The sequence below is a fragment of the Anas acuta genome, chromosome 9 (assembly GCF_963932015.1).
Source record: "Anas acuta chromosome 9, bAnaAcu1.1, whole genome shotgun sequence".
NCBI classification, from domain to species: Eukaryota; Metazoa; Chordata; class Aves; order Anseriformes; family Anatidae; genus Anas; species Anas acuta.
Window position 1 is genome coordinate 21,265,731 of NC_088987.1, and position 125,352 is coordinate 21,391,082.

Here is a 125,352-nt window from a genome sequence, read left to right on the forward strand (position 1 = left end):
AGCCTGATTTGCAAAAGATATTTTTGGAAAAAAATCAGATTCTGTTGCCTCAACGCAGGCAAAAATAGAACCCCAACCACCAGTCACTTTTGGAAATTCAGGTCATCGATCTAACTTCCAGTGATGCGTGCTTCGGTACCCACTGCTGGTGGCTCCCTTTTTATCATTTGTCTTTGTGGTACATTTCTAGTGAGGGTACAGGACAGTAACTGCATCCCTTTTTGCATGACAAAGGAACACAAAAGTGGCTCTGTATGCAGGCCTTTTGACCAATCCAACTAGATAATCAAGGTTTTTATTCCTGCCATGCATTTACAAAACGCTCAAGTGTTTTTCTGTCAAGCCTGACTCTCATGAGATGATATCTGCTGGTAGGTAAATTAACACTGTGTGATTACTTGCTACCTGTGGGCTAGTGATGCTGAAAGGAATATAATTTCTTCCCTGTGGTCACAGCGTTTATCAGAGACACCTTAAAATGAGAGAGCAGAAATAAAAAGTCCTACGCTTTAGCACCGATGGTGCTCGGTGCGTGTTAAGAACATAATGGTGCTTTAAAAAATTGAATTGGAAATCGAAAGAAGTTGCAATGCGGTGGTGACCGTGCTAGGACATCCCCTTACATCTGAAGGGGCAGAAGCTCCACTTTGCCCCTGAGGCTGTGTCACATCGAGCCTTACACCCTGCAGTGAGCCTGTGAGCACTCAGCTGAGAAATCCCAGGTACGACAGAGAGGAGCATTTCCCAGGACTGAACTGCTGAACACCGTGTGTCAGCCACCCAGCTGCAGTGCCGGTGAGCTGAACTCTGCCCTTGTACCCGCTCTGCTCTGCCCCCTCGGACTGGCACCACCGCTGCCCAGCAGCACACTGCAGATCACCATCAGCGTAGCATTTAAGCTGACCTCCCAGTCCGGAGTCCTGCGTGCTTCCCGTCCGCTGCAGGAACAGAGGGCTACCACGAGACAAAATTTCAGATCTATTGGCACGACTGGAAACTACAGCGATCTCTCAGAATTCATGCAGCCCGTGCACTCGCAGAGGTCAAACAATTCCTGGGAAAGCTTCAGGTCTTCATTTACTTTCCTGGTGCTCCCATGTACTGGCTGCAGCAGCTCCTGCCACAGGCCGTGCAACTCAGTTACATAGCAAAAAAAAAAAAAAAAAAAAAGAGTACAAGAAAAAACAAAACAAACCAGCTTGTATTTCCCATGGCTTTCCCCCATGGTGCTGTGGCATACCCTGCCTTCTCTGCTTTCCCCCCGCGTGCCCCAGAGCACTGTTTTTCTGCTAGATGTGTGGATGGCGTAACTGATGCATACCCCTCCAGCTGCGTATCTCCACGTACTTCTTGAACGACCAGAAAAGTGTTCTGCCTAAAATAATTACAACAACAAAACACCACCAGTGACACGGTTTTTCTCTTTTCTGTATTTTACTTTTTTTTTTTTTTTTTTCAAACTGAAACTTGAGCAAAGTTTGGCTTTGGACAAGCGATCTGTACACTCAGAGGAACCCAAAATACAAACATAATACTGGGATTCGAGAGATGTACACAATGCATGATTTTTTTTTCTGACTGGTACTGTGATGTGGATCCAGACAAACACTCCTGAAACCAGTGGAGTTTCCCAAAATTTGCATAAGTACAGAGAAGGATTTGGCATGTGGTCAGACTGTCCATTTTAATTTGGCTCTGAAATATTTTGAAATGTATGGGTAGGAACCTGATACGTAATATGACTGTTCAATTGTAAATAAGCCTGAAAATCCTGTTTAGGCCTGTGATCTTCAACTTTTTGTAATGTGCAAACCTCTAAACAATGTAAAGTTGACCCTCGCATAAGAAATTTAAGGTTCTGGTGATTGATTTGCTTTTCTTACTTACCTTTTGCAGATCTTTTAGAAGTAGTCCACGGATCCCAGCTGAAACCAGTGGTTTAGACAAAATGGCAAATACTGTTTACAGAGAAAAAAGGCAAAAATGGAGCTATGATATGGAAAGAAAAGAGAAAGATGGAGTATCGATTTCTTACTGTAAGCAGTATTTAAGGGCCCAGCTACGTAACAGCTCCTGTTGTGACTGCAGCTCCTGTAAACACGGCCGGGTCGGCGTGAGCCCGCTCGGACACCTCTGGCAGCACGTCCATCGCACCCGGAGGGCCCCCAGGAGTCAGGCAGAGCAGGAACGAGCTCCAGCTGAGCTCCCCGAGCCCTGCCAGGCAGCTGCAGCGTGTTTGCAGGAGATGGAGTTAGAGCAGGCCAGCCTGAGCTGCTGGACGCGGGCTCACCTGACTGCGCACAGAGGCCGGCACACACGCTGCGTTTGCAGAAGCACGAGCAGGTAAATCGTAACTTGGTGCATATGATGTACACACGTACATATTCGAGAGATTTATTTTTCTTAGAAAACATCGCCGCTGTTTATGTCCATTGATTTACATATATTTATTCTTACTACAGTATCATTTATAATAATACTTTCACTTCTATAGCACCTCCTCTTCAAGGTTCTCCAATTGCGTAAAAACTTTAATAAATAAAGCCTCACATCTTGCCTGTGAGGTAGGTCAACGCTATTATCAAACTTTACAGATGCATTAACTGAAAACAGAGAGGTTAAGGCCAAAATTTTCAAATGCTTGTACCTGAAGTCAACCATCTAAATTCTCATTTAGATGCTTAAATAAAAGTCTCGTTGTTTTCTTTGGTGCAGAACATCCACAACTACTGCTGAAGTCAACAGGGGCTAATAGTCAGGCCTGATTTTAGGAGGCGTACCTTTTACACAGCCACCAGACACCTCCAAGTCTGAAAACACCGGTCTAAATACACAACCCACGGTCAGAGCCAGAATTGATCCCAGTGATTTATCTCCTCAGGGCCTTTTTATTATTAAATATAACTTTAAAAGGCTGGTGTGGATCTGGTAAATAAACGTGACACAAAAATCATATACTATTTCCACAAACTATGTCCATCATAGCAAAGGCTGTATAAATACCACTTTTTCTTTTTTTTTTTTTTTTGAGGGGGAGAGGGGTCCACAGACTTGTGATAAGTAAGACTATGCACAGCACACATCACTTGTGCAGTCATAAAACACATCACACATCTTCACTTGCTGTCTTTACATGTCTACAGAGTAAATTCCTTTGCACTTGTGATAAATAGAAGTGGTCAAGTAAAGGTCTATTGAGAGGATACTTGTCAGAATTCATGCAGACAGCTTGCAAAATACACATACTAAAAGATCACTTTTGAAATTCTTGAATTGTTAAGCACGAAAATAATTACCTCATTCCAATACAGTACTGTGTAGAAACGTGGAATAAGCAGCAGCATCTTATTCCCCACGTAATAGATTATAACAACTAATTAAGTTAAAAAAATTCAGGCACCAAATGAATTATCCTGCAACACAGAATAGTACCTATATAGAGTGCTCTCCTTAATATACTACAAAATCAGTTGTATGGCAATATTTTTCATTTCATAGTGCGAGCGTCTCCCTGCGCTTCCCATACATCTCTGGCGTGCCAACCGCACAAAGCAAGAGCATTTTCTACTGGCCTTCACAGCAACTCGTAATACAGAAGAGAAACTTTCCACGAGGGGAAAAAACACGGCCCCGTGACAGCCACCTGGGCGGAAGGTAAGGGCTGGGGACGCGCCTTCTGCTGCTGCATCCCACCTTTAGAGCGACGCCGAACGTCCGTGTTTTAATGTGGGTTTCTCTCGCTGTATCAAACCGAAATCAAGGGGCCAGTGGATTAAGGGAAACGTGGTTCTCTGCCACAGGAGCCTCCCAGCTCCGCGTTAGAGCTCCCTTACTTAAACCGTCTGCCGTAAACCGTTTCAAAGTGTGCAACGCAGCGCTTCAGCCTCCCACATTAAATGAGGACTTCAGGGAATTAAATAATAAAGCTTATTTTAAGCAACCAACAGAGGGCCCGGCGGCCTTCCAGTAAAATCCGAACGCGACCGTGCGCGGGGCGCCCGGGCTCAGCCTGGCCGAGCCCAAGCGCCCCTGGCCCGGCTCCCCCGGCCGCTTGGCAGCCCGGTGCGGGGACAGGCGGCGGCAGCAGCAGCCCTGCAGCCGAGCATCTTCCAGCTGGGGGCAACAGGCAGCCGGCGGCGCTCCGGCCTGCGGGAGCCGGGCGGCTACGAGTCGGTCCTGCGGGCCGCCCCCCTGCCCCGCGGGGCGCCGTCGGACGCGGCCCCGGCGGCGTTGGCGGCCGCCGCCTCGGGCCGGTACTTGAGCCAGCAGATGAGCCAGGTGACGACGACGGAGAAGAGCGCCAGGATGCTGGCGACCGACAGGCAGATGGGGCCCACGGGCGACGGCGAGGCCGAGGCGGCGGCGGCGGGCTCGGAGCCGTACTGGTTGACGAAGATGAGGCCGGTGAAGAGCAGCACCACCATGGCGAGGAAGGAGACGACGACGCACACGCAGCCGGCGCTCAGCGCCGCCCGCTTGCAGCTCTGGCAGCTCTCGCAGCCGCCAACGCCGCCCGAGGAGCGCGGCCCGGCCCGGCCGGGGGCGGCGGGCGGCGGGGCCGGGGCGGGGGCCGGGGCGGCCGCCGGCTCCCGGGCGCGGTGCGGGCGGCGGGGCGGCAGCGGGGGCAGGCGGTCCTGGGGCAGCGGGTCGCGGGCCCGCAGCTGCGGCGGGCAGGCGGCGGCCAGCTTGGTGTTGACGGGCAGGCCGTGGACGCGGTGCTCGGGCAGCGCCGTGCGGTGGCGGCACAGCGGGCAGGCGAGGGAGCCCCCGGCACCGCCACCGCCACCGGCCCCGGCACCCGCCCGCCCCGCCGGTCCCTGCTCGGCGGCGGCCGGGGGCTGCTGGGCGGCCCGCAGGTGCAGCTGGCTCAGGCACTCCTGGCAGAAGGTGTGCAGGCACTCCAGCAGCTTGGGCGCCCGCCGCTCCAGGTCGAAGTAGTTGTAGCAGATCTTGCACTCGTAGTCCTCGTAGCTGGGGGGGGCGGCCGCCCCCCCAGCCGCCGCCGCCGCCGCCGCTTCATCCTCCTGCCGCCCGCCGCGCCCGCCGCCGCCGCCGCCCTTCTTCTGCGCCGGCTCGGCCATAACATGTCGCCGGGGGGGCCCGGAGAGCCGCGGAATAGCGGGGGAGCCCCCGGCGGGCGGGCGGCAGCCGCCGCCTCCTGGCCGCGCCCGCGGGCTGCGGAGAGCCCGGTGCGGGTGGGCGAGGGGCGGGGAGGGGCGGGCGGGGCCGCGCCGGGGCCGCGCTGCCGCCGGGGGCCGCGGGGGGGCGGCCGGAGCGCGCTGCCCGCCCCCGGGGCCGCCCCCGGCTGCACCCTGCAGCAAAGGGTTTAATGGGGTCCAGGTACGCCGGCGGTGGTGCCGCTCCGGACTGCCTCGCCTTTGGTGTTCCGAGGTTTGTTATCGGAGCTGGATCTGCCTCCAGGTCAGCCGAAACCCCGCCTAGTGAGGGTAGGAAAGGCAGCACTGGGAAAGCTTCCTGGAACTCAGGCGTGGAAAACACACAGGGTAAATGGCAAAGCTGAGTGTAACTGAAAAATAAAAATGCTGGAGGTGAAATTAGGATGAGCTTTACTTTTTTTTTTTTTTTTTGATAAAACTTAAGAATGAGAAAAACTAGTTTTTTTTGTCACAGGAACTAACTCCATCACACCCAAGCAAGGTTATCGTGTGGCACAAGGTCCTAGAGAAGACTTAATGGAAAGTGGAAGCAGGATGGAGAATTGTGACAGAATTGCCCCCGTCCCAGCTACCGCTGTTGCCTGCAGAAGGATGCAGCTCATATTTACCCGTTTGGATGGCCAGTGGTTCCTGTGCTGCCTGGCCTGACCCTATGGCACAACCAAATGCCATCCCGTTTTCTGTTATTTTTTCTGCTGGACCAGCTCCGCAGAGCGGGTTGCTGCTGCCTGATTGCACAAGGTCTGCAGCCAGTGCAAGGAGAAACACTGGTGGCTGTGGTCAGGAGAGGAAACGAGGCTGGGACCACAGCGGCTGTGATTTATGTACCCTTACCTCACTGTGGAACAAAACCACTAATGATTTCAGCCCTCCCATCAGCCCAGCACCGTGCCACCTGCGTATTGGGACAGCACGGTCCGGAGCAAGGCTTCTGTGCGAGCTGCCTGCCCGCATCTGCCAGCAGCCTTCCTGGTGAGGGCGCGCAGCTTTGGTGGGCAGGCTGCTGATGCCACAGACGTGGGCTCCATCACCTGTGTCCCCAGGGTGCCTGGCCTCCATCCGGCTGGATTCTTCCCTTGTCCAGGCCCGTCGTTCTCTCCAGGTGGAGGAACTGGACAACAAGTACGGGTAAATGTTTCCATAGGCCTTTCATTAAGACCTTTCCGGTCTTGTGGGCCGGAATCAAAGAGAGCAGAAATGTCTCCAGATTTTGGAAGAGTTACTGCAGTTCTCAAGGTCCAGATGTACTCTCTCTTTTAGTTGCTTAAATTGCAATTAGCATGTGTCTTCTGGACTGTCAGCTTGGAGGGCCCGTTCTTTAATGGAAAAGTTGTATTGGTTATTGTAAAAAAAAAAACTGAACTGCAGCTGAGCCGATTCTGAGGGCTGACTTTTGGCTGAACCAGTTTCTGCGCCTTTGGATGTTATTCAGCAGAGGTTGTGTTATGAGTTCTGAGCAGAAGTGGCAAACAAGCCTTATGAAATACACATTTTTCCACTTAAAATCATCATCCCGCAGCTGGTAAGAATTGATTTTTTAGCATTTTAAATATTGTGCCTGATTTACCCAGTGCAGCATGCCAGTTCTGTGCCGGTGTAAGCCTTGATCCCAGAGGAGTTGTAGCAGTGAGAAGTGAACTCACTGATGAGCCAAGCCCCAGATGTCGCAGAAGGATCCTCACGTTGGTCACAAGGAGCGTCCTGGCATGCATCTCTCGCTTAGCAATAGAGCTTTGTTTAGCTGTTTTAATTCTTCAGAATTTCTGTGTTACTGTACAACAAGTACGTTTAATGAAACTTGACATCTTGCTTTTTATTTGTAGGTAGGAAGGACGTTACCTCTGATGCATTCATAAGACAGGAGTGGATCGGATGCCAGCCCACTCAAGGTAAAAATGCTGCAAATCCCTTTTTGATGCCCATGTTTTCCATACATTTCAACAATGAAGTGGCTTGTATAGGACTGATGCAAAGATCACTGAAGTCGCACGGCTCTTTGTTAAGTCCTTGTGGTTTAATTTGGCATCGTGGTTGACAACAGAAGCTTTTTGCCAATATTTTAAGATCAAGAGTGTTTTACTTTTATAAAAGTCTGCTTATTGTATGAGTTTCTAGAGTGCATTATGTAACTAAGGCTAGAGCACGTTTGGTAAATATTTAGAAGAGAACCGTCTTGCTTTTCATCCTTGTGCTCAAATTCATTTACCCAGGTTTCCTCCTCCAGCCCCATTTCCACTCACCTCTCAGGGGCAGCAAAAGCTGCACATTACATTTATACCCTCAAACTGGATTGTGGGATGCTGCAACATCATCTTCTGATTTCTTCACGTTAACATTTTATTTCATATAATGTATTTCTGAATAATTTATAATTAAAGTGCTTTTTTTTACCTTTTCTGTCCTGGAACTACTTGAGCAGCTATTGCATGCGTGGTTTATTGCATTCAGTACAGAAGGGAATGTTAATTTCCAATAGTATTTGTGTGCCATTTTGGGGAGCTGAGAAAGGAAAGAGAAAGGATTATGGTTATGAGCAATTCCACATCAGAGCAACGTGTGTTGTTCTCTTAATGCATACGGTATGAATGATACAGAGGTAAATGGATGCGCAGGTACCATATTTGACACCCCTCTCCTCTCCAAAACCCTCTTTGTTGTGTTGTAGTTGCTAAATAGGGTCCTGTGTTGGTTGCCTCAAGCAACGAGGAATGTGTGAAAGATGCCAGATTTTCTAAAAGTGAAGCTGCCTCTTCTTGCAAAGTGAGAAAGGCCAGGAGCTGACATTGTGTCTCCTTTGCGAGCCCTGACAAAACTCTGGCGTGTTTGCAATAAAAGGGTGAGGGACGTGGGCTTCCAGCTGGGAACGAACACATCAGACACCATTTCTGACTATCCCCACCCGTATGTTTTCCACATCCCTGTGTTTTCTGTGTGTCACAAACAGGCCACTGCATGGTGAGGATTGATTAAGACAAGATGAAGAAGCATTTAAAAGTAGGGGGGGTATGTCCATCAGTGCAATATCCTTCTCAAGTAGCCCAGGTTGAACGGCAGCAAGGATCATCACTAAACTGGGAGACTAGAGGAGACTGGGCATTTGGGGCTGAGGCACATCATGCCTCACCTAGCACCCTGGGGCTTGTGTTAGCTACAGCTTAGGGCTCTCCTGGCCACGTTAAAGCACCCACATTTGAAAATACTGCTAAAACGAATAATTACCACTAATAGTGGGTAGTGTAATTACTGAATAGCAGCACGGCTACTTGCTGTTGGGCAGGGACTTCCTGCTACCCAAATTGTCCTTGCGTTCTACTGAGACAGAAAAGCTATTTCTGTGCGGAACCACTTAAAAAGATTATGTAGCGCTTTGGGAACTTTATTTGCAATACACAATACCGATTTCAGTTACAGCACATCATTGGCATTGAGTTGAAGTAAGGATGGTTATCTTCAAAATAAAGTCCCCATCCAGTTGAGTTGGTAAGCATTTTCTCATCAGCTTCAAAGGGGACAAATTTTTATCCTTAGTAATGACAGGGACACATTTTTTTAACACAGCTTGGAAAAAACTGCTATTGCCCAGACCACAATACTATGTATATGTGCTTAAATCAATTTTATTCAGAATGAGAAACAGATGAAGGATTTGGAGATTTTTGCATTCATACTATTGCATCAGTTCAGATAATAAAATTGTGTATTCTTTTTTGTTTTGAGCTGAAGCAAGCACATAGGAGTTTCTTAATTTTTTTTAGACAAACTTTAACATCTCACAGGAAATACCAGATTTAAAATTCACATGATGTGAACCTAAAACTGGATCTGTTGCTAGCTGGAACCTAAGGGGCCATTTCTATCAATTTCTCTGGGCTTGAGGTTCGTTTCAGTTTTCCATTGTAGATATATTCCAGGTTTATGCTTGAGAAGCTCCTTTGTTGGCAGGAGAGCAGACACTTCATAGGTTCACCCGAGCTTCATCTAAGGTCGCTGGTGAGAGGTAGCTTGCAGAGCAGCAGGAGCTCTGGGTTCCAAGTGTTAGGGATACATTAGGAACAGCCACAGACCACAACACAAAGCCTAATTTTTCTCCTGTGTACATCAGCAGCATGTTCACTGCGTGTGCTTCTGGTGCCCTTTCTCTAGGAAGGCATCGAGAGCAGAAAATGTTCAGGAAGAGCAGGGAAGAGGAGGGACTGGGAAGAGCTTCCAGGGGAAGGGGAGCAAGTGGTCTGAGTCTCCACGGCCTGAGGAAGAGGCAGCTCAGAGGGATGCAAAGCGGTCTGGTTGTCTCTGCTCGACCAGCCAAGCAGCTCAGACACAGCGAATGAATCTCCGGCATTAAAAGGGTCGCAGACTGCCAAAAGAGCTGCTGCCAACTTTTAAACCGGCACCGCCAAGGGTGCCTGTAACTCTAGAGGGAAGGGGATATCTGATTTGTTCCTTGGCATACTTTCGCTGTATATTCTGTTATGCTGGCCCACTCATTTTCATAATATTGGAAAGGAAGATGAGAAGCTTGCTTCTAATGGGTTGATTAGATATTAAATATTTTGGAACAAAAAAGGCCAGCAACTGGGATGTCTTTCTGATGGGGGTGAGAACTCAGGATGTTCGATCTGGAGAGAAAGCCCTCCAATTAGCTGAAAATGCAGTTCTAGCTGAGTCAAGAAAGAGATTCCTTTATCCCAATTTGAAATCTAAATTACTTTAATTGAGGAGTATATGGTTCCTGAGTTTTATGAGTAGGAATAATTGCAAATGAATTCAATTGCAAATTTTTTTTTTTTGGTACACAATTGTTTTTCCCACAAAAATGTGGACTAAATTTGTACTCCCACTAGTGAGTGCCAATCTGGAAAAACTCCACTGAGTTCATTGCAGCTACCCTACTTGCACCTTCCTTTGTGAGTACAGAATCAGGCTCTGCGTGCATAATTTTTCCACTTTTAGACCTGAGGGAATATAATCGGGAGCCAGGCTGAGGTCCTATTCCAGATCGAGTCTTTCATATGCAGATTATAAAATCACTGAAAAACAAGCTTGGTTTGGCAGTTACTTTAAAAGAGACCTTGGGTGATTTTATCAACAGCAGAAGATGCAAATCATTCTTCATGCTAGGAATCACCATATATCTCATTCTGGGAGATGGGATCTGTACTGACTTTTTCACGGTGAGGGAAAAATACCGTATTTGGGAGATTTCTTAGGGCCACTTCAGGTCTCTGGAAGTTCCTCTGCCCTCAGAAACCTCGTCCCATAATCTCAGAGACATGTTTTTACACAATTTATTTAGATCAATATTTTTGTTTTATTTATTTCGATAGTCTTGTCTCATGTCTCTGACTGTCTGAAGCTTCAAATGAGATTTCAGAAGCTCATCCAAAGTTTCTATATTAATTCTATTAGAAGCACGGACTTTGAGTTAGCAGTGTGGGTCAGGTTTGTAGATGCCAAGGCAGGAAAGCACACAAGGATTGCATCTTTGCTCAGCTCTTGCACTGCTAGAGACCTCGTAACCATGAAGGAGGGGAGTTAAAACACGATTTTCTCTTCAGCCAGTGCCAGGAAAGCTGCTGACCAGATGGATGATCCATGAGGGATGTGAACAATGGTAGTTAAATGCTCAGGAGTTGCTACCATTGTCTTTCAAAAGAATGTGTATTCCCCAGATGAGAACAAGTAAATAGAGATAACTATTTACTGGGCATGCATGTCTTCTGTAAAACAATGAGGGAACGGCTGAAGTCTTGTTCTCAGATTATTTTGTGGGTCAGGAACGTAAAGCAGCGCCTTACGAGTCCTAAGGTCCAGCGTGCCAGATACAGCTCCGGGTATTCAGGAACACTAAAGGCTTAGCCCAGTTACACCACAACTCTCCCCTGCAAAAATATACTGACAGTACCTGCCATTTGGTGGTATTTTGATGCATCTCAACAGCAAAGCATCTGCGCTAAGAGTGAGGCACGGGAGAAAATCATTTCTGTGATGAGTTACGTGGGGTGATGGAGCTGCCCAGGCCAGCTGCCTCCTCAGTGCTGTCCCCACGGAGAGGGCAGTGAGGGCATGAGAGCCCCATATTTCTGTCTCTCCTTTGGGTCCCTTTTCCTTCCTCCCTTCTCCAGTCTGAGGACGTTGCACCCTGCTTCAGAAGGTGCCTGATGCTCAGGAAACACACAGGTTTGTGCCGTGGTTTACGCTTCTTGCAGTGCTTGGGCCAGGCCTGCCTGACACAGGCAGTAAAAGTCCTGCTCTGGGATGGTGCAGATCGCCTTAACGTCACCCGAAACAAAGGCAAACGCTGTCAGACTGCCTAATGGCTGTTTCTATCCACTATCCCATAAAAGATGTACATATATATCCCTCTTGGTGTACTGCCAGTCAATCAGCATTAAAAAGTTGACATATGGGTGTGGGATTTTTTGCTGTCTTTAAAATAGGAGCAATGACATTAAGGTTTGTCATGTAAATAGTAGAAATAAAGCAAAAAACCCAAGAGCTATTTATGGTTTTAGGATGGCATCTGCAGGGTGGGTGGCAGTAGAATGAAAAGCAGTGAATCTCAAGGCTCTCTGTAGCTGAATGAAAAGACTGAACATACATTTTTGGTGGTTTAAGAAGCGGTGGTTACCCTAGGTTCATGCATACAAGCAAAATAAAACCTATGAACTAACATGCTGTCAGTAGAAGATTTTCAGAAGGGATTAGTGTTAGGCACTGCACATTTATAAAGCTCTAACTAAAATATGAAGATATACTTAGTTTACGACTGACTGCAAAAAATCAGGGAAGAAAATTGAGCAGAAGGAGAAAAATGAGCCAAAGTAAAAGAAATCAGTAGCCCAGACAGTCTGCAGGTTCCCTCCTTCTTATAGGGTAGAAAAACGGACCAAAACATTTGCCAAAAACAGAGGTTTTGTACCACAGCAGAATGGATTCAGTTCTGATGTCCAGGTTATCGTGCAGTGGCAATGCCCAGCTCTGTGCTGCATACACAGAGCTTAGGGGAAAGACAGAACAGCTCCCAGCCTGTTGCATTCCTAACAAATGCTTGGTAGCAGTGACTCATGCCACTGATAAACACTTAGAAAACATCATGCTGCAGCTTCAGGAATGGTGGCTGAGGTTTCCTACATGTAAGGGGCCACTGAAGAGAAATTATGAAGCTGCCTGGGGGAATGGGACCTGGCTTTTAAATCCTCGGCTCTGAACAGGACAGAGAACCACGGAGCAATGTGCAGCGCACAGAGGGCTCTGGCAGTGGTCTCTGCCGGGGCAGGATAAACCAGTGCTGCACAGCACCAGTGGGTATCAATTTCTTCTCCTCTGGGAAGATGATGTGATTAACACCAACAGCTCCTTTCCTTCAGTTTTCGCTCAGTTTTGTATGTGCTGGCTGTGAGGGCATCCATCAGCAGCCAGCAGTTTAGAGAAAACATGCTCTGTTTGTGCACAGGGGCGCCAAGCAAAGCCGACCTTTTCAAGAATAATGGCTTGCTTGAAAGACAGGGAAGTTGTAAAAAGAAGGGCGTTACACCGCGTTCGGTAATAATCACTCAAGAACTGTCATGTTGTCACCATTTCTTCATCTGCTGAGTGAGAGTTTGTTCAAGATAGCGTGCTAAGAGATTTCGGGGAGCAAAACAAGCAAACAGAAAGCCTGTTTGTTCAGCTGACCTCTTCCAGCAGAGACCGCCTCTCTGCAGGGCAGCTGCCCCACGAGACTGGCTGTTTTGGGGAATCCATTTGTCGTGATCTAGGAGTCCCTCCGTGCTCCAGGCAGATGGCTTTACGTGGCCTCGGTGAGAGCTGCCAGGAACTCTTCCCCTGGTTTCACGTACATCGAGGCAAAACTCAGCCCAGAGAGAGAGGAGTTTTCACCAGTTTAGGCCTGGGCTCTTGTTGAGACAATTTCTCCAGAGGGCTGAGATGGAATTGCGAATGAAACCAGTGCAACTCTATTGATAGTCAAGGTTTTAAAGATTCTTAGGGGTTAAGTTAGTTATGTAAACACAGCGTTATTAAATTCCGTTTTGTCATCATTTTCCCCGAACACTGAAACAGCCAAGGTGTGGGATAAGCCTACAAATAACTAGAAATGTTGAGAACACCTCCAGGAATTTCACAGTGGAGATGCATGCAATTGAAGTGTCCAAATGATATGGTGCAGAATAATTATTTAAATGACATGCTAATCATTGCTGGAAATTAGCAATACCATTTCAAGCAATGCAAATCATACGCAATTACATAGCATTATCTGGTTACTTACACTGCAAACAGAAAAGTTAATTATTCCTACCCAAAACAGCAGCAGAAGCTTCAGCACATTCTCCTTCGTGCAGCTTTTGGAGATGCTTTCATCTTTCCAAGTTCTGAAATTCACTTTTCTTTTTGAAGAAAAGAAAATTCTCTAAAACTCTACATTCTCTAAAACTGGAAAGATGACCATAAGGATTTAATAAGAAAATTTTATGAACGTTATAAAAACAAGGGTCGGCAATTCCATTTTTTTCTGTGCCTAAACTTCCAGGAGCTGATGAGCAGTTTGGACCTTACAGGAGCGATATATTTAGCACACACACCACCGTGTGCTGCTGGAGCTTCACATTTTTGAGACCATCTGTGCAAAGACAATTGGCTGCATGTTCAGGGCACTGAAGGCTGCTGATGTATCAGAAACATGTTCCGATCTCGCCGTGCTGCTCAGCTAAGCTAACGAAGAAGGTACTTGTGTAGAAAACGCTTTTTCGAAGCCAGAAAAGCCATGCAAAACAGGCAGGTTTGAAACCCATTACATGTGTGTGGACTTCTGTTGTGCTTAATCGAGCTGGTTTTGTGTTATCCCCTCTCAAATGGAGATCAAAGCTGGGAGAGATCCAGTGGGAACAGTGCCTGTCCTGGGCTTCACGTGGCAGACACACAGCCGCTCCTGCTGCTGCAGAGCAAAGCCTGCTGAAGCTTCGTGTCTCATGTTTTTTATTGACCTACGTTGCAAAAGTTGCTTTTTTTTGTTTGTTTGTTTGTTTGTTTCTTTTTTTCCTCAGAAACCTTCTTTAAATAGAATTTTATTTGAACTTCGATATGCATTAAATCAAAAGTGAAGGATTGAAGTGCTGTGAAAACCACAGTGGGGTGCTTTCTAAGGGCACACTGAACAGCACTTTGCCATCTCTGCAGCTTACTTCACAATCTTTGCTTCTTCCAGATAAACTGAGAAAGCTCCAGTTTGTTCCCCGTGAGGTTGGTGGGTGGTCGGGTCTGACATGCAGTAGAAGAGTCACCTATCCAAAATAATGTGTTCAGTAATGTGTCAACTAAATAAAAAAGAAATTGCAGGAAACTTCTAAAAAGAGTATTAAAAGTATACAGTTTTTAACAGTTTCCTTTGCAGTATGAAGAGTGAAAAATGCAAATTACTAAAAAACAGTGAAGGATGATGAAAGCGAGCTGGGCTCTGAAGTATATGGAGAAAATGACTGAGGATAAAGAAGAGATACAGGATGATGCTGGTGAAGAAAATGTGGCCAACACCTCCTTAAAGACAATGTGCCGTGATGCCAATGCATCATTGGGATTTCGTTCTTCAGTGCGTGGCCAAAGGAGCCTGCAAACGGTGTAGCGCAGGCATTGCAGCCCAGCGGTGAGCAATATGGGTGCTGAGTGTGCTGGTGTCCACACCATTTCCCCCCTCGCTGTCTGCCTTGGAGAAGCACGGACGTGGCATTCGCGGGCACAAGGACCACCTGCTGCCACCTGACAGGGCTGAGGGGCTGCCCTTCAGGGTGAAGCCTGGTTGCTGGCTGCGTTTGCTCCTTCAGCCCCATTTCCTCAGCCTACGAGTCAAAACAAGACTCGTCTGACTGTCAGGACCACAAACAGGCTGGCATCTGAACGTGGAGCTGCGTTCTTATGGCAGCATTATCCTCCCCCGGTCGTGGAATTTGTGCCTAGCTCTCAGCTTTGTTGATGCTGGAGGCAAAATGATACGCTGGCATGACAGCGACACGAGTTGTTGTTAAGGAAATGCTTTCGGTGCAAGGCACTATTTTCAGCTTACTGAAAAGTTACCCTTTGTTTTCTCATCTTGCGTGCTCAGCCCAGAGGTGAATTTCCTCCCCCATGAAAATGGCGCTGAGCGCTGACCAGCTGCTGGGGTGACGTTTTGGCCCGAGATGAGGGAGTTTCACCGGTTAAAACTTTTAGCATGTTCTTTGCAGCTGGTCCTTTTACAAACTCTCAGAGAGCTACATAGCTCGTCCTTTGCAGCGGTCCTGCTTCCACTGCTTTTACAGAAAACTGCAATTTGAAATGCCAGAAAACCTGCATGGGGCATACAGAGAGTGGGACGGGCACTTCCTGAAGATTTCTGTGTTTTGTTTTCTTGTTTTCACCTTTCAAGAAGCCAAATCCCGAATGTTTTTATTGGCAGTCAGAGATAATGTGAGGCAGGTCTCAGGAAAAGGGTATTAGAGCCTTGCTCTGTAAGAGGAACATCAAGAGGAATGATTCACACTCCTGCTTTGAACAAGAACAAACAAGTTGTTCCCTGAGCAGTGCCAGTGATAAAACAAGCTTCCTATAGACGTGTATTCCAAGTTACTACGAGCTTTCCACTGCGACTGTCACTTTTGTGCTCTCAGTTCTCTCACCAAACCCTCCATCATCCCCGTGGCCCTTCTTGTGATCCCACAGTCTGCCCTGCACGCATCCCTGTGTCCCTGGAAATAAGTGACCTGCATGGGGCCACCCAGTGGCCTGCTCCATGTCATTTCTCTGGCTCCAGCCTTTTGTCACTGAGGCTACACCAGGGACACGCGGGGGTAAGGCTGTGCACAGTACTGCCTCTGCTAAAATCATCTGTGTTGGTGGAAGTAACCTGCTGCTGTCATCTAATGCCATGGGTGTCCTAAGGCGCAGCCAGGAGGATGGTAAATTCCTGCAGGCACATCCCTCCTCGGTGTTTGTGGAGGCCTCAGCGAACAGAAAATTAACCAAGAGCTGGAAATCGTAGAACCACTAGGGTTGGCAAAGAGCTCCAAGATTGTCCAACTGTCCCCCTGCCACCAGTGTCACCCACTGAACCCTGTCCCCAGGCACCACATCCAGCCTTTCCTCAAACACCCCCAGGGACGGTGACACCACCACCTCCCTGGGCACCCCATCCCCGTGCCGGACTGCTCTGTGAGCAGAAACATCTCCTCATTGCCAGCCTGAACTCCCCTGGTGCATTTATCCCCCCAAACCCTGTGTGCACCCACCCCACCCCTGCCCACACTGCCTGGCGGCCATTTTATGCCCTTAGCGCCAAGCCCCCTGCACCCGGTGGGCGTGGCCTGGCGCACGGAGGGGCGGGGCCACCCAGCGGGGCGTGGCCTATCGGGGCGTGGCCTATCGGGGCGTGGTCCAAAGGGGGCGTGGCCTAACGGGGCGTGTCCGGGCGCACCTGTGTGGGCGGGGCCTGGCGGGGCGGGGCCGGGCACCTGCGGCGCGGCGGCGGGCGCAGCATGGGCCGCCTGCTGCGGGCCCTGCGCGGCTCCCAGCCCGTGGCGCGCTTCCAGCGCTGCTGCGGGCTCTTCCCCGCCGGCGATGCGGGCGCAGGAGGAGGAGGAGGAGGTGGAGGTGGAGGAGACCCCGCCGGGGAGTCCCCGCTCCTCGCTGCCTGCAACGGGGCCGCCGCGGGGCCGCCGCGCCGCCGGGGGGGCAGCGCCGGCTGCCGGCCGCACAACGGGGTGCGGGGCGCCAGGGTGAGTGCGGGGAAAGGGGAAGGGGAAGGGGAAGGGGACGGGGGGGCCGTGACTCAGCAGGGCCGGGGCCGGGGGCTGGGGGAGCCCGGCCGGGGGTGCGCGGTGCTGCGGTCCCCGCACGGTGCCCGCCGGTGGCTGCGGGCTCAGCCCCAGCCGTGGGGAGCCCCCGGCCGGCCCTGCCCGGTGCCTGCTCAGCGCGGCTGATGGAGCGGGGCGGGCACCGGAGCCCTCCCCGGGGTAACGCTCCGCCGGCAGGGACGGGCGCTTCGCCTGGAGCCATCGCTGCTGGAAGGGCCAATGCGTCCTGCATGGGCACGGCACCGCGCCGTGCCAGCGGGAGGGCCTTTCTCCGCCTTTTTCCACCTAAAAAACTCACTGCCCAGTCCTGGAAAGCATTGAATTTGGATCTAAAGGAAATGGAGAGGGAAGCAGCAGCTTGACAAGTGTTTCAGGGCGGCGTTGGAGCTGTTAAGGAAGGCTCCTGGCTCTTGTGGAGCCCATCTCTGTGAGGAGGGTCTAAAGCACCCCCGGGAATGGGCCCTGGCAGCCCCAGCAGGGGTTCGGGATTTCCGTCCTGGTGCAGAAAGCAAAGCTGAGTGTGGCTTTTCCTTACGCCAACCAAACGTCCTCCATTCTCTGTTGCTAAATGGCCTGGGGTGGCCTTGATCCATCTGGAAAAAAAAACCACAAACGTGGGTTTAGGAGCCTGCTACGAGTAGCAAAGTCCTCAGCTATGAGCTTTTATGATCAGTGACGTTTTCTTGCTCTTTGCTGTGGGCGTTTGCAGCAAGGTGCCAGAGCACCGCCCTTGTGGCTCACCCCCGGTGACCCTGGTGGCTCTGCTCAGCTGGGGCATCCCTTCCTGAAGCACGGGGACCCCAAAGGCGGTGTTAGTGGGACAGACGGCTTCCCTGGTGTAACATCTTCCATACTACTTCGTCTTTCTTGCAATGATACAGTAGTCTGGAAGCTCTCAGGTTCTCCTGTGTGAGCTGTTGTGCGACCAGGAGGTTGGTCATACCTGTAGAGCACGTAAATGTGTGCTGGAGTCCGGCTGCTGCCCGTGGCTGGCCAGCTGCTGGGGCTGCAGCAGCACCATCCCCCCGGCACCCCCTTTTTCTCTTGGGCTTCCCATCCGAGGTGGGCTGGATGGGGGTAGGGGTGCTGAGGGTGCAGCTGGTGCTGGATTGGGAGGAGATGGAGATGCCTGGCAGGGTTGGATGCTCATGGGGGAGCCTGAGGGAGGGCAGTGAGACGGGACTTGGGGGAGAGACCTTTAATTACCCACATGTTTGTTGCTGGTGGTGCTGCTCGTGGTGTAGCAGTGCCTTCTGCCAGGTATCACCTGCAGCTGATGTGTTCTCTAAGGCCTCGTGGCTGCTCTCAGCAGCACCATGGCTGGCTGTGCTCCTGGGATTCAGCCCTCAGCCCCATCCACCCCAGGAGCTGCTGTGGGATGGCGAGGCAAGGAGTGACGTATCTGGATGTAAAGTGTTTCCTAAGCATTGGATCTGCTGCTTAGTTCATGCTCTGTGTTCCCTGCCAGATCAGTTAGAACCTCTCCCCCCCCTTTTTTAAAAAAAAAAAAAAAAAAAAAAAAAATTCAAGTGAAAACACTGATATCTGAGGATAATTCATGGTGTTGCTAATGCAATGTGCTATTTATGCCCTGGCTCAGGCTTAGTATTGAACCCAAGGGCTTTAATTGACGGTACTGATGGGTTTTATCATTACAGAAGACAAGACATTAACTTCTTATAGTTACAGTGTCTCTAGCTAGGACTTCTTCTGCACTCCTTTCTACCATTAGTTTGATTTACAGGGAGTCTACATCTGAAACTGGTTGGAAGGTATTTGTCCTGATTTTTTGTTGTTGTATATACTTGTATATAAACAAGTACTAACTTTCCAAAGGCTTCTTCGGTGTTTCACTGAATAACTTAAAAAATGCTTTGCGTATTTGAAAAGCAGAGAGCTGCTTATCTGTAGGCTCCTGATGGAAGCTCCGTCCTGAAGCTGATATCCTGAATTAAAGGCAACAGAGGGGGAAAAAAAAAAGGGGGGGGAAAAATCTTATTTCAAGTTTTCTGTAGCGATTTACTCGTTTCTTCTCCCCATTTCCTTTTCCGAGATGCTTTATCATCTCCTGCAATCTCTCTTCCTGACTGTGAAGGAGCACAGTTCATATTTACTCTGCAGTTACACCTTAACTGCCAGGACTGCTCGGGGCGGTGTGGTGTTTGCAGGCTGCCTGCTTGCCGTTACCGATCGCACAGCTCTGCCTCGTGCACGGGGACTGATGGCAGGGAGGCGAGGGTAAGGGCAAGGGAAAAGGTGGATAAAAACATACTTCCATTTGGAGGTGTGGGTACTTGCTGGCAGCACGCAGGTAGGGTGCCTGGCAGCCTGACGCAGACTTGTCCCGGAGCTTTGGGGTCTCTCTGCAGTGTTCCTTTGCAACAGATTTTGCATCTGGGATTTGTTTGAAGGTTCCTCTGGAACCACTGAGGTTCATCTCCCACTGAGGGATGTTTGTAAGTGTAAGAGGCTTTCAGGAGATGACTGGGACTCCCTTTTGGCGCTGGCATACAGCCCCATCCCAGACGGGATGGCTGGAGAGCTGTGTCAAAGCCTGGCACGTGCTATCTGTGACCAGCACTCAGTGACCTGGCAGATCTTGCTCTAGAAGCACCCAATGCTAATAAACATTTGTGAAACTTCACTCGCTGATGGCAGTAGGGATCGTGTGTAGCTGTATGGTGCTGTTAGGGCTGCTGCTGCTGTGGGGGTCCAGGAGGGGCTGTGGTGGTGCTGGGACCGGGCGCTTCGTGACTCAGCACAGCCTGAGTCATCCCTTTGGAGGCTGCTGGACCTCGTAATGAGGAGCTGCCAGGATCCTGGGATTAATTCCCCTGCTTGGAGGCAAGCCACTTGCTGCTTTATAGTTCTGCTGAATGTCTCAGGCCATTAGTTCGGCTATCAAGCAGAAGAGTAGGAGTTCATCTCTTGTCATTTTCCTCCTCTGTATCTCTGGAGTCTGGGGCAGGTTCCGTGGGCAAGGGGCCAGAGGAAATCTCTTCTCCTGGAAAATTCCTTTGGACAGCCAGTTCTTACGTTACCTCCCGTGCGTGTTGTATGGGAAGCACTTACAGGTCATCTGGGCAGTGGAAAGGGACTATTGCCTGCTATGGCCTTGCAGGCAAGTACATCTGAGGCCTTAAATGTCTGCACGGTGATGTCTAAAGAGAGAGAAACTTCATCACATTTAATTATATTTTTTTTAATAAGACTATTCAGGTTCCTGCTTCATGGGGCTCCGTATCTCTTCCATGTAGTTGGCACCTGTAATTTATTTTTTCCAAGGTAAACAGCTACTGGTCTAGATCTAGAGGTACACAAATGCTTTCATGCAGGGTTATGTTGCTAATTTATTACCATTTTGCTACTACATTAGTCAACATGTATTGCTGGATGAAAAAGATGTTTCATCTGTCCTTTTGGAAGCAAGTGGCAGTGCTACGTCCTGCTGCGGAGCTCCTCGAGCCTGGCAGCACAGGTGCCCACGGGGCGATGCCACGGCTCCAGCAGCGCCCCGTGTCTGTCCCTTCTGCAGCTAGTTAGACCCGATGGGGTCTGTGTGCATGTGGAGGGCGTGCAGGTGCCTCACTTCACAGAACTTGGTGTCAGGCACCGAAGCTGTGCCACAGGAGAGCAAGGACCAGGCTGCCGGGTGCTACAGGAGGAGCCCCCGGGGGAGCAGAAGGGACGTGACCCCATGGGGTCAGTGCTGGGGTGATCCTGGCTGCTCCGTGCCTCTCCAGATAGACTTCTGCTGTGGAAACAGTCTTCGGCTGGGTCCATCGTGCTGCTGGGTGGGACGAAGGGGCTCATTTTGGGAGCAGCACTGTGGGGCTGCCCCTTCTCTCCCAAACACCCTGGGTGTCTGGCAGCCGTGGCAGTGCTGGGACGGCTCCGACTCGGGTCACCTTGGCAGGGAGTCGAGCAGGAGGCGGTGGTGTCAGCTCCCACCCAGAGCTGCTGCTGCTGGTACTCAGCCTGTGGAGTACAAAACACCGCTGAGTTGTGGAGGAGTTTCTTGATCTGCTTTGAGGCTGGAATCCCCGTCCTCTTGAGCAGTCGGTAATTTGTCTTCTTGGGTTCTTTCCTCTCTCTGCAGGTACTCCTGCAGCTATCTAACTCCTGAAACATCTTCCTCTACCACTTTGAGGCGTAGGCTCCGTGGTGTACCTCATGAAATTGCAGTGTAATTCTGGAGAATTAAAATGCAATTACACAAACCTGTTCTCCCACTGCAAATCAGGGAGGAAGGGCAGCCTTTTCCTTCTGTCCTTCCTTCTCCTGCCTCTTTTGTGCCCTGTTCCTTCCTCTTTTTGCACAAGCCAGTCCTCCTGGAGTAAGGAAGATGCTGAAGCCCTTGGGAAGCTCTCCCACTGCCTCCGTCAGGGTTCCTGGAGCAGCTCGCATCCAACCTGCGTGACCTCTGGTGGGGACAATCGGGCTGGTGGCTTGCTGAGAGGATGGAGGAGCTGAACTGAGCCTTCCCAGTGCTTGTGGATAAGCAGCTGCTATGCATAAGCAGTGCTGGTGCTGTGCACCTTCCTTGGCAGGAGGCTGCTGTTGATGCCACTTGTCAGTGGTTAAAACCAGAAGCTGAAGAGCTGGAAGCCTGAGGAGTTGCTCGGGCAGCTAGAGCAGTGATGAGAGGGACAAGGTCCCACAGAGCATACAAGGGAGAGTGAGGGCGCTGCCCGAGTGATGTTAGGAGAAAAGGAATGCAATTGTGGCACCAGGACACCGCTGTGTGGGGCAGATCGGATGAGCATGATTATTAACGATATCTAGGAATCCCAAGTGTAGGAGCTGGTAGGAATTGGGGTGTCAGCTCTCCAGGCATCTGCTAAGGAAGGGATTTATGAAGTCAAGTGGCTTGAGAGTTGTTGGAGTGCCTCAGGGAACCTCTTTGGACAGAAAGCAATGAGTACAGAGGCTCTTCGGAAGAGGTTTCTTAGCCTTGTGGGAGGAACCAGCTGGAAATGTGAGTGTGGGGGCTGCTGCTGGAGAAATGGAGTTAGGAGGAGCTGGAGGACAAGAACAGAAATCAATATCATCAAGTTGAAGGTCGGGTTGAGAACTGGCTGCTATGCAATGCCTTCTGATCCAGGGGGTATCATAAATATGAGATGGCCTGCAGCAAGCAGCGGAGCCTCCATCGCTGGTGTCGGTGAGGACAGGTCAGAGCCTGCTGTCAGTGATGTGAGTGCAATCTGTCCGTCCTGGGTGGACAGACAGACAGGGCTTCTGCTCGTGCCTTGCAGGAAGCAGTGGGTGTCCTCCAGCTGGCTGCAGGCACTGTCCTCCACGAGAGATCTGCCTAGTTGGCAGCCACTGCCTTATGTCTCTGAGAGACTTCAGTTTTTTTCTTTTTAATTAAGCAAGCTTTCTTTTAGGAAGATGATTCTTCTTCCTTCATCAATTCTTCCTATTAATTGCTAAGCAAGTCCTCTCTCAGCTCTAGTCTCACCATATTCCGTGCTATATTCAAACAACCCAGCAGATTGTTACGTCTATTTGTGCCCTCTCGGTGAAGGAAGGAGGCCTAATTATGTTGCTTCCAGAACAATGTACAGAAATATATAATTAAGCCTGCCTCCCAAGCACTAATCAGGGCGGAAGGGAAAAGCATCTGAAGATAAAAGAGCTGAGGTGTCTTCTCTTCTCTGTGTCCTGGGCCTGTGCTGGCCATGCTGGTGATGACGTGTGTGCCTCCATCCTTTGGGGATGAAGGGGGAAGGTGGGATCAAGGCGTGCTGATGGAAGTCGTGATGAGAGCTGCGAGAGACAGCGGCTGGGGAGCTGCTAAGGCACCTTGCTGAGAGCTTTGCATAATGGCTTTTTGATTTTTCTTTTTATTTTTTGGTGCTTGGGATGAATTAAGCTGCTGAAATGCTACCAGAACTCCCCCTGACTTCCAGACTGCTGCTTTGTCTGAGAGCATTGAAAGCGCCGGGGCTGGCTGGAAGCTCTCCCACTGTCACCTCTTGCATCTGCACTAAATGATGATTCAATAAACGATGATTCAAGGCTGTCCCTAATAATTATGCCATCAGTGCATGCCCCTATAAATACGTGCACAGCAGCTGCAGGCTGGGTGATGCCTATCTGCGCACTAACCGACGGGGCAGACGAGCCATTTCTGGGAACTTTGTCGCATTTAAAGAGGGTTTTCTCCTGCTTGGCTTTTCTCCATCCCGTGGCCTCTCAGGTTTCAGTTAGCCGCAGGTCTCTCTCCAAGGACAAGGACACTGCACAAACCTGGGCAGCTCTCGTGCCCTGGCTGCATCACGTTCTGGAGAGGGGGAATCACAACCTAATTAGAAGTGCCTGGGCAGAGCAGGGAGCTGCACACTCATGGGTTTGGTTAGGTGAGATTTGTCAAGTCTTGGGGCTTCTTATGTGCATTTTGTAGGCTGTGTGCCACTGCTCTCCCCTCTCCTATCTTTCCAACATCTCTGCAGTTGTTTCCATGCTTCTATTCCTCACGTTACCGCTGGTGCTGTGCCCTCCAACCCATCCCTGAGAGAGGCTTATGGTGCTGCAGCCATGCAGGGCCCCTTCCTGGGGACACGGCCCCCTTGTCCTGCCACCATCCCACCTTGGGGTAGCGAGTTTCCAGGCTGGTGTTGTGTTACCCCCCAGATTTATGCTCTGTGCCATACTGCACTGCAGGACCAAGCTGTCTGGTTTCTACTGTCTGCACGTACAGCAGGCGCTTTTTTCTGGGGCTTTTTTCATGTGCCTTGTCTTCAGCAGCTTCTCTAGACTTTGTGACTTTTTATAGTGTAAAAAATCCCCAAAGTGAGAAGAATCGCGATGCATTCAGTAGGGTCTCTGGGGGAGAAATTCCCAACCTTCTGCCAAGTTCCTGTTGCAAGTGAAGTCATGTAGCGACTTCAAGAACCTTAATTAATCGTGCTCATCTCCTGAAAGATCCCAAGAAGCCGAGAGCTGGTACCAAAACGTTGGTTAATGGTGTCTCTGGGTCAGGCTCTGAGCCCTAGGGCTGGTCCCTGGAGATGGGGCAGAAATGCCCATGCCTGTTCAGCTCTTACACGGGAGATCCTACAGGACTGGGAAGAGGGGTGGTATCTTTGCACTGCTGCTTTCCCACCGTCAGTGTGCGGAGATGGGCAAGTTGGGCAGAGCTGTAATAGCTGCTGCTGTGTGAATATTTTGGGCAGGGGCTTCATTCAGGGCGACTTGCACACTCACACGCATCGCTTATAATTTGAGCAGCTGACTTTGTTCCAAGTAGATGAGAAGGGTCATTTGTTTGAAATTATCTGTCTCCCGTGTCTGGGAATGCTGCGGCTTGTTGTCCTTTTCTTCTGAAAAGTTCTTAAAATTCTGGCTTTGCCTACAGCCTTAATTACTGCCCATTAAAAGCTCTCTGCTTCTGACCGAGTAGTGACGGGGACGGACGGAGGGGCTGACTCACTGCGGGTGCTCCGAGGTTACGGGAGGCCGCGAGTCACGGCAGTCCATGAGGCACAAACTCCTCTGCTAAAACTCAGTTGTGTAAAAATGCGGGCTGAGAAATTTGCATTGGGAGATGCTAAACCTTCACCCAAATTCACACGCTCTGGGAAAGGCAGCGATATTCCCTTCTGTCAGGAAAAAAGGATTGTGGGGAGTAAGTGTTAGCTGAGGGTTTGTGGGCTGCTGTCCGGAGGTACAAGGAGCAGGCTTGGTGGGCTTTCCATAATTACAACCTTAGGATCATGAGGATTGTGAACTTTCATTGCCACACACTGAAAGCAAGTGGAGCTATTCCGAGATGCCTTTCGCACCTGTCCTCTGGCTGCTGCCGTCACCTCTCACGGCTGTGGGCTTTGTCTCGCGCCTCGTTCAGAACTGCTGGTGTGTTATTAAAAAAAAAACAACAACAAAAAAAAAAAACACAAAACTGTTTAAACAAGTCAAACTAGCAAGTGGGAGATGACTTGTGATGGAGGAGAAGAGAGAAAAAGAAAGGCTTCTAAAAAGCAGTGTGGAAGGATTTGGCCCTGCCTTCTGCCACCAAGTATTTTTAGCTCTGATTTCTTTTAGAACCTGAATAATTATACAATTGCTTTTTTTCCCCCCTACAAAACAGATTATTGTAATTAGGAAGTTTTATCCCTCACCCCATGAGGTTTCAAGCAGAAAAGAATTACCGTGGGGACGTGTCTGCTCATCTCTTATCTAAAGCCTGTAATTCCTGGGGCGCTGGGGACGGCCGCCTGATGGAGGAATTAACGGCGCTGGCAGAAAGCGTCTTCGGGGACCCGCAGATATGACCAGAGATGGTTTAATGATCTCAGGCAGGAGCATCGCAGCTAATTGCACCGGGGGTGTTTTCTCACTGGTGTGTGAGGCTCGAGACGTTTCGGCTGAGAGCTCCGTCGCTGGATTTCCTGAGAGCGGTGCCGGTAACTGAGCTGCCACCTCCAGCACTAATGCACGGGGGAACGCTCCCGCAACCCGAGCGCTTCAGAAGTGTTGACTCATCTTTTCTCTTTATTGATGCAAAAATCAATTTAATATATTTTTTTCCCTGCAGTAGGTGAATGAATGCAGTCTTTTTCCATCCTGCTTCGGTGGTTTTTAGGCAGTTCGCCTCGTCTCCGTACTGAAGGCAGATGAAGGGACTCGAACGTCTAATTGCTCTCCAAATGAGTCACAATTGGATGTCTAGACTTCCTAGACAATCCTTATGCTTTCGCACTGTCATGTAGGATGAGGCTTTCTCTCTGGTGGATTAGGCTCACAATCAGCTCCAAGCATGATAGCTTTCCTCTGAGCTTTAGGAGTTTACGTCAAAGCTCTTTTACTTAGGGAGTCTCTGAAACCTTTGTGTTCCCTTTGCAGCCCTAATCTGTAGGATGCTCTTTCAGCCCCTATCTACCCAGCCAAATCCCATGCATGTCTTTTTTCTTAGGAGAGATGAAGAGAGTTTGGCTCTCTTGCCTCCCAAATCCTCTTCGTGTATAGCTTTTGCCTCCCAAATCCTCTTCATACACATGGTCCCCTTTTCTCCAGAAGCATACAGGTGTTTGCATACAACCTGGCTGCATGCTGCAGCTGCTGCAGCAGGACCATAGCAGGCTGCTTGGTGATGTCCCAGTCCCAGATATCATCATCAGCAAACCCTCGTGTCCTCTGTGCCACATGCAGCTCCGTGGGGCTTCCCAGCTCCGGCGGGCTGCCTGCCACTCAGAAGAGAGAAAAGTAAAATTTCCAGGCCTGTTGAAGTAAATTTGTCTGACTTAATGAGGCACATTTTAAAAGAAGCAGTCCAGTGATTCCATTTCACTCATTTCATCTCAAAACACTCTTCCAGCAAAAGCAGTGGTGGCTCTTTTTAACTGCAGATGTCGAAACTTGGAAATAAAAGCATCAGTGCCCTTTTATTAAATGTAGATAATTTCCCTGGAGCAAGGATTGATCTGATCTCTGGAAAACCTTCGTAGATGTGACTGCTGCCCTTAATTAGTCCTAATGGATTTCTGATCTCTGCTAAGTGTAATTGAGTTGTTACAATGGTCTTTGAGTACAAAAATTTAATTTTTTCTTGACATTTGTTCTAACAAATTATTTAGTTTAAGGGTTGGGAACCATTACAGTGAAATTCCTTGGATATTTGATATAGTTTTCTAACTCATTAAACGTTTCTAAAATCCTGTTGTTTGCAGGGCTGTCCACAGAAATATGTTGTGAAGAACTACTTCTACTACTACTTATTCAAGTTTTCAGCTGCTCTGGGTGAAGAGATCTTTTATATCACTTTCCTTCCATTTACCTACTGGAACATCGATCACTCTGTGTCCAGAAGGATGATAATCATCTGGTCTGTAAGTATTTAAATCACTTAAGCACATACTTAATTCCCTACCTGTAGCAAAAGGGTATTTAAGAGTAAGAATAACCTTTCAAACAAACAAAACCTCTTCAAACAAACAGAAGAGCCCAACATTATTTATGTGGTTCAATGTCTTCAGCCTTGCTAGGGTGAACGCTTGAACATGGACCTGGCAATATGGACATGGACTACTGCTCCCCTCCTCATACCTGGGGTGCTACTTGCAGTGTTGTCCATCAGAAATACTGAAGCATTCTCAAATCAGCAGGCTTCAGCATTGCTTCAGCCTTCCTAAATGCAGTGTAGGGGATCCGGAGTAATGGGTTTCTCTTCTGGCTCTGAAAACCAGTGGGTAAACAGGCACTTTATTCTATACAGGAATGTCTGTTCTGTCACTGCCACTGCCCATCTTGATATTTATTACATCTTTGCCCAAATAAGATTGTTTTAGACCAAAGAAGGGAGGTAAGAAGCATCTCTGGTAGATGATGGACCCTGGAGATCTGTTTGTCAGTCTACACTGATTTGAGAAATTGAAACTTGATAAAAACTTGGATGCGATACTTAGCTTTTTTCATTACAACAATGCTTCTCCTTGACTTAGTCAATTCTGGTTAATAATATCCTGTCTTTTGTCCAAATAACATGATTAGAACTAATAAAAACTTGAATTGGGTCATACATTTAAAATGCATCCAGTCTTGGATGGAAGGCATCAGTTCTTCTGTGCCAGTAACCCTAGTCAATAATTTTTTATAAAGAGAACAGGAAAAATAACTTGCAGATGAAATTCAGAAGTAGGTGGACACTGTGTAATTAGAGCTGGGTTTTGGCCAGGAGTACACCTACTGCTTCTGGAAGTGTGCCACAGAATGATAATTGGTAGTCACTGCCTTCTGGCTTTGCATATTGCTCAAAAGTGACTCCTCCAAGCTGCCTGCGTGCCTCTGAAGACTTGCCTTGCCTTTACCTGGCAAGGAGGCTACCTGATTACTGGCCAGATCTAGCCTGGCGTAATTAGAGTACACAACCGTCTGATGTTATGGCTATCAACATTATTTCTCAGTTACCAAGGGAGTTGTGGGGCTGCCTTTTTATACTGAAAAGGGGAAGCTGTTTTACATACACAGACTTTGGACAATTTGTAGCTTTAGAAACATTTTAATTATATTAAGTATGAAATGGTTTGAAGTATTGTGTAGACTTGGCATTAATGTTATGGCAAGCTCAGCTGGATGGCTTGTTTGCTTTTGAGCAGGAATGGGTTCATGGTGCTGTGTGGGGTCTGGGTCGGTCCGAGACAGCTCGCTAACGTGCTATGGCAGGATCGGGATCTGAACACACTTCTGTTCCTGTGCAGATGGTGATGGCACGGAGCAGCTGGAGCGCAAATGATAGAATTGGGGTCCCAGGCTGAACCGGGGGGATTCTTCCCTTAAAAGTTACAAGTATTAATGCTGTTTGCAAGGCCTACACGACATCTTATCTGCGATAGTTTCTGCAGAGCCAGTCACCCACGTTCGAGAAGGATAAATTCCAGCTGGAGCAGGGCCAGGGATGGCTAGGGAACAGGCTATTTTCTGAGCAGAGGCTGAAAGCTGAGATGAGCCCCTAAGCAAATGAAGTCGGGGAGAGAAGGATGCTGGCTGGGAACACCAGGGGAAGGAGCTGCTTGAAATAAAATCAGTCACAAGAGCAGATGTGTGCAAGGTAGTCGTGAATACTCTACATCAAAGCTGGAAGCTTTGAAACACAAGGGCCAGGCTCGTAGCTGCAGGAGGGCAGTAAGGAGGATCGTGCAAAGTGCATCTCAGCAGCAGGTGAGGCTGCCCATGGTACCTTGGTTGCATTCTCCAGTCCTAGGCCCTCAAAACCAGCTGCTCGTGTCGGTTCAGTGGGGTGGCTGTGGGAAATATGGGCTGCGGTCACATCCAGCTGTTCTGGGGGCTTAAACCACGTGTGATGCTTCCATGGTGCCCTTCCTCTGGGGACTCATAGCACATCCGTGGGCTTTGCCTTTTTCTTCATGGACAGACGAGTGAAATACCTGCCTGGTGTCTGAGAGCGAGGTGCGGGGCTGGTGCTGCAGGCATCCCGACGTCTGCGCGTCCCTTCCTCAGCCCTTTGAAGGGGACGCTCCTCAACCTGCACAAAGGTGGCTTTGATGCTTCGTGCTCCTGCTTCAGCCAGGAAATCTGGAGGTGGAAAGCAGCTTCAAATAAAACAGCTCTTGGGCACGCTTTAAGCTTGCCGCATCTCATCTTAAAAGGTGGAAGCTCACTTGAGTACTTTTTTCTTCGGAGTGCATGAATGTGAAGTGTCTCCACACCTCTTTTAAGCCCACGGAGCTGCAGTTTGCATGATATAAGTAACAACCAATTGTACAATATAAAGAACCGCCCAGCGTGGACTTTGGGGCGGGTGGGGAGCTGCAGGTGTGCTGGGGCGATAAGCGAGCGGTCGGGTGCCTGCGGCCGTGGGCTTGGGGACATCGCAGCCTGCTGGGGTGCTGGGGCTCCCCAGCCTGCCCATCCTCACCCTGCGTGGCTCTCCGGGGGCACACAGAGCTCCCCGAGGGGCACCCTCCTGCTGCAGCCTCATCTGCCAGCCCAGGCTGCATCTGCTGAGCACAGGGGCTGCGGGCGGCGCCGGCTGGGTGCTTGGCTCAGTGCCTCTGCCTTGAATCAAAGTCACGCCTGCCTTGACAGCCCTGGAAAGGAGCTGGCGCTTCCAGGATGCGGTCTTTGCCTCTGCTTGGCTAATCTGCTGCAAATGCCAGTTTATTATTAGTGCATCCTCATTTTTTTCCCCCCTCTCCGTGGTGTTCCTGATGTGCTCTGTCGCTCCTATCAGCACACAGTGAGTATGAGGGAAAACAAAAGGGACATCACTTTCAAGCTGTAAGTTTCCTTCCTGGGAAGGTGACAAATCCCTCTGCAGCCCATCCAGGGTTTCCAGAGCCAGATCACTGAGTTGCTGTTTCAGAGCTGAAACCGGTGGGTCCTGAGTCAGGCTGGCGCAGCAGGAGCTGCCGATGCCATTTGGCCCCGCACCTCTAGAATTTCATCCCCTTAGCAGATCGAGAGCACGGCCAGGAGAGCTGCAAAACAGTGAGTTTAAAACAGATATGTTCTGGTGCACCCTTGGCAGACCAGGTACAGGAGAGCAAAAGGAGGAACCAGCCCGACTGCTCCAGGGAGCCTCCCTGCGCCGAGGCCGGGGTGGAGGCCGGGGCCTGGCATGGGAGGAGGACGTGCCCCGCTCCCCACCCACACCTCCTGCCAAAAGGCTCAGGTGGGAACGCGTGCCTGGAGAGGGACCGCGTGTGACTGGGAGCAGGGAAGTTACAGGAAAAGGACCCAGAGGCTGCCGTGCTGCTATAGCAGCTGCTGGTTGTGTTCGTGGGGTGAAACGTGAGGCTGCTGACCCATGGCAGCAACTGAGCCTTGCCCTGCCCTCAGACTTTGCCTGGTGGGCAGCATGGCACGGGGACAGCCCTGTTTGTGTTGCTTCTGGCGCTGCAGGACAGCCCTGGAGAGGGGGACAGCAAGGAAGAAGTCTTTCCCCAAGTGCTTCTTGTCTCAGCCAGCTTCCTGCGCATCCCCTCCTAGCTATCCGCAGTTAATCACATCCTGCGCCATCCACCTCGGTGTTGACTTTGTTGCTTCAGTAATGGAAAAGTCTCCAGGTTCAAACTTCCCCATTCAAAAGCAGAGGTACTTTTTAATATGCAAATTAAAATTATTTATGCTGAAGATGCCTGCAAATGGTTTTCCACCAGCACGGCAGAAAATCCCTCTGGTCTGGGGCTGGTGCTGGGTGAAACACAGCTGGTACCAGAGCTGTGGAACAGCACCAGGAGGCACGGCGTGAGACAGGAGGTGGACAGAAACATCAGTGGTGTAAGGAAGAAGCAAACAGAACAGTAGGGCATAAAGAGATGACTTGCTTCAAGGTTCCTTTTCTTGTCCCTGGCCTATAACAGATCAAATGATGCCTGTTAGGGTGTTTAGGTTTGGAAATGCATACCCATGCTGGTGGTTGGGTGCTGCAGGGCCAAGCCTTGACCTACTGTCCTCTCTTTGTCCACAGCCACCGTAAGTGTGTGGTTTGTCTCCTGTGGGGTAGGCTGGGAGCTGCAGCAAAGCCCCCCAGTCCTCTGATCCCGGCTTTGTGACCTAAATGATCCTGAGTTACTGAGGGTCTGAGGCTGGGGTAATTTCCACCCATATTAAAACTGTTCTGGGCCACCAAGGGTGTCTGGTGTTGTGCAAACAAGTAATTCAAGTCAAGTCCTGTGGGGGAAGCTTAGCTCTGTGTTCATCTCCAGCCTGTCTCCATGCTCACCTCTCCATCTCCCTTCTTCTTTCCTGTGCTCCAATGTTTATGATTTGAGGGTTTGTTACAGGGCCTTTCTCGTCTGCTATGTTGGAAAAAGCTGCTGCAGGCTGCTTGCTTTCTTTCCTGGGGCTGCTGGAGAATAAATCCAGAATGACAGAGAAATAAGGTCAGGAACTAGTGAAGTGTGGCGTAAGAGAGCACAGCGCTTAAAGGAGACGGATGCTTTCTGTCCTCAGCAGATGGGAGCTGCCTGGAGCACAGCTCAGACACTCCCTGCTATGAGCCCGTGCTGGTGTGACCCCACAAGGCAGTGGCTGTCCCCGTGGTGTCCCCACACCTTGTGGGGCTCCCCGGTGCAGGACGTTGCACGTGAAGCCCTGTGCCCGGGGGAGCTGAAGGCGAGGGTCTGGCACTGCAGAGAGCAGCCTGAGCATGCTGGGCTCCCCTTGCTGCCCTGCCGAGGCTGTCTCACCTCTCCCTGCCGTATGTGGCCGCACAACGTGTTTTTAAAAAATATATAAGGGCCAGGAATTATCCTGGAGTGAACGGAAGAAACATGTTGGGAGAACACCTGGTGTTTTTGCTTACCTGTACCCCTGCCAGCAGCCGGCGTGTTTGTGGCTCTCAGGAGCCCGAGTACAGCCCTCATTTCCAAGGTGACTCACTTCCCTTTCGGTAATACATTGGTGTGTTAGGGCTAATAATACTTCTACAAGTGGAAGTCATTAGAGAGGACTGCTGATAAACTGGCTTGTCCGACCTTGCCTCTGAGGTGGTATCACACCTGGTAGCCTCAGAGCTTTATCCGCTGCTGCAGAGTACTGCTGCTTTCAGCCCTGGCATTTGGTTATCGTGCAAAGAGCAGAGGCTGCCGGGGCTGGCTGGGTGTCAGGGAATCCCCTCAGTGTGTCCTTTGCTGTAGGGAGGATGAAGGAATGTGGAACCCTGTTCTTTTTTCTGGGTCTGCTTTGTGAACCCTCAATCCCACCATTCTGCTCTTAAGGTGAAAGTATTTTTTAAGTGGCTGGTGGGAGAGAGGGATGCAGTGCAGCTGGTGGCGAGCAGGGCAGCGGATGGGCGTGCTGCTAGCCACGTGCCAGAACAGCACAGCCTGGGAAGGATGGTATTTTAAGAGCTCTGCTTTCCTAGTGGAAGTGCAAGAAGCAGAGCAGTGAGCTGTCTCGTGCAGCAGCTTTCATGACAGGTGTCAATTACCCTGATCTGTGTGCTAAAAAAGAAGTTTTGAGCTGCAGAGCTTGCTTTGCACGTATCTGGGTGTACTATCCGGGGAGGGGTGGGGGTACCAGAAAGCAAATGCCTTCCTTTTTGCTCGTGTCCTTGTTGTGCTGCCTCTTGCACCTGTTCCCAGCATTAAATCCCTTTGGGATCTCGCAGCGCTCACTCGTGCAGGTGATGTCTCAGGTGCCTCTGTGCCGCAGGACAGGAGTTAAAAGGGACGTGTTGGGGACTTACACCTGGCTAGTGTGGGACGGGAGCCAGCTCTCCTCGCACTGTGCTGCTGCGGTGACTCGTCAGCGAGCCCTGCTCGTGGTCCCAGCTGTGATCGGGTTACAGGGCTGCATAGCAAACAGCTGCTGCCTTCGCTGACCAGGATAATGGAAAACCCTTTAATAATTCACAGGATGAGCTCTGCTCTTGGGGCGGTGGATTTTGCAGCAGAAAAGCTCAGATAGCCGTGGTTGTGGGGTGGGCAGGGTGGAAATTCCCTGTGCGGGCTGACAGCCTGTGGCGTTTCCTCTCCCCAGATCGTGATGTACATAGGGCAGGTCTCCAAGGACATCCTGAAGTGGCCTCGTCCCCTCTCGCCACCTGTCGTGAAGCTGGAGGTGCGGACGGATGCGGAGTACGGGATGCCTTCCACCCACGCCATGGCAGCTACTGCCATCTCCTTCTCCTTTCTCATTGCAACCATGAACCAGTACAAGGTAAGGGCTAAAAAATGTTAAAAACAAACAAACAAACAAAAAAACACAAACATAAACAGCAACAAAACCCAAGCCTGCTAGTCTCCTTCCAGCAAACTGCAGAAAACTCCACAAATCCCAAGCTGCTGCCACTTCCAGAGGAGCTGTGTTCATTTCCACTGCTGCACACTTCTCCCTGGGCTCTGTAGCTGGCCGATAATGGATACGAGAATAATTTGTGTGGCAGTCTCCCTGCTTTAGCACAAACCCAGCTCAGAGATGTGGTTTGGAGGCTGTCACCTTCCTGGTGACACTGAGGGAACCGTATGTCACCTGTTCTTGTCTGATACAAGGAGAAGCATCCTTGGAAATGCCCTGACTATCGCTTGTGTTAGGCTAACAGTGCATAACACAATTTAAAAGCCTGTTCATTGCAGAAGTAGCATCAGTTTCACTGCACTGCTGCTGTAGGCTGCTTGGGGTGATCCTATAATTATTATTTTTCCCAAACCTTCCACCTTTCATCTTCCTGTAAGCTTTTTCCTGGAAAACTATTGCTCTGTGATGGTCATTTTGATGTCATTTTATGAATACTAACAGGCATTTCCTGTATTTTAGCAGTAATAACTTCCTGGCTGCATCATCTTTAAGCATGGTTCTTGTTCTCCTCAAGCATGTTTCAAAGATAAACCCCTATAATCGGTCCAGAGGACTCATGGCCTGGCTGGGAGATCCTCTGGGGTTCCTCGGAGGCTGTGCTACCAGCTCCCTGCTGGCTGTGCTGCCCTCCAGACGCAGACGTGGAGCTGCTCGCAGGGGCTGAGCCTCCTGGTATAAAAGCAGCACGTCTCCTCTGTCTGTCGGGGTGCAATACATCACCCCTGCCCGTGGTACTGTGTGCAGGGTCTGCCAAAAAGACCTGGGCAGCACTGCTTTCTGCTCCTTGATTGATAAGCTGGGAGTGGGGCTCGCAGCTCTTCACAGGCTGCCTTGTGCTTGTTGGAAACTGCCGTGAAACAAACAAAGCTGCTGCAAAATAATTAAATGGTTTAATTGCCTCCATTAAGAAGGACAGATCTCCCTGTGCCTTACAGCGCTGTCTCCCAGAGCTGCCCTCCTCATCAGTTACTGGCCTGGGCCAGCTCCCAGGCTGCAGGGGGAGCAAAGTGGGCATAAATACGCTGGGGGCTTGGAGGAGTGAGGCAGAAATAGCACTGCGTGAACCTGGGGGGCATCTGCAGCGGGGCCGAGCTGTCTGCACCGGGGCACGACCGAGGGAAGGCTCGGCAGGAGCTGGTGTGCCCAGCGGTGCTGCGGGAGCTGTTCTGACCTGCGGCCAGCCTGGCCAGGCGCTGGGCTCTGGGGAGGAGGAGGAGGCCGGGTTACATTGGGTGAATGCATCTCACTTTTTTATTTTTTTTTAATCCTCCAGAAAACTGCCCTTTAGAGAGTGAAATGAACCCACTGGGCTTGTTTTCAGTGGAGGCCTGAAACGGGATTTGAATGAGTGGAGTGAAGGGCTGATGTGTTCAGCTTACTCTTTATCTAATGTGATTTTTTACAGAAAGAATGATGATTTATTTCAACGCTTCTCCCCGTGCTAGCAGCCAGCCCAGAGAGGGAATTATGTAAAAGCAGCTTTGTAAGGGGCCCGATTAAACCTTAAACGCCGGAGGGAAGAGCGACCCTGACGGCTCTAGCAGCTGGATGGCAGCTTCAGCCCAGCCATCGATCTCCCCGGCCCCGCTGCCGCAGCACGATCAATCTCTGGGCAGACAGCGTGGCTCTCGGCTCCCCTCGGGCCATGAGGCAGCAGCGAGACCTCGGGGATCGCCCCCAGGACGCGCTGCCCCTCTCCTCTGGAGGCCCACAGCGCTAGGGCCTCACACCAGGTGGATGTCGAGGGGCAAAACCCTGCGGGTGCCACCTATCTCCCAGGCCTGCCCCTGCTAGGGTCTCGTCTCAGCTCACACGGGTCTCTTTGGACAGCTCCGGTGTGTGAGGCTGTTTGATTTCCCAGCCCCATGGACGCGGGTAATGGCCTAACGTGTGCGCTTCTCCTTCTCTCCGCAGTACCCCTTCGAGCTCGGCCTGACGGCGGCGTTCGTCTTCTCCACGCTGGTGTGCCTCAGCAGGCTGTACACGGGGATGCACACCGTGCTGGTGAGCCGCGCTGCCCCAACCCTGCCCTCACCCCGTGCACGGCGCAGCCCTGGCCCTGTGGGATGGGGGGCTCGCCTCACCCGTGCCGCTGCGGGAGTTTGTGAGCTGTGCCTTCAGAGGCAGCCACGGGGAAACCCAGGAGCTGGATGAGCCCTGCTCAGCCTGCAGCCTCCTCTGGCAGCTGGAGATGCGCTGCTTGTTGGCCGCATGTGAAGAAATAGTGCGGGTTTTTTTATAACTAATAGTGATGCTATAATAAGGCAGATAGATGAGCGTAAGAAAGAGAGCCCTTTGTGTGATGGTTGTCTATAAAATATAGCCTGACCTCCCTGCCCAGGCCTACTGGATCAAAACAGTATCTTAAAGCTGATCTGGAGCCATCCTTTCTTCACCAGTGACCTTAAGTCAATCAGGGAGAATTCCTGGCATATTTCCCTTGCTGTTCCACGATAATGAAAGACTCCTCTAAATATAGATGGATTTTTAGGGTAAAGAAGAAAAAGTCCTTTGTGCCTCTGACACTATTAAAAAGGGCTTTAAAATTAAGGGGGGGTGGGGGGGAAACCTCCTTCGTGTCACCGTGAGAAATGCTGCCTTTCAGAGGGCCGAGCATCCTTCACCAGGGGCTTCTCTGTGCAGGGAGCTGGGGCAGCGCTGGGCAAGCTGCATGAACTCAGCCTTGCACCATGCATCGGCCACAGGTGCTTCTGGAGGCAGGATTGGGGCTCGGGGCCGTGCCCTAGCTGTAGGGACAGCGTTTGGCTGGCCCCAACAGCACCCTGTACCCGCTGCTGGTGGTGCTGCCTCCTGGCTTCTTAACCGAGCTCCTCCCAGAAGGGAATACCGAAGGGTATAATTAAGCAGTCGTAGTGTTTTAGTAAAGCAAATGAAGAGGTAAAACGTATCCACGTGGAGCGTAGCTGGGTTTTCCCATGTAAGGACCCAGAGCACCGAGGGCAGGGCGGTTCTCCTGCGCTCCGCTGCGGCTCAGGCTCGTGCTGTGGGGCAGCCCCAGCCCTAAAACAAGCCTGTGTCAGCACGGCTAGCGGGGCTGCTGGGCCGGGGGGCCTCAAAGAGCACAGCCACTTCACTCGGAAAGGGGTTACCACTAAAAGCCCTCTGTGGATGCACTCAGTGGGGTGAGGGCTGTCCGTGTTGCTGTATTCACACCAGAAGGAATACGATGAATAGAGGAAAGGGAAAAAGCACCAGTGGCCTCAGCTGTTACCAGGAGCTTCTGCCTTGGAAAGGGATGGAAGCGACACAGTTGCCTTGTTCAGAGACAATTTAATTGCAAAACCTGCCTCTGCTGCCTGAGAGCATTCCCCGTTTGCAGGAAGCAGAGGAGAGGCAGGGTCCGTCGCTTCCTCGTGCGCCTCCAGTTATGGGGCCTGAGGAGGTGAAAAGTGGGAATGGGAGTTACCTGGAAAGGGAGAAGCAAAAATCTGGGTGCACTTTGAAGCAGACAATCTGTGATTTTACTGAGACTATTTTTGGGAAACAAAAGCAATGGGAGAAACTAGGACTGGGGTTTGGTGGTGGTGGGTTGTCTTTGTTCTGTTTTCCCCCAGACAACTGTATTTTGGAAATGTATGTGTGTATTTCCTCTCCCTCTTAAAACCACGGCCCAGTTTTTGATCCCTATCTCAGTGGGACAAACAGAGTTTGGTCTCACCGCTGCCAGGGCATGTTGGAGTCATCCGATGTAGGAACATCAGAGCGATGGTGTTCTCCTTGGCACGCAGTATCCCAAATAGATAGGAGAAATCCCACAGCAGATCGTGTTCATATGATCTGAGAGCAGCCCCCAAAGCAATGTGGCAGGCTTTCATCTCCCCTTTGCCCTTTGGGGCCAGCAGTGGGACCTTGTGAATGCGCCACGCTGCTGGGTTTCTCCTGGCTGCAGTGCAGACAGCGCCGTGCCCGGCTTTCCCTAATGGGAAAGCAGTCCTGCCCGGTGCTGGGGAAGTCAAAAGGATGCTTTTTATCACCAAAAAGAAGCCTGAAAGCTGTTTCTGTAAACACAGGTAATTGTTTTTTCCTTTTCTGAAAGCACAGGGTCAGGCTGATGCCTTTATTTTGCCCAGAGCACTGCCCTGGGGATGGGCTGCGCTGTGGTGCTCGCCCTGCTCATTTTCCATGCTGGATCTCGGGCTTTTAATAACACCATTCATCCTGAAATTATCTTTAAATATTGTAAAGCTGGTAAACAAGCAGTGGCACTTGACGTGCTCTAGCAGTGCCGTCCTCATGGGATGAGACACAAGCGAGGCATTTCAGGGTGGAAGGGGAAGCGTCGTGTCACACCGGTGCTGAATGAAGCCAGGGAGCTCAGGCAGTAAGTGGCTGCAGACAGAGCAGAACTGCTTTTTCCCTGATCGTTCAGTCAAAGCGATATTTTTGAGTGCGGCTGTGTTTGGGGTGCTGGGTCGATGTTCTGGGGGCTTTTTTGGTGCTCCCCGTTCCAAGCAGTGGCATCAGCTTGGTTTTAACAGGAGGCGTACAGCAGGGTCTTGCCTTCAGACAGCCGGGCCACGTGCTTTTGCAGTCCTTAAAAAAAAATGAAAAATAGTGCTGTAAGGCCTGGAGAAATAAAATCAAAATGGAGGAGAGGGGACAAAGAATGTGCTTCTGCCGGCACTGGACGTGTCCCCACCACAGGGAGAAGCACAGTGTGGAGATGTCAGAAAAGCAATTTTTCCTCTCAAGACATCAGGGTAATCCTTCCTCTGCTGGTCTTCCCCCTCGCTGGACAGAGCAGGGAGAAGAATCATTAATCCTGCACTGCCAAATGTCATCCTACAGCCCTGGGCTGGGGCTTGGCCTTGGCACAAACCTGTCCCCTGCGGTACTGGACCTGAGGGACAAGCGAGGTCCCATCCTGGCTTCAAGCTGTGTCTGCTAGGGGCCCTCCAAAAGGGGGAGGGCCAAGCCTGTACACTGCAAGCAGTATAAACCACTGCCCTCTGAGCTCTTTTGGTTGCGCACCCCTACCAGTAAGAGATTTTTGACCATGCACCCCAATACATGGGTATTTATAGGTTATATACGTGCGCTAGCGCCAGGCCCAAGCGTGTCTTCGTGTGTAAAATCCTCATCTAAAAGCTGGTATCAGAAGATGGATTATTTTGTGAACTATTGACACCTGCTATTATTTTACATTTTTGTTATCTGTAAACAACTTGGTGTATTTCCATGGCTATCCTAACGTAATGGATGAGGAGATAAACGTAGGTGGAAATCTGTGTGAGGAACGTGCAAAATGGCACTTGGAGCTGCTTAAAGCCAAGCGTGCTGTGAATTCATTACCTGGTAGCTGTGAACAGCTGAAGTTGGGGTGTTCCTGAGTACAGGTACTGAGTACGCTTAGCAGGAATTCATTAAATATTCCAGTTGCGAGCAAGTCCTCCCATTCCTGTGTAACCAGCAGCGAGTTCTCATCAATAATTCATGTTGCTCTGTGACCAGGCATAGAAGTACTCAGCTCTCACGACCTGCTGGGGAGGGCTCAGCCTTGGGAACAGGACGTGACACGGCTGTGTGGGGTTGGCTGTAGCATGGGCAGTGGGTTTCTCGGTCAGCATACAAACTCTGTTGCATCCCGAGCCATACCTGGGGCAGCACGGTGACGCTGCTCGCTCTGCTCTTTATTCACCTGCTTCCACACAGAGCTGCTGTTTTGGGCTGCCTTCTGCCCGCCTTCCCAGCACAGCAATCAAGTTCTCCAAACACCCGATTTGCCTCTGTTAATAAATCAGGTTTTAACTACGGGCTTGCCTCAGGCACTTCAGTACCAGCCAGATTTCGGAGGCTTGGGCAAGAGCTCTCTCACGGGCTTATTCCTGCCTGCAGGTGCCCAGCTCTGGCTGGGCTGGTGGCACCCATCGGCATCCTTCTGTTGATACAAAGCAAGCAACAATCCGGCTGTGATGGAATTACCTGTAGGATTATGAGAGGAAGGTTTGTGCTGAGGCAGCTGATCGTAACATTGTCTGTGAGATGCGCTTGGGCGTCTGCTTCTGCCGTTCAAGTGATGTACAGAGTGCCTGTAAAGTGTGACGGCAGGGGAGAGGAAGAGTCTCTCGTTCTGGGCAAAAATGAGTTTGTTTTGGGCAAAAATGGGGACCCCACTGCCAAGCCTGGGAGCAGCCATGTTACTGCCCAAGCTGGGAACTGCTGGGTGCAGAGGGAAGGCGACTGAAGCCAGAGATGCTTTCCCCTGGTGGAGAGCTGGAGGGGAACAGAGCCACCCGCTGACAGCACGGGGCTGCTGGGGTGGGGGGGTGGTGAAGGGAAGGGAAGGGAAGGGAAGGGAAGGGAAGGGAAGGGAAGGGAAGGGAAGGGAAGGGAAGGGAAGGGAAGGGAAGGGAAGGGAAGGGAAGGGAAGGGAAGGGAAGGGAAGGGAAGGGAAGGGAAGGGAAGGGAAGCATCCTGGCTGCTGTGGGCTTGGAGGCAATGGCAGGAAGCTGGTGGGGGGGTTGTGGCTGTGTGAGCCCGCACCTGAGCAGGAGGCAGTGGTGGGAAGGAGCACAAAGGGTGCTCGTTGTTTCTGCCTCGTAGCTGCTTGCAAACCCCCCTCACTCCTTATCTGTGAACCTGGAGGCGTCAGGTGCTGAGGTCAGGCAGTTCTGCTGCTTATGAGTGCGGGTGTTGGTGTTTGCAGTCATCTGGGAACCCATTTGGCCTTTCACCGAGCTTTTGAACCTGATCTCTTTCCAGGACGTGATCGGTGGGGCGCTGATCTCGGCTGTGCTGCTGGTGCTCCTGTACCCTGCGTGGGACAGCATAGACCACCTGCTGCTCACCAGCCCCTTCTGCCCGCTGCTGTCCATAGCCGTGCCTCTCCTCCTGTGTTACAACTACCCCAAACTGGACTATTACAGCCCCACCAGGGCGGACACCACTACTATTCTAGGAGCCGGAGCTGGAGCTACTGTGGGGTTTTGGTTAAATCACCAGTACGCAGCACCAGCCTACAGCGGCGAAAATTTGGGGTTTCCTCTCATTACCGGTATGACGGTGGTGCTCGTGCTGGCCAGGTTCTTCACAGGGCTCTTTGTTATCCTGCTGACACGTCAGCTGATGAAGAGCGTGGTCCTCGGCACGCTGTGTTACTGCTACAAGTTCCCCATCAGTGACCTGGAAGCCCGGAGGAGGCTGGAGGTCGAAGTGCCCTATAAATTCGTGACCTACTCCTCAGTGGGCTTCACTGCCACCGTCATCGTGCCACTGTTGCATGGGCTGTTAGGATTGATTTGAGCACATTTCCCTCCTTGACAAGTAAATCGTAGCATCACCGTTTCAGGGAGAAGTTGTTCAAGGCGGGTAACTTGATCAAAAAGCATTCGTGCCTTTCTGCACCGGCCCCAAATGCCCCTTTCTGAAGACTGAGGGGAATCTCCGACCACAAATAACTGTGATAGCGATCCCAGGTGTCACCACCCCTGTGACAGAGCCCCGTGTTCCAGATGAGGTATGTGATGAGCACCGGCGGGGGGTGTGCTTGTTGCTCTTCACACCAGCTTCTGATAGCCAAGCCATTCCTGCAGGCCTGGTTTTGCCCATTGCAATCCCATTTTATTTAAAAAAAAACAAAAAAAAAAAAAAGGAAAACAGAAGAAAGAAAAACCCAACCCAAAGCATGTCAAGTGATTATTAACATCTCTCTAACGTTAACCAGCTTCCAGGGAGAGATTCTCGTGCTGTACAGCAGAGCAGAGTTACCGCAGCGGTGAGGCTTGCCTTCAGCCTGCTTGCCCTGACCTCACTCCCTGTAGGGCCGGGATGAGGCTGTCCCCATGGTGCTGGGGTTGGGGGACAGGCAGTGCCCTCCAAACGCCTCACGGCTGGTCTGGGAGTCACCAGGGTACGGCGAGAGGTGGTGCTGAGCTGCCCTAACTTGGTGGTGCTGCGCAGCATTGCCAGCAGTCTTCCACGCACCTTGCAACACCTGCATAAAGCTGTAGGATGGCATTTAGGGCTGCCGGGGCTTTCATTCTCAGGCTGCACGTTGGGAAATGTGTATCTGCTCCAGGACCCGTGAGCTGTTGGGAAACACAGTGGTGAACGTGGTCTGCTGGGCTAGGGAAGCGCAATGCTGCAAGGATGGCCGCCGCGCCTTCTGCCAGTGTGTGGTAAAAGAGTTTTAACCATGTACATTTGTGTTCTTGGCTGAAAAAAAATAAATAAAAACTTGAAGAATGTAAAGGAGGTGCTTTGCCATCCCTTGGCTGCTTGTGCAAATAGAATCGAGTTCAAAAACCGTAGCTGGCAGTTTTGGCTGGCCGGCTGGAGCACTTGCAAGAGCTGCATGGCTTTAAAATCCCGGCAGTAATCTCCAGAAGAAGTGCAGGCAGAAGCGTCAGCCAGCTGTAGGTTTGCCCAGGCTGTGGCTCAACTATTTTTAAAGGTGTGTGTGGACACGTCTGTCTCCACGTGTGCATGCGAACAGCTTAAGCAAATTTTCCAGCAGGGCACGAGCGCGCTTGCACCATGTTTGAGCCACCAAAGCTGGTGGGTCCCTGCTCAGGCGGGATGCTCTCGGTCTCCTCCTCGTACCCCACCGCCAGAGTGTCCTGGCTCTGGCCCCAAGGATGCTCTGACGCCCGCTGTGTGGGATCGGAGGCGCGGCAGCCGGGCAGGAACCGGGAGAAGGCTCCCAGAGGGTCGGGGGTGGGCCCGCGGTGGGGAGCGGGGTGGGTGCGGCGGGGACGTCTGTGCAGGTCTGTGTGTAAAACTTCACTGCTGAATCACGGCTGTCTTATGCTATTCGAATTTTATAAATTATACTTGATAAATCCAAGCACTTCCATGTTAGATACTAAATAAATATTTTTATCTTTTATAGCACTCACCTGCATGTGGTTCGTGCGATACATGCAAGCTGTACTTGGTTCAAATTTTAAAATACAGATATTTTGCAAGAGTTGGTGTGGCTGTGTTCGTCTTGTCCCCTGTTCCCACTTGTAAATGACTGGTAGAAGGGGAATGGCTCGCAGGTTGATAAGGCCCCCCCGTACAACCCCCTCGTGGTCTTCCAACACAACGCTCGCTCTGCTGGAGGCGGAGGGAGAGCTGTTGTGGTGCGAGGCGTTGTAAGATCTGAGGAAGAACAGAAAACCTGAGAGGACACGGTACCGGGGACCCTGGAGGGGAGCGAAGACTCCCAGGACACAAGAAGACTAAACAAGGAAGTCATTAATAGACCCAGACACTGGAAATTTGGCAAAATCCTCTTCCTTCTGTAGTTTTGCCAGATGAAAGGTATCGGAATGGGTTTATTTTCCGTAAATCTTGCTACCTTGCCTCACCTTCTTCCACCATGGTTTTTGTTCCAAAAAGCCAATGCTTGTCCAGGTGCCGACAGCCCCGAGCGCGGCGCTCCTGCGAAGCTTGGGTGTCGGAGCCGGAGCAGCCCTGCAGGCATCGTGGACAGCAGGGAGCAGGTTCAGTGGCCCTGAGGAGGCTTCAGATTGAACCTCGCTGCTGACCCTGCTCTTGGCGAGCAGCGTTGCTTCCCCGGCACGGAGCTGGTGTCCTGCTCATGGAGTGCCCGGCACCGATATGAAACGCTGCGAGCCGGGAGCTGATCCCTGAAAGCCGTGAGGTGCCTGTCCCTGCAGCTCGAGCCCCCAGTGCCAATCTGAGCCTCACAGGACAGTAAATTGACAGGAGAATTGGGACCCCCAGAGTCAGAAAATCGTGCGTACAGAAGTATATTTAGTGCACACAAGTATGCCCGTACTCTGCTGAAATGCAAATCTGCCGTATTGTCGTCCTAATCCCCATGCATGACACACTAATAAACAGGGTTTTTTAATTCTTACCATCTGTGGCACAGATTGCTTCCCACACTGCGGGCTCGCTTGGTTACAGTGGTGTAGGCATCGGGGAGAGAGCTCCTGCACGCGGCAAGCGGGGTGATCCCTGGGGAGGCTCGGGGGGGCGGGCTGCAGCCTCCTCACTCCCCATGTGCACTCGCGTCAGTTGTGCAACGCCCGTGCTCGCATTTCACGTCTGTCACACAGGGATCGGTACAAAACTGCGCTGCCATCTCAGGGGAGCCGCAGCGCTCCCGGCTGGGTCGCCGTCGGGCATTTTTCCCGATGTGTTGGCGCTTGCACCCCGCAGCCTTGCCGGCTGCCCCCCACCTGCTGAGCCGAGTGGCGGAGCTCCCACGGAGAAGCCCGCAGGGTTGCAGAGGCAGGGCTGTGCCGGCAGCTCCCAGAGCTGTCCTCTCGCCTTGTCCTCCCCGTTGCACCTCACCTCTTCTCCCATCCTCCAGCACCCACAGGTCTAACCCGGCCCTGCTGCCCGGCTCCGCAGTGGAGATGAGCCACACTAGGCTGGCCTCGTGCAAAGCGCTTGCTGTTGTTAGCACGCAGCATCAGCGATGGCTCTAGGATTGCAAAGGAGTGATAGCCAGCTTCACGAAGAGCTGGAACGAGCCTGCTGCAGGCACTGAGCTGCCCACCCAGGCGGCTGCCTTGCGGCAACGCGGCCGCACCGAGCGCTGCCGTGTCAGGATGGAGCTCGGCTCCCCGGGGAGCTGAGGCACAGCACAGTGCCAGAGATCCACCTAGACGAAAATCCTGATCAGTGAGAGGTGCCCGTGTAACGTCATGGGCAAGGCTGCAAGAAAATCCAACTGCCCAAAGCTGCTTGGCCCCTGCTGTGCACCTGGGGGTAAGGAACCCACTGGGAGGGCTATGCAGGAGCAGCAGGGACCACGCTGGCTTGTACAAACATCCCTCCGTCCAACAAAAGCTTTGGTATTTCTCAGCTCCTCGTGCAAAAGAGCACTGGCATATGCTCTGAAATGCATTGCTCCAATTTGGTTTGGAGCTTCAAAAACCACCAGGCTTACATCAACCATGGAAAAATTTAATTCCACCCACTCCCCCTTCTGAATTTAGAATGATAAAGGAGCAACAGTTATGTCTGGAGTAGGGAAGCAGATATTGCACACATCTTGCTTACAAAATATCTCTGGTTTTCATGAAACAAGTTTATTTTCCTCCCCCAACCATTGATGAGCACATGACAACCGTACAGAATAAAAGCTCAACTCCTTAGTTCTGCTCACATTCACTCAACATTTGCTCTAATCAATTATCTTATTTCATGCAATAAGAAAAGAATGAGATTCCTGTTATGCAGCCATAATCAGTTACAGTATGAAGCTGTGTCTGTGGAACATTTCTGATTTTGAAAACTAATCATGTGCTCTGCCATTACATTTCTCTTGTAAAACACTGGGCTTTTACCCAACTTGATACTTTATTTCCCTCCCTTAAAAACATCGGTGGCACAGTCTCATCCTTGATGCCACATCCTTATGCTGCAGAAGCCTGCCTAATTGCACTGTAAGGAACATATTTACCCACGGAGCCAGACTTGTTTTTTTTTTTTAGTTTATTGAAACTTAAAAGCATAAGCGGATGTTCCCTGCAGAGAAAGACAGAGGAGCAGAGGGTGCTGCATGTGAAAGTGGACATCTGTAGGAGGACAGAAGTCTGGTCTTCACAGGAAAGGCTCAATATTGATCTCTAGGGCAGAGCACGGCATGGTGAGCTCAAATTTGGTGATAACATCAGGGTGTAGGACTCCAAGCTTCCCAACGCTCTGACCTTTGGCAAAGATCTCAGCACAGCGACCAGGGAAGAAAGCAGAGCCTGTAAAGAAAGTGAGAGAAAAATCAATATTTCTCTGGGCCAAGGAAGTCAATAGGCATTTAACATGGAGAACAAAGCGCTCAGTATTAAACAGTTCTCTGTGCTGAGATGCTAAGAATGGGCTCTCGCTTTCTTGCATTAACAGTTGTCATGATTGATAGCGAACAAGGAAACCGTTTGAGTTAAAAATAAAATATGAAGCCTGAAGCGTGGGCATTTTTCGCACTCCAGTTGTTTTGACTCAGTTACTCCTGCAGAAGGAAGCAGTGCCCATAAGTCAAGCCAGAGGGATACTGAAATGAAGAACTTTTGCAGGCTTTAGGCACTGTTTAATACCTGAATGTTTCCCACCTTACTCTGTTTAGGGAAATAAAGTTTGCTGTCATCTAAGGGGTAAGTAGGCACATCACGCTTGATTACACGTCACATAATTAGAAACAAACTACATTCCTCATCTGGAGAAGAGCTTTTAAGCAGCTTCACAGACACTGTAAAACTGGGGAACAATGACCTTCTCTCCTAACAGCAGCTCCATTTGCATTTTTTGTCCCTGTTTCATCTGATAGCCCTTCGGAAGAGCGAGCCAAACCAAACCAGCAAGCTTCTAATCAAGCCACCTTTCACAGCAAGTGTGTCCACCTGGGAGCAGCAACAGCAAGAACTGGCACTTCTGTGAGGACAAAGGGAGGCTCCACTGCTGTGCACCCAGAGAGCTCTCCCCCCCTTCCAGCTTTGACAAATGTTTTCTTCCAAGTTCTCTGCTAACCAGGTGTGTGGTACCCACACCAACACCTCCTGATGGGACCGCCCAAGTGCTGCTACTGGCACTGCCAGAATTCAGCACAACAGCTGTAGGCAAGTGCCAGCTGCCATTTGCTCAGATTTAGTAAGATTTAGGATGTTTCAAATGCCTTTCCCTAGAGGAAAACTGCAGAATGTGTGTTCTGAGGTGGGAAACTCTACACAGAGGAAAAAAAAAATAAATCTCCCTTCTCTTTTTGTGGTTCAGCTCCAGCACGGTTCGAATACTGCGATGCTCCAGAAGAAATTGCATTACACTAGAAAAAACGGGCTCTGTGGCCTAAGCTGAAACACGAAGCTCGTGTATATATTTTATATATATATATATTATTTTGTTACTTCCTTCAATTATTTTAATCCTGAAAATGAGAAGAGGGCTGGATGTCACGGAAGCCAGGCATGGCGTGGGGCCGCCACCTAGCAGACGACATGAGGCTGCTGCAGCCCAGGCTTGCTGCTGCCCTGGTAGCAAGCTGTGGCTTCATGGCAGTGGCCTGCACAGAGAGAAGGCATTGCCAGGGAGCGGCACCAGCCCAGGACGTTTCCATGTGTTTACCAGGACCTATTTAGAAAGGCCACAAAGGGCCAAATTAACCTCAAACCCCGGGACCGTTTTGATGGCGCTCTGCTCACTGGTGGCCAGGCCCAGAGATGCGATCTCTGCCAGCTCCCCGGTGGGAGCAGCTCACGTAAGCTGTGTCTCCTGTAAGGTTTGCAGTCGTAACCTGCAGCTCCAGGAAGGCGAGCAGCAGCTGGGTCTCTTCGATGTCCAACAGGCTGCAAGCGTGAATTAACCTTGCGTGGGTGGGTACTTGGGTTTTGGCTGCCTTGTGAAGCGCGATGGCAGCAGTAAATGATCACAGGAACATGAAGCAAAGGCTGTTTTGAAGAATATTCTGAACCTGTACATTTTAAAGCGTCCTGTTGCAACCTTAGCTGTGAGCACAAACCAACTGCTTCCACTGGACATACAAAAGTGGGATTATTTAAGGCCTGAATTCTACCGACACGTGACTTTAGCCAAACAGACACTTTCCACTGCCAAGCTGCAGTGTTCAGAATGAGCGTTAAAATAAAACTTGACGAAACAAATTTAGAAAAGAAACAAACGCCGCACATACAGATCACTCTGCAGATTGCGGGTGAAAACACAGTCTAAAAATAAAGTACCCTTGTAGTTAGTGGTAAAGGCTTTTCTATTTGAGCATAAAGCTGGTATTGTACCACGGATGTGAGCAGCATACAGTGACATTCTTTTAGAAACTTGTGTGTAAGCTTATACTGGCACAGCAGCAAGAACTAAGCATATGTTAATAATGGTGGCATGGTAACCCCCTGCAAAACTATGGGAAAAAAATGAAAAAAAGCTTTGACAATACGGTTAATTAAAATACTGAGTCTAATTTGTCTGTTCTTTTGAGCTTGTATGTAGCCTTGGGAAAGTTGCTTTATCTTCTCGCACATCTCGTCCCAAACGTATCATGAGACTTCTCATTTTGAAGCTTTAGATACTTGAATGGAGTCAAAAATAATACTGCACTGAATCAATCCATTGCAAAGCCAGCCACTGTCCCTGCATCTCTGTAACAATTAGATGTGTTTTTCCTCATTACCTCCAGCACCCAGCGGGCTAGGCAGAGCCATGGGCTTCTCGCAGAGCTTAGACAACGAGCCAACGAAAATGAAAGAACCTGTTAAAAGCTTCAGGACCCCATCTGTCCGCCCAACACTTGGCTCTCGCACCAGAGAAACCTGAGCTGAGGAGTAGGTTTACAGATAGTTTATGGACTCTGGTTAATAATGAAACTATTACTGGGACAAGGGGCTGCTCCACGGCATGCCTCGGAGGAGATCCCTGCCTCCAGCCTGCGTCCAACAGATGGGGGACCTGAAGCTCCCTGAGCCCAGGGATTCTCCCCCAGGTGCTGGATGAGGGAGGTGAGCTCACAGCTGGGGCTGGGGGGCGGCCCGTGTGTCGCTGCCAGGCCACAACTTGGAGCAGATGTAAAGTTCAGATTAAAGATACTGATGTTGAAAGGGAAGCACGTAAAGATAAAACACAGAAGAAACATTAACAAATGTGAGCAGCAAGAGGGGAGAAAAGGAAACAGGTGTTTTGCAGGGAGGGGTGTGATTGGGGTGAAGGACCACCCAAGCCTAGAAAAGGAGAGCTGAGGTAGGGGCACCTCCCGGGCAGGGCAGGGCAGCAGCTGCAGCAGGGCCTGGCCAGTCCTTGCCACAGGACAGTGACCCACAGGAGGCATCAAAATGACCACAGAACAGAGGTAAGGATGATTTTTATTGTTTTCTGTGTTTTGGTTTGTTCTTTTGTAATACCAAGGAAATAGCAGTGGTGTTTCAGGCTCCTAGCAGAGCTTGCGTGCGTGTTGTGGCCTGGGCCGTGTTGTGGCCTGGGCCGTGTTGTGGCCTGGGCCGTGTTGTGGCCTGGGCCGTGTTGTGGCCTGGGCCGTTGTGCTGACTCCTGGAGTAAGGTACAAACCTGAGTGAGAGGCTGTAGGAAAGGCAGGGGCTCACACTGCTCCCACGTGTGGGGAGCCAGCACAAACTGCAGCACTGTGCTGCTTGAGCGTGCCACACAGTAAGCTGAGGCCTTGCGCTCTTAAGCCCCGCTAAAGCCTTGATGGCAGCAGGAACCCAGAGGGTGCCTCCTGTGAGGGGTCAGCGCAGCGACCTGCAGCTCTGAGCAGGAGCTGAACACTGGCAGTGCTGTCTGCTGCCCTGTCTGGGTAGGATTGTTAGGAACCAGATGGCTGTGAAAGGCAGGGGAAGGCCGAGACAGGCTCTGGCCAGCTGCTGAGGCACACCTGAAAGCACGGTCATCGGTGTGTGTGCTGCAAAGCATCCCGTCTGCTCTTGTGGAGCTGCTTGCTTGTGCTATCAAGCATGCTGAGTGAAAATTCGCTTAAAAATTGCAATTTACTATACCAAGCACGTTAAGGACAACAAGCTCCTCGCTCTTTGGATACAATCCTTTCTGTTCTGCACACAAATAGTCCTTCACAAACTTCACCTTGGAAGCCAGCCAGGGATCGGATTGTCCTTGCTGACAGAGCCTTACACAATGGCAGAGGAAACCAGAAGGTCTAGCAGTGGAAATCCACCTATTAATATGTCAACATTATAATTGCTGGTTGCAAGAAGGGGTGGGGTGAAACACAATATGCATTCCTAAAGGAGAGATGCCAAAGCCAGTCATGTTTTATGCTGATATCCTACACACAAGTGAAAGACAAAAGCTACTTCTCGTGGCTGCGAGTAAGAATTGAATTTCCAATGTTCAGTGATGTAGAAGTAATGCCTTTAATTAAAGCTTCTGTAGCACGTCCTCAAAAATCTGTAATTGCCTTTCTGTATTCAGGCAACGGGGCCACTTTGATTGCTTTGGGGTAATTCTTTGGCCAGTAATCCAATAGAGCATGTAGTCTTTAGCACGTTTTCTGGCTAATTGACCCTCAAAAAGCTCCCAGTTCCCTGCACTCTTTGTTGTCAAACACCTTGCACAGTTTCTTTTCTCTGCTTTACTGTCCCTCCTTTTCAAAAAGAAATTGATTAAAGTAGTATTATAGGCCTACAGTTGCACTAAGCCTTCAAACCTACTTGTTTGTTCCTATAATTTGAAGGAACATCGGAAGCTGAAGCTTAAGAAGGTAATAGAGAGGAGCTCATGGGGCCTCTGAAGTCTTTCATCTTAATTCCCCATGCCCTTAGTGAAAGGGCAGCTGGTGTGACTGGCTCGCTCTGACTCACCTGCCCAAGTATTTTACCTGTGCTACATTGTATGGAATTTAGTTTTGAGGTTAGTGGTGGTTTTTCTTTCTAGGATCAGGTTCTTCGTGCTTTTGGCTAATTCCTGCTTTAGGTAGATGCATTCAAGTACAAACTCACAGTATGCCATCAGAACAGACAGTACTTTATTTTTTTTAAATAGGCAACTATCTTTTCTTGTGCATGTGTGCAGCGCAGTCAGGTTCCCAAAATCTTATGCAAAAAGCTCCCAAACTGCAACAACCTCAAAATCACATCTTGTCATGGGACTATCTACCTTAAGCTACTTCTTAAAAATCAGAGACCTCAACTCTTGTGTGACTTCTATAAGACTGTAAGGCTATTTCTCTTTTCAGTGAGAAGCAGACTTGATAGTATTTAAGACTCATTAGAGATCAATGATACTGTTCTGCAAATACAGAACGTAAGTCTTACGTTAGAACGTAAGTCTTTGAAGTCCTGTCCTCTATTCTGATTTGTCTGAAATTAAAAATCGCAAAGAAAAAACCATCCTCTTGTAAATATTTCTGTGATTGGCTGCTAAATGTTAGTTACTTCTACAATGCCTGCAAAAACTTCTAACTGTAAAGAGTGTGGAGTAATTGTAATACTGCTGGAGCCTGGAGCCAGCTGTGACAGTCATGTTCAGAAAGAGCTGCACTGAAACTGGGGATGGCAGAGGTAGCAGCCTGGTCCCCTCATCTGCCTTGAGAACAGAGAACAATGCAGACATCTAGGCTCTAACTTCATTTTTTGCTCTTGCTGTGGCAGAGGATGTGTTGGGTGTTAGTGGATGTCCAGAGGTTGTCAAGAATGTAACAGGTTCAGAGCTCCTCTGAATTCTTCTGTTGCTCTCCGGATTACAGCCCTGTCAGAGCCAGTTACGATTAGGTGGGTAACAGCAGCGTGTCCCTGCCTGTCCTCATGGAAGGCAACGTGGATGGGCGCTGAGGAAAGCAGACATCCTGGGTCACTGATCCGGGTAAGAGGATATCACACAATCAGAGATGAAGTATCATTGTGGCTACTTACATAATATTTACAGAAAAAGTGAGTAGAAAACCTAGAAAGAATTTTATCATTCATATATTTTTCTATAAATCAATGTTTGTGTACCAAGCCCAATAAATTTGCATTTTCGTGGCAGTTGCAAGAAACAGAGCTTCTTTGCTGGACTGGAGCTGCACTGCTGAGATACCATTACATAGCTCATCTTCGGTTTTAGGCCAGTCCTGAAATCCAGCTTTATATGAAACGTTAGTTTGTCCTGCCTAAAAGTCCCAAACCCTAGCTGGTATCATGTCACAGCTAACTTCTTGTTCTGTCCACGTTAGTATGTGGCAGCTCGCATGATGCTGGTGCATCCCATGCCCTGGACCAAGCTGTGCTCCCCTCCCAGTATGACCTGACAGCACTTGCTGAGACAGACAGCAGCCACCTGACGGTATGCTTTTATGGCCACCACATCGCATGCTGTTCAGAGAACGACTTAAACTTCCACGAAATGGTGGATAATTAAGATATGAATCTCAGCGGATGCTGGAACTGTTGGTCAGTGTTAGCGACTGAGCCTTTTTTGTAGACCAGAGCCCTCCGGTCAGAGCACATGGCTGTGCCCCTAGGAGCAGAGCTGCCTGAGCCAGCCCAGAACCAGAAGCAAGGCTGCGAATGCAATCAACGTGGCCATTTGCTTCTGGACCCAAACAAGGGCAGTCTTTGCATAGGCTGAGTCTGCACCAGCTCAGTGCGTCTTTGCTATCTACCGATTTCTAATTTGTGCAGAACAAGTGAAGGGAGAGTCAAGTCCTCTACCAGAGGCATGAGACTCGCTGATCTCAATATCCTGCATCTACACGGATGTAGAAGTTTGAGACAAAAAAATCTTACAAACTCACGCTTAGAGTTTTGTTGCATATCTGTGCGAAAATGTACGTCATCCTAAATCTGAAGCACTGTCACTGCCTCTGTACTGCAGTTCAAAAATCAAACCAGGAACTGCTGAGCTACAGCATCACAGCAATTTCAAGATGTGCCAGCACACCACTGGGCCTCCACGTAGGGCCCTGATAAGAAGAGGTGCAGAAGTCAGCCAACGTTGTGTTGTTATCAGCCACCCTGCTTTGGGCTGATGCCGCCCTAAACACTGCTTTTGTAACCGCCAGCCAGCAGCATTTCCCCGCATCTTTATTAGAACAGATGTGTATGTGGGAAGAGGTTTTCACTGGATCATAAAAGCCCTTCACTTCAAAAACAAAACTAAATAATTAAAAAAAAAAAAAGCTGCCCCCCCAGCTTAAAGCTATGACACTGAACATAAATAAAACCAGAATTATTTTGAAAGCACAGAGTACTGCGGTGATTACTATGGCTACAAATTTAATGAGACCCCCAGTCACAGCATTACTGGTGTGGTGAAGATGAACTCAGAGGAACACGTAGCCAGCCTCGAGCTGGAGCAGGGCGATGCTGTGCCTGGGCAGCCAGCGCTGCCCCTGCCCGCTGAGCAAGGTCTGCAATTTGCTGCTATTTCTGCTTACCGGCTTGGATGAATCATCTCTCACACAGAGGGCTTTGCAACTGCTACGCTGAAAACAGTTTCTGATGAAGAAATAGTTTTCTATTTCAAAATGTAAGGAGACGGTATTAAAAAAAGGCCAATGACCTAATTCTGCGTTATGTAATGCAAGTTGTGCCAGACTTCAAAAATTCTTGATGCAAGGAAAATTTTTATCTTAGACTTGCTGTGATGTGTGATTAAAAAAGATAGTTGCCTTTGGGGGCAAAAAACTAATATAGCTCTGAAGAGGCCTCCCCAGGAAAGGCACAGCAGAAGAGCAAAGATGAACTGCTAGGGAGGAGAAACCAACGTCTGGGCTCAAACACAAAGGCCAGTGTTTCAGATGGCTCTGTGAGGTGACAAACTGGCAGAAATAGAGGCAAAGCATCTTGAGAAACACTGCTGCTGTCTGGAGCATCCCTGATCTGTCAGAACAAAAGGCAATGAGAATGAAGAATTGTAACCTTTATTGGTCAGTTCTTGAAAGAAGAGGATGGTACAAGAACATCATTTGTCTCCTCGCAAGCTGACTTGACACCCTTCCCCAAAATATTTCTGTAATTTCCATGGATTTTTTTCCTCCCACTATTGTACCACAGGAAACATAGCTCTGCGTGAGGCAATTTGAAGGTGTTTGCCATCTGAAATCATCTTCTGAATTCGAGAAACAAGTATTTTCTTTGTTCTTACTCAACATTTCATACGCGGGGAAAAACCATCTGTCAAACATGGCTTGGTAATGAAAGTTTAAAAGGCAGGAGTCTAACCTCTCGTTGTCCCATGCTGTGCTAAAAGAACATACTTTTCTTCTACCTGATCATCTTTTTTTTGTTTTGTTTTGGGATAAGCTTTGTGCAAACATTACAGGGTGTCATAAAGGCACATTCAGGAACTTTCAGCAGAGGAACTGAAATGACCATAGGAATAGGAAAAATCCTTCCTCAAATTTACAATTGATAACCTCTATTTTTTTTCTCTATGATAGAGAATTATGTAACACAAAGCTGATGAAATGAGACATTTCCAGAAACTAACCATGGATTTTGCCACAAATTGTTTCAGCGTTGCTTGCCAAAACTGCTTCACTGCCACTAGCAAGGCACCTCTGAGACGTCCAGTGACACAGCGTCCTGTCAGATCTTGACAGACTGCATTTATCTGTAGAAACTCCAGACACTGCAGACTCCTGACTTGGCTAATTAAATAAAATAAGCAACTCTCTCCTGTTCTGCATCTTTGCCAGGTACCTCCTTGGGTGTTAAGTCAATTACACTCAAATTTGAAGTATCAAAGCTGGTGTGGGAAGATGCTTGATAGGACCTGGCTTACCTTTGTAGGGATTTAGTTCCTATAAACTGGAAGTAGTGTATTTACAGGAAGGAAATAAAGAGCAGAGATAATACGTAATTAAAAGGACATTAAGTGAACAGCCACACCCAATCCATTAGATAATTTAACTGCAACTGTTAGAACTGTAATTTTTCATATAACTAAGCTCTATTGATGCTGCAGGGAAAATTGCTCAAGAGCAAGTGTGAGAAACTAATTGGAAAGTCATAAGGTCTGGAAGTAGGAAAGCCAAGAGAACTAGTGACAAATAGCTAATTTTGCAAGATGCTTTATAGTTAAGCCATTGTAACGCCCAGTGGTAGAATTCCTAAAAATCCTTGCAGAATTAGGGTAACATGTTTAAAAGCAGTAAAATGAATCAGATAAAAACAAACACAAAAAACCTGTCCCTACCTCTTAGTCCCGTTAAAGCATGAGCTGACTGTAAGGAAAAAAATCTAAACAGGAGCACACGTTTCCTTTATTTATCTATGAGTAAACACACAATCATTGACACTCACGAATGATGCAATGCTTGCCAAGACAGGAAACTGAAAAGCCAGGATTGCTACTGACAGCAATCAAGCTTGAGTTCATTAAACTAGAACAGGTATTAGTAACGCCAAGTTCAACACGGGTACTAAACCTCCGTGTGTTACAATCTCCTAATCTAAACTGATCACCAGAGAGAGATGCAGGGGCTCAATTCTGTACACGGAACTCAGAATTAGTCCTGGACTTCCCTCCTCTTGTCTTGTGAATTGACATTAACTTTGAACAGAGATTTAGGCTGTGATTTTTTTGTGTAATTATTATTATAAATGTTTATTTATGTCCTTAGTTATGGAGATAACTATTACACCTCTAATTTCACAGCTAAGCCTTATTAAATGAGAAGCTATTGCTATGATTTACTGTGGAATTAAAATTTTCTACACTTTACCACACCTTTTGTTTAATTAAGGGCAGTAAAAAGAAAGGAATCTTTTTTCAAGACAACTGTCAATTACTAAAGCAAATGAGGCTTAGTAGGCATGTAAGTATGCATTTATTAAGCGTGCATTTATGTTGAATGCAAACTGGCTGACTTCCCAACCTTACTAAACTGCCAATTACCCTAAAAGAATGAATGGCATAAACATTAAAAAACAAACAAACACACAATATATATGTATATACAATTTCAGCTGAAATTTATGAGCCAAAAATGTACCAAAAAAGTAGCTGATGTCATAAGCTCATGCTATTCACAGATTGTTTTCCCATGAACACTATCGTTTCATCACAGATCAATAGTCAGGGAAGGCAGTGGGACACAGGGAAGCAGTCCTGATTCACAGATTTACCACTAACATTTTCTGTGAACATGTCGAGTTGCTTTACTTTCATTAAAATATGGATATTCTCCCTTCTTAAACAATTTGTGCCTAATTCATTTACATTTGCAAGGTAAAGAGACACTCAGAAGGTACTTCAAAAATAGGGCTTCTTTCCTTAAATCAGGGGCGGTCATTCAAATATTTTAAGGTGAGGGAGGGTAATTATACCTTATACCTCACACCACACCCTTGAAGACTGCGATAGAGAATCCACCTGTGGATTCTCTACAGTAAATAGTAAATTAGTATTTACTATGCATAAACTCTTTTTTAGAGTAAGTAGAACTTTACTGTGGACCCAAATCCCACGAGTAACATCGCCTTTTGTGATCCCAGTCCTGATTTCTGTAAGAGAACAGTCATCTAGGACAGAGGATGACCAAAATGTGGCACAAAATGTACCTGTTTCTGCAGAAATTAAAACTTGAAATTAAGAATACCTTCCAGAATAGTTATCAGAATGCCACTAGTTTTCACTTCAAGGGAGGTGAAACCACTTAAAGTCATGTTTTTAAAAAAAAAAAGACAATTCCATGACATAGGATTACCTAACATTTGTTGGCTCCTTCTACTTGTAGTTTTGTTCTTTGAAAAATGTTTTTATCTTATTTTGTTTACTTCCTAGTCATACACATTCATAGTGACCTGTACATTTTATTAATGATATGGAACTGACTAAAATTTTGAGGGTTTTTTAATGCAAAAAAGGTATGCTCCATAATACACAGATTTGAGGAGTGATGCAGTATTTGTACTCATCTGTTTGGCTTTTCTAAAACATACCGAAAATGCTTCTTGGCCAGTAATTGTAGGGTTCAGCAAGTCTACTCTGTGTATTTTATATCAATGGGTAGCATTTCAGAGTTCTGTCTTTGAAATTTTATAAGTTTCTATATACAGTGGTTAATAAGGAAAGAAGTATCCCCCGTAACTCTGAGAACAGTACTGAGTACCAAATGTATACTGAAATCCCTGCAATCAGCCACTCAACACCCTCCCTTCCTTAAGGCTTCCCTAAACACTTCATTTATTACCTAGCTCAAATTACACTGAAGAGTAGTGCAAAGGCCAGGGGACCATCACAATTTCACCCATATTTTCTAGCATCTGTACTCTTTTCCACAGGTGTTGCTATAAAGGCAAAAAGGCTCTGACCTTAAGGTCAAATCACAGGGTGCTTAGGTGTTGGTAGACAGCAGGGGCTTAAGTGACCATGATTTGCACATATGGATCAAAGAAGAATATAGCAGAGGCATTTCATTTTTTCAAAGTGTATTTGGGAAAGAGGCAAGTATGTGCCCAATACATCTCTCTTCTATCTATTCTTTGTTGCTTACTCAAACATTTTTCCCAGAATTGTTTTCCAGTAATCACTGGAGCCATTTTAATCAGTCACACAAGGAATAAGGCTGGACTAAAGCCCTACCTTCACACTGTGTTGCAAACTAGTCTCAAGCTTTGCATACAAGATCACATACAGAAATGTACCTGGAATCTTTCTAAATCAGAATCCGTGTTGTAGGATAAAGCCATTTCTCAGTGTATAAACATTAATTTGGCACAGGCAATAAAAAAGCATGCTCCATAAAGATGCATCTAAAAATCTATGCCATGTGTAATGTCCTGATTTAAAACCTGAAGTAACTCGTACTGCTCTCTTTCTGAATTATTTCAGTATGCTGCAGTCTCTTAAGATGTTATAGGATATCTTTCTGCCTTCCTCCTCCCCCCGACTCTGCAATTGACCTTACTCCATCATCTGCTGCTATTTTCTCTCACGCACGCTTAACTCAGAGATTGCAAAGCAAGTTGAGAACAAACAAACCCCTCTAAACTACTTTGACTTCCAGCCATCTCTGCAGTCAAGGTCTTTTAAGTAAGTTGGTGCAGTGACACTGCATTCCCTTTGGCACCAGAGTATCAGCCATCTGCATTGTTACTGAGGTTAAATTCCAATGTCAGGAGAACTGCAAGGATCTACATGCCATCCCAGGGGAATTTCTGAATCGCTGGTGAAACAGAAGGTAGCAGGCACTTTTGTCTACAGCCAAAAGCCACAAACTGCTCGTAATATATTGCATATGACAAGGCATAATCCATCCTTTACACTAAATGCATTGTGTAGTAACATCATGGGAATGCAGGGATTTTGAAAGGCTATTGCAAGTCCACAGCATCAGGAATACTAAACAGTACTAGGATCTAGAAATAACTTCTTCATTGTGTTAGGACTATTCTTTGAGATCTTTTTCCCAGTTGCTTAAGTCAGTCATACGCTATTAAAGTGCTATAATACAGAATATAAAACATTTGTTAAGTATTTTTACTACAGCAAACTCGATATGTCTATTTAAAACAAGTTAGAGGGGTTTTGAGAGAGGATCTGACAGTTAGGTTTGGCTGTCACTTCAATGGCAGCTGTGTACCCAGCTCCTTAAGGCTCTTCTAAATGCCCCAAACAACATTTGCTGTTACCTGTTCTGTACTTGGCAGAATTAGAACAAAAAGCACAATTGTTTAAAGAGCCCTCTGGTCAACCTGAAAATCATAACGATTTTAATTAGAAAAAATATTTGAAAGTCTGCCTAAATAGTACTGAGCAAACTACTTCGTGGAAAAAAAAAATGGGAGAGGGGCAGGGAATCAATGTATTACAATCGTGCATTAAAGATGTGCTAGAAGACCCCTTGGTTGAAGTGTTATGTTCAGCGTTTCTGGCAGCACGCTGTGAAACAAGGCATCTACCAACTCTGCGTTACAGTTGTACAAACAGGCAAGCCCACCAGGCTGTCGGGGATCCTGTAAGTGCAGAAAAAGGGCACTTCTTCAAGCTGAGCCAATTCATGTCATTACTGTACACGCATCCGTGCACCAGTGCTCAGAGAGGAGTTATAATTGCAAGCTGCCATCCCTGCAGCCTTGCTTTTCTGTCGTGTAATTATTATACCGCTATTTTAGTTAACAGAACAGATTAGCTGCTGGTGCTTGTTCCCCTGCATCAACCTCATTGCTCCTTCAATAAAGCAATACGGTCAGCTTGCTTTCTTTATCTCTTGCATGCATATGCACGTACGTGCACAGAAGAGTCTTTGCACTTAAGGATGTTATTTTTAATTCATGGGCAGCTTACTCTGTATGGAGAATGAAGAGGCCTGTTAAACAACTGCTTGTCTAAGCAGTCTCAAAGACAGCAAGCAGGTCTTTGAATAAAAGATGTACATCTTCACATGAATACAGAAATACAAGTTGCATATATAAATAAAGGGTATAGATAAAGCTATAAACTAAAAGGTCAGGCGTAAGAAGCTTTCTTTTCCAGGCACTGTTACCCAAAGAGAACATAGTGGGTATCTGGCATATACATTAATTCAGTGAATTCCTACTTACCTTATCATTGGATTAATTCACTGTAAACACTCTGAAGCTTATGGCATGCACTTTACTATGAGTCTCCTCCTTTCCTTAAAAAGCTGTCAACTTGTAGTTTATATAAAGAACAGCTTGCAGAAAAACACCAAGCCAGTTTTACAATCAGTGAATGCAGTCGATGCCCTTTCATTTATACCGTGGTGTGGTAGCATACAATAAAAATCTCTTAGTGCCTACTGCTGACAAGGGGAAGTTCACCTCACGTTGTAGGGGAACACCTGAGCTCACAGATATAGTGTATTCCTTACCTTCAGTTGCCTTGATCACATATCCATTCTCCTCGCTTGGTGGTACTTCCAGAAGTTGCATGACCCTGTCCAGCAAACCATGGATAATCTCAAACCCAGGGCTCTTGTTGTAATAAACAGCACATAAATGCCTGTAGTTTCTTGCACCTACATCTGAAGAAGGAGGAAGTGATTACATTATCCAGGAAACCTTGCCTTTTTCATCTGTTTTCTTCTGCTACTGCCTGAAGTAGCTGAAAGGAGAAATAAGAACACAAAACGGCCTCTCTGATGCACCTATCTAAGGAAATAAGGGCATTTCTTTAGCCTACTAGCTCTCACAATCAGAAATGTGGATTTCAAGTGTCACATGTCTTGGGCAGGAAATAGGGCTGTTAAATACAAGCATCTCTACACAATGGCAAGTACCAGGCATATAGTTAAGTGCTAAAGAAATTCAAAACAGACAAGTTTTCTTACTGATTTTTTGCATTTTGCCTAGTGGTGTTGCTGGGAAAACTAGATATTGATAAAAATCAGTTGCAGAATAATTACCTTGTTAAAACAATTGGCCTAATAATGTTAACAAGGTAATCTATGGCAAGATATAAATTCACACAGGTTTCTAAATTGCAACTGTTGTTTTTCATCATCATCTTGGACATTCCCAAAACCAAGTGACTATGTGCTACTTCCTATGAACTTGAGACTGTGATACAACTCTGTCCCACTTTGGACAGTTCCTTAATTCAAAACCCTACTTTCTCCCTGCTGTAGATTTTCTTACCTTACTCATTTCATCAAAAAATATGTATTTTTACACTTTCAAATTGAATATGTAGTTGTATGTTCCTATACTTGTACCTTCAGGCTATCCTGTTACTATATATACACCATCTAGGACTACTGTGGTCTATTTAGAAGCTTTGAAGCTTTACCCATTGCAGACTTCAGGGTTTTTAGTTTTTTTTGAAATAAATGATCTAGGAACAGAGTGACAAGCTGATGGTCACAGATGCCAATTCTGCTGTGGTGAAATTCAAAATACTGATTGATGTAGTGAATTCATTTTTTGCCTTCGGGTCTTTGACTTCTTAAAGTTGAACAGCAAGTGTGTGTTCAACAAAGTTGGTGTAACAAGGGAAAAACTTGTTCAAAGCAGAGGAGGAACTATCTACATAGCTATCTTTTCTTCCTCTGGAAATTTATATACTTTGGAACTATTTTCAGTACAAAGATACATTACATTTCAGTTTGGAGCAGACCTGCAGTTCTGAAGGCAATCTCCTGATCATCCCCACTTATTATGCTTTGTTTCCTGTGAAGCAATCCTACAGCAGCACATAAACTGCAGTCCTTCAGTTGCAGTTTGGCTGGAAAAGGTGTTCCAGAAGGACACCAAAATAGCTTAAAGCAGTAAAGGGCATTCAGCACATTTTCACTACAGCTAGTTCAAAACCACAGTTTGCTTTTTTACAGCATGGACTGCAAGTCATCGGCTGATCTCTTTTTGAACTGCACTGCTTTGTAGTGTTGACACAGTGCAACAAGTTGCAGCCAGATTTCCATGGGTAAATGTCTTCCCATTCTAGAAAGTCCTCTGGTATCTGGGGACTTTCAGTTGTTCATATCTAGACAGACATTCTCCTCTTCACCTCTTCCTCTTAGCAGTAGTTAGATATCGGGAAAAAATTGATTTACTGACAGTAATTGCTTAAAAAAAATTCACAATAGAAATCCTTAACACCTCTGGCTAATTGTAACGTTTGAGAGGAAAAGGGGAATAAGAGCTTCTTCAGTAGTGAAGGAATGAAGGAATAAAAAGAACAACTCCACCTGTCTGCAAGTTAAGGCAGGCCTGTACCACCTGACATAAAGCTGCATGAGTAGGGCTTTGAGATTTCTTTCCTGGCAATCAGCCAAAAGCAATGCACATGAAATCTAGTTTATTACAGGGTGAATTATGTTCTTTATACAGTGAAACTGTGTGCACAATGGACATTTATCAGGACTTTTGGTCACAAAGCAATTGAAAATATTATATATACTTACCTGATCTTGTGCTTTTCCCTCAATAAATGTACCTAGCTATAGTTACAGACAGGACATGAGGCTAAGTGGGCCTTTGGTCTGATCCACCCCAGCCAATCTCTGAAGTGCAGTAAGCTCAAACACAAGCAGAAACTCCAGCGTTCACTGGGTGTTCCCTGAGCTGGTAATGCCTACCACATGAGAAGTTAGATACCTAGTAAATCTACATCTGGCTTATTTGGTCCAACTGACCATTTAGTAAGAAAAATCTATCAGAAACTAAACAGGAAAAAGTTTACCAAGTAAAAAGACAGAGAAAAAAGGTTTCAAAAGGAACGCAAAATACAGGAGCAAGAGCCTACACAAAAGCTGAAAGCACAGCCTTTTGGAGCCAAAAGTCATTTAAAACTTCTAGAGCAGCAACCTGGCAATATAGCCACAAGTTTTCTTGACGGTCACTGAAAGCTGGACTTACATGTACTGGGACAGTAATTCTGCGTTTTGTCACTTGGGAAACCTTTACTGTCGTTATTATAACTTGCAGTATTAAATAATGATGGAGAATTCAATCCTGAAGTTTTATATTACAGTAGCAACACAGAAAAGTAAAGGTTGCAGAGAAAATGTCAATAAACACAACATCTGACTCCTGTTCTTGTAGCAAGCTGGCCGTTCAGTCGCATCATTATTGTGTCTCTGTTTCCTGGCTCTGATAAGATGCCAGTCAGTACTACACAATCATGAATGGTGGATAATCTATTTTCACGTTGTGTTGTCCAATGGAAAAGAACAAAGTGTTCTCCCCTTCCTCAAGTCTTTATTTGTTCCTAAGAAAGCAAGCTTTCTGGGCTAGATATGCAGTAGCATGATTTCACTTTTCTCTGACCATTACGCTAGCAGAACATGACAACTATCTGAACTTCATTTCATTACTGGTCAGAGTCGCTGGTGTCTTCAGATCACTCTTCTTAAGTAAAGCATCAGAAAGAAATGTATACAACAACTCTTGTATCTCATGATTTCAAGCCAGCTGTGAATATCTTTGGTAAAGGATGCATTTTGAAGCATTCCAAAAAGCTGTGTTATAGAACGTGTTCCTTTACAGCTACAACACAAGAAGTTCATTCACTGCAGACAATAGGAGAGAAAAAGTATTAGGGACCGTATGTAAAAGCTGGCGGATGTTAGAAATGCTTCAGTTCCTTATAACTCACTTAAGAGATCTCTTGTGTCATGCCATGAAGCAATTCTATTTTTCAAACTGGCCTGCCAAGTATGTCAACCTAAATTATATATATGTAATTTCTGAGACTTCAAAGCACTTCCTTGAGATACTGCTGAAAAGCAGTCCAAAGGATGGACAGCTGGTTAGGAATACTCTGTCCAAGGAGTACAGAGGAAGATAAAGCAGTGCTGTATGCTGCCCCCTTCCATGTTAGGGATGCTTCAGAAAAGTAACTTAATCTGAAAGGGGGCACCTGCTCATTTCAACTTGTATCACAGCTTCATGAAAATCCACAGCTATTTTCTGCTTGTAACTAACACTTCGAGGCAGAGCTTGGAAAAATGCTCCAAATTAGGCACCAGCTCTTCTCAAATGATGTGAATTATGTTAAAAATATGCTACCATAAGCTTGCCAGGTTCCACAAGATCACTAATCAGAGGTGATTTTATGTTGGATTCATTTCTTCCATTGTGATGAAGGTATTCCGTGTTAGGGGGAGCAGCGTAAGGTAATCATTTATCCACTGAAGCAGTATAACCATCCTACTGGAAGTGACTATTCTAGGGTTACAAGTTAACTACACAAATGCTACGTTAAGTTTTTCAAAATCAGCACGTTTCCTCTTGCCTTGAGAAGAAACATTTCTGCTCAGATTTGGTTCCATTTAGTTATATTAAATCTAGCACACATTTTGCTAATTTAGTACGTCAAGACTTTCTGCCAGATATGTCTGAAGAGAAATAAGTTCTGTTCACCTTGGTAAGCGTGGGTTCTGTGTAAGTAGGCATTTTATTAAAAACCAGTGTTTAAAAGCTAGGTTCATTCACACATGAATGACTACAAGATGCCATTTCAAATACAGTTAATGTCAGTACACTTTTGACTCATACTTCTTACATTATTAATTGGAAATTCTGCATGCCAAAATCATGAAATAATAAAATTAAATTAGTCAGTCTGATGACATAAGCCTTCTGCAAGAAATCTCATTCCATATGTGAGAGAACAATCCCACATTTTTCAGCATTTGCAGTTACCAGTTATTTCTTTCTGCCCTTCCCTTTCAAACTACTTATTAGGCAAGTTTAATTTTCCAAGTTTGGGAAAAACAGTAGTTATTCTACAGACTACATTAAAACAAATTTAGATATTGTTTGCAGCCTGCAAGTTCTCAGCCCGTGAGAGGGCTGCCTGAGAGCCCAGGGTACAAAGCTGTGGCCTCAGAAGTGTTTCTTACATCTGTTGCAGTGATTCCCATCAAAATGAAGTACACTACAAAATCACTCCTCACAACATTGTGAAGCAGCCATCCACATGAAGGAAAGCTTTCAAGAGCTACAATTAACACAAACAAAATAAAAGTAATCAATTTAACTTGCAAATTTTATAAAGCCAGGATAAACATGCTCCTTATTCCAAGATAAATAGCCCCACTCTTGGTTCTGAGGAATGCTAATGCTATTCTGCCATCTGTACCAAGTTTTTTGTACTTCAGCTAACTTATGCCCCCCAACAAGGAATGAACTGCAGCGCCAAAATGTTTGTATTTAACTAAAAAAAAAAAAAGTACATGTTTTCCTAAAACTGCTTGTTTAGCTTGGCAAGGCTTCCCTCCCCCTTTTTTTTTAAAAAAAAAAAAAAAAAGCCTTTAAAAAAAAAAGTAATCTACAAATTAAATTCATCACCAAAGCAATTTACTTGCCATTCTGTTTATGCCTTATATAAACCTTTGTTTTGCAGATCCCAGATACCTTAAACACAGCCACTAAAATCTGAAACCAGATAATGAAACAACAAAACCATTTCTGCTGCTGAATTTAAAATAATGTCAGCCTTTTCCACTGAGAGGCAAAATTTCATCCCAAGTTGTAACCTACTATGCAAGCACACACTCACAAGAATTGTAGCTGTGTACTCTTTTTTTCCTTGGTATACCATATAAAACCGAATTGGTAAATTTCTTTAGAAAAATGTTTATTATTTTAAAAATCTATTTTCGTATTTCATTTTACTTTGGTACCTTTTTCCTGATGAAGAAGATAATCTGAAATTTTGATACTGTACAGTGAGATCAGTGCACAGAGGCCCCATCGCACAGGAAGGTTTTCACTGAAGCTTTTGGAAAGCGATCTAGCTGTTTTTGCTGTTTCATGTAAATAATTAAGGTTACAGAGCAGTTCAAAGGCAGCCATGCTTTCTTAGCATAGTTGGATGAAAAGGAAAGATAAGGAAAATCTTTTTATGCACGAGTGGGGAAATTTTATACTGTTGGGCTTTTTGTTTATTTATACATGTTTATACAAAGACTTGCTCTGTTCTTTCCCCAGTGTGCGTGCTACAGATCTGATTCTTCATATCGGTTGTCAATATTCCAGAACACAAATCTGGGGAACAAAAACTAGCAATCCTGTTTTGAGGTGATGGAAAGGGTCTTCATGTTATGATAGACCACAGAATCATTAAGGTTAGGTAAGATAATTGGTTGGTAAGACCACTGCACTGACACCCAAATTTTTGAGTTACAGTTGTCCAGATTAGGATCAGTCTGCAAGCTGTTTCCTGACTCAAGACATTTTGCTTTTCAACTGGCAGCACTGCACTTCTTTGAGACTGCAGCAGTTTAAGCAGGCTCTAGTACTCTAATAGCAACATACCTTAAATACGTTTAGAGCGGGTTCTTTTTGGTGTAAAATTGCCTTGAGTTTAATCTTGTATGCACAACTGGGCTCCATGACATGGGAAGTGGTCAATCAGGGCTACCAGCTGGAGCAGTCCCTCTGGACACAAAATGCTCCAGTAGCTGCACAGTGTGTACCCTACCACTGGCTATTGGAGTAAACAGCATTGCTAGGAAAGATGCAATACAGCTAAAAAAAGTCTTGGAACTGTAACTGATTATGTCAAATCAATCCCCCTTCTGTTCCCCTGGGTGTTGTACCAGTAGATCAGTGTTGCAGACCAACCCAGTGCTGCCATCTGGGCACGCACTTGGGGTCCAGGTCATGCTGACCCTGCAATTCTTAGTCATTCCTTCTGTTTCTTTAAAAAGTTTTTTCCAAACGTGCACAATGGTAATCTTAACTAGTCTCTCAGAAAGCTTCTGAAACTAACCTGGGCCTCCAGTCCTTTCAAAGAAGAAGTTTAAGAGTTATGAATGCTGAGGAAGTTTTTCTTACCTTTACTAGGATCTTTTACTACAATGTCAGAAATCTCAAAGAGCTTTAAAGGCAAGGGCATCTTTCGGTTAGCAGCAATAGTTTTCAGTAGCCCAGGAAGGAGGGTAGTACGTGCCACCTGCAGGACAAAAACAGATGCTGCAAGTGAGATACATTGCAAAATAGCTAACGCTACATTTCTTAATGTTTTGTCAGAAGTAGTCAGGTGCAAATACTGTACTAATCTCTTATGCTTCACCATCTTTGTTTTAGGATTATTGTAACTGAAAATGTACATTCTCTGTATGTTCTTTGTACTGTACAGCCTGAAAGACCATCTGCATGTGCTGTTTTTGTTCTTGGTCAGTACCTTTTACGTTTGTGTACATTCTGTATCAAGCAGCTGTAATTACCATGCAAAATGTTATATACAAACAGGTGATAATAGCCTAAACACTTTACGACAGTGGCTTCATAGGACTGTTTAGTTGTGGTAGCAAATAGAAAAGAAAATACATGAAGTTACCCCAAAATTATGTTCCTTAATTAGAACGTTTTTTACCGCAGTAGAATGTTTTTACCATTAGAGGAGAGACCTGGAAAGGTATCTCTGATATTCAGAGAAATCAGACTTACCAGAGGTCTTGGGAGGAAGATACCACAGTTTACTGAAACTTTAAGCCTTTCTGGAAAGTGTTTACCTTTGTATTTCTTAGGTTAGAAACAAAATACGCCTCAAAATTGTTTTCCATTTACTTCACAGATCTCATAACATCTAGTCACTTTCCCTATAAGCTAAATCATAGAATATCCCAAGTTGGAAGGGACCCACAGAGATTGAGTCCAACTCCAGAGTCCCCAAAGGACCACCCAAAAAATCAGACCGTGTGTCTGACAGCAAAACACTTCTTGAACTAACATTGTCACTACTTGTAAGTGCTCATTTATCTCCCCTGACAAAATGATAATTTCTCATGATTATTTCAGGTATAGATAAATATGTTTGTTTGCCTCTGTTCAGAGGATCCACTCAGGATCACCAAGGAAAAGCAGAAGGAATGTTATCATTGACAGTTAACATATTTGGACAATTATTTGAAATAAAACGAGTATGATGATAAATAGAATAGTAAAAATACCCTGCTTATTTGACTCTGAAGCAGATTTCAAAGATAAACAGATGCTTTCAAAATTAACCTGAGGTCCATCTTCCCAATCAAACATTCATGTATTCATACCACTGATAAATTTCAGATTCAAAAATCTGAAATTTATCTCTCTCTCTCTATTATATACACACACACACACACATTTATACATATCCAGGAAAAAAAAAAACTGTGATAACAGCTACTTCAAAAAAAAAAAACAACAACAAAAGCCTTCCCATTCAGAGCTCAGAAGGTAACTGCAGGTCCAATATTTCTATTTATACTTACTGGCTTTTCTAAATGCAGGTGTCAATCAATAATCTGGGTGGAATTTTCTGTAATATGATAGCTCAATTTTGCTATGTGCCATCATACCGAATATGGTGTCTTACTTCACTGAAAAGCTAATAGTGTTTCACACCGCTTAAGTTATTTCTTAGTGAAGATATAACAGCAAATGACTGCTAGCAAGTTTACTGCATAAATACCCACATCCTCTTTGCTGCAAGACAAAGTAGCTCTATAGCTCTGTAAGCTGTTTTCTGTGAGTTCCTTTCTTTCCTCTTTATACATAGCATCTGTGACACTGTTGCTTCCAAACTTGACCTGAATTAAGTTACTTCACCTGAAATTCTGCAGTTTTGGGGTTTGCTATGTGTACTGCTTTTGTTGTAGAGATATCAGTGCCAAGTTTATCCGCAATGTCTTCTTGAGAACACTAAGAAGAGATGAAAGAAAAAAAAACACAAGGTCAAATAGTTAAGACAGACAGGGAGCCAATGACAAAACCTGCCATCTATAATGAGCAATGCAAGCATAGCTCTTGTGCTGAGGCCCTCATGTACAACACCCTCTTATAATACAAACTGAGCCCTGGTCTTGAGACAAAGTAGGCAAACTGGTTTATCTACAAATGTTAATTACTAACCAAAATAAAGCTGGTTAAAAAAGTAGTGTTTATTTAAGCTTCTGTCATAATTTGCTGTCAGAGGCTGACTTGCAGTGGAAAAAAATACCTTATTCAGAAAATAGTACGGGAATGGCACCCAAGCTTTCTCCCAAAGAAAACAATCCCTTTGGGGCAACCGACAGGAAGTAAACTACTATCTAACAAAAAAAAATCTCATAGCTCTGTTTTTGTTTTTCTGAGCTGGAACATTTTTCAAGTCCATATTCTCAAGGTGTAGTGTTAAGCTGATCAGTAAAGCAATACACATGCACTTTATCAGGCTCAGACAACGTCTGTGCACATACAGCAACAGATGCGACTGATAAGATCCACACTGCAAATTTTCAGAATTTATAGCTTTATTAATGCATTAAGAAACCAATAGCAGACTAGGCATGTAATTGAGGATTTGCCAGTATACTGCAGTCTCCCTTCGCACTGGCAGCATTCCGAGAACTGTGTTGATAGTCTAAATGTGAGGAAAACGAGCAGATGATGATAACATCTGAAAGAGTAGATTGTTGACTAAAAAAGAGAATCTTATATGAATGCTGACCTTAGGAGGATAAAATTGTGTTCAAGTTTGCAGATGTGTATCTAAACTGCAGTATGTTACTATGATGCAACTAAGTGCATTTTGGCTAAATTTGAAGCCCCCACAGAAAGCAATGTTACTTTGTAGGAGCGATAATTTAGGGCTCAAACCAAAACTAGGATTACATTCACAGACGTGTAAGCAGTGCTTGTCACATAGCACAGGGTTACAGAATGTTGTAGCAGAACTGATGTTTGCCATAGGGACAGACCTCATGTTACTGTTTCAGTGAAGTGTTGGTGACAGCAGACTGTGGGTTTCATTGTGCCATAGCAAAAATACAAAATGTAAAGCGATAAAATAATACACTGTGTGATCTTCTGCTGTGGCAGTTCATAAAGGTTCTCTATAGTAGTGATAAAATATACTCGACGTTTTTGGGCATACTAACTATTCAGTGCTGAAACAAAAAAGGAATTTATATAGAGATGTTTGCAGTGAATTATAAAAAGTTTGACCATGTTTTACACAGTAGTTCCCCAAGATGGTACTACCACAGGTAATCTTCGTCAAATACTAGCACTGCAGGAAGTAACATCAGTTATTACTGACTTGTTTCTTAAACAAGTAACATTTAACAAGTAATAAAATATTAAAACTAAAATACATTTTTCAGGCTTCAGAGTAACTATAAATCTTGCACTTTAAGCTCCATAAAATGTGAAGGTGTTAAAATTTTATTTGATCCATTTGGATTACCAACCTCAGTTGCAATACCTAAACTTTTCAAATGCATGCAAATGTTTTAGGAGCCTGCATCACCATATCTTAAAATCTTTGACTATGTTATCAAAATTCCACTTATGATTCCTTAGTCTGCATTATATAGCGCCTACAGGGATTCTTAAAATAACCTCTGACTGAATAATTATATATCAACTTGGTATCTAATCCAAGGAACCATGGGCAGGCAACAATACTGGGAAAAGACAAATAGAAAGTGCGATCTCTGAACGGTAGTAATATCCACCAGAAATTACTAAATTTTGATAAATTGTTTTCCAGATTATCAAACTATGATGAGTTTCACCTTGGGTGATCAAAATCCCTGAAGAGAGTTGCTGTCTTACAATTTCATACTGTCAAGTTAAACTAAAAACAGTACTTCAGCAACTATTCTTGCCTTTACATGTAGAATTGCATGCCACATTAGCAGCTTCTGTCAATTAGCAGTCAATTTCTCTGACTTACAAACTCACAAAATATTACACTGTAATTCCAAAGCACTAGTAAGCAGTCACCTGCTTAAAACAGTAACAGATAATACTGGTACATTTATGCAACAGCATAGTCTCAACCATCCTCTACAGTTTTTGTGCATTGCCTTTCAAACATGCAAGTAAAAAAATGTTAAATCAATGCAATATACCAGGGCAAAAGTGAGTGCTTCAGTGAATCCAGCAGCCGCCAAGTCCAGTCTCAGAAGTTCTGTGAGCTTATTGAGGGGGAGCTAAAATTAAACAAAACACAGTTTTTGACTTCCATCTAAAAACACTCTTCTGTTCTTTCCCGAGGTGATTCTGCCTCTTACATTATGGTGAATTCACTAGGGAGGTACTCTGCTTGTGTGCTTAAAATTTTTTGAAAGCATCAGCCAGCTGCCTTTAGGCTTGCCTGAGGAAATGAATCTCCCAATTAGAGATTTAATATGGGCTCCCTGCTTAAACCCTGTCTTTTTTCAAGTACCAGCGACCACTGGTCTTGGACTTATTCAAATCAGTGGGGCATCTGTTTTGTATCCTATCCATGGTAAATACTTCTCAAGGCAAAGCATGTCAAAATATTTAATTCCTAGGTTCTGTTTTCCCCAAAGCCCTTCTGGCATGCACTAGTCATTTACTGACAACAGAGCGCTTATTTGAAGGGGCAATCTTACTTGATTAGCTATGGTGTACGTTTTCGGAATAGTCATCTGAATGTTGTTATAACCATAAGCTATTGCTGCATCTTCTACAATATCACATGCATGGATAATGTCCGCTCTGGTAGGAGGGATTTCAATCTCTATATTGTTCCCATTCCCTGTGACGTGTGACTTCAAACACATCCTAGTCAGCAGCTTTGCAAGGCTTGATGGAGTTTCACTGAAACAAAACAAGAGAGTAGTAATTTACTGATCTTACACTATACTTTTTGAAGTAATCAGTGTTTCTGCTATGTTGCCTTATTTCCTGAATAATCTCTAAGTGCTTTACAGACTGTACGTAAACTCAGCATTCCAACAAAACCAGCTCAGATTCTGACTCCGAGACAGTCATTTTTCTTTACTTCTTAACAGTTGTGAGAGGCCATGAAGAACTATTCCTCTTTTGTGAAAACAGTGAAGAAAGTCCTACAGAGCCGATCTAATTACCAAAGTTAACCCCAGAATTTTTTTGTAGATTAAAAATCATGGTGTAAACATTTTTAAAACAGTGTAATAATCAGTGTTTAAGTACCTTTTTCATGATTAATGCTTAAATAAAAGAAGCTTTTATTTGCAGTAACGCACCTGATTCCTAACTTCTTGTTAATGTGTTCAGGTTTCACCTTCTCTTTTCGGTAAGCCAGTTCCTAAAAAGAAAGGTAAAGCTTTTCAGCATATACAACCCTTGCTACCTCTAAAAGGATTCAGTTTTGACATCTTGCTAATCTAGCTTCTTCTAACTGACTCAAATGTCATCCACAGAAGACAGGTGTGGAATATTACATTAAAGTCAGTATTTTATGATAACATGATTCTTGAAAATAATACTACAGTACATGATGCAAAAGCTGTTCTCAGTTAAGCTAGGAGTTTGAATGCAGCATGAAATCACTGTTATTGAAACTTCTGATAATTTCAGATAAACGCAAGTAACAGGGTTTCTGAAAGTTTCCAGTCACCGGTTCATCTTAAGTCAAAGCCCTAAAGCAGTGAATGGTCATGCATGAGACTGCATGGTCTAGTACAGATCAAATGACTTTTTGGAGGAAAAGGAAGGAAAACTTGTTACCTCTGTATTGGCACAGAAATGTTTACCATTATTTAACCTAGGAAGTTTGTAATGCATCTATAGCAAGCTATTGTGTATGTATATTCAAAGTGTTTCTAAACAAACAAATCCATAAAAACCTTAGCATCCAGAACTCTGAATTTTTTGCTCTATTTTATGTAGGGAAATTGCATTGCCTAGTACAGTGATTTCTTTTGTTGGATGTCACTTCTAGATTCTAGGTCTTTCCTCTGAAGACTGCAGTTACCATTGTTAGAAGAAAGAGCTAAGATATAACTAGAAAAAAGTCTCAACAACAAAAAAGTTTCTTTCTCCCTAATTAATTTGTACTTGCTTGATACATCCAATTTTACGAACCCAACCAGATCTATCTTCTGTCACTTCCAGGAAACAGGAGGGATTGCTCTCTATGCTTTTTTGTTCTCCTAAAATGACTCTGTTACTGCACAGAGACATACCTGGCACTCCTAGTACAGGCAAACCTGCACTTGTAGTCAATATACTGCCTAATAGACCTTTATATAGTTGGAGTCTATAAAATGAAGGACTGAAAAAATCTGGTGTTAAAAGGTTATTTAAACTCATAGGCATTACAGCTTCCTGATCTGATAATAAGTTACGCTGAGGCTGATTGCAGCTGCCCACTGGTTTCAGCCTGAAGGACCTCTTTCTGCATTCCTTTTTTCCTGATATGGAACAGGTAGGTTTTAAAGGCTTTAGACACAGATTATGACCTTGATTGCTATCTCTGCTTGTTTCTCAAAATGTCTGTATCACAAACTCTAAACCCACAGTAGTGGTTACCACACGTAACTTTAAAGCCTAACCTTCTTTCTTGAGTATCAAACTGTGAGACTATTTTTAGCTTCATCATAAATTAGTGGAGCTTCAGAACGAGTTTTCAACATAAGGGGAAACTGAGGCACTGTTCTTTTTTTGTGCGGGGTTAGAGAAGGCCCTGACTCACTCGTTACCTCTACAGAAAAGATGATAATATCAATAATAGCACCCTTATACTTCATGTAAATAAAGTCCTTTCCCCAAGGATAGTAAGATACCATCTCACTATGCTTACCGGATAGATGTGGGTCTTCCCATTAGGAAGAACTACTTCTACTGCTTCAACACTGTGAGAGACAGAAAAACAGAACTAAAAATGAGTTTTTTAAATGTGGCCCAAGTGTAATGGCTTTCTGACTAGATTTATACTCACGTGAATGGCTTCTCACAATATTCACTAAACATCGTGACTATAGTATCAAGAACAATTTTTGCCTACAAAATAAAAATGATAATCACATTTAAATCTGTCCTCTACTTCTACTGAAAGCAAAGTGTAATAAAAAAGGGAAAAAAATCTTACATTCTGTTCGTTCTATACTATTTAGTACCTAAGAATCCAGAATCATAGCAGTCTAAAATACCAGACCAAATATTAAGAAATGTTTTGCTTCTGCTGCAAAGATATCTACACTAAAGCTTGAAAAATGGAAATCTTTGCCCTTCAAGGCTCTGAAATACTTGTATGTTTTTGTTAAAACTGTTCTGAAGATACACAGAGATCTTTATTTCCAGCTGGAATTGCATCTTCCAAAACTTTAGTTTAATTAGTTACTTTGCTAATCAAATGAGAACGTAGGCTAGAGGATTGTGCATTGTTTAAGAAAATATTGTTAAATTAGCTTCACTTGCAAAACTTTTTTAGTGAACAGTTGATATTTTAACACATTAGTATAATAGAACATAACCATGAGATTCAGCTCAACTTCTCAATCTACAAATACTGTTTTTGATGCCTCACAGTATAATTTTCTTCATGGAAACAGGACAGCACTATTTTGCACTATCAAAGTAAGCAGCAGCAAGAAGTATTTATTTTTTAGTTTGCTTAGAAGTGATTCCCCACTATGCAAATTTGCATCAATAACACACCATTGTGTAGCTGGGTAAATTAAAAGCATTCTTTGCTCTTCAGCGTCAACGTACACATTTTAGGGAAACTATCAATGAATGCACAACCTATATTTGAGAATAGGCAATTATTACTGCTGGGCTTTCATGCTTCCGCTTTGAGTTACAGAATTTGCATATGGAAGGACTTCCATTTCATAACAATTTGCACAGCATCCCTGCTTGAAAAAGATAACTAAAAAGAAAAAGTCTTCTCCCCTTCCCTCAGCCTAAATTTCAAGTTGGAGACGAAATGATTTTTTACAGAGTATTCCATCGAAGTAAGCAGTCTTACTGAACTTTCCTGTTTTTCTAGGTCTGAAAGGCTTCAAGAAGTGCTCAAAAACACAAATAAACCTAGTTTACTTAGATTTTCTAACACAAACTGAACTCATACTGTCATCATAAAGACCTAGTAAAAACAAAGCCCCCTGAACACACAACACTGTCCACAAAGCAAGTCTAAAACTCTACTGAGGGATTTCCATGTAGCCCCACAACTTATCCTGTCCCTTTGAAATGGGAGGTCTGCTCTGTAAACACCTGTCTACTGCAGGTCTTTGTACTGGAGCACTCTTACCCATAGGGAAAACAGGGACTTTACAGTGTATCAAAAGCAGAAAAGATTAGCTTACCTTTGTCATATCTGTGCCTGTACATTCAACAAAAACATTTCTTGTGTTTAGGTTTATTTTTGAATGATCTCCTAAAACATGAAGAGAATAACAAATTAAGAAATGGTATTACTTATCTTGCAATGACACTGATTGCTTTTGTGATTCAGAAACCATCTTCCCCAGCTTAAAAACCACTATGTCTACTGCACCAACACTCAGAATTCTTACAAGAACAACAGCACTTTCTATTTTCAAATTATAAATCAAGAAGGAGAAAAACAGTGCGCTTCCTATCAGAAAAGGCAGACCAGACTTGCTGACCTGGCTGTCCTACATTGGAAGGTACACAAATCCACAGCCACTCTCTGTATCCAGTTGAAAAAGCAAGCTAGCAGAACAGCAGCCATCTGCTGGTGGCAGAGTGGTTCTTCACTTCCAGAGCATCTCCCCTTTCCCGGCTCTGGCAGCACATCTGCCTTTGTAACATGCATAAGAAAGCAGCCTTGGATAGGGAAGATTGAAGTGTTTTTCTAAAAAGTGATTTACACTGATAAACATCCATAGCTGCTTCTGCAAATAACCAAGATCTTGACTGTCGTCTGAGATACTCTGGCTTTTGTCTACATTAGTGGCCTAGTGCACAGGATGGGTTCCTTTTAAGCCTGGCTTTGTTTTTTGCCTGTACTTGCTGTTGTGAGGTATGCCCTGCACCACATTCTGATGCACTCAAAACTTTGTCATTTTGAAGAAGCAAGGTAGACAATGCAGTTAGGGCCATCATCTAAAACATCTTCCTTGCAAATTGGATGCCAAGTCCCCAGTAGTCAATTCCTTAAAGTGGGGTTCTGTTAGTAAATGGCAAGTTGTGTGAGGAGGCTGAACAGAAATCTGCCTCACACTGCCTGTTAGGCATAGATGTCCAGTGCATACCTTGAAAGAATTTCATTGCTAGTCACCAAATGGTGTGCACACATGCAGTCCTAGAATTGTTTGAGGTGGTGCCAAATAAAACCTTAGTCCTTCTCACCTTTCCTTGCCCCATTCCCTGGTGCAGATGCACCCCCTAGGAGTGAAAGGGAAGCACACACTTAGATACACACAGGTGTTCTTGCTCCCTGTGATCCCAAACAAGTCACTCAGCTTCTGTTTTTCTGTTTCCTACCTGGGAAACTAGGTCACAGCTAGACTGACAGGAAGTCAGGTACAGCAGCAAGGTGAAGACTGAGGGAGGGATGCTGTACGCCCTTTCCAGGATGCTATGCCGCACCCCTTTAGAGCTGAAATGTACTCAGCTCTTCTGGCCTCACTTTGAAGCCTAAATAACCTTTCATTTAAATACTTGTAGGTAATGGGAAAAAAAAAAAAAAAAAGGCAAATATTTACATTTCCTGATCTATCTAAAAAGAACTGTTAACCTGGAAGCTTCTCTCAAATACTCCTCTTTAAAGTACAGACAGTTTTTAAGAAATTTAGCTTAACCTTTCTGATAAAATGTAAACAATGTGCAATGTTTATACACGGAACACACTGAGGCTGGAGTAAGCCTAACCGAGAAGGATCAGATACAGTTGTTCTTAACCAGACTCTGTCACAGAATTTGAGCTGCCCTTTAAGATGACTTAGGTTAGCTGTTTAAGATTTGGATAAAGACTTTCAGGAAAAATACATCCAATGAGATTATCCCTGCAGATTTTATCAGTCACTGTAGGGAAATGGTTCCTAATTTTTGACCTATATTAATCTGTAGATGTATAGATATACTGAATTATCTCTGTTAAGTTTTTGCCACATCATTAATTGGTTTCAGTAAACATGGTTCTCAAAAATCACCCCAAAGCTTCTTTTGCATTCAGAGGAAACTCATGTTTGGAAACATTGCAAAAAAAGTTTAGACCAATTTATTTTTTTTAACCCATTAAAGACTTCTTGAAGTTACCTGTGATACCAAAAGGATTCACAAGAACTGCTTCACACTGCTACTAAATACACTGGGCTTAAGATGTAGATAAAGATCCCTGCTGTAACCATTTAAAACACTACAAAGCAGACTATTGCAGTTTACCAGTAAACTAAATTTTTTTTAGAATTTAGATTTTTTTTTTTTACCAGTTTACAAAATAATTTCTTATTTCTTTTAGCTAAATCGTTGATGAATGAACAACATGTCTAGGTATACAAAATACTTTTCTAACAAAGGTTCCTACCACAAGAAACCTATCCTGAGGTTATATTATAAAAATGTAGAAGGATATGAGAAAATAAGTGCAGAGGTTTGCAGTGGGACCTTTATATTGTCTTGTCTGAGAAAAGAGGAACACTAGGAACCCAAAGAAACAAAAAATGTGACCTTGTTTAAACTGAAAGAAATACAGAATTCCATGTGAAGTTATAAGTGAAACAATTTGAATAGAAGAGAATAAACCATATTGCACATTAACGTTTCTGTTAGACACCCTGACTCACAAAACAGCAGCAACAGCACAAATTGGTCATAAGAAATCTTACCATTGATGATTGGTGGCATGGACAGAACAACACCATTGCTGTCATATATGACAGGATAAAGTGGTTTGTTTTCAATCAAGTGTAAATAGTGTCGAAGATGGCTGTCAGTCTGGAGAAATAAAGCGTAACCCTAAATTTCACATTAGCTCACTTACAAATTTTCCATTCTACCACAGTCCTCTACTGAGACATTGATGGGGATTTTTAGAGAGGGCAGGATTGGGCTTACATCTAGGTACTTCACTAGCAAAAGCTATTCACTGTCAAAAGCAGGAAAACTTGGAAATCAGAGAGCTTGTTTTTTGTTTTCTTCCAAAATGTTAGATAACTAATTTATTTAAGGATTCTCTCAAAAACGTGTAACACATGCTACCCAAACAATGCCCTCGTTCACCGCAGCAGACCTGCTACTGCCAAACCCACAAGCACCCATCCTTAGTTTATCAGAACATTCTTTAGAACTGCTAAAAATGTTCACTGATGCTTTTAATGATGAATTGCTGAATATTGATGTATTTACACTTAAATTTGATTCAAAATTTGCATTTGTTCCAATGACATGGGTATATGCTCTACCAAAAATAGTTTTCTTTTAGTCTGATGCCTCGTTTTCTAGCTTTTACTTGCCTTCAGTCAGATATCTTTGAGAGTTTTTTTTTTACCTCTGTATGTGTGCTCCAACGGAGTTCTATATTTTAATAATAGTATCATTTTTAAGGACTGATGTTTAAAGTGGCCTTCATAAATACTGTAAAATTAGACCTGTTAAAATCTTTTCCTAATGCTTACCTGGTTTCATCAGGATACTGGGCCAAGAGCAGTGCTACATCTGTATAGTATGTAGCTGAGTAAATAATTTAATGTTGACACCACATAATTTGGCCCAATTAAAATAACAAAAAAAAAAAAAAACTTACATCCACTTTTTTGTCAGCTTTGTACAGTGGATATATTTACAATAGAAGCAAGTATATAAACCTTTTACAGTACTATGAAGAATATCACAAAAAGCAGTCTTTGTGTTGAAAAACTGGGAGGCTAACATTGAATTCACTATTTTAAGAGTTATGTTTAGACATCAAACAACATGATATATCTTTCATGGGCAACATAATTTAAGTATTACCATGCATTTCTCTTGAGTAACCAAAATGTGGAACGTTCACTGGCTGAAGGTACAGAAGATGGCTGGTTTTTTCTTGTTAGAACAACCCTTAATGCCAGGGGTATACAAGATGCAAATTCTTGGAAACTTAGCTTCCTGCCTTTAGCACATCAGCTCTGAAAAATGACACTTACCCTGTACAGATCCATCATTTGTGGAGCTGTGTACTCCTGCGATTGGTTCAAGGGCTTGAATTTAATTTCAGAAGGTGCTTTAGCCGTAAAAGTAAATGGACCAGCAATGGTGTCCAAGTCATGGGTACCTATTGCTACTAATGCTCTTCTCCTAGAGAAAGGAGGCAAATAATGACTTTACTAGTAATAGCTGGAGTTCATTTGAGATCATGTTATGATGCTCAATATTCCCGAACGTTCATAGATCTTACTGAAAAAGCAGATGGGCAGTGTTGAGAAGCCTAGAAATTAATTTCAGTCTGCATGCTACTGATGAGATACAAATGTTAACAACCCACGCAACAGTCAAAGGCAAATCCAATAGGCCTACTGCAAAAGGATTTTTCCTCAACTGTTGCAGAAAATGTAGCAGCTATTTATGCCTGTATTGAGAACAGGCAGAAACAGGGAAGGAAATGAGAAGGATCAAGAGAGCTGTTATACATGTAAGAGATTTTCCTTAGCACAAATATAAATATAATGCTTCTCCCCAACAGGCCTGTGAAATCTTAATGTGACCATATCATACACAAACACTATATGCTACTTTACATTTAAGCACTAACCTGCAAATATTTTGGTGTAGCTTTTCTTGGAGGTCAATGAAACTGTCATAGCGTTCTTTGGTAAAAGTTATGTTACGAAGAACTGCAGCTACAGCATGAGGACGGACTTTGGCAGTCTGCAACAGATTGTAAATTTCAAGTACGCAATATACAAAACTTAAACTGATGAAATGTGCCCTTTCCTTCATAAAATCCTCTTTTATAAAGTAGTAATCAAAATGAAGAATCATGAAAATACATTAGAAATCCAAGGGAAAAAAAAATAACAAAACAACTCCAAGTCTGGTAGAGGCAATGAGGTTTTCAATGTACCCTGTAATAGCCCAGAAGGGAAACGCTATCCAACTACCTGAAACTTTGATTTGACCTGCTACTAGCTACTAAATTCACCCAGAAAAATGTCTGTTCCTCCCCACCCCCCTTCCCTAAAAACAAATCAAACTGAGTAGAAATATTTAAATTTCTTTAGCTCTTGTTCTGCAAATAAGATCTCCAGTCTCACTGCTACTATAAAATTGGTCCTGATAATCAATTTCATAGCTATCTTTCTGGTTGAGAAATGTTCAATACACCACAGTGCAGTAAACACTTTTACCTCTTCAGTGATAATCAGCTTCTGACCTTCACCTTTAGCTGGTATTATCTTTTCATACCTAGGGAGATTTATCCTAGAATAAAAATAGAAGCAAGTCTATAGCTGACAAACAGAATATTTGTAAAATGCAGGAAACTTTAGAAATGTGGCAACAACTATATGTAGAAAATTTTGTTAGCAATTGTTCTGGTTTTGGATGTTGGGATTTGGGCACGTAGATTTTATTTATGCTCCTTAAACATTAAGTTTTCTATTGAATAGTAAACAGGTAACTAAAATAGAAAGGATGCCTTAGTGAAGATAAAGTCATAGCAGAAAAGTGAAATAAATAATTTGTATCAGTACGTATTACAGAGGAGCACAACAAAGTGCCTCTGCAGTCATTGTTTACAGAGGATGAGTATCAGCTGGAACAGCAGTTGAAAAAACTGTAGAACAGATCCAAAATGTAACAAGATTCTGGTCTAGTCTCTCAGAAGTATGTAACAGGTCCTCTCCGGAGGAACAACAGGGAAGCATATGGACATCTGACAAATCCAGCTGATCTATGCCTCAGACTGCCCTCTCCAGTCAAGTAACAAGGTTATTGACCAGAAATGGACGCGTATTCAAACAAGTAACAAAACACACAAAAATCTCACAACTCCGTTACCTTTCTTTAAAGACCTGCAGTCCTCGGACCAACCCTTCGAGGCAAAGAAGATCATATCGATTGGCAGGAACATCAATTTTATAGAGAACGGTGTCAGATGCACCCTCTGCCTTTCCTTCACCCTTTTCTTTACTTATGATGTCTTTCTCAGATGTCTGAAATTAAGCAAAAAAAATGTTTTTAACCTGAAATATCTTGACATTGACAGCACAATGATAGTGAGATAATGTAAAAGGAAAAACTATTAAGTAAAAGTTTAAAAGTATAATTTGGATTTATATAGCAAGTACACATGCCAAGTATCAAAAATAATGTAAAATCAATATCTTTCTCATATGTAAAGAACATAATGTAACATATCAAAAGAAAAAAAAAAAAACACTATTAGAATTTGAATTGTTAAAACAGAGATAGAAGCATGAGTCTGCAAGCTAGCAGATCCCAGCAGAGAACCGGGACCTTATTTACAGCTACAGATCAGGAAAGATTGGTGTTATCAGTTCTATTCTGAAATACAACATGACATATAGGGTTTAGATGTCTTTCGAAAAAACTAATTAAAAAAGCAGTTAATTTAATTCAAAAAGCAAAGCCAGAATGAGTTCTACTGGAACAAGATTTATGTTGATACAAGCAAGAGGGTCAGCAAACTTTCACAAGTACAGAATCTAGTTCAAAACTTGAGATGTGAGTGAGTTACAACTCAGGAAATAGAATGTCCAGGGGAAACATTCTTGTGGTATTGCACACAAAAATGCATACAAATTATTTGTCAACAGAGCTTGCCAACCTTTACAAACTGTAGCACTACGCCACATGGGGGTCTCCTGCCCCCTAAAACAGCAATTTTGGGGACTCCTTTTCAGATTCAAACCACTTGTGTCAATACACTCTGTTACAGTAGTATTTTATACAAGACCCTAAAGGTCTGCATTACATACTCCGGACTGTGCTACAAAGATATATGAGAAGGTTTCGGGTTGAAAAGCTTGCTGCAGTACTGCTGAGGGATCGCACAGGATAAAGGGGACACTGAAGTCCTGTCTGCATCACTTTTTCAGCACAGCCCCAGGGGCACGGTTCCCTCCAGACCCTGACTCGATGCTTTCTCTGGCGCACGGTGAGGGCCTTGTCCAGCACTATACAGGGGGAGCCAGTGGCAATGTGCAGCGCAGGCTCTTACCACGTACACCTGCTGTCATTCTGCTCCATCAGGTAACAAAACCAGGACTTACCACGTCATCCAGCTCCAGGCCGAACTCAAAGCAAAGCTCATCAAATTCTTCATCAGCTGGGGGGGGGAGCAGGAAAAAAAAAAAAAGAGTGGGTTTTGGTTTACAAGCAGAGCTCGGAGCCCTAAAACTAAGTTCTGTGGCGTTTATTTTGATAATCTCAGATAATTTTGAAAAGGGGGGGATGAAAACCACGTGAAGAAGTTTGCCAGCGCCCGCGCAGCAGTTCCCTCAGGACTCAGCGCGTTCCCTGAGGCGTTAGTGCCGCAGCCACAGCGAGGGGCTCCGCGTGTCAGGGCCCAGCCCCGAGCGCCGGCCCGGCCCCTCATACACGGGGAGACCCCCGCTCGGGGCCGGGCTCCCCCGTGAGGTGCCGGTGCCGGCTCGGCGCTGCCCCCCGCCCCGCAGCCCGGTGCCCGCACTCACTGTAGCTGCGGCCCAGCGCCTGGAAGAGCAGCTCCCGCCGCACGCTGACGGTCGGCATGGCGGCACCCGGCCCGCCCCGCGCCTGCGCGCCCGCCCGCCTCAGCGCTGCCGCCTGCCGGGGCGCCGGGAAGGACGGGGCGGGGGTGTTGGAAATAAAAGGCATGAGCTCGCTAATTGCCTCGTCTGCCTGCCCGGGGGGGTGCGGGGAGGTGTGTGTGTGTGTTACGGGTTATAAACACGGCGCTGGGCGCTGCCACGGTGTGAGGCTGCGAGGGCACCGCGGGGTGGCAGCGGGGTTCGGCTGAGGGGGAGCTGCGGGTGTGGGGCTGGGCTGTGCCCGGAGCCGTCCCCGGAGCCGTGCCCTGAGCCCAGCCGTGCCCGGAGCCGCCTCCCAGTCCCCGTCCCCGCCCGCCGGAGCCGCGCCCGGGCCGTTGCCGTGAGGGCAGGTGGCGGCGCGGTGCTGGCGCCCGGCATGGCGCTGCGCTTCGCCCCCGTCAGCGTCCCCCTGGAGCGGAGGATCCAGACGGTCGCGGTGCTGCAGTGGATCTTCTCGTTCCTGCTGCTGGGTAACAGCCTGCCTCCCCCCGCCCTGCCCCAGGAGGAAGGGGAGAGGAGAGGAGGGGGTTTCCTTCTGTGCCCCGAGCCCCGGGCATCGGGCTGCTTCGGGGCTGCTCCTGGGCTCGGGGTCTTCTCCTGGCAGGGGGCTCTGGATGCTTTTCCTCCTCTGGGTCTCCTTCTTCCCACGGAATCCTTTAGAGATACCTTCCTGAAATGCTAGCGACAGCACCTCCGCGGGCTGCCCACTGGGTTTCTGAGAGAAATTTTTAATGATCGTCACCATAAAGACTGCTACATCACTAACGCTGCTCACACTGATCCTGTCTAGTAACTCCGTGTACCGTAGTTCAATAAACTTTTTGTTTAAATGGGTGGTGAGTTTGAATAAAGATTGGCAGTGAACTGAGAGCCAGTAGTGCGACCGCTTCGGTAAACTAATGCAAAACGTCCTTTAAGAAAGCTTTCCTAACAATTTTTCTTAGTAAACTTGTTCCACTGATTGTTCTTCTGTAGCGAACTTTCCTAATATCTTAACAGGCTCTTATCACTAAACATCTAATCGTAACAGCAAAGCCTACAGGTAGGTGTCGGGAACTTGCTGAAATGAGCTGCTGGAGGAGGGAAGCTGGCCCTCGGTCCCCTGGGACCAGGTCCCTGACCCTACAGGTTGGAGGGAGAGCTGTGTGGGACACCCCGACCCGAGGGACGCGGTGACCGCCTGCCTGTGCCCCACTGCCAGCGCTGGAACACCTGACAGAAACCTGTGCTTTAGGGTTACAAGGAGAAAAAGAGAGCGTGCGTATCTGCCTTGCACAGCTTGGAAATCCATTATCATTCAGGTGCTGCTCTGATGTGCTTCGGATAACTGTTGGGTTATTTTAGTAGGGTCATTTATGTATGTGGGGGAAGCACGGGGGATATGGAGCATCTTCACTGGCTTATCCCTAGTGTTTGACTGGTTTATGTTACCTCTAAATTATATGGGGTTGGACTATAAACTGTTTATGTTTGTGGCTGCCCTGTAAATAGCCGGTGGTTTTTATTCTCTGTTATTGAGTTAAATCTCAACACATCTCATTATTCCAGTCTAAATAATGCAGTGGATTCGAGCGGCAGTGGAAGGAAACAATTTTTATCCTAGCATGTGTGGTGACAATGCTGCCACCTCCTTGAGGAATATGGGAAGCCCCATCCCTCTGTGCTTCCTTGGAGTAGGCAGCAGAGAATCCCCCCTTGCTGCAGTTCGGGGGGAGCAGGCAGCTGTCTGCTGCAGCTGGCGCTGCCTGGGGGGAATGAGTGTCAAGGAAAGTCAGCAAGGAGGGGGTCTCACAGCTGCTTAAGCTGAATACAGTGAGTACACACGACCATGAAAAAATCTGTTGGCAAATGCCCCCACAGAGGACAAATTGATGCTAATAATAATCTGCTTTCATTTATTTTTAGAGCTTTCTGGGGTGATTTTGTCATTTTGTGTGTGCATCCTTGCAGTTACAGGTCAGTCAGAATGGTCTGGTTAAAAAATTCCGTGTGGATCCAGGAAAAATCATTCGGTTGGTTTCAGTAACTGTAAGAACTGAAAAAGATGTTGGTTCCTAATGTCGTGGATTGCAGTTATGCGTAGATGTCCTTTACCCTTTTGTGTCTGCTGAGCTAACAGACATGGAAAGAGTGTTTGTTTAAGCTCTTGAATTCAAAAGTGACTCTTCAGATCGTGCAGGCGATACCCAGGCACAAGTGAAATACTGTGTGAATTCACGGGGAAGGTCAAGGGGGGTTGGTGGTGTTTGGGTGGGTGTTATCATTATTTTTTCTAATGCAGCTGGAACTAGTTTATACCAAGCAAGACTTTTCTGCAGATTCAGTGATTCTTATATAAAAATCAGTCGGTAACACCAGATGATAACCAGTGATTTGTGTTACAGGTATCATACAGCGTTTCTGTTTAGAGCAACGAATAAATAGGGTACTGGCTTAGTCCATAAAGTTGTCCATTGAGGATGTGGTGAGGTGCCACAGCTGAATAAAATAGCCTAGTAGGATGAATGATGAAGTAAGAGAACTCTAAAAATTAGTGCCTGGAAAGACAGAAGCTGAAGCAGGTAATGACATCCTTTAAATCTGGTAGGTGGCATGGGAAAACGTGGTTTGTTGTGCAGACTAAGCTGTAAGGGGGATGTGAGTCTGTTGTAACTTTGAATCCGTGATGTGACTTGGATAGAAGACTCTGGAAATCCAGCATTGTTTTTCTCTTCCTGGCTAAGAGAGGCTTTAAAGTACCTAAATTTAAAGTAGAAAGTACATTGTGGTGGCGTTTGCACCTTGCTCTCCCTGGCACCTTGGTTGCGATGCTGCATGGTTTTCTTAGAGCATGGAGCTGATGTTTGAGCTCCTGCTTGTGTGGCTAAAGGCTTTGCACAGTTTGGCCAAAGTACATGCACGCGCTAGCTACCTCAGACGGCAAACCTCAGCTCGCAGTGGCTTATCACCACTTGGAGAAAGCGCTGATCAGTCAGCGAGCAACTGGTTAAGTTCTGCTCCTTCGCACTGCTCACTGGCCTGCGCTACAGACGCGGTACTTCTGCTTTAGAGCGTAGGCAGAACAAACCTGCCTCTGCCTCCAGAAAGCCACATAGATGTACAGAGCATTTCATTAGATACAAAAGGAACCTCCTTAAAATTCAGGGTGTAAGTTCCCATGCTTTCCTGCGCTGTTACTGTAAGCTGCCAACACTTTCCCTCAAGCAGAAAAGACGAGTTTTTATTGTAGCAGTGGGGCTTCTGGTGGTTATCCAGGAGCATGAGTCCAGAGGCCAAAATGACCTCTAAAATACTGTAAGTGATGTCTGGCAGCTAGTCTAACAATTTCCTGCACTGTGCTGCCTGAAACTGCCATGTGGAAGTGCAACAGGCTAAAATAGTTTAGGTGAAGTTCCATGAAAGAGACAAGTGTCTCAAATGGGCTTGTTGCTTTTAAAAGAAAACTGCCAGCCTGGAGTCTGGGAAACTAAAGCTATCAAAATTGAAAAACAAGAAACACTAAAACTACTGTTTCTTGCTGTGTTAAGCAGAAATCCAAAAAAGCTTCAGACTCGAGCATAATTTCAAGTCATAAGGGTTTCACTGCTGAAACAGCAAGTATGCGGAGTGTTGCAATTTCAGAGTACCTATTTTGGGAAAAAAGCTGCAAGCTGCGACTTTGATAAATGCATTTTTCTGTCTGTAATTACTGTCAGTGGATGTCCATCAGCTTGCCAAGGGACTGACAGTCCCAGGGCAGGTCTGGCCCTGTGCCGAGCTCCTGCAGCGCCTGATGCTGCACGCTGGTGTCTGCCTGTGCTGTTGTGCAGCCAAACCCCAGGCAGAAAGTCACCTGGAGAAAGGAGACCTGCAAGCCCACAGGTGCTGCTGAGACGACCAGGGGCAAGAGCAGAGGATGCGTCATTCCAATCTTCCACCCCATTCCCAAAAGCAACTGTGACGGGCCATGAATGCAACAGGTGTCACTGGTGTTCAGTGCGAGATCTTGGTTTTTAAGCTCGGAAATCCTTTCCTTAAGGTTCCTGACTGAGCGCTTTTCACTATGGTTAGTAGAACACCTGATGTCCTCCCGCTAGGAGCCGGTGCAGGTTTTCTTTCTCTTGCAGAGTAAGCGAGCAGCCCTTTACCTGTAGTACAGGCACGAGGTGTGCCTGAGCGCTGCCTGGCTGTGCACGAGGTCGCTTTGTTTCGGGAGGTGCTCAGTGCCCAGGCAGCAGCAGGTAGGTCGAGGTGCTCCTTTCATGCAGTGAGATTCGCTTACGCTGCTGCTGTGCAGGTGCTGTACCTTTTGTTGTTCACGCTCTGTGATCTGCATAAATCAATGGCAATTGGACCGAATAAAGCTATTTTACGGAGATGGGGGAGAGAGGGTTTTTAACCTTGTCAGCCAAGGGGACTGGGGTTTTGTTCTGAGGTGAGGAGGTGGTCGAGAAGCATGGGACCTCTTTCACGGCTTGTTTTCTCCGTCCAGCAGTGGTGGGGCTGGTCTTGTCCTTACTGGGGATCTAGGAAGTGACTGCTGCGTGTGTACCCCTGTGTTTATTTGCAAAATACTTAATAATAGAAAATCAATACAGAACAGAAGCTATACTTTAGTATGCATGAAGCCACAAAATAATATGCTAAAGGCAGTGGTGTATATTAATGTGCATCCTGTTTTCTAGTGATTAAACTTCTGTGCATGCAGCATGTAGGATGAAACACTGAATTTGGCTGGAGACAACTTTGAGTTGTGGGTCCAGCCTCCCCAAAACAACAGAGGTGATGAAACACTTGCCACAGAGTGAGATATTGCTGCTGTAATAATAGGTGACTTCAGTGGTGAGAAAGCAGGTGTGCAGTGGGATGTGCTAAAGCGGGGAAAATAAATAAATCCTTTTCCCCAAACTTGTCTTGATGTTTTGTTATCTGGTGCTGGTTTGATTCGTCAGCTGCAGCTGGCTAACTAAAGCCACTATCTCATTCTTTTTTTTTTTTATTATTATTTTTATTTTTTAAACTTGCTTGCAGCACTCGGAGCCCTTCCTGGCATGCTGGCTGATATTGCTGCTTGGTTTCACGCCTCTCTGTGCTCATCTCTCCCTGACGTGCGCTGCTGGCCCTCGGGCAGGGATTGGTGTGTGATCACAGGGCATAACAGGGTACTTGCCGATGCCTGACTAGTATTTCTAGGAACACTAGCGCTGCTACCTGCCTCTCAGGGAGGGAATTTGGCCATGTCTGCGGGGATGTAAGTGCAGAAAAACGGCTGTGCTGCGTCAGGCATGAGGACCACCTGCTGTGGCATCATGTATGTGAGCATAACGAGTACTGAGTGCCTGAGGAGGAGTAAAAGACCTAGGAAATACGTGGACTAACACATTATTTGGCTTGCTGTCTTGGGATTTGGTAATCAGTAACTCAGGGATTTACCGTATCCAGGCCGCTCTATCTAACAGTACTGCCTAATGCTCCGTATCTCTTGCTTATCAGTATTTATCCCTGCAAGGTCTGCTTCCTTGGGAACGGCAACCAAATTCCCGAGTAAACAAGCCTTCAAACCAGCCTCCAAACCTTGGCATCTGAGGGTTTGTATTTGTTATTGCAGTCATGTTGAAACACAGCTCACTTGGTAGGAATGCTGAAATATCTTTGTGACTGGGACTGATACCCCGAGAAGGGACAGGTACACATCCAACACATGCTCACCTCCTTACCACCTCAGTCCTGCAGATGGCTACCAAATTCACGTGGATTTCAACAATTTTAGTTTAAATAAGTTCCCCCTTATTTTTGCTGCGGTAATATTTTTTATCTGGGAGTCTGCCACAGGTAGAAAGAGACAGCAAGTTCCTGTGCTTCTGGTGGAAACGTGCTTGTAGGTGGAATTGTGCAGACTAGTAGCATCTAAACAGGGTGGTATTAGCGTTACATACTCCATATTTTAGGGACTTTGAGGGTAAAAGCTGCAGAGCACTACTCTGTTGTCTTTGCAGACTGCCTCCTGTTAAGTCTTCCTTGGGTGCGAATGTTGGAGTTCATTTGCTGTATGCATAACTTCATTTGAGTTTCTACCCCTTGCTTTGCCATCTGTACAGAGCTCAGAAAGTACTTCCAGAAGCTAAGGCTGGTGGGTTTTTTGTTTGTTCATTTTTTGTTTTCTCTAATGAAAGAAGCCACTAGCAGGCCGAACTAGTTTGTAATGCCAAAATCAACTTACCACTGTTACCTTGCGAGATAATAGAGAGGAAAAAATGCTCATTAGGGACTAAATGAGCATTTAGTCCCTAAATAAATAAATAAATAAAGCAGAGAGCTGTGCAGCTCTCTGCTTTCCCCCCAATGTTCTGTTCCTCAAGCAGCCGGCTCGGAAGCATTGCTGCTGCGAAGAGTAAGGCTGAGGAAAGCTCTGCTCTGCCCTAAGTACGTCCCTGTGCTTGTTAAGGAATATGCCATCTTTTGTTTTTCCCCTGTGGCCGTAGAAGCAAGACACAAGATTTTCAGCTTGCTTTCTTCCCCTGGCATGCTTTATGTATTTGTGTGCACGTGTGCTCCAAGCCCAAAGGAGCAGCAATATTACAAATCCCATCTCTACATGTGTATTCACGGGAATGCCAGTGGCATAAAGATGTCCTGCTTATCTCACCCTTTGTGGGATGAGCTTCAAATCAGTCAGCTCTGAAAGCCTCCAACCGATTTAAGCCGTGGCAGCACGATGTGGTTCCAAAAAGCTTTGCTAAGGGCACCTGTGTGCTGCTGTTACAGCAGGACCTGCAGCGTGGTTCAGACCTGAGCTGTCGAGCAATCCAGAGGTGTGAGCAGCCTGGTTTGGGAGGCAATTGGACTGAAGTCGCTTGTTACTCCACTGCTCTGGGGAGCCTGTAGTGTGGGTTGGATGGAGACCAGCACCCTGGCCGCTGAGGATCCGCCTGCACCGGCTGGACGTGGTCTGTGACTGCTCTGAGGGCAGTGGGAGGCTTTCTGCCGGTGGGTGAGCTCAGACTTGGTGCCCAGGTGTTTGAGCATCCTTGGGCAGGACAGCTGCTGGTGCTGCCACCTAACACTACTGGTATTAATTCAGGTTCGAGAGAAAAAATTACACTGGAAGTGCATCTCAGGAGGATACAAAGAAGTGACAAATTCCAAGTCATTCACCTTCTGCCTAGAGTTTGTTTATAAAATACATGTAAGGTAAAGTGGCCACCATTTATCTGCTCAATGCCTTCTCTGAAGGAGAGGACACTGGTTTTGTGTTTATAGGCACGTTGGTTTTGAGTCACCGGTGCTCAGCTCACCTTGCTATGAGTAAATGCACTGAAATGATGAGGAGGTGCGGTACAAGGAATTTGCTTTGCATGTCTCGGTGTGAGTGCAGTAATAAATGGGTTTTGTCCTACAGCACGCCGAGCTTCTCCCAGGAGGTGCAGGGAGCACACCGAACTCCTGCCCTGTAGGTGCACCCGTAACGTTGGCTCTGTCCTTGCTAAAGCAAAGCAGCAAGCGTGCTGATCTCCATGCATGTTTGCCTGCAGAGCACTGAATAGTGCTGTCTTGCACTTCTCGCTGCTGATTTAATTAGCTCTCTCAGCAAGGATGCTTTGATCCAAAGCCCCTTTCAGCTGTTTGGCCAGGTAACAGATACTTAAAAGCCATGGGATTCTGCATGGAGCCAAAAGTCTTCAGAAAGGAAGGCTCAGAAATACAAATGCTCAGCAGCTCATGTGAACTTGAAGCTCATTGACTTATGGCAATTACAAAACTTCTCGTGCTTATTCCAGCTTAGTGCGTGAACCTTGTCATCTTGTCCAGATTATCATTGCTGCGAATTTCTGTAGTTTCAGGATTCATTTTTTTAAAGAACAGATAATGACTTTTCCTCCAAATGCTCCCGTTCCCTATTTTGAAGTGTTGCCAGCGTGGGGTACCCAGGGAGTCCTCCCTCGGGAGCAGAGGTGAGTGTCCTCCTTCACCCACATCGCTCGTCCTCTGTTACAGATGTTCCCCAGAGCTCACTTACAGTCTGGGGGAGTTTTCCACATTGACTTTGAAGGTCTGTGGGTCTCAGTGAGCCGTGGTATTTTTCTAGAGCTTTTGCTGAGGTGTTTCTCTGTGTGACACCAGGTTTGCCTGTTTAAGCAGGAGGCAGTGGGCTTCTGTACTGACCGTACCGAAGCACGGAGTGTCCTTCAGACAGTGGTGTTTGACCCTGTTTTGACTTAGGGTTGTTCCCTTCTTTCCTTTGAGCAAATGCAATTCTGTATTCTGCTGATTCCTGCCAGAAATGGGCATATTCATTCATTCCTTTCCTACACAGTCTAACGGGCAGCTTTTCCTGCTTTGTCTGCTGCTCAGCTACCTCACAACGATATCTCCTGGTCTGTGCTGCAGGCACAGCCGGGCTAGAAGCAGGGATAGGCTGGGAGAGGTTCAGAAAAACATAAGTACGCACGTTGGAAGAAATACAGGAGTGTGCATAGTTAGGCTCTGATTCCAGCAGCTCAAAACCTGCTTAAGGGAATCTGCTGAGAGTTTTCAGCTCCCAAAAATGCTGCTAGAGAAAATCTTTAATGAAGCTGATCTGAACTAGGACAACTGGTTTTTAGTGTTGGTTCATCTGCCTGTTTCCAAGTTTTTGTTTCTGCCAAGGTTAACACTGTGTTAGTCAAATTATTGCCTGATGTAATTCTTCCAAGGTTTCACCCCTCTCTCCTCACTGAGGTGTCTGGCCCAACGTGTTTCACCTTTTAGGACATGCCAGGATATTGCCCTCATGAAAGCCAGTCAAACGTGGGACATACAAAGCAGGTCTTAAAAATCTGCTGTGCAAAATGCCACAGAATAATGCCTCTGTTCTGCGGCTCTGCCAGTGAGGACTGGGTCCTGTTTTGCTTGCTGTCCTATAAATATAGGATGCCAAAGCCCAGGCTCCCTGGAATTCAGCATCTGCAGCTGTACTCGGACCCATGACCTGATGCGTTCTGCTCACAAGAAGCCAGAGGGAGCAGGCTGATGTCGGGTGTGCTGCAGGGCAGGGAGCAGTGTGCACCTAGGCACTGGCTTTACCTCACTGCTTATAGCTGCCTAATTTGCTGCAAGAGTGCAAAATTCTGCAAATCCTACAAAAGTTAATGTCTCCATAGGGAGTCTCCCTGAATTTCAGGTTTGAGCCCCAAAGTAACACGTTCCGTGTAATATTTTTTTTCCTGTCTTTTTGAATTGTGCATAATGCACTGCCTGCACATGGGCATTGTAGGAGGATGCTACAGTCCTCATCAACCTGTGTCTGAAAGTAGCAGGGCTTAAAACTGGCACTGTGCTCCCACAGAAATGGTGAGTTTCTGATTGTAGTGACGTGTCCAGAGACTGAAATGAAACCTCGTGATGTTTTGGTCTTGTCTAGCACATCTTCATCAGCCGCAGAGCACTTTCTGCAGGGAGTAGAAGTACCAGCAGAGATACACCTATATACCTATATAGGCAGAGAAATTAAGAAGCAGAAAGGGAAAGTGATTGCCCAGCAGCATTCCTGTTAGAAAAGAGATCTTGTTGCAGCCCTCTCCTTTCAAACCCCTCCTCCCATCTTCTTGTTCATGGGAGCATCACGTCTTTGTTAGCTCTTGCTGCCTCCTTTTAGTCTGTCCTAGGTAATCCAGATGTTACCTCCCGAATGTCAGTGTTCACCCTCACCACGGGGAGAAGACAGTTGTGCTGGTTCTCAGCTCGTGCTTTTGTTCTATTGAAAAATCAAGCATCATCTTAGGCTGATTCCCCCAGTTGTGCAGAGTAAGAAGTACAGGCTGAGGTGATGCATCCTTGGAGGTAATTGCCTCAGTGAAACAACATTCACACGAGGTGGAACAAGCCAACTTCAATTTGTGTACGTTTTCAGTAGCATCCCCGGTAACAATGCAAGGGCTGGGAATTCAAGATCTTAAAAAAGACAGTCGTGATTAATGCTAGTTGTGATATATATATATATATATATATATTTTTTTTTCCTCTTTCCTTTTGCAGCACAGTTTTGCTGTGGATTCTTTGTAATCTTGATTTTGGGCAACTTCTGGTTCCTTGCTGTTCTGTACCTCGTGTGGCTCTACCTGGACTGGGAAACGCCGTGCGCTGGGGGCAGACGGTCCCAGTGGGTCAGGAGCTGGACTGTCTGGAAGTACTTCAGGGAATACTTCCCCATTCAAGTGAGTAAAAGGTTTCTCACTGAACTGTAAACAATTGAACAGAGACGGTTTGAATAGCCGTGAACAAGGACTAATGTCTAGGACTCATCTGTGGTGTGATTATAACGGTTACACCATTTAAAATCTTTTTAAAACATGGGAAACCTGAGATTTAGCATCAGAAAGGGGCAGGGGAGGGGGAACAGGGGCTGGATTTCTGCTTGGACTGTTGGGACACAAGACAGTGCCTCAGCACAGTAAATGCTTCAGAGATGATTTTTGGAGATTTATCTATTTAAACTTCATTCAGCGCTAAAACAGACCAGTAAAGTGCTTGGAAGAAATAAATGAATTGTCGTTGGTTCTGTATCCTGTCAACCTGCGATTTCCACATGTTGTTTTTGAGAACCCCTGTGAAATGAATATTAAAACGTCCTCCACCATCTCTCTTTTTCAGCTTATAAAAACTTCCGATTTGAATCCAAATCACAACTACATACTTGGCTTTCACCCTCATGGGGTCCTGGTAGCTGGAGCCTTTGGAAACTTTTGCACGGGCCCAAGTTTCAAAAATTTATTTCCTGGGCTTACTCCGTATCTGCATATTATGCCCATCTGGTTCGGCTGTCCCTTCTTCAGAGAATACATAATGAGTGCTGGTAGGTAAAATCAGAGTGTCTCAGCTGTTCTCCACATTGTAGCTTCTGCTTCAAATGTAAGGTCTTCTCCTGTACCCATAAGCTGTACCTAGAAGTTATTTCACTTCAAATGATCAGTGCTGAATTTAGAGCGCTGGCACTAACTGTTACGCAATGAACTGTTGTTGCAAAGTAATTTTGAAAGGTTTTATTAATTTTGCTAAACTGTAGCATGTATCAATATTTAAAATCGATCCTACTGGAAGTCTGAGTTGCTCTGTTGTGTCATATGTGGCATATGCAATGCAGGTGGGTCGGGTGCAAGGAAGAGCTTTACAGCAGGAACAGCTCACAGTAGTTGTTCTTCTTGCAAGATTGCTCAGAGAATAAGGTCTATGAATAGTTTGATTTTGTTGGGTGTTAATGATGGTTATTAAATCTGAAATGTTATGGTCAAACACCGTATTTCTACCTTTTACAACACCACCTGGGTTAAACAGATAAGGTCAAGTAATAGCTGGTCATTAGAGTATTACTGCAAAATTTTGCCTAATACTTCTAGATGTGGCAAGAAGGGGAGCAAGGGGAGCAGGAACAGGAGCTAAGGAGCCTGTGGCTGAACTGATTTCATCTGCTGACTTTCCCCAGCCCCACAGCGAAGGGGAACGGAGCCTCCAGCACCTGTTGTATATAAAAGGGTCATGTTTGTCATTGGTACTGCAGTAATAAAAGATACAAATAATAAGTAATAGAGTTTGGGGAATAGAAAAATACAAGTGAATGAGGACTAGTGTTCCTCTACAGTGGTTTAATACAGGAGTTATTTTACTTAAATTCATTAAACTACAGCATTTGAGTAAGTACGGTCTGCAGGACAAGAGTAGGTTTGGGAGACAGATCTAGCTTTCAGTCCTCACTGCAACATGGACAGTGTGATTTCAGACAAACTATTTATCTGCTCCATGTGTGGAAGCATGCCAAGGGTGCCCAGATTGATACCAGAATCCACGTGCACTTCAGCATACCAGAAACGCCTTTCAGTGCAGATGTTGTTGTCAGAGTTTTTCTGAGGCCTGCAAGGTTAAGGGATTAGTAATGTTGCAAGATGACAAATTTGAACATTGCCTAGCCTGGAGGTCAGTTTACCTCTTTTTGCCATCTTGACCTGTAGAAAAAAGCATTTATGTGCTAGACAAGAAATAACTGGAGTAAAAATCATGCTAAAGAATAGTCAGCATCTGAGCTTGTTTTTTTTACCAGCGTGCAGCTGATCAACCAGTGTTTTATAATTTGACTCATAACCTGTATTATACCAAAGGGGATCTTTTGCTCCCTGCATCTGAAGTCTGCCAGTTATCCTTGGGAAGAGCAGTCACAGCATTACCCAAGCTGCTGTGCAAGGGAGAGTGAGGAGCAGTCCCCTGCCTCCACTTCAGCAAGGAGAGGAGTTGGTCCTGGGGAAGGACAGTGCCTCTCGCTTTCTCTTCCAGGGAAAATGCATGCTGAGTGGTGAACGAGCATCACTCACAGGATTCGTGTCCTGGGTCAGCTGCCTTCTTCAGAGCAACAGTGACTGGCAAGGAGTATATGGCAAATGGAAATAGCTTTTTACTGAGTTCTCTGAACTTGCCCCGAGATCCAGCTATTTCTCTTGGTGGCCAGCTCTCAAATCTAGATCACAGTCATTGTCTTTGTTGTGACATGTTCATAATCCATCTCGTAATGTCTGCAATAGGAAAAAAGGAGGTGAATCCTTCCCTCAGGATCCAGTAGAGCACAGTTTGATACCAGCCCTGTAAAAACAACAACACAAAAACAAACCCAAAACACTACAACAACAACAACAAAACAACCAACAACCAACCAACCAAAAAACACACAAAATGAAAAACAAACAAACAAAAAACCACAACAACCTAGATTTGATTTCTAGATTGTCATTTAGAATATATTAATTCAGCACAATATAACTAAACATGGCTTCTGGGTGAGTGGTACCAGTGTGAGCCTTTTAAATAGGACTTAAGCACGAAGTTGCTGTGGAGGGGACAGCTGTTTCTGTTAGGAAGGACGCTTCTCAGAATAGCAAGCTCAGAGCACGGTCTGAGTTGATGCTACAGACTCCTACATCAGTGTGCCTCTGATTAGAAGTAGTGGCAGTGGCAGGAGCACCAGGAAGCTATTCTAGCCTAAAGAGATTAGCCTAAATAAATGTGAGTGACAGGTCCTGGTTACTAGAGAATAAGCTGATGCAGCCATTGGGAATCGTGCAGCGGGGCCTTTCCTGCTTCATGGGACACTGCTGTGTCCATGGCCTGAGGCGGAGCTGCTGCTTGTAGCTTTGAGAAGAAGGGGTACAGCTTGGCACTGTAGATCCTCATTTGAGTTAACAAGTCCTTTAGTCATTCTCTTAAACCCTCTGTGCTTTATGGCTTTTGCCGCTGCTTCAGCACAACCTGCTGCAGTTGAGCTGTGCTGTTCTCAGACATAGAACCGGAGGCAGAGTTGAGCAGCCAGCCAGCCGAGACAAAGTTGGCTCTTCCTAAAGATCTCAAACTTCTGTGGTAGGCAAGCAGCATTTTAGCTCATCAGTGTGAAATTAAAGGACTTAACTAAGACCTGATCTGTCGCATAGTGAGGGTGTTGAACCCAAATCTTTCAACTCAGTTGTGCTGTAACTGTTTAGAAACATCATTTAGACATCATTTAAAAATATTTTATATATTCCACTGTACTTGTACGTGAAGCATCCGTGAGTGACTCTTGGAATGTTTGCTCCTAAAGGGATGGTTTCAGCCTCCAAGGAGAGCGTCTCGTATGTGCTGAATAATGAAGGAGGTGGCCACGCGTCCATCATTGTGATCGGAGGAGCCGAGGAATCCCTGAATGCACATCCTGGAAGTTTGACTTTGAACGTCCTCAACAGGAAAGGCTTTATTAAAATGGCCTTGAAACATGGGTAGGTTTCCCATCTGGCCTGTCCCAGTAAGCACGCTTTGAATACAGAGTCGTAAATATAGTATAAATTATGTGTAGTACACTCAGAATTAGAATTTGAAAGAGCTATTTGTGTACGAACGTGCAGATATCTGATGTAAGAGCTAGTCTGTACACCTCGATCCAATCTGGGTGTCGAAAAATCCTTTTTGTCTTTCATAATTTATGAGCAGTAGGTGGAGTTATTAGCATATCTTGGTGATCTGTTTTAGTTGTTCTATATTGCAGTAGCAAAAAGTGAGAATTGTGAAACAATATTAGTAAACCTTGGCTTTTATTGCTGACCGATGCAGACGTTGTTTTCTCTTATGTAAATTGGAGTTATAATAAGACAGAATTTTCTTACCACTCTAAGCCAAAAAAATTTAGAAAGCTAGACCCTGTTTTATTAAATTGCTGTAAAATGTAATCCAGGAAGATTTCTTTTCACCTTTATTCTGAAGACTTTTTTTGATTTTGAAGATGGTTGTTTACAAAAGTACGTTTTGGGAAAATTTGTAATGAATCTCAAGAAAAACTAGCTTACTTTTTACTATCCAACATCTATCAGTATGCAACTAAGCAGAGAGAGCATTAATATCTTTTGAATGCTTTATACAGCGTGAGCTGTTGTTTATGCTGAACTACTGGAAGTATTCAAACCAATGACTTATTCCTGCTAAGCTGTCTGTTAAGCTCCCAGGATTATACATCGACATGCAAAACGATAAGAAAACAATATTAATCCTTGACAGATCTGTAATAGTTTTTAAACTACTAATTAGAAGAAAAAAGGTGGGCTCTGAGAAGAGCTCTGCTTTCACAAAGGATACTAAGGTAAATTTCTTCTAGAAACTGTCATGTGTCAGAATATTCCAAGAGGGTTTTTCCTATATATGTCACTAGGATTTTCAGAAAAGAGCTGTGCCCTGATAAAGTAACATTTTAGTGGAATTTGTACCCAGAAACAACACTTGTGTATTTAAATTGAGACTTTGATCAAAGACACACAAAGGTACTAATCTCTGTTCAATTGCTACTAAATTCATGAGTAGTTTTTATTTATTACCGTAATGTTTGGAGGTTTATTTAATTTTTATTTATTTATTTATTTATTTATTTATTTTTGAGCATGTCTGATCTGTCAGTTCACAAAGGCTGGTATTTATCTCTCATCTAAACTGATTTGGATTGAGAAACTAGATACTACTGTGCCATTCAAGGCCTTGATTTCAAGAGCATCCCCAACACATGACAACACTCTCAGGGCACTTACAAAACACAATAATGAACACTTTGTTCTGTGTTAAGTTCAGTGCTTCAAGTTATGGTTCTCCTCTTAAAGAAAGGCCTAATGTCTGGAAATAATGCCCTACCTGACTGACTTACCTACACCTCACACACAATCATCCTAACCACTAGACTACGAGTTATTCTGGGTCTGAGCACCTTCTAGACAAACAGCCTCTGTGTGAACTGTAGGACACCTGACTTCATTTCTGTATTTCTGTTCTGGTTTTGGACTGTATGATGATAGGACATGATGAGACTCCAGCGGCTACAGCTCTTGCAGCACTGTAAGCAGACCTGAGATCCTGTGCCAAAGGCATCCAGTAGATGCTTCTGCTTTTATCATTTGTTTCTATCAACTAACAAATCTGAAATGAACTTGTGGAAATGAAAGGGCAAGGGAGGTCTGCAGCATGAGGAGGGTGAAAAGAACACATGCTGTAAGTGTCTACATATCTTTCTGGTGCTTGTGATCCACAGCATCAAATACCAGGAGAGGAAAGGGCAGTGCATAGACCAGGAGTCCTGTGCTCCCTGGCCCTGGCTTTTACACTGCCAGTACAGAAAAGTTCTCATTCCTCAGATGGGAGCTCATCGAATTTGCTCTTAAGTATGAAAGCTGAAGTCCTCTGCACTTCTGGAAGACATTTTGGTCCAAGGTAATACGGATATCTGATATGAAGTGAAGAAATTCTAAAGATATGAAAGAAGTGATGAATCAGCTAACTTATCCTTAGTTTCACAATCAGAAGTTACTTATTTCTCTGTCACAACCTCCTACATAGTGTCTTGCAAAAGTCTTTACCATCCAGATTAGAAGAAATCTCACAGTCTTGGGGTGCTATTGCACCACCAGATTTTCCTGTTTGTCTTAACGTAGTAGTAAAAAATGGAATATTTACACAGCACATTATGTACCAGGCTTTCCAATATTTTCTTTACAGGTGGCTGGGTGATTTGTTGTATGAGAAACCACCCTCTGAGCAGACACCATTCAGGGTAGTGAGTGGGAATGACAGTATTTGGGGATCTTCACGCTTGAGAAATTATAGAAGCAGTTGTTTTGTCCATACAGGAGAGTTTTGGTTGTCCACAGTACTTTCCAGACAGCTCTGTCCTAAATGTATCTTCCTCAGGCATTCAGAGCTTTGTGATAACTCATCTCAACAGTATTATGGCAATGCTACATTTTTGCTAATGTAATTTTATTACATTAGCATAAATGCTAATTTTACAGTGTTTTCTGAAAGATAGTGTAAGCTGAATTGAATGAATGAAACCAAGGCTTCAGTAAAGCAAATAAAACCTCTCAGTATCCTTCAGAGACTGCTTGGGATTGCTCTGGTAGGGTTTTCTGTTGTTGTTGCTTTGTTTTTGTTTTTAAGCTTAAACTGTGTAGAATACTGTTTGATCAAGCTCAGAATTTATCTAAAACATACTGCAGTTGAGGCTTTAAATATAGTGATGCTTTTGCCTGTTGGAGATGACTGCAGTGATTCCATCTGCCTAAGTTGTTTGTGTGTCCAGGAGCTAGTCAGTGCCCTTCCTCCCAGCCAGTTCATGAACGGAATGAAAATTCATTAGGCTGTGAAGGAGCCAGAATGAGTTAATATAATTTCTGTGAGTATGATTTGACCCCTGATAAAAATAGATCAAGGCTAGTTTTCGAAGAAGTCTGGAGGAAGTAGGATTTCACTGGGAGTTGGACAGTGGGGGAGTTTGGCATTGTACTCGTGTTTGTATGGATGTCTGTTTCTTATCATGCTTTTTGTGCCGAAATCAAGTGCCTGCATTATTCTAGTCAAAAGGCAGAGGAAGGCTAAGATCTGTTTCTGACACCACCCAGCTGGGAGCATTATAAGGTTAGCAATGAGGCTTCTTTCCTTGCCAAAGGAGAGAATGCAGTGGAACAAGGGTGGACTTGCTGAAATAGTGGTGGATTTGATCATAATTATGATGCATACAATTATTCATTTTTTATTATTATGAATGATCATAAAAGGTTGTAATGGGTAGCAAACAGCTAAATACTGTCCAAATACTCAATGCTACTTGTTGTGAATGACTTTTATTCATTTATTTTTTTGAAACAAACCCAAAAACCCTACACAGCCAAAAAGCAGCTCTCTATCAAAAGAACTGAATACCTGCTACTGATACATACTAGAGCTGCTGCAGATTTCTGTGCTGGTTATTGGGAAAGTTTCCACACGGCTGATGTGAACCACAGTGCAAATGCTGGCTGGTGTGGGATCCTCACTGTTCATTGTGTTGCTTTACAGGGCTCATTTGGTCCCAGTGTTTTCCTTTGGCGAAAATGAGCTATTCAAGCAAGTTGCAAACCCCAAAGGTTCATGGCTCAGAAACGTACAGGAGAAACTGCAAAAGATAATGGGCTTTGCTTTACCATTGTTTCATGCTAGAGGAGTATTTCAATACAGTTTTGGCTTAATACCTTTCAGGCAACCTATTCACACTGTTGGTAAGTTCCTTTTGCCTTTTCTAATGCTTTTGCAAATATTTAAAAATGCATAGATGTTCTCCTAATATCTGTGTAAATTTATAAATCTAAGAAATATCTGGCTACTGTGCAGCTAAAACAAGTATGTGAGGTTTAAAATAAACCTTTGCATATATATATAAAAATATATATATATATATATATATATTTAATTCCTCTCCTCCCCCATGTCAAAGGAGGAAATCCTTTCTCCCTTTTCCCTTTCTGTCCCAGAACAAATAGTATTGTTCATTCACAGTTATTCCCAGGCTTATAGCTGCAACAGTCCTCAAGGAAACCAAAAGAGTTGTCCAGCCCATACCAGAGGGCTGGCACAGCTCTGCAGCCAGTGCTGTGGATTCTGGGTGCCGCAGTTTTTTTGTAAGATGCCCAGCATCTTCATTTCTTAGCCCTGCAGAGAAGCAGCCGTGGGATGTTCCTAGTATTGCACAGCCACTGCAGCTGCACTCCGGGGCAAGGCTGCTGGAAGGATCTGGTGTTGTTCTGAGCTGGTGCTCACTGGGACTGGGAGGGATGGAGGCCTTCAGCTCTCTATGGTGTTTCCTTCCGCCTCCCCCCCCCCCTTTTTTTTTTTTTTACTTGCTATGGAAAGATCTATGTTTAATTAAGAACATGCATGCCATGTTGACAGGCAGTTTGGAAGAGATTTTTCTTGCAACAGAACTTGTATGATCTCGTGAAATCCTTTACCTTTGGTGTTTCTGTTTCCTCATGTTTGAAAACTATTTACTACCATCTCCCTGCATTCGTGGGGGGGGGGGGGGTGTGGTATGGCTCAAAGCAGGCTTGAAAGCATTAGCTCACCTACCGAAAGCTGCAGAGTTGTACTGACCTCCACCCAAGCCGGTTAGCTGTGTTCACGTGGCCAGGTATCTGTGTCCTCCTCCTGGAGCAGACACTAGCTCAGAAGCTGTTGTCCCTAAAGCAAAGAAAGACAATTCAGTAAAAGCAAGGTCCCTGAAGTCTAAGTGTGCATGTTTAGGGCTTCACAAGTGAAGTAACTTTGCTTTTCCTGAGAATTATTACTGCTTTTCAGAAACAGAATCAGCTCTAGAGTATTGATTTGAGCATTTTGTTTAAAGCCGAATCTGAGGAAGATCTGTGTAATTTCTAATTCCACAAGAAATTCTCTGCTCCCGGAACAGACTTCTGCAGAAAGGCTTGGGGTGTGGTTTGATGTTTCCAGTCAAGCTCCAAGATCTTCTGCATCTGACGTGCAGTGATTCCCCCCCCATCAAAGCACTGCTCCAGCCAGGGCCGGGATCACACCCGTGTAGGCCCTGAGAGCTCTTGGCAGCTGAGCCTGCCGCAGGAGTATGCAGAGTGGCTCTGGCTGCACTTTCCTTCCCGTTAGTCAACACCACCCAATTTGAAGTGGCGATATGTGTTGAAAGGGATTTTCAAGTGCTTTTGAAAAAGCTCCTGGAGAGTGCTTTTAACTCTCTGTTTTTCTAGAAGGAAGTTAAAAGAAGATTTAAAGATTACTTCCTCTGCAATCTTTGTCAAGTCTATTATGCTCTCAGTGCCTCCATTTACTTCAGTGAAAGAAGAGCAGCTGTCAAAAATTGTAGTGAGTGAACAACGTGAGATCGTGGGAAGTCTCTGTCAGCAAATTGGAGTTTTTTTTAACTAAAGCATTTTGTGGAGGAGGCTGCCCTCTGGACTTGTGTGGGCTTACCTCATGTTCCCTCCAGACCTGACTCCAGCTGAAGAAGCGTGACAGCAGGCTTCGCACAGTGTCTCATGTGTGGGGAATGTTCAGGTTGGAAGGATATTTGTGAGCAACTTACGGTTCAGAGACACCTCACAGGGTTTGGGGGTTTCAAGTGCTATCTCTCCCTAAGCTGAGGTAACCGATGAAATTTCTGGCGCAGGTGCAGTGATGCCCATTTTGTACAAATTGGAGAATATCTCCATTTCCCTCAGTGTTCACGTGTTTGCGAGCTTGTAGGCTTCACTCTTTTATCTGAATTTGAACAACAGAGAGAGGAAAAAACAGACCCAGGGCCTAGGTTTGTGAGAGGCAGGATGCGGCCTGAGAGCAAGAGAGCTGTGCTGTGACTCTGCCAGCTTGCTGGGAGCTGGGCAGAGCCATCACAGGAGGGAGAGCAGCTTTACTCAGAAAGAGATGACAACGAAGCTAATCCTGCTGTTGTGTTTGACTTCCAGTGGGAAGCCCCATCCCTGTAAAACGGAACTTGAATCCCACCACTGAAGAGATTGAACAGCTACATGCGGTATATCTACAGGAACTACGAAAATTGTTTGAAGAACACAAAGGAAATTATGGGATCCCTGAGCATAAAACTCTTATCTTTGAGTAGTAAACCACAATCCGTCATTCTAAATCTCATGGAAAAAACTACTGTATGCTGAAAGAGTTCTTTCTTGCAATCTGTGTTTTGCAATCTGTAATTATCCTTGTGTAAGGAATAATTTTAAGAAAGGATTATTAAATAGTTTATTGATCTTTATTTTATGAAAACAAAAAAAAGCATCCTAAGGGTGCAAGCCGTGAAGCCAGTGCTGTTTTGAGTTGTCCTTTTAGGTTCATCTGTACTAGAAATGCCAGTGAGAGACTCGACACTGATGTTCTTACTACCATGGTACTTTACCATAGCTTGAGCAGAGGAAATTGCCCCAGCATGAGAGCAAGAGCAGGAAAAGCATATATACCACAGAGGTCTGTCATTAGACATTGGGACTGTAACCAACATGTATCAAACACAAGTTGTCTTCTTAATGTCAAAAAAAACCTCTTCCAAACCAAGTTGTGTATTTTCAGTAGATGGCTATTACGAGCCATTTGCATGTGAAATCATGAATAAATGAGTTTTCTGCCTTGAAGAGGATATCAGCAAAAGCAGTTTGTCCAACCAATGGAGCAGACCAAACGCTGTTTGCAGGAAGAACAGAGTGTTGAGTTACTCTGGGCACGTATGTGCTGGGTGGGGGTAAGCACTGAATAATGTGACTTTTTTCGACAGCTGTCCAGTTTGTAAGATGAATCAGCTTTGTTCGGTAGTTTTAGTCTCAGAGAAGATGGCAGGCACAGGACAGAAGTACACCAACGAAGCTAGTGTGGGAATCATGTGAATTTCACCTCTTACGCAAATGAAAAGTTATCATATGCCAAGCACTTCCACACAAGGAAGGGGAGCCCAATTTGTTCAGTCTAGTTCTGAAATTTCACCAAGGAAAGTGTACTTGATTTATGTCTTCTTCCCCACTGATAGATGTGGGGAAGTACGTGGAAAGCAGTGCCTTGGAGTGACAGCCGTAATTGCCAAAGCAGTGGGAGGACAGCTGTAGGGTGCGGCAGGTTAAGAGGATATTTGGTGTGCAAACCAGCTGCCTAGATTTGAGAGGTTTATCTGAAATGTGGATATCCATCTGAGAGAAGAAGAAAAAATATCTTAGCCAAACTCTTTTTCAATTAAAGTGCCTAGGTTTCTGAGTTGATTTGTAAAGAGAATTATAGTATAAATATAAATATATATATTTAAATGAAATTCTTGTATTTGTAAATGCTTTTCATCTGTGTGTGGACTTTGCAGACCTGGTTTTACTGAAGTGTTTGGTTTGCTCTAAGCAGTTTTTACTCATTGGGCAGCATGGGGCATCTGCAGCGGGGTCGGCTCAGCACAGGCGTGCTCTGGGAATGGTGGTGCTGGCTCCATAAGCACAGCTACATTGGACACATCTGATTCTCCTCAGGAGAAACGCAGTTGGAATTTTGGGAAAAGTTAAAACTTTGTAAAGAAAATATCATAGCAAAATGAAGGTCTTCAAGGAAAAGGGTCAAAATATTTTGACTCCTGAGGAGTGGATTCCTTATGAACCAAAGCCCCACAGCTGTGTAGATACTTGCCAGACAGACCAGATGTGTGTTGGGCTGGAGTTCCAGAAACCCTCCAGCAGCAGATTGATTTCCTTAGGAGGGCCGATATATACCTTCTGGTATATAGCAGTCATTCAGAGGTGACCAGCCAGTGAATCCTGCTCTCACTTTCTTCAGGACTATGGATGTCTCTCTGGGAGCCAGGATGAGAGCTGGAATTCTTGCTGTTGCCTTCCCAATGCTTTTGGTGCCTGATGATCACTGTGGTGTAGACATATCACTTCTTCCTGCCTTGTTCCTCTCTCCCTGGGATAAAATCTCTGAAGAACTGTGTGTGCATACAAAATAAAGAATATTGGCTAAACAGGGGAGTTACGAGCAGAGCTTGAGAAGAGGAAGCACTAGGAGTGTGAATGTTTAACATGAACTTAAGATCAAGGCTGTTTCAGCACTTGGAAGGGCGTATGTGTAGGGAAGTCAAATGTGAGGTCTGATACCTGGGAAGAGGCCTCCAGCATCCTGAGTGCTGTAGTGATGAGCCCTGAATAATCACTGACCCATTTTGGCTTAGCCAGCTATGTGAAATTTCCTTTGGTTTTGTTTTTTGCTGTCTGTCCTGGTGAGGAGTGCTGATACAGTCATGAAAGAAGAATTTGGAGTCTGTGTCAGGCTTCCGTCCTAAATCATCTGCTCTAGTGAGATATTTCCTCTCATTTTCAACCTGCTCTTTTCCTAATACCTTAATGATATAGGAGCTCAGGATGTAAATTTGAAAGCATTAGCATTGGGGTGAGGATGGGAAGTGATTGTAATAAAATCAATTTAGCTAAAAATTCTAAGGAATATAAAGATACTGATTTGGGGGCAATACCTGGTCCAGAGGGTACTCTGCAAATAGGCTTACTTCTGAATTCCATGAGAAAATTATTTATGGGCTCTGAATATCATTCATAACTGGCATAGTTAGAACAAGTAGGGATTGTGTTGCTGTGACTACTAGTATTTGTTATGCTTTGTAACACAGGAAGATGGAGGAAAAAAGAAGTCTTTGAGCAATATGAGTATTTTTTCTTCTCTATAACTACTGCATATTGCCTGTGATGGTCCTTACAAGCTACCTTTTATTACATTTTCTACATGTTTAGGCCTATTTTAAAATACAGTATCAATCTCTAATAGGCATGCTGTCTTCTAAAATAATTTGGATTTTACAAATCCGAATACTATCTGGATTTGTAAAACAGCCCTGCTTGAACACCAGGTTGCTTCAGAGCAACCTGGAAACTGTAGATCTGTGGTGATGCCCACGCTTACTGGGACTTGCACTGTGGTGTGTTACTCTTAGTGCCTTTTAATGAGATGGGTAATCCCAGGGAAGCTAGTCATCTATTAAAAAGATAGATGCTTTGCGTGTTTACCATTCAAATACTGTTTCTCTGATGTGCTCAAGCTGGCAATGCCTGCCTGTTGCCTTGTGAGTGAACATCTCTCCCAAATTTGATTCACAAAAAGTCTTTAAGCAGCAGTGCTTAAGATTTTTTTACTTCCTGAACTACAAAGCATATTTTACACTCTTTGTAACTCTTCATGACACCAGAAAAATATGAATGTCAGTTGTATCAATGATAGATGTGGCAAGATGGTGTGAGATAATAAAAGTTTATACCAAAGAATGCTTGTGTGGACTGGAATTCAAATATTTGTCACTACTATTCGATACAAGATTTGCACTTCATCCGTCGGACACCGGGAGCCTGACTGAACTCAAGAGGAGCTGTAAGGCAGTGCTTAAAAAAGGGGTCAGTGAAACTGGATGGATTGCTTGCTGCAGTCTTCTGAGCAGTCACCTGAAGCCAGGTTCCTGCTGATGGTCCAAAAGAGCTTGAGGAAGAAGGGATCCATGGCAGGGGAAATGCTGAGCTGCAGCTATCCACAGCCAGAAACAGTGCCAGGGAGATGCAACAGGCAAGCTAGAGCACAGGAGGGTGGGTGACTCCCCTGAAGAACTGGTGATAGAGCTTTTAGAGTTGAATTCAACTGAGTTTAAGCATAAGTTTGAATTAAGTTTGAATTTTAGATTAAACTTGTATTGAAGAGTCAAGCTCTTAGTATCAGAACCCCAGAAAGAACAAACCCTGTAGAGGCTCCGCTTAACTTTAGAAATTGGGGAACTAAATAGCCACTTAAAGTAAAATAAATAAATAAAACTAAAAACAACAACAACAAAAACAGCATTTCTCTATCAGGAAGAAGAAAAACAACCACCTTAAAACTGATGCCTTTTAGTTTTTATATTAAAAAACAAACAAACAAACAAACAAAAAAAACCAACAAAACAAAACAAAACAAAACAAACAATGCTTATACTAACAGCTCCACTGGTATAAATTCCTAAGCCTGAGAAAGGCTGAGGATGTTTTGTTACTGCTTTAATACTTCCTTTATGGAAGGATCCCACTTTGCATCTCTGTATACCATAAAGGGAATAAAGAATAAAAAGCAGTGGCCTTGGATTGCTTTGAAGTAGTCTCATTACACCTGTGTGTAATTGGGAGGTATGTCATGGTTTATCAATGCATCAACATCACATTTTAGTTTTGTTTAAATACTAAAAAGAAGCAAGTTATACCCATAAAGCAAGAAAGAGAAAAACGAGGAATTGAGCGTGACTGAATTTTCTTGCTTTCTAAAGTGCTTCAGAGACACAAATGCCGATCACAGCTGCTTGTAATGGGTAAATAACATTACCTCCATATTGAAATAGTTGACTCTGAAGGGAATTTGGTGGCTGAAGGATGTAGACAGCTTTTCAGCTGATATTTCTTACGGTTGTATCAATTCTGTGTCAGCTGAGTTGCTGGAGCGCTGCCTGCAGTTCAGATCCAGCAGCCCCTCGTCTTCTCGCAGTTCTACAGACAGAACATGGCTGTAGAAAAAGAAGATAGGAAGAAGGAGGAAATTTACTTAAATATGAATGTGCTGGATATCAATCTAAAAAAGTAAGTAAAATAAGATCCATATCCTTTTTGTTTCCCCTCCATATCGGAAAGGTAAGTTTCACAAACAGAGAAAGCTTGTGAAGAGGCCTTGAGCGGCGCGAAAAGGAAGAGGTGTTCCACTGACGTGTGCTGGGATCCAGAAATACTTGTTACCTTTGTACACTCAGTTTCTCTGACAGTGAACCCGTTTTACAATGTTTTACGTGTTTCTAAGATTTGTGATATTTCTCTGAATTACTTTCCTGCAAAATACAATGGGAAACCTTCTACCAAACGTTCCCCCTAACCTCCTTAGTGCCTTCCTGCCCAGCAAAGGCCTGCCTAACGCAGCGAGCGCAGCCCAAACAAGCAGCCCCGTGCCCGCTGCACCGTTGTGGTTCTTGCAGCAGATGAGAGCTGCAAGCTGGGGATGCTTGTGCCTGTTGGCCCTGGGAGCCCTGGCCTCCCCCTGGGGAGCTGTTTGCCAGAGGGGCAGTTACTGATCAGAGGCCCTGGGAAAGCACCTGGCAGCCGATTTTGGGGCAGCTTTGTGAGGGGCTGTTGTTTTTTTAAGGTGCCTTCATAGCCCTTGCTGGGACAGGCTGAGGTTGGAGGGGCAGAGGAGAGAAACAGGAGCTGCCTCCTCTACCTTCTGCCTGGCTTTCCCTCATCCTGGTGCCATTTCTGTGTTTTTTTTTCTTTTCTTTGCCAGCTTTTGTGTTGCCACCTGAAGGGTGCTGAGGGCTCGGTGGGGCAGGGTGGCTGAACACTGCCACAGGGGGTGCATGGTGCGTCCCCTCACCCTGACCGCCCCGCTGGCCGTGTCCCCCAGCTGCTCGCCGAGCCTCCTCCGTCGCTGTGGCATTTACAGGCGGTGCTGTGCATGGCCGGTGCCACATTTACACGTTTTGTATGAACCAGGCTCCTGTCCGCCATAGAGGCGGCGAAGGAAGGCGCAGCTGCAGGCGCTGAGGCGGGACCCGGGGCATGGCGCCTCACGCCCGGCGGCCATCTCAGCCCCGGCCCCTTCGCGTCCCCTCAGCACCGGGCCGGGGGTGCCATGGCCGCCCCGGGGGGCTGGGGCCAGGGCCGAGGGCTCGGGCTCGGTGTCTCGGGCTCGGTGTCTCCCCTGCCACCGCCAGGTGCCGCCGCTGTGCCGCGGCCGGGTGTGCGGCGTGTCCTCATGCACAGCAAGCCTCTGAGGCAGGCGCTGTGGCAGCACGGTTTTGGTTTTGGTCAGGTCCCCAGAGTCATAAATAAGTGCTGAGAACAGCCGGTCCTCGGTAGCAAGGGCTATTCTTTATCATCTTGTGAGAGGCTGTTCTTTATTATCTCTCCCTGGATATCAAGGTTGAGGCATGCGCTCCTTTCTGAAACTGGATGTAGCCGTGACTAGGCGGTGCTCCCTAGCCTGGGGAGGTGGGATGTGAGGGACAGCGGAGGAGGAGAGCTTGTCCTGCTGCCCCTTGGGGGACCTTGGGGCTGAATCCCTACAAAGCTCGAGCTTGCTGGGGTTAATGCATCCACTCCTTGCCTCCTGATGCTCGGGGCTGCGTGGTTGTGCTCCTGTGCCCAGGAGTTGCCACTGCTGCTTTGATGCATCCATTGCCTGCTGCTGTCTCATCTTCTTCCACCTGATTTCCTCCTGGCTCAGTGTTTTGTCTGACGTTTTTCTCCATTTAAATGACTTAGTGGCTTTGCATTCCTCCTCCCGAGTTCTTAAGGCTGGGAGGAGGAGGGAAGGCAAAGAAGAGAGAGCCGGCAAGACTGTTGCTACTTCAGGTGCTATCTGAAATGTCTCATCACTTCATGATCTTTAGAGAAAAGGAGAAAAGACCCTGTGGAAAAAATATTTAGTATTCTCAAACACAGATTGGGAACCTGGTTATGTTTTATAGCAGAATGTGTTGTTCATTGTGTTCATCCTTTTGATGAACAACACCCAAAGCCTCTCTCCCAAACCCCACTCTGCTGTCCTGCACTTGCCGTGTTGTCTCTGCAGGATGCTTTTGCCTCCCTCTTTTGCAACTTTCTGTACCAGCACTCTGTGAAGTGAGTGGCTTGGCTAATGATCGACCAAAATGTTTGCTTTCCTTCCCTCACATTTGTTCTATTTCATGCAAAGTCAGAGGTAACCCCCTCTTTGAATACACCCTGTCCTTGGGGAACCAGCAAAAATTGGTGTTTTTAGTACTCGTGCTGCTGCAGATCCTGCCACAGTGTCTGAGACATCACCACTGTGCTGCCTGCCCCGTCTCCGATGGACGTCATCCCTCCCTTAGCAGAGCTGGTAGGACAAGGTGCACGTCCACATCTCAGCCTGGCATCTTGCCTCAAGCCTTCGTTGAAATTCAGGGCAGCAGAAACTGGCAGGGGTGCAAGGATGGGGCAGCTATGGACAGGGAAGGCCCTGGCTCCAGCATCCTGTGGCAGCTCACCCATGTAGCCCCGTGCCCCAGGACAGCATCACTGCAGTGCTGCAGAGGGGGTGCTGACAGGCGGGTGCTATGGGAACGTGTTTCAGCATGACCTTCCTGTTTAAGGCAAAGTTTTGTCCCCCCTTAGGCACTGGGGTTAGCAGGCAAAGCATGCTTGTTTTCGTTAAAAATTTACAGACATTCGTTCATCTTCGAAACTCATGTCTTTCTTGCTTGAAAAAAATCTCAGAACACAAAAGACAGATTTCCAATGTTTAAAAAAAAAAGGATTTATATTTAATTATCCTTTTTTATATTAGCAACAATGATTGAGTTTTACTGCATCTATACCTAAATCACAAGAATTAAGAAATGCTTTTAATAAGTTTACTGTCCTGTGCCTTGAGTCACAGCCAGCGGTGAAGGCCTTATCACATATCAATGAATTCTGTCACTATTAACTCCGTCAAACCAAGTTTTATCAGCTATGAACCAGAGATAAAGACGGTAATTTGACCATAAAAATCTGATGAGGTGGAAAATATTTGTTTAACTCTCGTATAATATGCTGGTTGAGGAAGCATGTGTTATTACTGTAGCTTAGTTAACAGTGGTGGCGTATGAAATGCGTTCTGGTAACCACTTACAAATCAGGATAACTGGTATTATTTACTCCTCCAGAACAGGAAAAGCATTATTGGAAATCCTGAAGTATGGCATGCCATTAATTCATGAAGTTATGCATCTGAAGACATGGTATTCACGCTCTTTTGAGGAATAAGCAGGTGCTATGTAAACACACTTTGACGCCAAAGGGCATTTTATCTGAGTAATGACTGTAAATTAATCCAATTAGATTTGACTCAAGTTGTGAGAAGCTGAGGTTCCCAATCAGCCCCTTGCCATTCCACCATCTCCTTCCCTTGTGGATGGTTTCCTGTTCAGGTCAGACTGCCTGTTGCTATTCATTTTGATACAAAAACATGTCTTAGATTTTCTAGTTTGATAGGCAAATATTGAGGAGTGTCTTGAAGAAAGGACACCAACCTCGTGGGGCTGTCTCTGAGACCTTTTTTAGAAGATTTTCAACCCATCATTCAAAAGCGGGGCATGGAATCAAAGATGTAACCAAGTGCACTTTTTACCTGGAAAGGAGGGGTCCAATACCTTCTTCAAACCTGCTTGTCATATCTCACTCTTGTGTCTGCTTCCTACATATTGATAGTACCCAGGGAACAGCGTGAGAGGTTTCTACTCCCAGCGCTGATCAGCATTTCCTAACTCCAGGGTAGGCAACTGCTGCTCTGGAAGACAGTGTGAATGACAGCGGGCCAGTCTGTTACATCAACTGCTCTTGGAGCAGTAGTTGACAGTGCTAATCTGCATTATGTAGGATTAAACAGGCACAGTAATTAACTTGCATAAGCGCTTTAGCAACTTTTGGCCTTTGAATTGCAGCATGTCCTGTATGTGGTGGTGTGGAGCACCTGTAGCATCCAGACAGCATGGAGGGAAGCTGCAGAGAAGGAAATGCAGCTGAAATTGCAGGTGCTAACAACAGAGAAAGGGAGAGAGAGAGAAAAAGTGCTACGCAGCCAAGGCCAAATATTCACAATCATTGTATCAGGATGTGCAGAATGATTTACGGGTGTACTGAAAAGGCATTATGGACGCTGTGTCCACAGAGCTCATCACATCCAAAAAAATTAGGCAAGAGATGTCTCCATTTCCAATCCTAGCTTAAGTGTTATTTCCTGGTGAAAAGTGAAGTTGTACACAGGAATTGGTCTTTCAGTTTTATAGAGTTTACTCATCACAAACCGTAACTTCAATTCTTTGTGTTATGCTTGGGAGATTCAGTTTAAATGAGCTGAAGCAATTCCTAATTTGAACTAAAATGCCAACGCAGACATGCCAGAACTTTCCCCCAGCCTCTGTCCTCAGGTTCTGGATTCAGTGACCAAGCACCAGCACCTTCACAGCATCTATGCAGAGAAGCACTACAGAAATAAACCCAAAGCAGTGTGTCTGGTGTGTAGCAACTCTTCTGATGCAGCTAATTCAGATCTGCTTTGAATCAAACAGCAGGAAGGCCGAACTGCAGTTGACTGTAGCATTTTCTCTTTCTTTGAAAACATACAGTGCGGGGGAAAAGGTCTTGAAGTCAGCAGGAAAACCTGAGAAGGCTGAATTTCCCTAGTGTGTAGTGTGGTATCCTGGGTCTTACGCATCAAGCTTGTTTCAGTTTTACGTGAGGCAGAAGTTAAGAGTCACTAACAGGTCATCTGAGATTCGTAGGGCTGGAGGAAAAAGTGCTGATCCAGTCTGCCTTGAAGACAACGTGGGCTTTTTGTTTGTTTGGCTTTCAGACTTGGGGTCCTCTTGCAAGCCTTGCAGGAATCTGTTCTCAAGACCTCTTTGCCTTGCAGGAAGTGTTGTTTTAGGAGACTGCCCTTTTCAGAGCAAAGCATTTAGGTTTTCTCATCACCCAGACAGTCCCATATAACTCCAGATGTTTAGAAACTGTTGGGAAAATGCTTGCTGCTGAAGAAAACAGAAAGCTTAGGTATGACAGACTTCAGCCCCGTGGCACAATCTGTGTGAGGGCGCAGAACTTCAGAGTCCTGATTCAGTCTTAAAAACTGGTTAAAAGTTATTTCAGACAGTGGCTAATCAGCTCAGGAGGATACCATTTCTAGGTACCGAGGGTGTAACAGTGTCTCATGTTTGAAAACAATTTCAAGGGGGAAATTGGACCTTCTGCTGCCTTCTGGGTCTTTTAACCAAGCAAGCAGTCCTGAGCGCTGGTCTCGGACTCGGGAGCAGGTTGGTGTGCAGGAAATGGACTCCCAAAGGAGTTACGGGGCTGATCGTTTTGTAGCAGACAAATGAGCGTTGATTAATGGATTGCCCTGGGACTCAGCCTGGGCCCTCATCCTCTGGGCCTTGGTTTACCTCTGGCCGCTGCGTTGCCACTGCTCCCCAGGCTGCTCCTGCAGAGTGCTGGCAGTGTAGCTGGATGCCAAAGCCTGCTGGTGCTCGCAGCTCTCTCACAGGCTTGCTTCCTGCTCCTCCTGTAGCACCTGCAAATCCCCCTCCTAATAACCAGTCTGTGCAGGCTGGCGTAAAAAGCAGACGAGAATAAGTTATCTTCGTGGCCTGATCCTAGTGAACTCGACTTCCCTGTCTCTCACAATCCGGTGTGGAAAACCTGACCCTCTCTGCAAGCTGACTAGCCCTGCCAGGGAGCCTTGAGAAGCTCATCTCCCTTTGAAGAAAACCACTCATGGGTGTGAAAAGCTCTGATCCTTATCTAAATCTGGATATGCTGTCAGAATGACGCGGAGGAGGTAAAACCAGTAAGTGATAATCACCGACTTCAGTACTCTTTTTGAGTTATTGCTGTTTACCTGCATAGAAAAGACAGCCCCTAGAGTCCTGCAGACAGTAATTTTTGTTTTGAAAGCTGTTTTGATCTTTCAGGTAAGACACAGCAAAACGAAGCAAACAGGTTTCTTACAGTTAGTAAAAAGCAAAGCATGTAAGTAAATGGTCCCCACTTGAAGGCACAAAACCAAAAGTATGAATGTAACAACATAAAATGACTTTGAAGTTGAACTAATTATTTTATTAACTAGAATCGTAAAAACCACATCTTGTTTCTACAAGAATCTCTTCAATGGATTTTGTGTATTGATAGGCTGGCACTCTGAACCTTTGGGGAAAAGGTTATGTGCATGGAAATCCCCAGCTTTAAAAATGTTTCTTGCACTATTTGTCTGTTGTCCACAGTGGCAGCTGAATATTAGTGTTGACGTGCTTAATATTTATAAGGCATTGTTGTCAGTTGTGCTATTGTTATATGTGATGTGTCCTTTTCAGTATTTGAAGGATATTTTTCCAATGTCACCTGACTCTATTCTATGTTTGCTGTATAGGATTTCACAGTGCAAGGTGGTAAGAGCTGAAGAAAATAGATAAGAGCCTGACACTGAAAGGTGTAAGAGCCTTTCCATTTAAGAGTGCTAATTTCCATTTAAAATTGCTAATAACCACATTGCACTTCATGCAGAGTGGCATCCAAAATTCTGATTCTGCTTCCAACGAAGGCCGTAGCCCAGTGTTCTCAGCACACCTCCTGACAATTTCAGCTCCGTGCCGTGACTGGGATGCCTCTCCCAGGTGAGACTGCTGCGCGTGGCGTTTTCAGCTTCCTCTGCTGTTCCTGTCCAGCTCGATGGGCAGCTCCTCACCCATCTGCGCAGCAGGGGGGCTGCTCTGCCCCGTGCTGGTTGAGCAGCAGTCAGGCACGGCCACCCCGCCTTGATCTATCTCCGAAGGCATCTGGGTTGTGCTGGCTGCAGCGGTGTCCCAGCGCCTCCCCTCGCTGCAGGCACCTGCTGCTTGCGCTCACTGGGTGCAGCCAGCAGGCAAAACCAGCCCTCACTGGGGGTGCAGGTGGATAGCTGTGGTTTTAATCGCTTGCGTTAAAACAAGGAAAATGGAAGGGAACACCCAAGCATCCCGTCATTGTTAGAAGGCTCCAGTGTTACCACCTGCTGCTGAACACACCAGGCGTGCTTGCTCTCCAGCACTCAGTGCAAAGAGGGGAGTTTGATTCCTTCTCCCTTTCAGGCTGTAGCCTTGATTATAAGTGAAAACTGCACGCTTCGCTGCTAGCCAGGGCTGTAACCCAGCTGCCAGAACTCGTTAAGAGAGCGCCAGCCAGCCCTGTGTGCAGTTTAATCTTTCCTCTGATCAGGAGCGGTACAGAGGGACGTTTTTAATGCACCAGGGCTGACTTCTGATCTAATGCCAATGCTGCTATGGGCTTCTTGTCATTATTACTTTGGATAACTTTCAATTACATTTCCAACTGAAAAAGAGCTTTCATCTGTGCGCTCACTGGGACTACATTTTAATTGCCCAGGTATTGAAAAAAGTGGTATTGTTAAACCATCGGCCTGAGCTCAGGTAAAACGTGATTTCTCAGCACAGTTACCTAGATGTCCTTTTTAAGAATTTATCACCATTCAAAATAAAAAGAATCAGAACATAATGTTCAGGCCCTCTTCATGTTTGAAGGGGGCTGCGCAGCCACCCCCTAAGTTTTGGTGAGGGGCTTGCAGCAAAGGAGCTGCCATGGATGGGAGATGTCAAATGTTAATTTGTATGTAAACAAGCACGTCTGTGTGCATGTATGTATAAAATGGGAGAATTTCTGCATCTACCTTCCATTCCTAATAAGTCGTAGAAGTTTTGAATGCTGACTTTGCATAAGCTTTCTTAGTTCTCTCCTAAGGTTCTTCAAGTCCAGCTCAGTGCTGTATAAGGCAATTTGAGGGTTGCTGTTGCTCTGCTCTATCCCAGATCAAAGTCAAAAAATTACTGAAGGAAAGGGTTTCATGTTTTAAAGGTGAAGTAGTTCCATCAACATTCTCCTTGTTGGCCTTAGGTTTGTTCCACCTTTTCATATGAAGGGCGTCCTTGGAATCTTTAAAGTATTTTCCTTAGTGAGCAATATTGAAAAATTAAGTGAAATCTTTCAAAATGTACACAATTCACCTTGATTTCTTTTCTGGTTGGATTCTTCTAAAGTTTCCTGATTCAGCATCAATTTCAAGCAAATCTTGGCAACTAAGGAAACAGGCACAACAAGCAAGAGAAGTTTGGACTGGAGTTTTCCATTTTAAACTTGAAGCATGCAAAGCTTGCCTAATTTCCTGGCTGAAGCCTACATGCAGATGAATGTGGTGACCCAATACCGTGATTTCAGCTGCTTTCAGAGCATTCCCCTTCAATAAAAACAAGTGAATGAGGATTGGAAAAAATTAATTCAACAATGCTAAATCACAATCTTAATTACATGCAATCTAGTGTAGTGAGGGGCTGTGACTATGGGCTCCTGGCATTCTCACTGCTCACTTGTTGCTCATGCCTCTTGGACTGTATTGGAGTGTATTTTGTGTATTTCTTCCACTGAATCATTTCAGAAGTCTGGCTGAGAGTCTGTGCGCAAAGAAGGACTTGCCCTGAGGAGGAGATGCTCTGTGGAGCCGCAGCCTGAGCCTGTAAAGCTGAAAGGAAGCCGAGGAGCTCCACCATGGGCACAAGGAAGACGCCAGTGTCACACCTGGAGCTGTGCTCGCCTGAACTCCAGAGGTATTTGGATGCCGGGTGAAGTCCTCACCTGGCTGGTGTTACACGAAACATTCTGGCTTCTGAGGATATAGGATATAGGATTTACGCTCACTGTTTTAATTCAGCAATGAGAAAAGGGGGCTCGCCTTCTTGCCTTGGGACTGACCTTCCCCACCCAGCGGTGCCTGCTGGGGGCTGCGTTTCAGCGCTTGCTGCTCGTCCCAGCAGGAGCTGTTCCCGGCCGGGTCTGGCAAAAGCAACCACGCTTTGGGCTGGGGGTTGGTTGTTAGCAAGAGCAATATTTATGTCTTCTTGTTTTCATACTTTTCTTTCTTTTTAAATGGTAATCCTCTCAATAGGTGACCTAGTGATTTATTTATTTATTAAAAAGCTCCATAGGAAAAACAAAAACATTGCTGTGTTTTTGTTTTGTTATCCTCCTTGCAAGCCTCCTGATGTTTCCAAGGCCTTGACTGCGGCAGGCTTTTAGGCTGTGCGTGGAATATAGCAGCACTCCTGCTGCCAAGTGCCGGGTAGGTGTGCTGCCACTACGTGCGTGCTGACCAGCACAGCAAGACCTGCCTGGAAACGCAGGGTACTGACTGCGAGGAGGGACAGGAGTGGGCACGGGCACAAGGGGAGGTGGGAAGAAGCCCGGGGTGCTTTCTGGTGCTGTGTCTGTTTGTTCTTGCTTAGGGGACGAGCTCGAGAGAAGGCAAATGAATACCAGCAGGAGCAAGGTGTTGCCAGGCAGAAGAAATGGCGCTGAGTCACACGTGTGCCCTAGGCAAGGATGTCAGGAATTAAGAGGCAGGGCAGTGTGTGCAGTGAGCACTGCTGTGCCTCAGTGTCTGGCATTCAGCTACGCAAACAGGCACGCGGCTGCGTCACCCGCCGAGGTATTTGCTCGCATACCTACGGCCAGGCTGCCAGTTCTTTAATTAAACAGGAGCCAGCACCTAGCGAAGCTGGGGGGGAAGGGAGGGTTGGCTCAAGTGAGAGGGATGTAATTCTTCTTTTTAGCTAACGTGTATTGCATCTAATTGAACCTGCTGCAGGGGAGAAAGGCTGATCTTAAGCCGATAATTCCGTGTTTAGATGTGATTTAAAATAACTGGCTTAGGGGAGCAGCAGTGCCTCCACTGATCCCAGTGAGAAGCATTCTCCTGCCAATGCTGGTTGCAGATCATGGCGAGCAGGGAATTACCACTCTGAATGACATCAAAGGCCAATTATCCCATCCTTTCAGTCACCCATTGAAGGACTGAATGAAAACCAACAGCAAGAGCTGGGCTGAGCCAACAAGAGCTGGGGAACTGGAACTGGTCTGTTACTCTTCTGCACACAAGCGCTCTGCCACCCGAGTAGGGGAGGGTTCAGGCAGCAGAGCTGAGGGGCAGAGCATGCAGCCCCTGAAACGTGGTCATTAAACCTGTTACGAAGAGGGGCTATTAGTGCAATTAGTGCCAATGTGATGGGGTGCGGATGCATCAACTTCCAATTGTTTTAAAAATGTATCTGGCTTTCTGTGGGTAAACACCGGTTTGTCGGTTCAGGACATCCACAGGTGTTCTTACTGTCATGTTTGGAAATCTTAGCTCCTGGTGGAAAAATAAAAGCACGGAGGGGAAAGTGTTACTTGGAAGGCAGGGAAGAACCCTCACGCTGTAAGCATTCCTGATGGTGTGAGCATATCTCCGTGCACCCAAGAGGTATTAATCTGCAGCCCTGTTAGTCATCGTCATGCGCCTAGCCATAACCATGTTGCCACTTACGTGGCAGCAGAAGTATGCATGTTGTTTGTCAAGTATGAAAAGGCCTTTTCCTTGTGGTTGCAGCCTCCTATGCTAATTTGCTAGCCTGTAAATGTTGGTGCTGGTCTAGTGGGACTGTTGTAAGATCAAGGGCTGCGTTGCCCCTGCCACAACGAGCAATGAAGTCAAAGAAGAAAAAGGGCAAAGGTGAGGGAGAGCAGGAGTTACAGCAGCTGAGTCGGAGCATTTGAGTTAGGTACTGGGAGCAGCCAGGTATGGATGGAGTCATTTGTGAGGACTACATTTATTGCAGGGAGGGAGAAATATGGCAGGAGATGAAGCAGAATTTTCAGAGGACACAAAAAGCACAGTCAAACGGGGTGGTTACCTGTTTGCTGGCCTCTCCTTCCTTGGCACCAGTTTTGTTGTGTTCTTTTAAGAGAGTTATTCTTGAAATATAACACCTCCTTCCTGAAATGCCAGTTGCAGTTCTGCCGGCTGTGTTTTCAGGAGGGCACAGCTGTGCTGCTTCACAGCTGGCGTTTCAAGTGGGAATTATTTTGCACTTACGTTAGTCAATTCCCATGATATCATAGCATATAGATACTTGCTAAATCAAGGACTGGGTTCTGTAGGTAATAAGTATTTCTTGAAAGCCACTTTGTAAGCCTACAATTAAAAAAAAAATAAATAAAATTACTTGCACCAAAAAAAATAAATTAAAAAAAAAGCAATAAACCTAACATTGCATCCTTTACATTCTGGATTCTGAGCCTGTCAAAATTTCAAACTTTGTTTATTTAAGCACTGAAGTCTTACTTGCTGATTTTTATTTATTTGCTTATTTATTTTTATGAAGACTAAGTGCTTTGGCAGCATTGCTTTTTGGCACAATGAGAGATCGTTTGGTGCCTTAGAATTAGGAACATGGCTACTTAGTATTCCTCCAGGCAAGAGATAATTACTGAATGTAATATAGAACTACTGAGTAGGGGTGGTGGGGTGTAATCTGTTCCACGCTGCACGATTCTTCCTAAATTTGCAGAATAGCCCTAATCAACTTCTAAAATCAGGCTGCAAGCTGGATTTTCTTTTGCTTAAAAAATAACTGCTCTTTTTATGGCATAATTGCTGAGCTGTTGATTGTTACCTTCAGTGCCGTGTACTGAGAAGGAGCTGGAGTAATAAAAAAAAGTCTCAAGGGGCTCGTGTATTGCTGTTGCAAACTGCTAAAGGTAGAAATAAAGAGGGATCAGTTAAGCACGTTGTTTTTCTGTTTTCTTCTTTGAAAAAGTCACAGAAAACTTTACATTTCTATAAAATCTGGTATCCCTTATACAATAAAAATAAGGAGATACGTGTCTTATGCTTTTTAAGCTAGGTTTCTTAATAGCTATTAGTTCTCGGTGGTTTGTATCAAGCTTTCACTGGCTCAGCAGGAACAAAGCAAATGGCACCTAATGACAGTTCTGCTGGCTGATCATATCCCAGAGGCATCCAGATTTCACACGCAGATTAGATATTCCACAACACGCTTTGGGTAACTATGTTAATTATTCACTATTACATTTACATCATTGCTAATTACAGTATCACCAGAGTAGTATTGTTGTCTGTTACGGACTCAAAATTGAAAAAATGGTGCTCTAATTTATTCTTAGAAGACAGTGTGCTAAAAAGCCCTATAGTTTGCAGACATACCTAACAAGTCCACACAGTACAAAGCTAATCATTTTTATTACTTTATCATAAGAGATTAAGTAGAATTTCAAGTGTACGATGACTGTTTATCAGGTCCAGGATTTTATATCTGTGCATATTTTTAAGGAATTAATAAAACTTTTACCTGGGCCTCCAGAACACACAGTTCACTTCTACTTGTTTACTTAAGTGGTAGTTATTGCCCCCACCCAGTGAGTAGCATTGCCTTGCTACCAGCAAAATAATGCTGTTGACTGTGTTAGCGTCCTATTCTGGAAGAAAATGGAGCTGACTCAGTCGATGCAATTGAGCTTGGTAATCTCTCTCTGAATGTCTTCCAGGAGCAGAACAGGTTGTGTGAGAACATGACCTGGGTGAGCTGTGTGAATTAGGACGATTTGAAATTCCAGGCTTTTGTCTCAACTAGAGAAACAGATGAGACAAAGTGCCCTTAAAACCAACCCAGATAACCTCAATGAAGCACAGATATAATTTTAAAATATTACAGTGAGTAGGTGATGACTACTAGCTGAAGTATGTTCATTTTTTCCCAGGTTGTCGTAGGCATAAAAGCTTAATATATTAAAAACACGCTTTCTTTGCTTATAGGAGGTCTCTGAATACCTGTGTTATCTGTCACGCTGTTGGATGACAGCTGGCTGCAGAGGAATGCAATGGTCCTCGTCTGCACTGCATGCCGAGCATATTGCATTCTTTCTGTGCTTAATTGGCCACCAAAGACAAGCCTAAAATGTATTTTGTGAGTTATTTATAGTTTGAGAGGATAAAGTCATGTTTGTTGTCATCTTGCCAAAGGTAACATATATTTGGATTGAGGTTAGAATTTCTTGGCATGGGTTGTCTCCAGCAAGGGCCAGCATGCAGTAGTTAGCAAGAAATGCAGCTCGTGTTTAAGGTGGATTGCTCCTTTATGACTTAAGATTTCTTTGAGTTACGATGTTCTCCCGCAAATGTAATAAATCTTTGGTCTCCTAAGGGAAAGATTTTGGGGAACAAATGCTTAAAAATATTCACTGCGCATACAAAGTATTTGTTGTTTATTTATTTTTTATACCTATTCACATATATTCAACTTTCATTTCTTGGAAATGCTCTTGTCTTGGAAATATCAGTTAGGTAAGAGGTACATAGTGCAGTATTTTGAAGAACACACCTATGACCCATTAGCTGACCAAGCAAACGTTTTCTAGGGATGTAGGTCATGCGGATGTCCTCATTTATCTGCTGTTAAGAAAACGTGCTTGTAGTCTTCCTCATGCATGAACTGTCTGCCTTAATCTTAATCCTTCTAATCCTTAGACCTTCCCTGCGTCAGGTGAGGATGAATTCTCTGTATGCTCTCAGTTATTACTGACCTATTTTCCCTAAACCCAAACCACCCTATATCTGAACTCAGTATTGTATCACTGTAATCATCAAAAAGACCACGTTGTCTTCCATTTCTTATGCCTTCTTGGATTCTTCAGAAGAATGCCAAGATGTAGGATTAGTATTGTACTTTCGTTATTGCACCCTGCAGAATAAATTCTTGAATATGACTTTTCTCTTAAATCCTCCTGTTCTTAGTCTCTGAATATTTGCTTTCTATTCTCTGATATTTTCTTATATATATTCTAATTTTACTTGTTGCCATAAGTTCTCAGTTCAATATTTACAGCTTTTAAATATATTTTTACTATATAGAATATTAATATGTAAGTGTATCACTGTTTTAGAATTTATTTTGCTTTTTTAAAGCTGCTGATCCCTTTCTCTGCTACTGCTGTGAGAAATCCTTAAAATGTATTGAATTTTGTAATTGCTTTTTATTAGGCACAGAAAATCTACCTGCTGGCCAAGTTCTATTTTATTGTCTGCTGTCTCTGATGCCAGATTTTCAATCACTAGGCAATCGCTGTGAAGCAAAGGGGTACATCCGTCAGCCAAACCTTAACTGAATCTCCTGCCATTACTGAAGAGTAAACTGAAGAGCGAAGGTGGCCTTAAGCAGCATGTTGAATTATTTGTCTGAGGCAATCAGTAGGGAACACTGTAAACGTAGAATCGAGCAGATGTGACATTCTGCTTGGCACTGCCCAGAAGAACCTGTGGACATGCAAGTCCCTGAATAATCACAGTTTTTATGCGTGTGCAACTGTCATAAATTAGGTTTTATGGAAAGAGTTAACTTTTTTTTTTTTTCCTCCCATCCATTAACAACATGTTTAAGGTTGTCTCCTCTGCTGCTCTGTAGCTCCAGGCTCCAAAACAGAAGCTTAATGTGCAAAGAGCAGTTTGTCTTACCTAAACACAGCAAACTATTGCCTTGCAAGCCTCAAGCAGCGGCGAGTGGAGCACTGCTGAGCACAGCCTGCAGGGCAGCACGGGTCTGCTACAGGCCTAACTTTTTGAAGGACTGGCTATCTGAGCTTAGTGAAATCAGTGTAATAGTTTAGTTCCCTTGCCTCTGGCAGGGGGAAGGTAGCTGCTCCCTCCTGTACACAGCGTGCTGAAAGCCATTCTTCTGAAGCTTCACAGTTTTACTGAAGCATTGCTGCACTTCACTGCAGAGGACATCCAGGCATGTTCCATGAACTGATTTTTCACGCACTAAATTTCATGGGTATTAGAATGATTGATTCGTTATGCCAAAGTGAAATCAGATGCAGGTGTTAGGATTCAAGCAACTCCAGATTTGAAATCAATTTCAAAGATGAATACATAATGCGGTTTGAATAATCTGATCCTGAATGCATTGATCAACAGCACTTTGGTGTCCGTGAGTCACAAAACACTTGATTTTTACACACCAGTCCAGAGACTTACTGCAATGGCTTTCTTTTTTGAAAGAAACTTTTGTTTTGTACACATCACAAAAGAGACAGAACAACTGCCTGTTTTTCACAGAAGTCGACTTTGTTTTTCCAGGAATGACTTCTCTGTAATTAAATTATTCTGGTGAACCTGCAGTGCATGAATCCATTGCTTGAATGATTCCACAGCTTGCTTTGTAGTTTAGGCAGAACTCTAAATCCTTTTAGCCCTACTTTTATAATTCTCTATTAATTTCCAGGCTAACCAAGTTCACCAGAGAGTACTGTTATACTTAGTCACAACTTTGTGTCTGAAATTTGCTCTGCTCCAAAGCAACTTTACTTATCTTCAGCTAATACGCCAGAGAAAGAAACAGTATTCATTCATCCTCCCTTTGCTTTTCATGTTCGATTTTTTTGGCGTTGGTTACGATTCTCAGGTTTACATGTTTGAAGTGATGCTATACAAATACAGTAGGGTAGCAATGACTAATTTCATGAAATTTTTATGCAGACGTAGACCCTTGCGACAGAAGAACATTGCAAATGTCTGTGGAGGAGTTACATCAGGGATTTGGTTTGCACAGAAGACATGAGAATTGGGGGATGTTTTCCCCAAACACATCCAGGCACATTCAGGCTCCTAAGTAAGTAACAGTGTTTCCCAAGTTTAGTTAAGTTCCCAGTGTTTCCCAAACTGCCAAGTACTCAGCAGTTTACCTCAAATGATTTTCTCAAATAACCCCAAACATTTGACTTGCACAAAAGCCTGAATTTAACTTTCTCTTTCGGAAACTCTTGACCATGTTTGTTTCATCATCAAAGTCTCAGACTGGAAAATGTTTCTGTTTTAGGAACACATTGCACGGTAGTTGACTAAACAAAACCTTGTAAAGAAAAGCCAAAACTCAGAGATCGGTGCGGCTTTCACTTGCTGCAGTGGGAAGGCAGAGCTTTGTTTGAGCCACTCGCTGTCCATTACAAAAAGCTCTTAACTACCGACTCCATCTGCAATACTGCTTCTTTGCCCTGTTTGTTTGCTCAAAACTGTCGAAGAAAGCAAGTCTGGCTTGGGAATTGGCCTTTTTCCTGCTTCCTTCTCAAATCTCAGGTGAGCACAGGGTGATCTGGACAAATCTGGGGAGTCTGATGATGGTGCTCTGAAAGCCAAGATCTCCCAGCAGGGTCCCACCAGGGCGGCTCGGCCCCTGCTGTGCTGTGCGCTGAGCACACAGGTTGCTTGTGCTGCCAGCAGCACTGCGACCTGAAATATGAGGTGGATTAAATACTGAGCACAAAGCTGCAGCAGGCATTGGCACGCCAGGTTGTGGCATGCCCAGCACACCAGTGCCCGTGGAGTGAAGTTTGAGTGTGTGGTGAGGTGCCAGCCAGCAGGCACGCTGGAGCTCAGACAGAGCAGGGGCTCAGACCATGTCTGGGTGTTCCTTTGGTCTATTTGATGATTAAATTGTATTGTAAAGCCCTGGTCCTTCAGGACACCACTGTCTTTGGAGCCCGTAAGGATCACCTTTTATCTGCAGGCTGGAGTCACTGTTCATTGTGAGGTGCTTCTGATTCCTCTTGGCTGCCTTTGACGCTGTCAGTTCAGCTGTAAAGTTTCATTGGCCTAGAAAATGACAGGAGGCTTTTGAGCAAGGAAGTTCAAGAGCAGAAATAAAATCTATTTTTAATCCTGCCTCTGGTTTTGCGTGGGCAACGCAATTTCTCATGGCATGGCAGGTCCAGAGCATGGTGGTGTTACAGAGTGTGCCTTGCTGGTTGTTTTAGAGATTTACGTGCCTCCCCCAGCTGGAAACTTCAGGTTTTTGGGGGGTTATCATACTATTAATACTGAAATGGCACGCTGATTTATTGCAATAGGTTAGCAATATGTTTGGCATTAGAAAATACAAGAGAAGCATTTAAAGAAGTACACAAGCATTTACAAAGCAGAACTGTGTCAAGTGATGATGAATTTTACGCTCTACCCTTGATCACCTTATTATTAATGTCATCAATCTCTCTCTGTGAGAAGTGGCGGTGCATATTAGCTCTGGGCATGACCATATTACCAATTGGTCTACTGAATAATTAATCATTTGGGGGATGTTGCCAGAGTTTGCTGCTTTCCAATTTCAGCTTAGCAACTTACTCATTTGTTCCTTTACTTGGAAACAAAAAGCTTCACGGATAAAAATGAGTCAAATGTACTGATACGTAAGTGGAGACTATTCAGCACAGAAACCTCATGCTGCTTTCTCTAGGAGAAAAATAAATCCGTCTTTTAAAACAACACCCCCAAATTAGTAGTTGTGGGAATTGATCACTTCAGGAACACAAGCAGCTTCTGCTGCCAGAACCAGCAGCCCAGCTGGTTTCCCTGCCCCCTGCACTGTTGGTTCGGCCTTCTCCATGTTTTAAGAGGGCATTTGGAACGCCACTACCAGGCTATCTTTAGAAACAGAGCATTGCAACGCCAATTTGATTGTTTAATTAAGAAATGCAAGGTGTGTGTGCCCTTTTGCTGGATGGGTTATTGTTTGTAGCCAAAACAAAGTCAGCTCTAAGCAAGCAGTTTGAAAACTTCATCTCTTTAATGAAAATCATCTCTTTAGTTAACATCTTCTCTTTAGTTAAAATCCATTTAATTTGAGTAATACTATTTTCATTTGTAATGCTCAATAACTTAATGAGTCATGGAGAAAGCTTGCTAATTATAGAGTCATTTATTTTTCACAAGTCTGAAGGCATACAAAAGAAATACATTCTATCCAGATGAAGAGATTTGTCCTACCCAAGTCCTTTAATTGTCTCTGTTATTTCACATAAGAAGTCAATTTGGTTTTAGTTTAACCATATGCACCTTCTTGAAGTTCTTAATTTTGTTTGTGTCCCTCCAGGGATTTTTAGCTAAAAGCTTTCACATCTGTTATATCCGTGGCACTGTTGTTTCCCCCTCTGGCTTCTTCCTGAGTATCAGTACGCAGCAGTATGCTCATCAAAGATTAATGCCAGCCTTCCACACACATCTACCCATCCATAGACTCTCCTCTTTCAGTGCAGCTCTTACTTTTGTTTTTATTAATTCCCACTGGATATTAGTTTGAATTGGCTGTATTTAACAAGATAACATTGCTTCTCTGTTCTCTTTCCTGATGAGTCAGTTGACTGCATTTCCTAATCAGTATTTTCTTAAGCTCACTTGCAAGCTCCCCTGCTAGTTACTACTTGCTATTCCTTCTCTGTTGTTGATCAAAACATACGGCAGCGTTCCTCTTCCCTTCAGTGGACGCCTGAAACTTTTTAAAGTGAGAACAGTTAATGAGTGTTTCTTACTGGAAACTGAAAAAAAAAATAATCAAGTGTTTGTGAATATATTAATGCAATTTGTAGGAGCCATGTATGTTTTCCCAGAAACTCCTTTACTGCCTGAATGTGAAAGAAACTCCTTTGCTGCCTAAGGTGACACAAGAACTTCTTTACTGCCTTTAATTGTGCTGCTGTGCCTTTTTATTTAAAATATAAACCAGCTAATATTTTAACTTGGCAGTTCTTATAATCGTACATAGTTTGTATAGGAAAGCTTGTAACCTCCCACAGTCCCTAATACGTACACCTTATACAGGAAAAGCGTTCCAGTGTAAAACACACATTAATTACACTGCTATCCTCCACACCTTCCAAAGCCCAACTCTGTACCAAACTATGTTCAAGCAGACTAACATGGTACAGTCCCTGAAATCAGGTAAAACTTTGCCTATGCTAGATGGGGAATCTATAAAGAGGTTCAAAAGAATACTGAATATATGTAGAAATCTGTTTAAATCAGTATGTTGTCATGTGCTTGTGTATGTTTAAAACTTAGGTGTCTCTAGCTCTGGAGTTGCTTAATCAGCATGGACTGCAGGTGATCTTTCACCTCTGATGAGGAAGCACAGGGAATGGCAGGAGCCAGGCTGTCTCACCTGGAGCACTGCCTCCAGCAGCTGCCAGCACTGAACAGTACAGAGGGAAGTGTAAGAGATGTCACTGTAGATTAATGGGATTGGACACAATCGAGCCTTTTAAATCAGATCTCCTTAGAAACTGGTTTGATCATTAATGAATGAAAACTTCAAAACCTGTCAAGATTTCCTAGTTCGTTCGAGGCATTTTTGTTGTTATTTGAATGGCTTAGTCCCGTCTAAATTGTCTGAAGATAGGGAGTGCACTGGACAGCTTTTGGGGACATAAAAAATGCTGTGTTCTGAATGCCTGACGTATAGTCCTGCCCATAGGGCATCCGGGTGGGGTTAGGCCACTGATATTTCTAGAGCAATGGAAGTACTTTGGTTGCTTTGGTTTTGTAGCAAGCTCATCCGATACAGGCATGGAGCGACTGTTTGGATAACGTAGCTGTTATCTCACTGAGTACTTCAATAGGATTCAGATCTAGCAGTTTAATGAAGGGTTGCATTTAATTTCAAGCTGTGTTTTCCATGCCTTTCTCAAAGCGGGGCTTTTGCCTAGGTATTGTGGTGTTTGGGCACTGGTGATTACTCAGGAATTCAATGAGATGAGCTCTGCTCCATGCCACTATCCAGTGTTACATTGCCCATCTTATTTTCTGTAAAAGAGCTTTCCTTGTTTTATCCTGAAAATTCTTTGCCTTGATTGGAATGTGAAAGTTTATATGAGCCAAAAGTAGGACTCCTTTCATATTGAGATGTCATATTTATTAAGTTTACTTTGTCTTTATTGATGTAAGCGAATCCTGTGGCAGAAAGCCGTCTGAATTCTCTCCTGTTGCAGAAATGCCCACGTGTTCCATCTTTGAAAAAGGAGGTTCTTCTCCTGCCAAGTGTACTTATCTTTTTCATTTTTTTTTTCTTCCCCAATGGGTGTGAAACTGTTTTAAATACGACCACTCTGTGCTCCTACCCATCCTTCAGCTAGCATCTTTTTTGGCTGGGCAGTTCACCACCTCTGTGTCTCCAGTGTCTCCTGTGGATAACATGTTCTGCTTTTCAGAGCTGGTCTTCTCCTGTGTTCCGCTTCTAAATACTTGGAAGAAATTTTTCCAGTAACCGAGGTGACTTCAGCTGCTCTTTGGGTGAGAAGTACGTACCCTGTTAATTACCTTTTAGGAAGAGTCGGCATGTTTCTGCCACTCAAGGGCTCCACATGCAACCAGAGATGTAAGGCGTGTTTTTTCCTCTGAAATGTGTGGTGTTTGTGAAGGGAAAGGAGGAGGGACTTGGTGGGACGTATGCCGTGTGCTGCTGTCCATTGCAGTGTATGAATGTGTCTCCCTGCCGGGTGAGCTGCAGGTGAGGCTGGGTTCAGCTATTGCCCTTATCACTGAGATGTGACTTTCGTGGTCCTTGTGCTGCTCAGGGCTGGGGCCGTGTGAGAGAACCCGAGCTGTATGTATGGGGAGAACAAACCCAACCCTTCTGACAACCGAGGCCGCCACCACGGCCGGTACAACCCCCAGCCTGCTTTAATTCCATCTTGTGGGCTTGGGAACGCTTTTTCCATCTGTTACTTTTATTTGGTTCATCTCGGGCAGGTGCTCAGCGCCTGTCTATAACACCTTACGCCAGTGGCTTTGTCTTACGTTAAACGAAAACCTTTAACTC

The 125,352-nt window shown here is 45.4% G+C and overlaps 4 protein-coding genes and 2 long non-coding RNA genes across 10 annotated transcripts; 4 read left to right on the top strand and 2 right to left on the bottom strand.

The window, feature by feature from the left end:
* Window positions 1-2,365: 2,365 nt before the first annotated feature.
* Window positions 2,366-5,410, bottom strand: RNF228 (ring finger protein 228). The gene has a single exon (XM_068692210.1). The coding sequence runs from the start codon at window positions 5,079-5,081 to the stop codon at window positions 4,164-4,166; it is 918 nt and encodes a 305-aa protein (XP_068548311.1). The 5' UTR covers window positions 5,082-5,410; the 3' UTR covers window positions 2,366-4,163.
* An 11,217-nt stretch (window positions 5,411-16,627) lies between these two features.
* SGPP2 (sphingosine-1-phosphate phosphatase 2) lies at window positions 16,628-40,897 on the top strand. Its single transcript, XM_068692152.1, has 5 exons — window positions 16,628-16,921; window positions 26,674-26,832; window positions 32,948-33,127; window positions 35,180-35,269; window positions 39,989-40,897. Exons 1-5 carry the CDS (start codon window positions 16,682-16,684, stop codon window positions 40,526-40,528), a joined length of 1,209 nt encoding a protein of 402 aa, XP_068548253.1. The 5' UTR covers window positions 16,628-16,681; the 3' UTR covers window positions 40,529-40,897.
* A 3,768-nt stretch (window positions 40,898-44,665) lies between these two features.
* Window positions 44,666-80,543, bottom strand: FARSB (phenylalanyl-tRNA synthetase subunit beta). 3 transcript variants are annotated; one of them, XM_068691524.1, is made up of 17 exons: window positions 80,415-80,543; window positions 79,992-80,047; window positions 78,757-78,911; window positions 78,105-78,177; window positions 77,510-77,625; window positions 76,905-77,055; window positions 75,606-75,714; window positions 73,119-73,189; window positions 71,747-71,808; window positions 71,609-71,660; window positions 70,050-70,111; window positions 69,435-69,642; window positions 68,928-69,008; window positions 66,640-66,732; window positions 64,885-65,002; window positions 58,473-58,625; window positions 44,666-44,943 (listed from the first exon to the last, which is right to left on the bottom strand). In XM_068691524.1, the coding sequence occupies exons 1-17, from the start codon at window positions 80,470-80,472 to the stop codon at window positions 44,792-44,794; spliced, it is 1,770 nt and encodes a 589-aa protein (XP_068547625.1). In that variant the 5' UTR covers window positions 80,473-80,543; the 3' UTR covers window positions 44,666-44,791. The 3 variants fall into 3 exon arrangements, with proteins under 3 accessions (XP_068547625.1, XP_068547627.1, XP_068547626.1); XM_068691526.1 differs by lacking the exon at window positions 58,473-58,625; XM_068691525.1 differs by lacking the exons at window positions 44,666-44,943; window positions 58,473-58,625 and adding an exon at window positions 62,479-63,043.
* On the top strand, window positions 47,908-80,326 carry LOC137860832 (uncharacterized). 2 transcript variants are annotated; one of them, XR_011099218.1, is made up of 4 exons: window positions 47,922-48,029; window positions 55,070-55,193; window positions 79,818-79,971; window positions 80,153-80,326. It is a non-coding gene; the product is annotated as an uncharacterized lncRNA (long non-coding RNA). The 2 variants fall into 2 exon arrangements; XR_011099219.1 differs by lacking the exon at window positions 55,070-55,193 and having other exon boundaries at window positions 47,908-48,029.
* An 82-nt stretch (window positions 80,544-80,625) lies between the features above and the next one.
* On the top strand, window positions 80,626-103,600 carry MOGAT1 (monoacylglycerol O-acyltransferase 1). 2 transcript variants are annotated; one of them, XM_068691527.1, is made up of 6 exons: window positions 80,626-80,980; window positions 90,504-90,682; window positions 91,119-91,320; window positions 94,084-94,258; window positions 97,848-98,047; window positions 100,256-103,600. In XM_068691527.1, exons 1-6 carry the CDS (start codon window positions 80,887-80,889, stop codon window positions 100,408-100,410), a joined length of 1,005 nt encoding a protein of 334 aa, XP_068547628.1. In that variant the 5' UTR covers window positions 80,626-80,886; the 3' UTR covers window positions 100,411-103,600. The 2 variants fall into 2 exon arrangements, with proteins under 2 accessions (XP_068547628.1, XP_068547629.1); XM_068691528.1 differs by lacking the exon at window positions 80,626-80,980 and adding an exon at window positions 86,828-88,441.
* A 6,928-nt stretch (window positions 103,601-110,528) lies between these two features.
* LOC137861266 (uncharacterized) lies at window positions 110,529-119,985 on the top strand. The gene is made up of 3 exons (XR_011099496.1): window positions 110,529-110,681; window positions 111,261-113,484; window positions 118,827-119,985. It is a non-coding gene; the product is annotated as an uncharacterized lncRNA (long non-coding RNA).
* The last annotated feature ends 5,367 nt before the right edge of the window (window positions 119,986-125,352 follow it).

Bases quoted from the DNA above. Each gene is read 5' to 3' on its own strand.
- SGPP2 (XM_068692152.1), top strand. From the start codon at position 16,682: ATGGGCCGCCTGCTGCGGGCCCTGCGCGGCTCCCAGCCCGTGGCGCGC. The intron at 26,833-32,947 runs GTAAGTATTTAA...TCCTCTCCCCAG, and splicing joins GGATGATAATCATCTGGTCT to ATCGTGATGTACATAGGGCA. The intron at 35,270-39,988 runs GTGAGCCGCGCT...ATCTCTTTCCAG, and splicing joins CGGGGATGCACACCGTGCTG to GACGTGATCGGTGGGGCGCT.
- MOGAT1 (XM_068691527.1), top strand. From the start codon at position 80,887: ATGGCGCTGCGCTTCGCCCCCGTCAGCGTCCCCCTGGAGCGGAGGATC. The intron at 90,683-91,118 runs GTGAGTAAAAGG...TCTCTTTTTCAG, and splicing joins GGGAATACTTCCCCATTCAA to CTTATAAAAACTTCCGATTT. The intron at 98,048-100,255 runs GTAAGTTCCTTT...TTTGACTTCCAG, and splicing joins GCAACCTATTCACACTGTTG to TGGGAAGCCCCATCCCTGTA.
- FARSB (XM_068691524.1), bottom strand. From the start codon at position 80,472: ATGCCGACCGTCAGCGTGCGGCGGGAGCTGCTCTTCCAGGCGCTGGGC. The intron at 71,661-71,746 runs GTGAGTATAAAT...TGTCTCTCACAG, and splicing joins TATTGTGAGAAGCCATTCAC to TGTTGAAGCAGTAGAAGTAG. The intron at 70,112-71,608 runs GTAAGCATAGTG...CTTTCTTTTTAG, and splicing joins GGAAGACCCACATCTATCCG to GAACTGGCTTACCGAAAAGA.
- RNF228 (XM_068692210.1), bottom strand. From the start codon at position 5,081: ATGGCCGAGCCGGCGCAGAAGAAGGGCGGCGGCGGCGGCGGGCGCGGC.